The sequence below is a fragment of the Spinacia oleracea genome, chromosome 5 (assembly GCF_020520425.1).
Source record: "Spinacia oleracea cultivar Varoflay chromosome 5, BTI_SOV_V1, whole genome shotgun sequence".
NCBI classification, from domain to species: Eukaryota; Viridiplantae; Streptophyta; class Magnoliopsida; order Caryophyllales; family Amaranthaceae; genus Spinacia; species Spinacia oleracea.
This window is the reverse complement of record NC_079491.1, coordinates 49982750-50126928: the sequence shown is the minus strand read 5'-3', so window position 1 is coordinate 50126928 and position 144179 is coordinate 49982750. Positions and strand designations below refer to the sequence as shown.

Here is a 144179-nt window from a genome sequence, read left to right as displayed (position 1 = left end):
GAAAGAGATGGAAACCACTTTTACACATTTTCTCTTTAGACCATTGTTAATCATGCGGGATAAAAAAAATTCACGTCTCTCTCTATACCCACTTTCTCACTCATCTTTCTTTATTTTTCTCATTAACAAAAAAAATTCTACATCCCTCCCTTATACATGAGTAAAATAAAAACTTCTCACCCCTCTTTTTGTACACCTACTTCCCTCTCTAACAACAACAACAACAACAACAACAACAACAACAACAATAATAATAATAATACTCTCTCCGTCCCAGATTACTTGTTACATTTTCCTTTTTCGTTCGTCCTACATTAGTTGTTACACTTCTAAATTAAGAATGACCCCATAATTATTATATTGTCTCTCTTTTCCCACTAATTTTTTTTGTCCCCACAACCTCTCTCATTCAATTAAAAAAAATACTTCACTAACTCCTATCACATCCACCTTTTTCAACAAAATAAAAATTGATAACCAAACAACCACTTATCACCTAAAACCTTGTGCAAAGGTAAGTGTAACGAGTAATTTGGGACGGAGGGAGTAATAATAATAATAACAACAAAAAAATAATAATAAACAAAACAAAAATTTATAAGATGCGTAATTAAGGTTTTGATACATATAGTTGTAAATAAGCAAATTAGAGAGAGAAATGAAAAAAAAAAACAATTGTGTTAAATTATATCAAAATGGATATCTGTTTGTAGATATCAAATTTTCATGAATGATGGTAATTTTATTTTATTTTTTTATGAATCAGAAATATAAAAAATTCCCATTCAAAATAACCGTTACAAGATTTTCATGTCATGCCACATGGCCGAGGGTTAATATTGGGTGAATTTTGTTGGAAGTTCTTATTGAAAGTGCAAAAGAAATGAGTGAAAAAAGTGAGAAGGTGAAAAGTCCCACATGATAAAATGCCAACCTTATTCCTTATTATATTTGGGAGGTTGAGTGTAATACTTGTTTAATAAAGTATGAGAATGATATGGGTGGACACACATCACGCCCGTCGGCCGATCGGGTTGGGCTCAGGTCGTGGACCGTGGGCCTTGGGTTCGCGAGCGTGGGCTGGTTTTGTGGGCTGAGTTATTCTTTTGGTCAGAAGTGGTTCTTATTAATTCTAAACGGTTAGGAGAATTAATCAACCCATTAAATATTGTAACTGCCCAATTACTCCACCCACTACTTCCACTACTAGCCATTTATGACTGTTACAAGCTTCTTATAAATACTTCCTCTTCCGTTTTCCAAAAACATGCAATACACGGAAACTGAAAACTCATTCTCTCTCTAACATTCTCTCTTTTGGGCAAATATTCTGGTCTTCAATCGAGTCTTGTGAGTGCACACATGTCTTGATGTCGTGTTAACCCTGGAGGACAACGGCAAGCGTTCTACTGCACTGGGGTAGCGCGAAATTGTCTTTTAGAGCAGTGATGGACGTCGGATTATTTATTTTTTAGCTTGAATGGTGTCGTGGCACTCATAAGTATTGTTGGTGTGCCAACGGTTACTTTACGAATTTTTTTAAAGTTAGGCCGGCGTACGCGAAAATTTTCAAGGATGAAGCCATCTGCGCTAGAATATTTCAGCGCTTGCATGTGCAGCGTTGGAATTTTCTAGCGCTTTCCTGTGGAGCGCTGGAAAATTCCAGCACTTGTGCAGATTTTTCCTTTCAGTTAGTTTTAATCCGTGGCTTTGAATTTTACCAAACTAGACCCTTCGTTAGAGCGTTCATGCACTCAAACGTTCAGCATTCCGACGCAAGTGACAAGTAATTTGCGCGTACTGGCCTTTGGGTTGGATTGATGAAAGCTAATGCGGATTTTTATTTACTTTTTGACTTAAGGATACTTCAATTCCGTGGAAATACCTTTGGCGCAATTTTGAATATGCATTCCGAAATGGGTATTTTTAGACGGACCTACGTAGTGCTTGGAGGCAAATGTGTATTTTGGTCTTTAGAATTGGTTGCACGGTGTACTGGGTTCCAAATTTTCCAGTTCTAGGTAAGAAATTTAAATGTGAGGAAAACTGTGTGTGCGCTAGAAAATTCCAGCGCACCAAAGGGCAGGGTTGAAATTTTTCAACGCAGTCCTGGTCAACGTTGGATTTTGGTGCGCTGACCATTATTCTCACTTTTCTTTTCCTCGTCGCATGCGCTAGAATTTTCTTGCGCTGGAAATTTGTAGCGCAGGTCAGGGCCGCGATGCTTTTTTCTGGTGTTGGGCTCCTGACTGCGGAATTTTGTTTCTGATTCGTAGCTTTAATATTTTTTGACGTTTAGAGTATGTTTTAGGAGTTTGATAAGCATTGTTGACCTTAAACTAAGCGTCTGGTTGTTTAGTTTCACATAGCACATATAAATTCACATCAAACTATCAACGAGCATGATTTCAGGTATAATGCACACTTAGTTTATGGTAGTCTCTAAGGTTCAAAAGGCTTGGGTGTCAAAGTGTACCAAACTTATCGAACAATCCTCCATAAAGCCCTTGTTAGAGTAGTCAGGTTCATGACGAATTTTATCAAGGCCTATCCGGTATATGCTGGAGTGGCATATACCGTGAATGGACCTAGGAGATAAGTGGTTTAGTTTTGGTGGATGTGCTACATTGCAAATGCATCGAGTGGATAACATCCGAAGTGCGTGCACCCCCGGGCTGATAGGTGTCCTAAGTCTGTACTTTCGAGATGTAACATGCCAAGGAAGCCGACATTCGTTTATGTGGTTCTATCGCAGATCATTCGTCACATTGAATATTCAAGTCGTCCCAATTTAATATGGAAATAATTGTGGCGTAGCGTTCGATTTCTGCTATACGGCTTCATTATCGACGCAATACTTGCACAAATTACTTCAGTATTGTCCCCAGTGGGAGTCGCCACTGTGAGGGTGTAATCCCCCGTAATTTTATAAATTTTATTAATACATTTTAACGTATAGTTAATTATATTTAAATAGAATTTACGAATTTTAGAAATAAATATGTAATTAACGAATATTTATTTTTATATGTTTTAAATATTTCAACGATTTATGAGATTAAATTAATTTTAGAATTTTATGTTGAAAAGAAATCGAATTACGAAACCGACTGAATTTAGAAAACGATCCTAATCGATTTTCGATTGAAATCCTAAAACTAAATCCTAACTCTAGCCCAATTGGGTAAAGCCCAAAATAACAAAAACCCAAAGCACTTTACTCCCTCCTCTTTCTATTTCACGTGAAAAACAAAAAAAACCCAAAACCCTTTCCCTCCTCAATTTCACGTAAAAAAAAAAAGAAGAACAGAACCCCCTCTTTCTCCCTCACGCTGCTTCCCTTGCTGCTGCCCAGCCGCCGACCACCTACCGCCGCCGCGACCGCCAGCTGCACGGTAAACTTCTTCTTCTCCTTCGTTCTTCTTCCTTTCTCTTTCGTTCGTTTCTTGCAGCTTCGCTACCCTTCTCACGATCTTTTTCGTTCTTGCTCTCCTCTCTCGTTTTGGTTTCCGCGCCACCCTCTCCCTCGCTGCCGCCGAGCAGTGCTGCCGCCTGGCCGCGCCTCATCGCTTGCCACCGTCGTCCTCTCTTGTCGGTTAACTCTTAAAACCCAAAAACTAATCTTTTTTTATCATATGTATTAATTTAAATATTGTTGGAGTGAATTAAATTATGATTTTTACGATTTACTTATTAATTTCAGATTTTAATATTGTATGATTAAATTATTAATTTTCAGATTTCATAAATTGATTGAAACGAGAATTTGAATTAGTTATGTGAGGGGGTCGGAAAAGCACGAGGCTAATGCGTGACCTCGTCGCTCGTGGGCGTGACGTTGTCAGATCAAGTGTAATTGGATTTCCTGTGAGTTTACACTCAATTGACTAGTGATATAGGAGTCGTCATTCAGTTTTTAACGACAATGAGAAAAACTGACAAAACTCGGTTATCGTGACATAAAGGGAGTGCAATTATGTTTGACCACGACGGCCATAGGTTCCCTTGTGATCCCTGGTTTGGGGATTGCTCAACGTACACCCGCAGGGCAGAGATTGAGAGTTCGGGGGACTGTAACTACCGAGAGGAGTGCTCTTCGATAACTCCAGAGGCAGGTTATCCTTACTAGCTCAGCATAAATAATTGAAGGGACATGCGTTAACTATTAAACTACTCTGAATTGATTTTAGCAATATGCAACATAAAATACTAAATCGATCGTGATTATCTTGTTTAGATTGATTTAAGGGACCTAGCATGATAATTCAATTGTCCAAGGTATTATCTTTATTAGGCGTGATAGAACAATTAGATTAATATTTTAACAGTTTTATAAAAGGGTAATGAAAGCGATTAAATCATGCGAAGGGACACATTACAACGCACCCTTGATGGGTGCGTTGTGGTTCTCAGAAAACTAACCACTTTGGCTTTGCTATTTCTCCTTTTATTCAACGAATCTCGAGTTTCCGTGCAAGGTTCCAGTATCCGGGCTTAATTCTTCAGCTACAAGGGACAGGATACGTTATGTTCGACTTTTGGGTCGATTGCGACAGAACGCGGGATCAATTTCGCAGCGTGAGGCTTAGGCTTAGGGGTTGGAGTCAATACTCAGATTATGAATTGTCCTTTCACGTCGGTTATGAGGTTGTATTTATAGAGAAGTATTTGTGGAACGATAGGTTTTTAGAAGGCGAATCCATGAAGAATTCGGAGAGAACACGTCCCCAGGTATTTTCAGCGTCCAGGGTTGGGCGCCGAAGATTTCGGCGCCCAGAAGTAGGCGTTGAAAATAGGATCTGGGCCGCGTTTCCTTGTCAGATTTGGACTCGTAGAATACGGAGCCTTTGAGACTTGTTTGAGTCTTTTAGTGCGTATTATCTTTATGACGAAATGCGTCTGGGCCCGTTACGAACTCTAGGTTCGTTAGGATTTTAATTAATACGTAACTCTTATTTTCGAATTATACCAGGAACAGAATTCCTTTTGTAAATTCTATCTCTTTTAGGATTTTTGTTGGAGTGCAACACCTATTCTGACAGGTTTCTATCTTTTATGACTTGCCACTTTTAGCAACTACCCTTTACGGCAATTACTATTCTTAGCAGGTTTCTATAAATAGCAGGTTCGGCTGAAATGAAAAGGCTGATCGAGATTCGTTATCTCATAGGAGATGCGTTGCCAAGGGAAGATTTATGTTCTCATCATCGAACCTTCCCTTTCGGGAATGGGTACAAAAGTAGGTGTCTACAGTTAGCCTCCACTTTGACTGAGTCTCGGGACGAGACGATGGTCAAAGTACTAGACGAGGTGCGTCTTACAAGCCATGGTGTATGTGACCTGTTTTGCGAGGGTATCACGAGCCTGCGAGTGATAACATTTGACTTAAGGGTCATCACTTGAAGTGTTAACATATCCCTCACGTGTCATTGGAATTTGTCAACTTATAGTATAGAAACTCCCTCGCTTTGTCATTGGAAGTATCTAAAGATGTATAGAAACTTCCTCACTTTGTCATTGGAAGTAGCTACAGATGTTTTCGAAATCAAAGCTATAAAGTGTTATTGGGCCTGGCCAAGCCCAATCACGAAGTAAAATGTTTTTAAAGATTCTCATTTTCAGGGTTAGCCAAACGAGAAAACCCCCTTGTTTTTATAGGACGTAAAACGAAGGAAAATCCAACACATCGCTCTTTTTTGGAAAAATGGAAAAACAATCATTTAATTTTTGGAAAAAAGGAAAACTAATCCTTTAATTTTTGGAAAAAAGGGAAAACCAATCCTTTAATTTTTGGAAAAAGGGAAAACCAGAAAAAGTTATCGCTGCGGCGACTAAGGACCTGCGCGGTTAGTGGCGCAGACCTCGCCGGCTGAAGATGGCGAGCCTGTCCGCTAAGGGTGGACACCCCGTCCGATAGAATCATAGAAGTGGACGAATCTATTTTGAAGTTTGTTTGTTTTTTTGAAAATAAGGACCTACGCGATTTGTGACGTAGACCCCGCCGGCTGAAGATGGCGAGCCTGTTTTTTCGTTTTGAATATTTTATTTTTCGAAAACTGAGGACCTGCGCGGCTAGTGACGCAAACCCCGCCCGCTGAAGGTGGGCGAGCCCTGTCCGCTAAGGGTGGACGTCCCTGAATTCGTTCTTTCGATTTGGAATTCGCGTGGTTCGTGGCGCGATCTTGCCCGATTGAGGTGGGTAAGTCCCTATTTCCTTTGTTCATTGTGATTTCTTTGGAGAATTTCTTTTTATTCATTCTTGTAGGAGCGAGTTCTTTCGAGGGATGCTCGGATTTAGTTGCAACCTGAATGTGGGTTGACAACGTGCTTAGACGGACCATTGTCTTGTGGTCATCTTCTTTCATGGTTTTGAGCTGGTCTTTACGGCTCAATTTTGCCCCCACTTGGGTCTTTGATCAGAGGACCATGTATAAGTATCAACGGCAACCTTTGCTCTGAGGTCGAAATCCGGTTTTTTCCTTCGAGATTATCCAAACACGGGACTGCGTATAGCATAGTCCGGGAATATGATTTTAACTTCGCATACTCTCCGTTGAAGTACATATTTTCTTCCGAGCCCCCAAGCACTCGTGCTTGACGGTCATTTCTTGCCAAGAGAAGTACGTATTTTAATCATGTTTGGGACCGTGCTCATATGTGCGAGCGACCTTTATAGCGGTATGCTATTTTGATGAAGTCGTGGAGTGTGACTTTATTTTCCGGGCAACAAAGTCTATTTATATTTTTCAATAATATCGGGTTTACCTTGGCCCGGATTGATCTTTTGACAAATAAACATTTTTTTAATTTGAGAAACCAACGACATAGTAACATTTTTTTGTGTTTCGAAGAATGACCTTGATATTTATTTTGCTTATATTGTTTTGAAAAATGTGCATATATTTTTTCTTGAGACGAGTCTAAGTTTTGACAAGCTTTAACATTCATTTTCACTATTTGGGCTCTAAAAGTGCTTTTGGGCTTGATCTTGATTTCAACAGGGTCTCGTGTCTACCAACACGGTTTTAAGTCCTTTTCTGCTCCGCGTTTTGCGAGATCCGGGCCTTGGGTTGCATTTTCGGCGCCCAAGGTCAGGCGTTAATGTTTTCGGCGCCCAGACTCGGGCGCTGATAGTCTTATCCTGGCAGTTTTTTTTTGTTTCCGGATTTCTTAACGCGTTTCCGAATGGGATCAGGATGTCACTTGATGTCTTCAGGTTTATATAGGGGTTAGATACGTCCTTTTTTCATCACTCTCAATCTTCCTCTCTCTTGCAATTGCTTAGCTCTTATTCTTCCTTGCTCTTGTCTTGTCGATTCCTCCCTTCTCCCTCCAATGAGTTGTTAGGCGTTGGCTAAGAGCCCTTACTCCTACAGAAAAGGCTTTGTTGAAAGAATAACACTTAGAGGCACTTTTAGGCTTACAACAAATTAATATTGATTATAACTTTATGTATGCAGCCCTGAGCTTTTGGGATTTCGATCACCATGTTTTTGTCTTCCGGGGCAATGAAATATGTCCTTTGCCAGATGAATTTGCTGCGATCCTTGGTTATCCTACTAATGCTACTCCTGCCACCCATGGCACCATTGAAGAGGGTAAAACAACCATAGGGGCTTTCCTAGGACTAAATGCTAACATGCTCGCTGAGATTGAGGTGGATGATGAGGTTAATTTGGCAAAGCTTGTAAAACATCACTTTAGACCTAGTAAAAATATGACCGAACAAAAATTGAACATTCCAGCCCTTGTATTTTGCTTGTTGAGCCATTATTTGCTGTCGAATAACAATAGCGAGTTCGGTGACATAAGGTTGATCCCCTTGATTAGCCAGATGGAAAGTTGTTATTCTATTATGTCGTTGGTTGTTGCCGAGACTTTGCTGAGTGCGGATGAGTTGAAGAAGGATGCCAAATCTGAATATTTTAAGGGGAGCCCCCTATTGCTGCAGGTAATCGATCTTTCCTTTGCGCACACGTTTTTTTTTCATATATTTTTTTGTTCGTCCTGCCTGGAGCTGATTTTCAGCGCCCAGGGTTGGGCGTTGGAATTTTTGGCGCCTGGACCTGGGCATTGAAACTGCGCCCCAGGTTTCGTCTATTAGCATTTTTTTATCTGATCGTACCTGTTTTTTGCAGATTTGGCTCATGGAACGGCTTAGGCTTTTAGAAACTCCTGCCGATCCTAAACATTATCGCCCTATAGCCTTGGGTAACCAAAAGTATTTGCACCGAGGCCAGGACGAGGCCGAGTGGGCTTCTTTTTTCACTCATGGTATCTGTTCTATTAAGTGGGTGGTACCGTGGTGGGGGTTGACTAATATGACGGGGGTTCTGAAGTGTCAGTTTATGTTTCTTTGTTGGGGCTATCTCGGCCCGTTTATATCTTTCCTTACCGAGTCATGCGTCAATACGGCTTAAGGCAGACTATCCCATTTTCTGATACAGTACCACCTAAAGCAGCGGCCTTTTCACAAGCACGGGTTCAAGCATGGGCTAAGTATTATGATGGTCTCCCGCGTTGGACCGTGGCTACTAGGGGTGAGCACAGTTCGGGTAACCGAACCGATAAGCTTATCGGTTCGGTTACCCGAAACCCGATAACGCCGAAACCGATATCGGAAACCGAACCGATAAGAAACGGGTACCCGAAATTCGGGTACCCGAATATCCGGATACCCGAACCAATTATCCAAACTAACCGATTATTTGAGTTTTCTTTAAATTTATATTTTTATTCACAATTTTTAACATGTAGCATTTTTTTACAATAAAAATATAAAAGTTTAAATAATTATAAATAAAAATCGGTCCTTCCATAGGTACGAAACTACAAACAGCCTAATCCTTCTATGGAGTATCTCTTAACCCTTTGAATGGTGTCACTCCACTCGCCGCCTTGATTGAGTCTCATTCTTCTTGCTTCGTTGCGTAATATGAAGGACCATCTTTATCTCTTAAACACATCATTGTCTCCTTGTATCTTCCCTCATCATATATAATGCTGCTAACAGCAAAATGAAAAGGGGTAAAAACAAAGAATCAATCATCTAAATCTTTACATTTGTAAATCTCAAGAACTCAGAGGTATAACAATTAGACTGAATGAGCATCAAGAAAACAACAAAAAGTTAAGCTCTTGAATGAGCTAATTCTACAAAGTTTTTGGTCGAAAATTCTGAAATTAATGGCATTTAAGGTTAAAATGGCTCTAATTACCTTGAAAACTCCCACGAAGTGGTGAACGACGGTGAGTAGTGAGTGTTTGAGATTGTAATATTTTAAGTGTTGAGGTTATGATGGAGAATAGTAGTATGAGATCAAAGACTCACAGAGGAGATGATGGGTATCTCAGATCTGTAGAATGAGAAGAGAGAGAAAGGGAGTGAGAGCCTGAGAGAGGATGAGCGGCTGTAAAAAGGAATTAGGTTATTTCATTAGTAAAAGAGAATCAGGGTATAACATTATTTGCGACCTAAGGGCTAAGGTATAACATTTCAGCGCTTTTTAAAAGAAAATGAAAACTGATTTTTAGTCTTTTCGGGTAATTTGGGTACCCGAAACTTTGTTAACGGGTATCGGTTAACTGACCCGTTAACAAAGATTCGGATCGGGTACCCAAACCGAAATTATTATCGGTTCGGGTACCCTAATATTCGGATCGGTTTCGGATCGGATTTTCGGGTTTTTGGTTTTTCGGATAGTTTTGCACAGCCCTAGTGGCTACAGATGGCTTTGTGGGTCTTTCCGAAACTACAAGTTGTGGATGAGTTCCGATGATAAAGCTGTGAGGACCAAGGCTCGAAATGGGGAGCCGGCTGAGCTTTTGATACCTCGTATTCGGGTTAGGAATGAGGGCCGTGATTCTGCTAATCCTCGCACCCATGGTATTAAGACTGTGAAAGCTCGTCCTGATCGAAAGCGAAAGGAAGTTCCTCCCCGTTCCAGTTCTAGGCCTAAGAAGATGCCTAACATGAAGGGGCCTGCCGTTCACAAAAGAAATGCAAGCTCTCGCGGAGATCGTCGCCGGAATAATGTATTGGTTAGGAAAGTTCAGCCGCTAGTAGAACCAGTGACTAATCCAGTTGATGTTGATAATCCTTCCCCCACCATTGTTCGTGCCCTTGAGGCTGAGCGGGCTGTAACTGTTCAAACTGAGAATGTTTCTGAGGCCTTGGCATATTTGGAAGTTAGTGTCCAGGAGCCTGTTCTTATGGAGATTGATATAGGGGCAGCGCAGAAGCCTGTGGGGGTGGACCCTGCGAACATTGCCCTCTACAAGACTTTATTTGATGATCCGGAAGAACTAGAGTAGTGTAGTTCTTGCTAGGGTGTAGGTGCCCTTTATTTATTTCAGTTGTGTTTGTTTTTCATTCCTTAACACTTTTGTTTTCCTTCTTATTATTTTTTAATAAAGGCGTATTTTATTTTTTGCTTTCGTTTTTTGTTTCTCCTCTCTTTTTTATATATTTGCTCATGTCTAACACTTATGCACAATGTATATTTTTATTTGATTGGACCGAATCCATAAATAGGATTGCCTACGTATCTTTGTTAAATAATTTTAACTTAGAATCAGGTCGCGCGTAGTTCTAGCTAGAATAAATTCTAGGATGCCGAATTTGATAAATATGCTCTGAGGTGGAAACATATTATTTGATCGGTGAAATGAGTGAAGTTTTATCATTACTAGATTAGATCCCGTGCACGCACGGATTTTGACAATTTTTTCACAAAATATTTAACTGAATATCTCCCAAACTACTGCATAGTTATAACATTTTTAATATACTTGTTTAAATTTATTCATCTAATATGCATATTTAAAATGCTAATATGGTAATTTGATCAAAATATTGAGTGATATATTTTCTATTATTAATATAGCGATTTTACTAAAATATTACTAATTTAGAATCATTATTATTACGTTGTAGCTATTATTGCCATAATTTATGAACTTAATTTTGTTTCCATACATAAATAGTTAATAAAAAAAGGTAGAGAATAAAAATAAAATAAAATAGATACACTTTTTTGGGAAAGTGATTTTTTGCGGGAAAAAATCGCACCAGGAATTGACACGTGTCATTCCTGGTATCTCTTTTAGTATATAATAATAGATTTTAATCTGCTGCTTTACCCGTGCTGTTTTTTGTACGGGTATTTTTTGGTACGCATATCTGAATACGTGCTGTACCCCCCAAGTGTTCGTTATTTTTCCGTTATGTGCGGATAAAATGACGAGCACTTCTGGGCAAAAGTTGGCAGGCAGAGAGATTCAGCGCCCAGGCTGGGGCGCTAAAGATTTCGGCGCCCAGCCTTGGGCGCTGAAAATGATTTCCGGGCAGTCTTTTCGACGCATTGCTTCACATGTTCTTGCATTTATTTCTTCTCTTTTTTTTTGTTTTACTATTTTACTCGTGTTGAAATCAATTTTGACGCTATTTCGGAGGCTTTTGCGACTGTTAGCGTGAGATGAATTTTTGTCCGGATTAATTTTTTCTATTCGTGACTCGAAACGATATTGAGAATGGGGTTAGTGTGCGGAAGATATGAAGATTTTTGTGACGACACTTCTACGAAGATCATCGACCAACGACGACTAACAAAAACTTCTTGAATTAGATCTTAACCGTTCATTGATTTTAATTAAATCTAGATCGTTCAAGTAATTTACTCTTTTAATGACTTGTTTGCCTAAATTAAAAAAAGAATTAACATATGTTTAACATTAACTATGTCAAATTTTGTTATTTAATATTTAGTCCCTAAAAACGTATAATCATCAACCATCATCATGTTCTACCACCATCATCATATCTGATCGATCATTAATCATTTTAATAAAAAGAAATGGACTCCAACATGTTAACTATATGAATCATCTTCAAAACAAAAATAAAAAATGTCCATCATCATCTTCAATCATCTTTAAAATGAAAAAATAAAATTGCCCATATATTTATCAATTCATCTTCTTCTTCCTCAACCATTTATTGATCATCTTCTTCCTCAATCACCATCGATTTCAACGTCGAAATATCACAATTAAGGAAGATTAATGATTCACACTAATGATTTTATAATATCAAATTAATTACAATTACGAACTTTTAAATATCAATGTATATTTGAGTATCATTATACATAATTAAAATGCAATTTTGAGTTATGCGAATGTAAGCTATAAATCTTATATAATTACATTAGCATGTTATGGTTAGATGTAGATTCTTCAAATTATCCATTGATGTTGTGAAGAATTAACATATGCTTAATATTAATTAACTTTTTATTTAAATAATGAAAATTAAAAATAATATATTATTTATTTTACTAAATTACGTGATTTTATTTTAAAAACGTAATTTTAATATAAAAAATAACCGATCATTTTTTAATAAAAAAAACGTAATTATGTCATCGGTATTGTTTTAATGAAAAATAATAAATCATTTATTTTGAAAAATGACATAATTTAACAAATAAACTTGATTTAACTAAAAATAATTATTTATTATTTCAATTAAATAACGTGATTTTTCTTTTCTTTTGAAAGCAAACAAAATTATGCAAAACCTACAAATTAGGAAATAATCCTACATAACTAATATCGGATTTTTTTGACGGGAAGAATTCTACATTATTAAACCACTCTAATTTACTGCAACTATAACTTAGGAAAATTATCAATTTATAATAGTAAAATATATTCTTTTATTATTAGTATTTTTTTAAAACATAAAAACATATAGTATCTAAATATTATATCATTATTAATTGTCATTTCCAAAGAAATACATACTTTATATAATTAACTTTTTAGTAAACTGTTTATTTTAGAGTTTTTTGCCAAAAAGGACCTTTTATAAACGTTTTTTTGCGAGAAAGGACCTTTTATGACGAAATTGGTGAAATGGGACCTAAAACATAATTTTTTTTGTTGATTGGGACCTTCTACCGGTTTCTTGGAGTTGACCCAAGATTCCGGCAACGTCTTTGACACGTGGCAACCGGAGAAGGCCACGTGTCCATTTAATGATTAAAAAAAAGAAAAAAGTTTGCCCCAAAAAAAAAAAAAAAAATTATCGATTTTTTTTTATAAATTTTTTTTTGCCCCAAATCGATTTTTTTTTTGCCCCAAATCGAAATTGATTTTTTTGCCCCAAATCGATATTTTTTTTTTGCCCCAAATCGATATTTTTTTTGCCCCAAATCGATTTTTTTTTTTGCCCCAAATCGATTTTTTTTTTGCTCCAATTCTCCCTCCAAAATCCCAATTGCCTTAAAGTTCGTCACTAAAATTGTCTGCCACGAATTGTTATTCATAGTCACACGAATGAGGTTTGCTACTTTTTCCCCTCAAATTCCTCCTCAATTGTTCTAATTTTGCGTCGAAAAAGTTAGGGTTCTTCGCAAAATTGGGGCAAAAAAAAAAAAAAAATCGATTTGGGGCAAAAAAAAAAATCGATAATTTTTTTTTTTTTTGGGCAAAATATATATATATATTTTTTTGGGCAATTTTATTTTTCTTTTTATTTTTTAATCATTAAATGGACACGTGGCACTCTTCGGTTGCCACGTGTCAAAGTCGTTGCCGGAATCTTGGGTCAACTCCAAAAAACCGGTAAAAGTTCCCAATCAACAAAAATTTTTATGTTTTAGGTCCCATTTCACCAATTTTGTCATAAAAGGTCCTTTCTCGCAAAATACCGTTTATAAAAGGCCCTTTTTGGCAAAAAATCCTTTATTTTAATTACAAAAGCGTAATATTTCTGTTAGAGAAAAAAGATATTTTAGGAACACGGAATTAGGATACAATCCTACCGTAACTGCAACTACTATCTAAGCAAATTACCATGATATCTTTATACTCCGAATATTTTTTATTTTATTCTGAAATATCTTCTTTTATTCTTTGTTTATTGCCAAAATATAAAACATAAATAACGGTTCTAAATATATTTATTTGACTATATTTTTTCATTTTAAAATTAATGTACCAGCCATGTTGGTTTACCATAATCCTTGTTAAATCTGATCAATGACTTAATAAGTACTAAGTTTTTAATAAAATAATTTGAGAACTTAAATTTTTTTTAAAAAATTTAATAGCGCTTTTGTTTTTTTGAAAAAAAATAACGTATTTACTTTAGGAAACATGAATAATGTATTTACCAGCCATTTAGTTTTATGTAATAGGATTTTTTGAAATTATGGCTAAACTTTAGGCTACTATTTAGGGAGATTGTTGACCATAGAAACAAAACTAGTATAACACCCGTGCGATGCACGATTTGAAAATCATAATATCAAATTTGTAGAAATATATAATACATAGGGGATTTTCTTACACTAATAAAATATTGTATTTACTTAGGAGTGGCTCTCATGCGGAGATTTTAAGTTTATTATCCTTATCTTTCAAAAAAAATATACAGTATTGTATTAATATACATAGTAATTTAATCATTACAATATGATGGAAAAATTAACCAATAAATTAATCAAGCAATGAGGTTTCGAAAAATATTTTTACCATTTGCATTTCTCCTTCTTTGTTTTCCCCCTAAATGTGTTGTTAAGTACTCCTTCTGTTCCATAATATTCTCCGATTTTCCATTATATGTGCGGTTTCTTATGCATTACTTTGACCATACATTATGAAGCGGGGGAAATATAGAAGAAGATTCAATTAAAAAAATAACGCCTTATTTAAATGTTTGACTTTCAGTAAATGGTCATACGTAGCTCCTATAATAAAATGATTCAATTCCGGGTATTAAAAACTAAATATTTAAAAATATTTAAAAAAAACATTTGGAAAATGCTTATAAATTATAGAGTAGGTCAATCGTGACCACCATTGAGGCTCTGACCCATCATTTTTGTGCATGTCTATTTTAATTTTTTATAGGAATTTAATATTTTATTACATTAATAGAAATGAGTAAATTATATGATGAAAGTGGCTTTATTCAATTCATCATTCGCTAGGGGGAATAATATATAAAAGTATTATTGTCATAACACTCGTCTTACCTGTACCGGTTGTACTCATCTTATTTCCACCCGAATTACGTACCACCTTAGTATCTTACCCATAAACCTTATAAAAAATATTACAATTTTATAAGAAAATTCGATATTTTATTACGTTTATTAAAAATGAGAAACTATACATTGGAAGTAAATTTATTATTTTTATCAACGGTGGTGGGAACATATTTAAATTATTCCTGTCACACACACCCTCTTATGTACTAACAGATCCTAACACACATCTTCATTCTACTCATTTTTAACCCACATGAATAAACACCTTAATTAGTATGTATAACTTACCAATAAACTTGATAAAATGTCTGACCCTCCCGACTTGTACCTGAATATCCGAAACGGAAGTCTTCTTACCCGTAAATAAGCCCTATTCGAATTAACTCACTTTTGTCATTCTTAAATAACAGTCGGTTTACATAATCCAAGCACCAACTTTAACCTTAGTTAGGTCGTTCATAAAATCTATGTTTTGATCTCAATATAAGGCAAGTGCATCCTTACCATAGTACATAAAAAATGTATCTTGATTCCACCACCAACTTATTATATATGAAGCACTTTTTTTTAAAAAAATATGTTTTGATTTCAATGTATCACGTTGAAATTAAGGATCTTTTTTTATAATAATATGTTCTCTTTAAAAAAAAATTACAAAAAACAAAGTTCATAATACATTTTCTGTATGTTAGTAAAAACACATGACTATTCTCATGGTAAGAAAATTTTCTTCTGGTCCAATAAAAAATATATTAAATCACATTTTCTAGTATACAAACATTTTCCTGGTCAGGGTTTTTTATTTTCTTAACCACAATTATCTTTATTATGGACTTATCTTCAACTTATATGACCTTAATTATTGAAATAAGTTTCAGGTCCTACAAGTTCAGGTAATAAGTTGAAGAGAAATCCCCCTATATGAGCCAACTCTTGAAATAAAGTCAAAAAATTAATTTTTCCTTTCATACTTATTGAATAATTAATGCCATTCGATTTTCAAGTTTAAGATATTTAGTAAGCAGGAAAAAAATAAAGAAAAGCTTTTTTCTTAATAGTATAACTTTTATAACTCTAAACTTTAGGAATAATAACTTTCAATAATCAATTACAATATTTAAAATTCAATAATTATACTCTACATTAGGTTAAACTACCTAGCTAGAAAGTTCAATTAGTTAGTCTATGATTCTTGTTTTACATATTATTTCTCTAAATTCTTGCGTTTAAAAAGTTGTTCTACACTCACTCGTCTATCCATAACTATGATTTTTTTTTTACTCCTATCAGCGTGACAACTTGATATAAAGCAAGAAGTTTGAATATTCAATGAATGAGTAATATATTGTCGTTTGAAAGTCGAGAATATGATCATGCACATACTGATTGAATTTTTAACCCACATGAATAAACACCTTAATTAGTATGTATGACTTACCAATAAACTTTATAGAATGTCTGACCCTCCCAACTTGTACCTAAATATTCGAAACGGAAGTCTTCTACCCGTAAATAAGCCCTATTCGAATGAACTCACTTTTCTCATTCTTAAATAATAGTCGTTTACATAATCCAAGCACCAACTCTGACCTTAGTTAGGTCGTTCATAAAATCTATGTTTTGATCTCAATGTAAGGCAAGTGCATCCTTACCATAGTACATAAAAAATGTATCTTGATTCCACCACCAACTTATTATATATGAAGCACTTTTTTAAAAAAATCTATGTTTTGATTTCAATGTATCACGTTGAAATTAAGGATCTTTTTTTATAATAATATGTTCTCTTTAAAAAAAAGTACAAAAAACAAAGTTCATAATACATTTTATGTATGTTAGTAAAAACACATTACTATTTTCATGGTAAGAACATTTTCTTCTGGTCCAATAAAAAAAAATTAAATCACATTTTCTAGCATATAAACATTTTCCTGGTCAGGGTTTTTTTATTTTCTTAACCACAATTATCTTTATTATGGACTTATCTTCAACTTATATGACCTTAATTATTGAAATAAGTTTCAGGTCCTATAAGTTCAGGTAATAAGTTGAAGAGAAATCCCCCTATATGAGCCAACTCTTGAAATAAAGTCAAAAAATTAATTTTCCCTTTCATACTTATTGAATAATTAATGCCATTCGATTTTCAAGTTTAAGATATTTAGTAAGCAGGAAAAAACTAAAGAAAAGCTTTTTGCTTAATAGTAGAACTTTTATAACTCTAAACTTTAGGAATAATAACTTTCAATAATCGATTACAATATTTCAAATTCAATAATTATACTCTACATTAGGTTAAACTACCTAGCTAGAAAGTTCAATTAGTTAGTCTATGATTCTTGTTTTACATATTATTTTTCTAAATTCTTGCGTTTAAAAAGTTGTTCTACACTCACTCGTCTATCCATAACTATGATTTTTTTTTTATTACTCCTATCAGCGTGACAACTTGATATAAAGGAAGAAGTTTGAATATTCTATGAATGAGTAATATATTGTCGTTTGAAAGTCGAGAATATGATCATGCACATACTGATTGAATTTTTTGACCAAAGTATAACGATTATCAACTATGAGTTGTGTTGTTATATTCTTGGCTTTATTCTGTTCAACTTGTTTTGACTTATTTCAGGCAAAATAAGTTCAGTTAACTTCAGTTAAGCTTAGATAAGTTCAAATTAGTTCAGTTCAGACAAAATAAGTCGAATAGAACGGAGCCTTGGTTGTATATTTTGTAATAAAGTCAAAGATATTATCTTGTTTAATTATTTATATTAAAAGATTCGCAAATCATAGAGTGGCATTTATATTAAGAAATAACTTTAACAAAGTACTCCGTAAGTTTTAATTTTCCTCTAAATATATTGATATGAACGATCAAAGTTAATTCTCGAAAACTGACACTTATTAAGGAATACGTACATAATATACTTTTGAGCATTTTGACATATATTTTTTAAAATATTAACTACACGTGTTATAAAAATTCAAAGAATACTTAATATGTACAATAAAATATTCTAGGATTTGGGGCAGGTTAGTAGGTGTGTGAGTATACTAAAATATTCAACGAATGGAGGAAGTATCCTATAAATAAAATATACTTAAACAATGACGAAGTTATTAAGGATCCCAAGGGGTATGTGCCTCCGTCGACTTTAAAAAAAAATAGTATACCAAATAGGCCTAGTCTAATATGTTATTCATTTTTTATAAATTAGTATACCAAAAAGGCTCAGTGTAATTTGTTAATTATTCCCCACGTTCCTAAATATTGACTTATTACAATTTTAATCTCACATAAAATGTATTTGGTCCCACCACTTTTATTTATTCTCAATTTTATAGTAGAACCAATTCATCACAAAAAACATTTATGGTTCATGCATGGGGCAGACAATTACGAAGGGATCGAGTACTCCTATATAACTACGACTATTATGTATGAAATATGTGTTTGATTCCTTAGATTCTAATATAATAATGTATATTTACTTTTATTTAGCTAGATACTACATACACGTATTTAATTTATATAAGTTAGTAAATTATTATTTATATTTTTTGTTGGAGAAGTTAGTAAATTATAAATACAAACCTATGACCTAAATGGGTATTTGATACTTTCCTTATTTATTTGGTTGGAGAAGTATTTGACTAATAATTAATTTTTTAAAAAAAATTAAAAGAAAGGTTAATCAATGAGTAACATTTGTCATCACCACATCAATTTTATCTCTTTTAGTATATTATATGGATATATAGATTCAAAAATATAATTCTAAAGAAGTAATATCATTAACATACGCCGCAAATGATGACAAAATTCAAGATTAATTATAGTTGGACTTCAACTTTCGATTTTTGAGAGGTTCATTTATTGTTTCATGATGCTATACGAAATTAGATCATTTTGTTCCCTAAAAAACAAAAAACAAAAAAAGATTGTTTGACATGAGCTCATTTTGAGGTTGTTTCAATATACTACATCACTAAAATGAATTGAACAAAACAAATAAACTTTAGAACTATATTCTTTTTTGGTTGAAAACTTTAGGATTATCAGTGACATCATATATTCATATGTAGATGTAAGATTTATTATGGCATATAGAAAAGAAAAGAAAAGAAAATTCACTTTTCGTTTCATTGACTAAAGTAACATACCTTAAAAAAAAGTGCGTTAAGTTAAAGAAGGAAATTAAGGGATTTCTTTAGTTAATAAAAACACCTAATGCATTTAATAGTTAATTAGTTTTATGTCTCATAAATTGATCGAGAGAGTTCAGTGTTGCTAGGTAGAGGAAGAAGTAAATTGTAATAATGAATCGTATGTATATTGTAATAATTTATATTTTTTCATAATAGTTTTAGGATGTTTATTATCCAAGGAATCTTTAAGATTTATAATGACAATCTATAGTATTTTATTTGTGCATATTTTTCCTTAAATAAAACAAAGTAATGTTAATCAATAATTTTAATTATTTTTTAAATAAAAGTGAGGCAAATCAATGTGTGACATTTGTCATCACCACACTGATTTCCTCTCTTTTAGTATATTATATAGATAGATGATAAATTAATATTAGTGGTTAGTTTTACATTTAAGGAAATCAAGGATATTTTAATTTTATTAAAAATAATTTTATTATTAACCTGAAATATATTTATTTGAGGAAAATTAATTTTGCAAAAGGATCAAAGAATATTTTGTTACGATTCTAGTTATTATTTTCACTATTTGCAAGATTCTTAATTCTTAAAATATCACGTAAATTTAAACATTTAAAGAAATTCTAAAAATTTCAATAATGTCACTTTGATTCTCTCTAGGTTGTATTTGGTCCTTTGTTCATATTTGGTTAATATAAGCTTTATTTACCAAAAAAAAAAAACACTACATAATTGGTTCATTTTAAAAAACGTTGATGCCATATAAAAATTACAGAAGTTTAAATAAATAAGAAATTAATACAGAATATAAAAATTAAAATATATCTTTCAAAATAATATATTTGATGGGTTATACACTTATACCATACAGATGGGGAGAGACAATTATGCTTTGATTAATGTCTAGAAAATTAATTAAACAAGAAGTGATCTAACATATGAAAATATTTAGAGTTTTTATGGCCTTACTCATTTATTCAATGCACTATCAACTCTATATCATCCATTATATAAAGAGGAAGATCAGGGGGTCTTGTCTTAAGATTTTTTCACATGCCATATCAGCATTTTACTATTAATAAATAATTGAATTATAATAAAGACTCCTTAAGATTCAATCAAATTTAGCTCTTCAACGGCCCTTCAAACTTGTTTAAGATTTTTATATTTATGCATTATTTGTTATTTTATTATTTCATTCAACTCACACAAGGAGTCTTAAGTGGAGTTTTAGTTTTTCAAAACTCAGTTTAAGACTTTGGCAAAACTCATATACTTCAATGCTACAAATTACTTTGTTTAATTTTAAGAATAGGTAAGTCATTAACCATGTCAGCATAACTCAAATCTTAAGATATAGGGTTGATCATGCTCTAATAAATTTATGTTCCTCACTTTTTCATTATGCGCGGTCTCCAATGCTCTACTTTGACCATTAATAGTTTTAATTCCACATTAATAAAAATTATAAAAAAATGATATATAAAATTTATATTGGAACTAATCCAATGATATTCCACAAGTTAATATTTTTACTCTCAATTATACTATTTATTACTGTCAAAATTTTAAACTTTGACCATATGAATAGTAAACTTGATGAGCAAATGGAGTACATTGGAGCTTCCTATTTCTTATTTAGGAGTTTCTAAATAATAATAATAATAATAAAAAATACTAAGAGAGAACTAAACATTTAATGATATTTAGGGATTTGCTTATTTATTTCTATGCATTTCAACTCTGTCGTTAATTGTAATTTTATAAATAAATTTCTACTTTATGACTTATAATTTATAATGTATGAGTTATTAAATAAAAATGTTAAAATAAATTATCTTAGGGGAATAAATATTGCAAGCGAGCTTAATCAAATAAAAACGTCAAATGGTGTATAATGAACTTGAATGTTTGAGTATCCCCATTGTACATTAGTACTATACATATAATATGTTTTGTGGATTATTAAATTATTAGATTTAATTTTGTGATTCCCAGGTTTGGTTTAGACATTACAAAATACTTTGGGGCTTTTAATTTCTTAATTATGAGTTACTAAAATAAAGATAATAAAATAATTTCTCTTAAGTCAAAAGTGTATTGTGTTCAAACCTAATAATTTCAACATGTTATACGGTGTTCAGGGGTAGCTTATTATATGGGCATATGCAAATTGTGTAATGTTTACTTTGGAACTCCCAAATTAAATTTCAGTATTCATCAATTATTTACATAAACTAGCATCAAAATAACTTGTAAATAAGAAAATGAGTAGTAAGCGAATGAGTATTATATAAGATTTATATTTAGGGCTCTATATTCATCATTTATGCGTCACTGTATACATGAAATTTAAAAAAAAAAAAAAAAAAAAAAACCAATCATGATTGTGTTAGATATTGAGCTCGATGTAATCTAACAAATGAAACATATTCGAGGTTGTAACGGTCTTGCTTTATATCACCTGTGCATTCAATTCTAGCGTCAACAATAATTATATTAACAAATTTATAGTTTGGGATTCAGTATTTTTTTTTAGGAGTTACCAAAATATGGATCATCCATAATTATATGATTAAATTTACACTTTGAGATTTCTTATTTTTTATTTAAGATTTACAAATAATAACATCAATATAATATTAAGGGAGAACACTCAATAATTTTTAGGGATATGTCCATTTCTATGCAATTTCAACTATAGTGTTTCCTATAATGTAATAAATTAATTTTTACTTTGGGACTTTATTTTTCTAATTTAGGGGTTACAAAATAAAAATATAAAAATAATTTCTCTTAATTGAATGAGTATTGTAAGAGAGCTTAATTAATCATATCAAAACGTTGAAGCATGTATAACGTGTGTACCTAACAATTTGGGCATCACATAGTATATTAAAACTATACTTTCATTATGGGTAATTAATATAATTATGGTTAATTAAATTATGAAATATTTAAATTTGGGACTACCAAATTAGATTAGGAGTTACAAAATATTTAGGGCGTTGCATTTACTTTTACTAAACCATAGGTAATGTCGCATGACACACAACTAAGGTATTTTAATTGTCTTTCTTATTTCTTCTACGCACTTTCATGCATCTCTAGTGTACCCCGTAATTTTAAAATTCAATTACACATTGGGACTTTCAATTGCTTATTTAGGAATTACAAAATAATGAAATCAAAATAACTGAAGCATAAGAAAAATTATTAAGCGAATGAGAATTATAAGAGATCAATAATTTGGGACTCACTGGAGGGAAGAAATACACAATTGTTGCAGGTTAGAAGTGGATCAAGGGCGAAGACCAAAAGGCCCCTTGGACTCACTGGGTTTGAAATAAATATAATATCCCAAAGCATGCCTTTATTGCCTGGATTGCAGCCCAAGGTAAACTGAGAACAAAAGACAGATTGTTGAGAGCTGACATTACTGATAATGCATTATGTCTGTTATGTGGCAATGGAGATGAATTCAACAAACACATTTTGCAAAAGTATAATTACTAAGTTGACATCATGAGTTCCCTTATACAATAGAGATAAGTGAGCTAATAGTTGTATTAGATAATTAAACCGATGTAATGTAACGAATAAAAAATATTCGAGGTTTTTTATGGCCTTACTGGTTTCTTCTATGCATCATCCATAACTATATAATCAAATTTACACTTTGGGACTACTTATTTCTTAATTGAGATTTACTAAATAATAAGATAAAATTAAATAACTTGTAACTAAGATAATGAGTATTATATAAGATCTAGGAAATTTTGTGAAACACTACCTTTAAGTTTGGTGGTTTTGTGAATTGCTACCTTATAAAAACTTTTTTTAATTTAACTACCTTATAAGTTTGGTTTGTTTGACTAACACTACCATTTGACGTTTTTCGTTAATGTTTTCCGTCGTGTATTTCTTCTATTCTTTTAAATATCTCTGTTCATTTGTCATTTTGTGCATTTGCCATATTAAATAACTGTTGTAATGGAGTCCAAAGACGTAAAACATTAACAAAAAACGGTAAATGGTAGTGTTAGTCAAACAAACCAAACTTATAAGGTAGTAAAATATAATTTCCTTTTTAAAAGGTAGCAATTCACAAAACCACCAAACTTAAAGGTAGTGTTTCACCAAATTTCCTAAGATCTATATGACGAGACTCTCTATTTATCATTTATGTGTTACTGTATACGTGAAATAAAAACCAACCGGGTTGTGTAGATAATTGAATCCGATGTAATCTATCCAATTTCCTTGCTTTATTTTTTTTCCTTTTTTATAATTTGATTTCATCTCTAGCGTCATTGGTAGTCCCTATTTATTATTTATGCATCACAATATACATGAAATAAATGAGCTCAGGTTCGTGTTAGATAATTAAAACCGATTTAAAGTAACGAACAAAATAAAATATAGGGGTTTTATTGAAGGACATAATGCCCTTGGTCCAAGTATGCATTCTATGTTAAGTCTAATAAATGCGGTTCAGTATTAATTAACAAGTTAATAATTCAGTGAGATCAAGTGAGTTGAATGCCTAGCTAGAGGCCGCTTCAGTTCAAGTGGAATTAATGATATTAATCCACAGCTTACTCTTGACTGAACCCGTAGGGTCACACAAATAGTACGTAAACGGATCAAGTATTTAATGGCATTAAATACTCTATTTATGGATATTCGGAATCGACGGATCTTGGTTTCAGTGGGAGCTGAGATCGTCACAAGCAAGAAATGAATACTCCGGAAACGGTGATATTGCCGGAAACGGAAATATGGATCGTATCGGAAATATAAATATTATCCAAGTCGTAGATGTTGCCGGAAACGGAAACATGGTACGTATCAGAAAATATTATCGGAAATGGAAATATTGCCGGAATCGGAAATATTGCCGGAAACGGAAATATTGTCAGAATCGGAAATATTATCGGAATCGGAAAATAATTCCGGAAACGGAAATATTAAATATTTGTTCGAAACGAAAATTAATTCCGGAATCGGAAATATTAAATATTGTTCGTATCGGAAATGAATTCCGGAACCGGGAATTTAATCGGAAGCGTATCGTACGAATAAGCATCGGACGAGGCCTGCCGGACGAGGGCCCAGCACGAAGCCAGGCCATCGCCCAGCAAGCCAAGCGCGCCACACGAACAGCCAAGGCCACGCCAGGCCCAGCGCAAGGCCAGGCCCAGCAGGCCATGGCAGCGCGCGCAGCAATGGGCTGCGAGCTATGCTGCTGCTCGCGTGGGCTTGCAGCTCGCGTGGGCCGAGCGGCCGTGTGGGCTGTGCGCGGGCATGGCCTGCACACTCGTGGGTCATGCTCGTGTAGAGTTTGTGTTCACATACGAAACCTAAATTGTATAGGATTTGTTTGATGATTAAATTCCTAATCCTAAAAGGATAAAATTAATTAGTTAGAGTCCTACTAGGATTCTAGTTTAACTAATTAGTATCCTAATAGGATTCCAGTTCCTTTTCCATACCTCTATAAATAAGGGCCTAGGGTCATTATTTGCAGGTACGATTGAAGTATTCAAAGGGTAAGTTTTTGAAAGAAAAATCAGCCATACACTTGCAAACACATAGCCGAAATTCCTAGTAACCTTAAGGGCGATTCTAGTTGGTCTAACTTGAGGCGGATCCGGACGTACTGTGGACTATCTACGGAGGGACGACATTTGGAGTCCTAAAGACTTGTTCTTGTTCGGTTCGGGCGCAGCTAGGGAAGGCACGCTACAACATGTATGTATCTATACTATGCTAACTGATTATGTGTAAATAATATGCTTTCCTGGCTTTATGGTTTTTCAGCATGATTTATGAATTGTCATATGTATCATAACCTAACAGTGGTATCACGAGCCTCTTATTATTTTCATAATCTAAATTGCATGAACATGGTTAAATATTACAAATTTGCAAGAATTAAAAGGGGTGATTAATTTTCGTAATTGTTAATTAATTGCAAATTGCGTTTATTTAATTATACGTACGCAGTTTTTCGGCAGTTTCTTCGTTACTCATCCAAATCGAGTGATTTTTGTGTCAATTCCGCATGTAAAAGGCATTCTAAAATTTTGACAAAAATAGTGTTTTTCGGCCGAACCCAGAATTCTCAAATTCGAAGCCTAACTATGACTTTTCGGAGGTTTTAGTTTTTCGAATGCAAAATTTCGTAAATTTAAGATGTTAAATTAAATATTTGCGATTCTTGTTGATAAATCTTGAATTTTTGATTGACCTACTGTATATGTTTAACAAGTTTGAATGCCTAGCCTTGTTAATTATGCAATCTGATTTGTAATTATGATTAATTTGTTGAAAATTGGAATAATTTAGAATTAATTTGAATTTCATAATTAGTTATAATTTAATTAGATACCTATGATTAAAAACAACCATAAAAATTGTAAATTTATGTTAAATTTTAAATTTTTATGACCTTGACTTGAATCCATGTTAATCGGAAATCAATTAAATAATAAATTTTCGATTTTTCGCCCTAAAATTATGAAATTAATATTATTTATTAATTTGTCATTAATTTTGAATATAAATTTTTAATTTTTATGCGATTCGCTCATATAACTTGCACGCACAAAGCAATGGACGCTACGTGTTACCCTTAAGGGGTGTTATATAGTGCGGGCATGCGACGACGAGCAAGGGAGCTCGTCGCCCATGCGGTACGAATGCAGCGAGCAAGGGCATGGTGCACGAGCACAAGGCAGCAGCCCTGCCTTGTGTCGTGGGCTGTGAGCAATGGGCGCATGGGCAAGGGCGAGAGCAAGGAGCGAGCAGTCGCGTGTGGGCAGCAAAGCGTGCTGCGCCACAGCGCGCACTGCCTCGCGCAAGCGTGCGGAGCCTCGCGTGCAACGAGCGCTAGTGTGCGTGCGACGAGCGCTGCGCCCAGCGATGGCGTGCAGCATGCTTGTTGCGACGTGCGACGAGCGCTGCGCCCAGCGATGGTCAGCAGCATGCTTGTTGCGACGAGCGCTGGCGCGCGCCTTGCGATGGGGAGCAGCAGCGATGCGACGCAGCGCATGGGCTGCGCGCACATGGCCAGCGATGGCTGTGTGCGTGTGGCCCATGGGCGTGCGTTGCGTGGGGTTGTTGCGTTGCGATTAGATCGTTTTGAAATTTTAATTTGAAATTTTCAGTTTACGTAATTTTAATTAATTTTAAAATTAATAATTTAAATTATTTTCTTGGATTTTAATTTTGAATATTGTAATTATAATAAATTTTATTTATTCTAATTATTTTACTAAAATTAAAATCATGAATTAATTTAAATAAGACTGAAATTAAATTAAATTTATGGATTCAATTATAAATTTATATGAGCTTTAAATTTTAATTAAATTTGTATGTTTCCGGTTAGACTAGAAATACATTTTTATGTTTAAAATTAGTAAAGCATATGAATTTATTGGTGTAAGTGGGAGTCCTTTTTAGTCATAAACTCTTGATTAGGTCTACAAATCCTTAAGGTTAAAACAACTTGATTAGAATTAATAAGGACTGAATAATTTGTAGATTATTGGTGCCCTTGATTAATTGCTGCAAATGTTTATGTGATGTATAATGTGTTTTACTAACCAGCTATGTGGGTCATTCATGATAATGAATGGGTGAATGGTATATATTGTATATGTACTGTTTTGCAGGTTATGAAGTGACTAGTATGGCCCAAATAGGATAGAAAATATTGTCTGCGTACCATTAATTTGAATGTAATTGGTCTAAAGTACCAAAGTAGTTTTTCAATTTAAATATGGTCTGCGTACCATCAAATAGTTGTAATTAGTTTTAATTATAGCTTATTCTATTTGAAGAAAATGGTGCCTCCCACGGAGATTTTCAAGACGGACTTTGAAGTTAAAGCTTCAAGATGAAGTCGGGCCATACTAGATCACATTTATCTTATGCATGTTTTAAGTTATTTATTGCTTTTAAGTATGTCTTAAAATGCATGAGATCAAAGCTTGATTATGTTGCATGATTAAGGATTTTAGTTCACTTAAAATCTAACCAACATAGTAAGAGCCTTAAGTTCCAAACTTAAAAATTGAGTTAAAAGGTGCCATGCCAAAATATACACTTGCTTGGATATCCTTTACATCAATCTAGTAATAGTTTTCGCTCAGCGAGGTGTTACTTATTGGTCCTAAAGGGGCAAGGTACACAAATAATTGTGAGTACATGTTAGTTTTGGTGAAACTCAACGATATAAGTAAAGCGTCCTTTTATGTCGTGGCAAAATCGATAGGTTTACCTAATAAGTTCTTAGACGTACCTATCAACCAAGAATAGTTTCTAGACTATTAGTAAAAGGCTTTTGCTTACCTAAGATGTTTTAGGATTAAGTCGACAAACTGTGCTTAGTTCTTCAATGATTTTAGGATCTTGGAATCATTTTATTCACACCTGCCGGAACACATGACTTGAATAAAATGCTTAATGAACATTGAATTATGCATGTATGCTAGAATTTAAGTTTATTAAGAGAAAATGTGAATGATTATTTATTTTTTTATTCTTTTCAATTGTAGTTTTAATTATGGCAAACAACAATTCATTCAACATTCGGTCAATTCTCGAAAAGGAGAAGTTGAACGGGAAAAACTTCCTTGACTGTCAAAGGAACTTGCAAATAGTTCTTATGCAGGAAGAAAAGGAGTATGTCCTGGAAGAGGCGATGCCCGAAGCCGCAGGCGACGGGGTCACTCAGGCAGCCCTCAATCGTTGGATTGATGCCAACAAGGATGTGAAATGTCTAATGCTCGCCACCATGAGTGCAGATCTGCAGAAAACGTTCATCAACTCAGATGCTTTCACAATCATCAGTGAGTTTAAGAACATGTTCCAAGATCTGGCTCGAGTCGAAAGATTCGAGACTCATAGGCAAATTCTTGAGACCAAGCTTAAGAAAGGCGAGCCTGTAAGTCCACATGTTCTCAAAATGATTGGACTCATTGAGAATATGAGTCGGCTGGATCAGCAATTCTCTCAAGAAATGGCTGTAGACACCATCCTCCATTCTCTTCATAACGGGTATGATCAGTTTAACCTGAACTACAGTATGAATAGTCTGGACAAAACGCTCACTGAGCTTCACGGTATGCTGAAAACCGCTGAAAAGACGCTCAAAAGTGATAAGCAAGATGTGCTTATGGTGCGTGGGGGCAAGTTCAAGAAATCTGGAAAGAAGAGGAATGCTAAGAAAGGTGGCAACAAGGCCAGCCCAACTAAGCAAACTGGCGCCAAATCTGAAAAGAGGAAGGTCAGTCAACCCACTTCTGAATCTGAATGCTTCTACTGCAAGAAAAAGGGGCATTGGAAGAGAGATTGCTTGAAGCTAAAGGAAGATCAGAAGAACGGAACAGTCGTTCCATCTTCAGGTATTTTCGTTATAGACTGTATACTTGCTAAATCAACTTCTTGGGTATTAGATACAGGTTGTGGCTCACACTTATGTTCCAATCCACAGGGACTAAGAAGAAGTAGAAAGTTAAGCAAGGGTGAAGTCGACCTACGAGTGGGAAATGGAGCACGGATTGCTGCATTAGCTGTAGGAACTTATTATTTGTCGTTGCCCTCCGGGCTAGTTTTGGAACTGGAAGAATGTTTCCATATTCCAAGTCTTACTAAAAACATCATTTCAGTTTCTTGCTTAGATGCTAAGGGATTTTCCTTTTTAATAAAAGACAATAGTTGTTCGTTTTATTTTAAAGAGATGTTTTATGGATCTGCTAGATTAGTCAATGGACTTTATTTATTAGATCACGACAAACAAGTTTATAACATAAATACCAAAAAGGCCAAAAAGGATGATTCAGATCTCACCTATCTGTGGCATTGTCGATTGGGCCATATAAACTTGAAACGCTTAGAAATACTTCAAAAGGAAGGAATTCTAGAACCATTTGACTTAGAGGATTATGGTAAATGCGAATCATGTTTACTTGGCAAAATGACAAAGCAACCTTTCTCTAAAGTTGGAGAAAGAGCAAATGAACTATTGGGTTTAATCCATGCAGATGTATGTGGACCAATGAGTACAAATGCTAGAGGTGGTTTCAACTACTTTATCACTTTCACTGATGACTTCAGTAGATATGGTTATGTCTACCTAATGAAGCATAAGTCTGAATCCTTTGACAAATTCAAAGAATTTCAGAGTGAAGTAGAGAATCAATTAGGCAAGAAGATTAAGGCACTGCGGTCTGATAGAGGCGGTGAATATCTGAGCTATGAATTTGATGACCATCTGAAAGAATGTGGAATTCTATCAGAATTGACTCCTCCTGAACACCTTAATGGAACGGTGTGTCGGAACGGAGGAACAGAACCTTGCTAGACATGGTCAGGTCAATGATGGGTCAGGCCGAACTTCCATTAGAATTTTGGGGACATGCACTAAATACAGATGCACTCACTATAAATAGAGCTCCGTCTAAAGCTGTCAAAAAGACTCCATATGAGTTATGGTTTGGAAAGCCTCCAAAAGTGTCTTTTCTTAAGATTTGGGGATGTGAAGTATATGTCAAACGATTAATTTCAGACAAACTTCATCCAAAATCTGACAAATGTATCCTTGTGGGCTATCCAAAGGAAACAAAAGGGTATTACTTCTACAATACATCTGAGAACAAGGTGTTTGTTGCTCGAGATGGTGTCTTTTTGGAGAAAGATCACATTTCCAAAATGACAAGTGGGAGAAAAGTAGACCTCAAAGAAATTCGAGTCGAACAACAAACTCTAGAGAATGCTCAAGATGACATTCAGGATGAAACTCAGAGATCTTTAGAAGAATCTGGTGAGAATCATGGTCAATCTAGAAATGTTACCCCGCATAGATCGCAAAGATATAGATCTCAACCGGAAAGGTACTTAGGTATTTTGACGAACGAGAGCTATGACGTTCTATTACTTGAAAGTGATGAACCTGCGACTTACAAACAAGCTATGACGAGCCCTAGCTCCAAACAATGGCAAGAAGCCATGCAATCTGAATTAGACTCCATGTCTGAAAACCAAGTATGGGATTTGGTCGATTTGCCAGATGGCTACCAAGCCATTGGAAGCAAATGGGTTTTCAAACTGAAAAAGGACAAGGATGGGAAACTTGAAGTTTTCAAAGCTAGATTGGTTGCAAAAGGTTACAGGCAAGTCCACGGCGTGGATTACGATGAAACCTTTTCACCAGTTGCAATGCTGAAGTCTATTCGGATAATGTTAGCAATCGCTGCATATTACGATTACGAAATATGGCAGATGGATGTCAAAACTGCTTTCTTAAACGGCGTTTTAACATAAACTGTGTTTATGACACAGCCTGAAGGTTTTGAGGATCCAAAGAATGCTAAAAAGGTATGCAAGCTAAAGAAGTCAATCTATGGATTGAAGCAGGCATCCAGGAGCTGGAATATACGTTTTGATGAAGCAGTCAGTGATTTTGGTTTCATCAAGAACGCAGACGAATCTTGTGTATACAAGAAGGTCAGTGGGAGCAAAATTGCTTTCCTAGTATTATATGTCGACGACATATTTCTTATCGGAAATGACATTCCTATGTTGAACTCTGTCAAGATTTGGCTTGGGAAATGTTTTTCGATGAAGGATCTAGGAGAAGCACAGTACATATTGGGCATCAAGATTTACAGAGATAGATCTAAAAGGATGATTGGACTTAGTCAAGGCACTTATATCAATAAGGTACTTGATAGGTTCAAGATGGCAGACTCCAAGCGAGGCTACCTACCCATGTCTCATGGAATAACTCTAAGCAAGACTCAGTGCCCAAAAACACTTGATGAGCGTAGACGAATAAATGGGATTCCATATGCATCATTGATTGGTTCAATAATGTATGCTATGATATGTACACGCCCGGATGTTGCGTACGCACTCAGTGCTACGAGCAGATACCAGTCAGACCCAGGAGAGGCGCATTGGACTGCTGCCAAGAATATTCTGAAGTACCTGAAAAGGCACAAAGATGACTTCCTGGTCTATGGTGGAGATGATGAATTAATTGTTAAAGGCTATACGGACGCAAGTTTCCAAACCGACAAAGATGATTTCAGATCACAGTCTGGGTTTGTCTTCTGCCTCAACGGAGGTGCAGTAAGCTGGAAAAGTGTTAAGCAAAGCACCATTGCGGATTCTACAACTGAAGCGGAGTACATTGCTGCACATGAAGCAGCAAAGGAAGCTATATGGCTAAGGAAGTTCATAGGTGAACTTGGTGTAGTCCCCTCCATTAAAGGACCAATAGCCCTGTATTGTGATAATAACGGAGCTATTGCACAGGCAAAGGAGCCTAGACACCACCAAAGAGTCAAGCATGTACTTCGAAGATTTCACCTTCTACGAGAGTTCGTTGAAAGAAAAGAAGTTGAGATAAGCAAGATTGGAACTGATGACAACATATCAGATCCATTGACTAAACCTCTGCCGCAGGCGAAGCACAACTCGCACACTGCAGCTATGGGAATCAAGCATATTGGAGAATGGCTTTGATATCCTTGTTTAATGTTTTAAAGTTTTAGAGTTTAAATCTTTGTAAAACATTATTGGTTAATCATTCACAATAAATGAAGAGAATTCATTTTTCCATTTAATTTGTGGTTTATTAAATGATGAGTCCCTTCAATTTGACGATATATTCAAGATAGACTGTCAGGACCAGTCCTGTGACTAAGAAATGTTTATCAAGTGAACTTGAATGTCAAAGGTTGAAAATGGTCCCTGGTCGGAGTTCTCTATAAAATTGGACGCATAGAAAACGTTAGACGACTAGAATGCAAGATGACTAGTAGTTCTGTTTCTTGAACTTTGTGGACATGGCAATGTCATAATCATTTGCATAGATACTTACTTTGGGAAGACTAGTATCGAACAAGACCTATGAAACTTTACTATAAGAGATGAAAATCTGTCATAAGTAAATTTCATTAAAATTATTAGACATTAAATCCTCAATACCTGAGTGATTTAAGATTACTTGTTTGAGAACTGGTTGCTTTGACGTTGACCAACCGTCGCACCGTAAAAGGAGGCTATAAAGGCAACGCTCGGGTAATCACCTATCAAACGAAGTCTAATCTCAAGATCGCAAGATTGGGATTGTCCTCCCATAAATCGGGATGAGATGCTTAAAAGTTGTACAAGGCCACTCGGAGAGCTAGAAACTGTGAAATGCATGGCCGTGCTCGGATGAATCATAGGCTATGATTATCTGTTTATTTGATCAGTTGAACTCTGAAACCGAGGAACACCTCTGGACATAATAAGGATGACAACTCTTACCTTATGTTCAAGAGCAAGCATCGAGCGACAAAGGAATTAGGAAATGCACACTTGTCCCTAAGGACAAGTGGGAGACTGAAGGACATAATGTCCTTGGTCCAAGTATGCATTCTATGTTAAGTCTAATAAATGCGGTTCAGTATTAATTAACAAGTTAATAATTCAGTGAGATCAAGTGAGTTGAATGCCTAGCTAGAGGCCGCTTCAGTTCAAGTGGAATTAATGATATTAATCCACAGCTTACTCTTGACTGAACCCGTAGGGTCACACAAATAGTACGTAAACGGATCAAGTATTTAATGGCATTAAATACTCTATTTATTGATATTCGGAATCGACGGATCTTGGTTTCAGTGGAAGCTGAGATCGTCACAAGCAAGAAATGAATACTCCGGAAACGATGATATTGCCGGAAACGGAAATATGGATCGTATCGGAAATATAAATATTATCCAAGTCGTAGATGTTGCCGGAAACGGAAACATGGTACGTATCAGTTTATATTATCGGAAATGGAAATATTGCCGGAATCGGAAATATTGCCGGAAACGGAAATATTGTCAGAATCGGAAATATTATCGGAATCGGAAAATAATTCCAGAAACGGAAATATTAAATATTTGTTCGAAACGGAAATTAATTCCGGAATCGAAAATATTAAATATTGTTCGTATCGGAAATGAATTCCGGAACCGGGAATTTAATCGGAAGCGTATCGTACGAATAAGCATCGGACGAGGCCTGCCGGACGAGGGCCCAGCACGAAGCCAGGCCCACGTCCAGCAAGGGAAACGCGCGCCACAACACGCCAGCCCAAGGCTGCGCCAGGCCCACCGCAAGGCAGGCCCAGCGCGCGCCCAAGGCTGCGGCAGTCATGGGCTGCGATGCTCGGACTGTGCGCGCGCGCATGGCGCCCCTCGTGGGCTGCTGTGCATGCGTGGGTGTTTGTGTTCACATACGAAACCTAAAACGTACAGGATTCGTTTAATGATTAAATTCCTAATTCTATTTGATAAATTAATTAAATAAGAGTTTCATTAGGATTCTAATTTAATTAATTCGTATCCTAATAGGATTCCAATTCTCTTTCCATACCCCTATAAATATGTGGCCTGGGTTCACAATTTATAACAAGTTTTTCAAGTATTCAAAGTGAGTTTTTGAGAGAAAAATTCAGTCACATTCCTTGCTCAAAAGTGCCGAATTTTTTAGTACCTTAAGGGCGATTCTAGTTGGTCAATCTTAAGGCGGATCCGGACGTACTGTGGACTATCTACGGAGGGACGACACTTGGAGTCCTAAAGACTTGTTCTTGTTCGGTTCAGGCGCAGCTAGGGAAGGCACGCAACAAAGAGTATGCATCTAAACTATGCTATATGATTATGTGTAAATAATATGTATTCCTGGCTAAATGGTTTTTCCGCATGATTTATGAATTGTCATATGTATCATAACCTAACAGTGGTATCACGAGCCTCTTATTATTTTCATAATCTAAATTGCATGAACATGGTTAAATATTACAAATTTGCAAGAATTAAAAGGGGTGATTAATTTTCGTAATTGTTAATTAATTGCAAATTGCGTTTATTTAATTATACGTACGCAGTTTTTCGGCAGTTTCTTCGTTACTCATCCAAATCGAGTGATTTTTGTGTCAATTCCGCATGTAAAAGGCATTCTAAAATTTTAACAAAATTAGTATTTTTCTGCCGAACCCAGAATTCTCAAATTCGAAGCCTAACTATGACTTTTCGAAGGTTTTAGTTTTTCGAATGCAAAATTTCGTAAATTTAAGATGTTAAATTAAATATTTGCGATTCTTGTTGATAAATCTTGAATTTTTGATTGACCTACTGTATATGTTTAACAAGTTTGAATGCCTAGCCTTGTTAATTATGCAATCTAATTTGTAATTATGATTAATTTGTTGAAAATTAGAATAATTTAGAATTAATTTGATTTTCATAATTAATTATAATTTAATTAGATACCTATGATTAAAAACCACCATAAAAATTGTAAATTTATGATAAATTTTAAATTTTTATGACCTAGGCTTGAATCCATGTTAATCGGAAATCAATTGAATAATAAATTTTCGATTTTTCGCCCTAAAATTATGAAATTAATATTAATTTATTAATTTGTCATTAATTTTAAATATAAATTTTTTAAATTTTATGCGATTCGTTCATATAACTTGCACGCACAAAGCAATGGACGCTACGTGTTGCCCTTAAGGGGTATTGTATAGTGCGGGCATGCGACGACGAGCAAGGGAGCTCGTCGCCCATGCGGCACGTATGCAATGAGCAAGGGCATGGTGCACGAGCACAAGGCAGCAGCCCTGCCTTGTGTCGTGGGCTACGAGCAATGGACGAATGGGCATGGGCGAAGGCAAGGCACGGCAGTCGCGTGTGGGCAGCAAGCGAGCTGCGCCACAACGCGCACTGCCTCGCGCGCAGCGAGCGCAAGCTCGCGTGCCATGAGTGTTGCGCCCAGCGTCGATGCCGCGCGCAGCGAGTGCTGGTTCGCATCAAGCGAGCGCTGGCGAGCGCGCACAGCAAGCGCTGGCGAGCGCGCACATCGAGCGCTGGCGAGCGCGCACAGCGAGCGATGGCTCGCGTGCATCGAGCGCTGGAGCGCGCGCAGCGAGCACTGGCGAGCGCGCATAGCGAGCGATGGCTCGCGTGCATCGAGCGCTGGCGCGCGCGCAACGAGCACCAACTCGCGCGATAGCTTGCGAAGGGTAGAGGCAGCACATGGCCAGCGATGGTTGTGTGCGTGTGGCCCATGGGTGTGCGATGCGTAGGGTGTTTGCGTTGCGATTAGATCGTTTTGAATGTTTAATTTGAAATTTTCAGTTTACGTAATTTTAAATAATTTTAAAATTAATAATTTAAATTATTTTCTTGGATTTTAATTTTGAATATTGTAATTATAATAAATTTTATTTATTCTAATTATTTTACTAAAATTAAAATCATGAATTAATTTAAATACGACTGAAATTAAATTAAACTTTTTGGATTCAATTATAAATTTATATGAGCTTTAAATTTTAATTAAATTTGTATGTTTCCGGTTAGACTAGAAATACATTTTTATGTTTAAAATTAGTAAAGCATATGAATTTATTGGTTTGAGTGGGAGCCCTTTTTAGTCATAAACTCTTGATTAGGTCTACAAATCCTTAAGGTTAAAACAACTTGATTAGAATTAATAAGGACTGAATAATTGGTAGATTATTGGTGCCCTTGATTAATTGCTGCAAATGTTTACGTGATGCATAATGTGTTTTACTAACCAGCTAAGTGGGCCATTCATGATAATGAATGGGTGAATGGTATATATTGTATATGTACTGTTTTGCAGGTTATGAAGTGACTAGTATGGCCCAAATAGGATAGAAAATATGGTATGCGTACCATTAATTTGAATGTAATTGGTCTAAAGTACCAAAGTTGTTTTTCAATTCAAATATGGTCTGCATCCATCAAATAGTTGTAATTAGTTTTAATTATAGCTTATCCTATTTGAAGAAAATGGTGCCTCCCACGGAGATTTTCAAGACGGACTTTGAAGTTAAAGCTTCAAGATGAAGTCGGGCCATACTAGATCACATTTATCTTATGCATGTTTTAAGTTATTTATTGCTTTTAAATATGTCTTAAAATGCATGAGATCAAAAGCTTGATTATGTTGCATGATTAAGGATTTTAGTTCACTTAAAATCTAACCAACATAGTAAGAGCCTTAAGTTCCAAACTTAAAAATTGAGTTATAAGGTGCCATGCCAAAATATACACTTGCTTGGATATCCTTTACATCAATCTAGTAATAGTTTTCGCTCAGCGAGGTGTTACTTATTGGTCCTAAAGGGGCAAGGTACACAAATAATTGTGAGTACATGTTAGTTTTGGTGAAACTCAACGATATAAGTAAGGAGTCCTTTTATGTCGTGGCAAAATCGATAGGTTTACCTAATAAGTTCTTAGACGTACCTATCAACCAAGAATAGTTTCTAGACTATTAGCAAAAGGCTTTTTGCTTACCTAAGATGTTTTAGGATTAAGTCGACAAACTGTGCTTAGTTCTTCAATGATTTTAGGATCTTGGAATCATTTTATTCACACCTGCCGGAACACATAACTTGAATAAAATGCTTAATAAACATTGAATTATGCATGTATGCTAGAATTTAAGTTTATTAAGAGAAACTGTGAATGGTTATTTATTTGTTTATTCTTTTCAATTGTAGTTTTTAATATGGCAAACAACAATTCATTCAACATTCGATCAATTCTCGAAAAGGAGAAGTTGAACGGGAAAAACTTCCTTGACTGGCAAAGGAACTTGCAAATAGTTCTTATGCAGGAAGAAAAGGAGTATGTCCTAGAAGAGGCGATGCCCGAAGCCGCAGGCGACGGGGTCACTCAGGCAGCCCTCAATCGTTGGATTAATGCCAACAAGGATGTGAAATGTCTAATGCTCGCCACCATGAGTGCGGATCTGCAGAAAACGTTCATCAACTCAGATGCTTTCACAATCATCAGTGAGTTGAAGAACATGTTCCAAGATCTGGCTCGAGTCGAAAGATTCGAGACTCATAGGCAAATTCTTGAGACCAAGCTTAAGAAAGGCGAGCCCGTAAGTCCACATGTTCTCAAAATGATTGGACTCATTGAGAATATGAGTCGGCTGGATCAGCAATTTTCTCAGGAAATGGCTATAGACACCATCCTCCATTCTCTTCATAGCGGGTATGATCAGTTCAAACTGAACTACAGTATGAATAGTCTGGACAAAACGCTCACTGAGCTTCACGGTATGCTGAAGACCGCTGAAAAGACGCTCAAAAGTGATAAGCGGGATGTGCTTATGGTGCGTGGGGGCAAGTTCAAGAAATCTGGAAAGAAGAGGAATGCTAAGAAAGGTGGCAACAAGGCCAGCCCAACTAAGTAAACTGGCGCCAAATCTGTAAAGAGGAAGGTCAGTCAACCCACTTCTGAATCCGAATGCTTCTACTGCAAGAAGAAGGGGCATTGGAAGAGAGATTGCTTGAAGCTAAAGGAAGATCAGAAGAACGGAATAGTCGTTCCATCTTCAGGTATTTTCGTTATAGACTGTATACTTGCTAATTCAACTTCTTGGGTATTAGATACAGGTTGTGGCTCACACTTATGTTCCAATCCACAGGGACTAAGAAGAAGTAGAAAGTTAAGCAAGGGTGAAGTCGACCTACGAGTGGGAAATGGAGCACGGATTGCTGCATTAGCTGTAGGAACTTACTATTTGTCGTTGCCCTCCGGGCTAGTTTTGGAACTGGAAGAATGTTTCCATGTTCCAAGTCTTACTAAAAACATCATTTCAGTTTCTTGCTTAGATGCTAAGGGATTTTCCTTTTTAATAAAAGACAATAGTTGTTCGTTTTATTTTAAAGAGATGTTTTATGGATCTGCTAGATTAGTCAATGGACTTTATTTATTAGATCACGACAAACAAGTATATAACATAAATACCAAAAAGGCCAAAAAGGATGATTCAGATCTCACCTATCTGTGGCATTGTCGATTAGGCCATATAAACTTGAAACGCTTAGAAAGACTTCAAAAGGAAGGAATTCTAGAACCATTTGACTTAGAGGATTATGGTAAATGCGAATCATGTTTACTTGGCAAAATGACAAAGCAACCTTTCTCTAAAGTTGGAGAAAGAGCAAATGAACTATTGGGTTTAATCCATACAGATGTATGTGGACCAATGAGTACGAATGCTAGAGGTGGTTTCAGCTACTTTATCACTTTCACTGATGACTTCAGTAGATATGGTTATGTCTACCTAATGAAGCATAAGTCTGAATCCTTTGACAAATTCAAGGAATTTCAGAGTGAAGTAGAGAATCAATTAGGCAAGAAGATTAAGGCACTGCGGTCTGATAGAGGCGGTGAATATCTGAGCTATGAATTTGATGACCATCTGAAAGAATGTGGAATTCTATCAGAATTGACTCCTCCTGGAACACCACAATGGAACGGTGTGTCAGAACGGAGGAACAGAACCTTGCTAGACATGGTCAGGTCAATGATGGGTCAGGCCAAACTTCCATTAGAATTTTGGGGACATGCACTAAATACAGCTGCACTCACTATAAATAGAGCTCCGTCTAAAGCTGTCGAAAAGACTCCATACGAATTATGGTTTGGAAAGCCTCCAAATGTGTCTTTTCTTAAGATTTGGGGATGTGAAGTATACGTCAAACGATTAATTTCTGACAAACTTCATCCAAAATCTGACAAATGTATCCTTGTGGGCTATCCAAAGGAAACAAAGGGGTATTACTTCTACAATACATCTGAGAACAAGGTGTTTGTTGCTCGAGATGGTGTCTTTTTGGAGAAAGATCACATTTCCAAAATGACAAGTGGGAGAAAAGTAGACCTCGAAGAAATTCGAGTCGAACAACAAACTCTAGAGAATGCTCAAGATGAAATTCAGGATGAAACTCAGAGATCTTAAGAAGAATCTGGTGAGAATCATGGTCAAACTAGAAATGTTACCCCGCGTAGATCGCAAAGATATAGATCTCAACCGGAAAGGTACTTAGGTATTTTGACGAACGAGAGCTATGACGTTCTATTACTTGAAAGTGATGAACCTGCGACTTACAAACAAGCTATGACGAGCCCTAGCTCCAAGCAATGGCAAGAAGCCATGCAATCTGAATTAGACTCCATGTCTGAAAACCAAGTATGGGATTTAGTCGATTTGCCAGATGGCTACCAAGCCATTGGAAGCAAATGGGTTTTCAAACTGAAAAAGGACAAGGATGGGAAACTTGAAGTTTTCAAAGCTAGAATGGTTTCAAAAGGTTACAGGCAAGTCCACGGTGTGGATTACGATGAAACCTTTTCACCAGTTGCAATGCTAAAGTCTATTCGGATAATGTTAGCAATCGCTGCATATTACGATTACGAAATATGGCAGATGGATGTCAAAACTGCTTTCTTAAACGGCGTTTTAACAGAAACTGTGTTTATGACACAGCCTGGAGGTTTTGAGGATCCAAAGAATGCTAAAAAGGTATGCAAGCTAAAGAAGTCAATCTACGGATTGAAGCAGGCATCCAGGAGCTGGAATATACGTTTTGATGAAGCAGTCAGTGACTTTGGTTTCATCAAGAACGCAGACGAATCTTGTGTATACAAGAAGGTCAGTGGGAGCAAAATTGCTTTCCTAGTATTATATGTCGACGACATATTACTTATCGGAAATGACATTCCTATGTTGAACTCTGTCAAGATTTGGCTTGGGAAATGTTTTTCGATGAAAGATCTAGGAGAAGCACAGTACATATTGGGCATCAAGATTTACAGAGATAGATCTAAAAGGATGATTGGACTTAGTCAGAGCACTTATATCAATAAGGTGCTTGATAGGTTCAAGATGGCGGACTCCAAGCGAGGCTACCTACCCATGTCTCATGGAATGACTCTAAGCAAGACTCAGTGCCCAAAAACACTTGATGAGCGTAGACGAATGAATGGGATTCCATATGCATCATTGATTGGTTCAATAATGTATGCTATGATATGTACACGCCCGGATGTTGCGTATGCACTCAGTGCTACGAGCAGATACCAGTCAGACCCAGGAGAGGCGCATTGGACTGCTGCCAAGAATATTCTAGAGTACCTGAAAAGGCACAAAGATGACTTCCTGGTCTATGGTGGAGATGATGAATTAATTGTTAAAGGCTATACGGACGCAAGTTTTTAAACCGACAAAGATGATTTCAAATCACAGTCTGGGTTTGTCTTCTGTCTCAACGGAGGAGCAGTAAGCTGGAAAAGTGCTAAGCAAAGCACCATTGCGGATTCTACAACTGAAGCGGAGTACATTGCTGCACATGAAGCAGCAAAGGAAGCTATATGCCTAAGGAAGTTCATAGGTGAACTTGGTGTAGTCCCCTCCATTAAAGGACCAATAGCCCTGTATTGTGATAATAACGGAGCTATTGCACAGGCAAAGGAGCCTAGACACCACCAGAGAGTCAAGCATGTACTTCGTAGATTTCACCTTCTACGAGAGTTCGTTGAAAGAAAAGAAGTCGAGATAAGCAAAATTGGAACTGATGACAACATATCAGATCCATTGACTAAACCTCTGCCGCAGGCGAAGCACAACTCGCACACTGCAGCTATGGAAATCAAGCATATTGGAGAATGGCTTTGATGTCTCTGTTTAATGTTTTAAAGTTTTAGAGTTTAAATCTTTGTAAAACATTATTGGTTAATCATTCACAATAAATGAAAAGAATTCATTTTTCCATTTAATTTGTGGTTTATTAAATGATGAGTCCCTTCAATTTGACGATATATTCAAGATAGACTGTCAGGACCAGTCCTGTGACTAAGAAATGTCTATCAAGTGAACTTGAATGTCAAAGGTTGAAAATGGTCCCTAGTCGGAGTTTTCTATAAAATTGGACGCATAGAAAACATTAGACGATTAGAATGCAAGATGACTAGTAGTTCTGTTTCTTGAACTATGTGGACATGGCAATGTCATAATCATTTGCATAGATACTTACTTTGGGAAGACTAGTATCGGACAAGACCTATGAAACTTTACTGTAAGAGATGAAAATCTGTCATAAGTAAATTTCATTAAAATTATTAGACACTAAATCCTCAATACCTGAGTGATTTGAGATTACTTGTTTGAGAACTGGTTACTTTGACGTTGACCAACCGTCGCACCGTAAAAGGAGGCTATAAAGGCAACGCTCAGGTAATCACCTATCAAACGAAGTCTAATCTCAAGATCGCAAGATTGGGATTGTCCTCCCATAAATCGGGATGAGTTGCTTAAAAGTTGTACAAGGCCACTCGGAGAGCTAGAAACTGTGAAATGCATGGTCGTGCTCGGATGAATCATAGGCTATGATTATCTGTTTATTTGATCAGTTGAACTCTGAAACCGAGGAACACCTCTGGACATAATAAGGATGACAACTCTTACCTTATGTTCAAGAGCAAGCATCGAGCGACAAAGGAATTAGGAAATGCACACTTGTCCCTAAGGACAAGTGGGAGACTGAAGGAAATAATGCCCTTGGTCCAAGTATGCATTCTATGTTAAGTCTAATAAATGCGGTTCAGTATTAATTAACAAGTTAATAATTCAGTGAGATCAAGTGAGCTGAATGCCTAGCTAGAGGCCGCTTCAGTTCAAGTGGAATTAATGATATTAATCCACAGCTTACTCTTGACTGAACCCGTAGGGTCACACAAATAGTACGTAAACGGATCAAGTATTTAATGGCATTAAATACTCCATCTATGGATATTCGGAATCGACGGATCTTGGTTTCAGTGGGAGCTGAGATCGTCACAGGCAAGAAATGAATACTCCGGAAACGATGATATTGCCGGAAACGGAAATATGGATCGTATCGGAAATATAAATATTATCCAAGTCGTAGATGTTGCCGGAAACGGAAACATGGTACGTATCGGGAAATATTATCGGAAATAGAAATATTGCCGGAATCGGAAATATTGCCGGAAACGGAAATATTGCCTGAATCGGAAATATTATCGGAATCGGAAAATAATTCCGGAAACGGAAATATTAAATATTTGTTCGAAACGGAAATTAATTCCGGAATCGGAAATGTTAAATATTGTTCGTATCGGAAATGAATTCCGGAATCGGAAAATTAATCGGAAGCGCGTCGTACGAATTAGCATCGGACGAGCTTGCTAGACGAAGGCCCAGCACGAAGCCAGGCCCACGTCCAGCAAGGGAAACGCGCGCCACAACACGCCAGCCCAAGGCTGCGCCAGGCCCACCGCAAGGCAGGCCCAGCGCGCGCCCAAGGCTGCGGCAGTCATGGGCTGCGATGCTCGGGCTGTGCGCGCGCGCGCATGGCGCCCCTCGTGGGCTGCTGTGCGCGCGCGCGCATGGCGCCCCTCGTGGGCTGCTGTGCGTGCGTGGGTGTTTGTGTTCACATACGAAACCTAAAACGTACAGGATTCGTTTAATGATTAAATTCCTAATTCTATTTGATAAATTAATTAAATAAGAGTTTCATTAGGATTCTAATTTAATTAATTCGTATCCTAATAGGATTCCAATTCTCTTTCCATACCCCTATAAATATGTGGCCTGGGTTCACAATTTATAACAAGTTTTTCAAGTATTCAAAGTGAGTTTTTGAGAGAAAAATTCAGTCACATTCCTTGCTCAAAAGTGCCGAATTTTTTAGTACCTTAAGGGCGATTCTAGTTGGTCAATCTTAAGGCGGATCCGGACGTACTGTGGACTATCTACGGAGGGACGACACTTGGAGTCCTAAAGACTTGTTCTTGTTCGGTTCGGGCGCAGCTACGGAAGGCACGCAACAAAGAGTATGCATCTAAACTATGCTATATGATTATGTGTAAATAATATGTATTCCTGGCTAAATGGTTTTTCCGCATGATTTATGAATTGTCATATGTATCATAACCTAACATGGACTTCTTGGGCTTGGGATGTGTGGCCCTTGTTGTAGGTGTTACTTTTGTATGCGGGCTTGCTTTGTACCGTTTTTGCGAGGTCATCCTCGATCTTTATTCCCACATCATAAACTCTTTTGAAAGTATCAAGGCCCAAGTACCTAAGGTGTTGTCTGTAAGCTGGGTCCAGGTTGTCAATGAATTTTTGGACCAATTCTGTTTCGAGAGGCCTATTGATTAGTTGGGCCACTTGGTCCCTCCATCTAGCAAAATATGTTGTGAAACCTTCATTTTCCTTTTGGAAGAGGACTTCCAGCTCGCGCATGGTGACTTGAAAATCCATGTTCGACGAGTATTGCTAGATGAAGACATTGACAAAGTCCTCCCAAATGGAGAAGAGCTTAGGGTCCTGGTGGTAGTACCATTTGAGCGGCACAGGTTCCAAGGACAAAGGAAAGGCAGGCAAATACATGGCCTTGTCCAAGCCTTTCAAGTTCATGGCATTCACGAAGCTCAAGAGATGATCACGGGGATTGTCCGTGGCTTTGAACTTTGGTAAGTCAGATGAACTAAACTTTTCTGGTAGTTTGCCAGGAAAAGGTTCAGGATCGAGGGAGAAGTACTTGCTCCCCATGGTTTGCTGTAGAACCATTTTTTCGATCCTCTTCTCGTTATCGAGGTCATTTTTGGCTTCGTTTTCCATTTTCAGTTGGCTCATGAGTTGGGTCATTTGGGCCATCTGGTCTCGCAATTCTTCGATGGACATGTTTGAGGGTGCGAATCGAGGTTGGGGGAGCGGAGATCCTTGAAAGGGGGGATGACGGACGGAGCTTGGAGTTACTAAACCTTGTGTTGGTGATGTAGCTTCGAGACGCACTAACCTTTGATTTTCAGATCGCCACCAAGTGGCAGGACCAGCCCTATGCATAAGATAAGCTAAAGTTTAGGCCCCAAAGTTTTAAGCATTACTTAGTCTAGACTTTCACTCTTTCTATTGGTTCTTTATTCTCTCTTTTGTTGGTACACTTTTTGGTTTTTCTCTTGGTCATTCTTTGGATTTTCGAAACATTTGCCCGTGTGACATTCAAAGTTATTTGAACTGGCATGCTCGGTTTTGGTGCCGAACATCGTCGCCATAGGAGGCCTAACAACGACACAAAGAGTTATTCATCTTTTTTTTAAGTCGCTTTTAGAATCGAGTGCCTTTTCATACGCCCTTGCAGAAATTTTCACGAATTTTCTTTTACTGCTACGTATATTTTATGCGCGGGCACCGAGGCTGTTGTGCCTGACCAAGAGGCCAGGCAGCAACTTCAGCGCCCAGCTGTGGGCGTGAAAATTATTGGCGCCCAGCCAGGGGCGCTGAAAATGCGTCCCTGACTGGTACTCGTATTCCGTTTGCGTATATTTTTTTGTTTATGCGACTTAATTCTGCGTGCTTGCCTAATAACGTCCTTTACGCGTTGTGCAGTGTTGTGGGATTCGTTACGGGCCATCCTAAGCGTCGCTTATTTTTGTGGCGATCGTTCGGGGTTGCGGAACACGTATTTTGGTATAGCTCTTTGTCCAATTGGTGTTTATGAATGTTTAGACAATTTTTAAGGTTGTTGGCTTTCTATCATTATTTGTCACACACAATCACATAATTCGCTACACATAACTAACATTACACCATGAGGTAAAATAATAATATGTCATGTAGTTTATGATAGGCTTCTATGGGTAATATTTGCGCCGGGTTGGTACCGCTTCTATCGCAGATCCAACACATGCCCCGGTCGAGGTAGTGCCTTCAACAGACGAATTTCGCCCAAGAGGCCAATCACGATGTAAGCCAAGGGGGCATGCACCCATGAGAGGGACCTAGTGGGCGAGCGATTGGGTGTGGGACGGGTGTACTACTAGCGAAAAGTGCCGAGTGGACAACATTCGAAGCGTGTGCACCCCCCGGTTGGCGATGGGTATCCTTAGTCCCAACTCCCGAGATGAAACATCCCAAGGGAGCCAAGATTCGTTATGCGGTTCTGCCCGTTCACATTAATATGCTGATTTTCAGGTCGTCCCAACTTGATGTGGAAATAAACGCGGGGTAGGATCGTTTCACCCTTCAGCTATTTTAATTACCTACGAGCACGAGTATTTCCTTCACTATCCCCAGTGGAGTCGCCACTGTGACGGGGTCGAAAAAGCACGAGGCTAATGCGTGACCTCGTCCCCCGTGGGCGTGACGTTGTCAGATCAAGTGTAATTGGATTTCCTGTGAGTTTACACCCAATTGACTAGTAATATAGGAGTCACCATTCAGTTTTTAACGACAATGAGAAAAACTGACAAAACCCGGTTTTCGTGACATAAAGGGAGTGCAATTATGTTTAACCACGACGGCCATAGGTTCCCTTGTGATCCCTGGTGTGGGGATCGCTCAACGTACACCCGCAGGGCAGAGATTGAGAGTTCGGGGGACTGTAACTACCGAGAGGAGTGCTCTTCGATAACTCCAGAGGCATGTTATCCTTACTAGCTCAACATAAATAATTGAAGGGACATGCGTTAACTATTAAACTACTCTGAATTGTTTTTAGCAATATGCAACATATAATACTAAATCGATCGTGATTATCTTGTTTAGATTGATTTAAGGGACCTAGCATGATAATTCAATTGTCCAAGGTATTATCTTTATTAGGCGTGATAGAACAATTAGATTAATAGTTTAACAGTTTTATAAAAGGGTGATGAAAGCGATTAAATCATGCGAAGGGACACATTACAACGCACCCTTGAGGGGTGCGTTGTGGTTCTCAGAAAACTAACCACTTTGGCTTTGCTATTTCTCCTTTTATTCAACGAATCTCGAGTTTCCGGGCAAGGTTCCAGTATCCGGGCTTAATTCTTTAGGTACAAGGGACAGGATACGTTCTGTTCGACTTTTGGGTCGATTGCGACAGAACGCGGGATCAATTTCGCAGCGTGAGGCTTAGGCTTAGGGGTTGGAGTCAATACTCAGATTATGAATTGTCCTTTCACGTCGATTATGAGGCTGTATTTATAGGGAAGAGTTTGTGGAAAGATAGGTTTTTAGAAGACGAATCCAAGAAGAATTCGGAGAGAACACGTCCCCAGGTATTTTCAGCGCCCAGGGCTGGGCGCCGAAGATTTCGGCGCCCAGAACCAGGCGTTGAAAATAGGATCTGGGCCGCGTTTCCTTGTCAGATTTGGACTCGTAGAATACGGAGCCTTTAAGACTTGTCCGAGTCTTTTAGTGCGTATTATCTTTATGACAAAATGCGTCTGGGCCCGTTACGAACTCTAGGTTCGTTAGGATTTTAATTAATACGTAACTCTTATTTTCGAATTATACCAGGAACAGAATTCCTTTTGTAGATTCTATCTCTTTTAGGATTTATGTTGGAGTGCAACACCTAATTCTGACAGGTTTCTATCTTTTAAGACTTGCCACTTTTAGCAACTACCCTTTACGGCAATTACTATTCTTAGCAGGTTTCTATAAATAGCAGGTTCGACTGAAATGAAAAGGCTGATCGAGATTCGTTATTTCATAGGAGATGCGTTACCAAGTAGAGATTTATGTTCTCATCATCGAACCTTCCCTTTCAGGAATGGGGACAAAAGTAGGTGTCTACAAGTTAAAGCGGGAATTCTAAGTTTTTAATGATGTTGGATCATGGAAGAATTATTAGGAATGATTAAAACTATTATTTTTATATTCTAAGCATGATAATTTGGTGTTGGGGAAGTTTTTAAACGAATTTATATGCTGGAAATTAAAAGTACGATGTTTTGAGGAGTTTTCAACGAATTTCAACCTTTAATTCAATAATTATTATGCTAGGAAATCAAATATTCAAGTTTTAATATTGGGGAAGGTTCTGAATAAGTTTAGGATGTATTTAGAATGCTTTATTATAGTTGTGGATGATTAGAAGTTGATTGGGAATCTTTGTTGGTTGTTTTAGGCGGAGAATTCTCTGTAGGCGACTTTTAAAAGTGTTAAAGTGGCCTATCAGTTTGTTTACCCAAGGTACGTACATACCTTTGTGCTCGGAGATGTGTGTTATTTGTTGAAACCATGTTGAAATTGTTGATGAACTTGGTTATGTTGAAATTTCATGTTTAATATTGTTGGATGGACATGTTGAACATATATATCGTTATGAGAATTATAACATGTTAGTATGGATGATTGATGCAAAGATGTTGGTTGGGAACACTAGATTATTTTATATACATTGATTCAGATCGATTGATCGTTGTTCCCTTTTAGTTTTTCACTACTTTATGAGGGCCGAGGACCTTGTTTAGTAAGTTGAAACCTTATACCCATATAGAGGGTTGATCAGTATTAAAGGAAAGGTTGAGTTAATTGGAATAAGTCTTGATTGATAACTTTGTGATCACTTACTTAATTACAAGATAAAAACAGTTGTGAGTAATTGTTGATTGTATGACTTATGTGATTGTTGAGTCATAATAGAGTTTTAATCTGTAAATCATGTAAAGTGTAACTGAGTAGAAATAGCTTTAGACTGTGCACGTCTAAAGTGACGGACAATCAGGAGTTGGGGTCATGGGTCGCCTATGGCTTTCTCTAGGCCGGATTGATCACCGGTTCTATTTTATTCAAAAGTCCCTCGATATCGCAGGTCATTGGGGTTTACGGAGTCGCGCCCGTACCTCGTCTTCCTTAGTGAAGAAGTTTCTAGTAGACAACTCAGTCCATTGACTATTTCAATTAAAATAATGTTAATGATACAAAGGTCTAGTTCAGTCAAATATAGTTTTCAAGTCAATATGTTTTGGTTATCCTTGCTTATGTTTTATTAGTATCATGTTAGGATTGTTTGTTTAATAGAATCATGTTAGGATTATTGTTGATTTAGTATGTAGTACTCAGCTTTGCTGATTACGTGCTTTTGCTTGTGCATGTTGATCATGGCTATGCCTTATTGATCCTGTGATGATCCAATCTTTGGTGAGCAGTCTCTAGGGATCCATAAGCATTGTCCATTGCAGGTTTGAAGATGATGCATCACTGGGGTTCGGAATTTGGAGAGATTTGTGTAGTCGTTATTTTATTTCATTTGAATTTGGTTTTGTTGAACTTGTTTTAATGGACTTGAATTTGATTTGAACTAATTATGTCGACTTCTTTTTGTTGGTTTTGGGTAGTTGACTTATTTAAATTATTAAAGTCATTTATTATGTTTTCCGCTGCAAAATTCTGAATAAGCCGAAACGTTTCCACACGGGCGATAATACCTTGATAATTCTCTATAGTTATATTTATAAAAGGGTTGTTTTAAGAAAAAGGAGAATTGACGGGGTGTTACAAAGTGGTATTTTTGAGCTTATGGTTTTACTTTAATGATTTTTAGGCGCCTAAACTAGCTAGTTTCCTAAAACGAATTTCCTAGGATTGAGCTCCTACTCACTATATCATTAAAAAAGGGGTACTTTTTTTGGGGGGACCAAATTCATTTTATTTTGTTTGAAAGCATATTAATATTTCTTATTTAAGTTCGAAATTAACTTATTTATCGAAACTTTTCGTTTATGTGAATTAAGTACGTTCTTTTCTTTTCGGATTTAATTAAATATATTCAAAGTGTATATATATATATATATATATATATATATATATATATATATATATATATATATATATATATATATATATATATATATATATATAACTTATTCTATTTATTCGTTTAATAATTTTTTTTCTTTTCTTATTAATCGTTCTTGTTTTATTCAAAGTGTTTCAATGTTTTACTTATTTTGATTTATTACGAGAGATGGGTAATATAGGAAAGGGCATATAGGATAGAATTATATGTGCATTAGTAGTAAATTGTTAGCATAAGAAGTTAATTTCTATGTGCATGTGTTAAATGTTTAAGTGTTGCATTTAAATGTGCATAGAAATTGTTTGATTCCACCAAACTTATTGTTTTATTGAATTCCGATTATGATTTGGTTGAGAAATCGTTAGTAAGACCTTAAGTTGTCTCTTTCAGGATAAAATATTTCTTTCCAAGTACACCAACATAGGATCCCTTGAGAAGATCGACGAAGAAACACCTCGTCTATTTGTAAAGAAAATCGTGTTTGGATGTGAATATTTTGCTAGGATACAAAACTAACCCATCTTAATGAGGGAAGACACCATATCATCCACTATCATTCATTGCTTACCTAACAAAATGCCATACCTAGAGCTAAAGATAGGTTTAAAGACATGCATTTCGAGGATGGAACACCAAATTTGGCCAAGTATGGGACTAGGAATGGTAGGTGGAGATACGACTCAAAGATTATGACCACCATTATTAAAGCAGTAGAAAGTAGTTTCAAGGAGCGTAAAGACATAGGAAGTCATGCTTGGGACACATTTATTGAGGAGCCTAGGGGATTTGGTGTAAACAACGATCTAGAAGGAAATGATGTAGCTGTTGAAAATGAGAATGTAGGGATTGAGGCAGAAAACCCTAACCCAGAGATCCATGAGCCTACCATTGAGATCTCTAGTGATTCAGATGTAGACCTTGAAGCTGATGGTTAAATGTCAAGTGAGCCTCATCAAAATGAAGGCATAGGAAAGACTCAGACCCGGAATAAGAGTTCGACGAACACTAAAGATCTAGATTTCACTCCACGAGTTTCCAAGGAAAGAGCAGATATGCAAGATGCCTTAAACATTTGAAGTTGTAATATTTAGTTAGTTCTTTTATATTTTAAAGAATAAGTAGCAAAGCTACATCAGTGTAAAGTTAAAGCAATAGAAGTTTGATTATTCGTTATTCTTTTCAAGGATGTACTAAACCTTTATAGAGTTAGCAATAAAAGTTAAAGTGTTCGTTTAAAGTTTGAGAATTTCATAATTCGCCAACAGTAGTTTATGTTTATATCATAGAACCTTTATTTTATTTTGAGGACAAGTGATTTATTATGGTTTAAAAATTGTTAGTAACACTCTTTTGAGGAATAAAAGTTAGATTATTGATTATCCAAAGGATCCAGAGTTTATTTTGAGACGCAAGGGGAATGTTTCTTTTTCCTTTTATTCTACCTTATTATTCGTGATGATTGAATTTTGTTCCTTGTTCCTCAATGGAATGTCCCTTATAATCATTCATAAATGATCGAGGGATTACCTTCGTAAATAATTGTTACACACTAGTAATGTTTGTTTATTTTACATGAATTTTGTTTGTTAAGGTGATATTACGTTGCTAGGACACTATTAAGTGATGTCTCGAACCTAAAGTAGAATATATTACTTCCAAGTTGCGCTCTAGGATGACCAACAATAATGACCTAGCTGCTGTTATTCGCCTCTTGGCGGAAAAGCTGACCCTACCTTTTTAGAAAAACCAGGTTGGAGAGTTTGAGAAATTGTTTGGGGTTTTGAACTGTTCTGAGAATATGAGAGTGGGTCAAGTTGTCATGTATTTGAAAGATGAAGCCGATTTATGGTGGAGAGAGAATAGAGTTAGGCTTAACGCGCTTTAAGGGAAAGTTTTACCCTACCTTTTATGAGAAAGCAAAAAGTTTAGGAATTCATAAACCTTAGTATGGGGAGCATGACCATCGATGAATGCTATAGCAGATTTATAGCATGACCACCTTAGGATTAGGTGGGGAAACCTTTACATCTTTGGATATTGTGTATGGGAAAGCTGCTCATATTTATGGTTGCAGTCTAGAAGGGACAAGAAAAATATTGTTGTTGGGGAGAAAAGAAAAGAGTTTAATGCTGGTGTAACCATAGGGTATATCAAGTTGTTTAAGAACTTGTCTTGGAAGATAAAAGATTGTGTTTTCCTTCTAATTTGATAAAGTTTAATCTGAGGGACTTAGATGTAAGTCTGGGGATGGATTGTCTAAGTTTGTACAAGGCTAAGGTAGACTGTGAAATTCAGAAAGTAAGTTTAAGGAATCCTATTAGAAGGTTGACCTCATATAAACGTTTTGAGAAGTCGAATAACCCTTAGTTATTTCGGTAATGCAAGTGACGAAATTGATGAATAGGGAGTGTGAGCTATTTTTCTGTTTTGTGCTAGTTGGGAGTAAAGAAGTTGGAGTGGAGATCGAGGATGTTCCAGTGTGAATGAATTCATTGATGTTTTTCCGAGTGGAATTGCGAGTATGTCACCAGCTAGAGCATTGAGTTCACTATAGAGTTAAATCCTGAAATGACACCTATATCTAAAGCACCATATAGAATGACACCTACTGAAATGAGCGAATTAGGACACAATTGCAAGAGTTGTTTCGTAAAGGGGTATATTAGGCCTAGTGCAGCACCGTGGGGAGCTCCTGTGTTGTTATTAAGGAAAATATAAGAGTATGGAATTATGCATCGATTTTAGGGAACTAAACACCATCAAGAACAAGTATCCTTTGCCTAGGATAGATGACATATTGTATCAATTGAATTGGGCGAGTGTGTTCTCGAAGACTGAGTTGTGTTTGAAGTATCACCAATTGAGGATAGCTGACAAGGGCCTAAGACCTCATTAGGACTCGTTATTGTCACTATTAGTTTAGAGTAATGTCTTTTGGGTTAACCAATGCACCTTCCATAATTATGGAATTGATGAATAAGATTTTCCACGAATTCCGAATTAAGTTCGTTATTGTGTTATTGATGATATCCTGATTTATTCAAGGAATGAGAAAGAGCATGGCAAACACTTGAGGATTATTTTGAAACACTTAGAAAGAATCTAGCTTTATTAAATGAAGTATACAAATCTTGAAGTCATGTGTATATAAGTGACACCGACGGAAAAGTGAATGACTAAATTGATTGAGAACTATGTTACGTAAGGGAATAAATTTAAGAGAAGATTCGAGTGGTCCAGGATCGTTAGAAATCATTTGTTGTCTGGAAAAGATGAAAGGAAATACATGAATTGGTGCAAGAGCTAAGAGTTAAGCCCAAAAGTTATACACCCATGAAAAGCGTAATGAGGTTCGGTAAAAAGGAAAAGTTGACCAGAAGGAGTTTCTGTAGATCCTACTAAGATTCAAGCTGTGAGTGAGTGACCTACTCCAAAGACGTGTCCGATATTTGAAGTTTTCCAAGCCTAGATGACTATTATGGGAGGTTGTGAAAGACCTTTCAAAGAAAGAAAAACCAGTGACCAACTTGTTGAAAAAGGAATCGAAATTCAAGTGGAGTGAGAAATGTGAATAAGCTTTCCAGATTTTAAAGGAGCGTTTGACCTCCGCACCTGTTGTCGTGTCAATTGAAACCTTATGAGGCTAATTACCCTACGAATGACCTAGAGCTAGCTTCTATTGTGTTATCTGTGAATATTTGGAGACATTACCTTTATAGGGCAACATGTAAGATCCTTATCGACCATAAAAGTTTGAAAATTTAGCAAAAGGGTCCAGTTGAATCTTGGAGACAACATTGAAAATGATATTGCTTTCCACCCTGCAACCGATGGTCAGCCTGAGAGCACTAACCAAACAATGGGAGATATGTTGAGAGCATGTACTATTGACTTTAAAGATAAGTTGGGAGATCATTTAGATTTGATTGAATTTTCGTGCATCAATAGTTATCATGCGAGCATTACGATGTCACATGTTGAGGCGTTGTGTGGAAAAAGTGTAGAAGTCCATTTGCTAGAATGATTTGAGTGAAATATTGTATTGGGGACAAAATTCGTTGAAAGAGATATATCCAAAGTTATTCCCTAAGATGAGTTACGAGGGCGTAACTCGTTTTCTTTAAGGGGGGTAGAATGCGATAGAAATTCGCGCTTTTACCTATTTTTATGGCAATTTTATGCATTTTATGCTCATTTTTTAGCAACTTATACATGTTGGTGCAAAGTACATAGATTCTCCGCATAAGAAAAAGGTGTTCATGAGTAACACAAGCAACTTTAAGTTGGCAAAATGTGCACATGAGGGGCACAAGTACTTCTCCGGTAAGAATAGGTTTAAAACTTTTGAGAAATGTGTGAATTTTCGTGTCAAGTTTCGGGACGAAACTTCTTTTAAGAGGGGTAGATTGTAATCCCCCGTAATTTTATAAATTTTATTAATATATTTTAACGTATAGTTAATTATATTTAAATAGAATTTACGAATTTTAGAAATAAATATGTAATTAACGAATATTTGTTTTTATACGTTTTAAATATTTCAACGATTTATGAGATTAAATTAATTTTAGAATTTTATGTCGAAAAGAAATCGAATTACGAAACCGACTGAATTTAGAAAACGATCCTAATCGATTTTGGATTGAAATCCTAACTCTAGCCCAATTGGGTAAAGCCCAAAATAACAAAAACCCAAAGCACTTTACTCCCTCCTCTTTCTATTTCACGTGAAAAACAAAAAAACCCAAAACCCTTTCCCTCCTCAATTTCACGTAAAAAAAAAAAAAAAAAAAAAAGAAGAATAGAACCCCCTCTTTCTCCCTCACGCTGCTTCCCTTGCTGCTGCCCAGCCGCCGACCACCTACCGCCGCCGCGACCGCCAGCTGCACGGTAAACTTCTTCTTCTCCTTCGTTCTTCTTCCTTTCTCTTTCGTTCGTTTCTTGCAGCTTCGCTACCCTTCTCACGATCTTTTTCGTTCTTGCTCTCCTCTCGTTTTGGTTTCCGCGCCACCCTCTCCCTCGCTGCCGCCTGGCCGCGCCTCAGCGCCTGCCACCGTCGTCCTCTCTTGTCGGTTAACTCTTAAAACCCAAAAACTAATCTTTTTTTTATCATATGTATTAATTTAAATATTGTTGGAGTGAATTAAAATTATGATTTTTACGATTTACTTATTTATTTCAGATTTTAATATTAAACGATTAAATTATTAATTTTCAGATTTCATAAATTGATTGAAACGAGAATTTGAATTAGTTAAAGCGGGAATTCTAAGTTTTTAATGATGTTGGATCATGGTAGAATGATTAGGAATGATTAAAACTATTATTTTTATATTCTAAGCATGATAATTTGGTGTTGGGGAAGTTTTTAAACGAATTTATATGCTGGAAATTTAAAGTACGATGTTTTGAGGAGTTTTCAATGAATTTCAACCTTTAATTCAATAATTATTATGCTAGGAAATCAAATATTCAAGTTTTAATATTGGGGAAGGTTCTGAATAAGTTTAGGATGTATTTAGAATGCTTTATTATAGTTGTGGATGATTAGAAATTGATTGGGAATCGTTGTTGGTTGTTTTAGGCGGAGAATTCTCTGTAAGCGACTTTTAAAAGTGTTAAAGTGGCCTATCAGTTTGTTTACACAAGGTACGTACATACCTGTGTGCTTGGAGATGTGTGTTATTTGTTGAAACCATGTTGAAATTGTTGATGAACTTGGTTATGTTGAAATTTCATGTTTAATATTGTTGGATGGACATGTTGAACATATATTTCGTTATGAGAATTATAACATGTTAGTATGGATGATTGATGCAAACACGTTGGTTGGGAACACTAGATTATTTTATATACATTGATTCAGATCGATTGATCGTTGTTCCCTTTTAGTTTTTCACTACTTTATGAGGGTCTAGGACCTTGTTTAGTAAGTTGAAATCTTATACCCATATAGAGGGTTGATCAGTATTAAAGGAAAGGTTGAATTAATTGGAATAAGTCTTGATTGATACCTTTGTGATCACTTACTTAATTCCAAGATAAAAACAGTTGTGAGTAATTGTTGATTGTATGACTTATGTGATTGTTGAGTCATAACAGAGTTTTAATCTGTAAATCATGTAAAGTGTAACTGAGTAGCAATAGCTTTAGCCTGTGCACGTCTAAAGTGAAGGACAATCAGGAGTTGGGATCATGGGTCGCCTATGGCTTTCTCTGGGCCGGATTGATCACCGGTTCTATTTTATTCAAAAGTCCCTCGATATCGCAGGTCATTGGGGTTTACGGAGTCGCGCCCGTACCTCGTCTTCCTTAGTGAAGAAGTTTCTAGTAGACAACTCAGTCCATTGACTATTTCAATTAAAATAATGTTAATGATACAAAGGTCTAGTTTAGTCAAATATAGTTTTCAAGTCAATATGTTTTGGTTATCCTTGCTTATGTTTTATTAGTATCATGTTAGGATTGTTCGTTTAATAGAATCATGTTAGGATTATTGTTGATTTAGTATTTAGTACTCAGCTTTGCTGATTACGTGCTTTTGCTTGTGCATGTTGATCATGGCTATGCCTTATTGATCATGTGATGACCCAATCTTTGGTGAGCAGTCTCTAGGGATCCATAAGCATTGTCCATTGCAGGTTTGACGATGATGCATCACTGTGATGACCCAATCTTTGGCGTTTTTTTTAGCCGCACCGCCTTCCCCCATATCACCGTCTCCATCAATGTTATTTTCCATGGAGTCATGGACTTTCTCCTTTCTGTAAAGCTCCATTGCCTCCTTCTCTCACTCCGGTGACCATCACGACATCACTTTGGCTGCAACCCCCCCCGCTCTGGTGCTCCCCCTTCCCGGCACAGCAACTTCGACCACCTCTGCCACCATTGTTGGTGATAATCGGATCTAATTGAAGGAGGAGAACTGTTTAAATTAGAAAGTAGTGAAGATGGTTCTGATTCAAAGGGAGAAGTTAACAACTGCGTGTCTGTATATATGTTATTATAGAAAAAATGGGAGAAGATATTGTTGTTTATGGAGGGGTGGTAAAGGAGTTAGTGAACCATTACTATCATGAATCTCAGAATCTGAGAATGGAGATGATAATGATGAAAAAAAGTGAAACAGGTGAAGCATAGGAGATAACAAAATACGGAGTAATGCCAACTTTACCAAACATTAAAAATGACAATTTTTTTTAAATTTTTTTTAGAGTAAAACCAGTGGATGACCAAAAAGAATTGGTCATCAAATAAAATAAAATTTCTCTCTTTTATATTTTACTCATGACCAACTTTCATGCCCAATCATGACCACTAACCCCCAATGGATGACCAATTAAGTTTTGACATCTTTTTTTCTATTCTACTTTTATCCTACCCATACCAAAATAAAGAATAAAAAATAAACAATTGTATTTTCACTTGTCCTCACCATATTCTTTGCGCAAGAATTTGTTTTGGTCATGGGCATGACCAGGTCATGCTTCTCTCTCTTCCCTACTTCTTATCTCTCATATTTATTTATTGTTTTTAATGCTCTCTCTCTCCTCATGACCAAGCTATGACCAATGGCTGGGTGCACTCTTACAGGTAGGGACGGCAGCGGGTCCAGGACACTACCCGGACCCTGTCGGACCCTACCCGGACCCTGTCGGACCCTACCCTAAAATTAGGGTATGGGTCTTTATTTTTTAGACCCTATAGGGTAAGGGTAGGGTATGGGCATATACTGTTCTTTTTAGGGTAGGGTAAGGGTCTTAATTTTTCAGACCCGTACCCTACCCATACCCTACCCGCAGACCCTTAAGACCCATACCCTATATTTAGACCCGCTTAAATTTTGTTATTTTTATGTACTTCACTTTTTTTGTAGGATCTTGATGATGAAGTAGATGATGATATGGACGATAACTACTACTAAAGTACTGAATGGATGCCTATTTATTAATATCAATGTTGTGTAGTTAAGAATGTGGGATTTTGTAACTTATGAGCTTCGTACTTTAAAATGTATTGTGTTTAAGGAAAGACAAGGATAATTTTTGAAGACTAGCTATTTATTTGTTTTAAAATGCCTTATTAATCGTTGTTCTTGTATTATTTTTGCATATTACATATAATTGCATACAAAAAGGGAAATAAAAGTTATAGTTTAACGCGGACCCGCATAAGACCCTACCCATACCCTGTTGGACCCATAGAGTCCGGGTAAATGTCAAAAAGTTAGGGTCCGGGTATTACTAGACTCTAGTCATTGCCATCCCTAGTTAAAACATATTGGAGATGCGGGGGATCGAACCCCGTGCCTCTCGCATGCAAAGCGAGCGCTCTACCATTTGAGCTACATCCCCTATTTTGATAATCATGTTTCTTAATTGTAAAAAAAACAATAAATAAAAACTTGATAATTTTGTTGGGTTTTACTACGAGGAGTTCACACCGTGGAATAATTGCGCCTCATTAAGAAAGTCGGTTAGTCGATTCTCATTTTACAATGTTAAGCTTTCCTTCCTTCCTCTGAAGCGAGCTCCTAATTTTGCTCCAACGCACATTGCTGGTTAGTTTGTTCTTGCTAATTCTTCTTATCTTTCTGTTTTAATTGCATTCCAATTCATCAATTAATTTGATTCATAGTTCAAAATACAGTTACAAATGATTTATGATAGAAAGATGGTAAATTTTCCACAGCAATCTCACATAATAGTGCAAATATTTGGATTTTTAGAATAATTCCCAAAATAGAACAATTAATTCAGCTTCGAATAAAAATCAACATATTTTTTATTAGAGTATGTGCATGTTTCTTTCAATTTTTTTTTTCTTTTTTAAATGTTGGGTTTTGCTATTTAATATGAACGCAGGTAAAGGGACGTATAGGTTCATAAATTTGATGTTTAGAGGTTAGTTTTAGTTTTTAAGCAAACCTTTTATGATGTTGATGTTGTAAATTGGATTGGACCTGACCACTGATTTTTCTGTCATTCTTGTATATTTACTTGATTGGTTTGATACTTTGATTATGTTCTGTGGAAAAGAATGTTCTATTTTGTGAAAAATATTGTGTGTGTTTCTTCATGCTTGGGCTGATGCGAGTATGGTAATCGAATAGTGAATTTTGGGTTGTTAGTTTAAGCTCATCATAAGGTCTATTAGGTAACTGGTGATGGAAATTTGATTCCTTATAAGGTTATTTAGGAGAGACTAGAGTACGATGCTGCCGAATATCTTCCTAAGGAAGATTATTGGTTGCTCAATTGAGTCGGTATTCTATCTGGAAAGGTATATTGATCGTTGTATCTGTGATGCCAGATCGGAGTGATCGTTTAAGACGCTGTTATGGAGGTTTTAGTTTCTGGTCTTCTATATAATATTGTAATACCTTTGTTACCGTTCTTCATAGGTTGGACTGATAAATAATGCTTGCATTTTTGGAAAGACCAAAATTTGGTCATTGTGCTTTTAATTGTTACAATCTATCAATACCAAATGAGGTGAAGTTACCTTATAGTGACTGTGGAGTTAGTCCCTGCAAAACAGCTATGTTCTATGCATTGTATCTCTTGTATGCATTAAAACTTTGATGGAACTTACTACTTGAATGAATTATTAACTATGATATGTCATGTCTGTTACCATATGAAGTATGAACTACAAGTGCTCAACAATGATATTCCAGCTGACTTAAAATTCCTAGCTTCATTTCCTTGGATTATTTCAGATTTGCACTGGTCTCTATCTATACACTTGTGGGGAACTAAAGGAGTTGCTTAAAGGGAGGTTTACTATCAGTTGCTGGATATATTTCTGAGATTATCTGGAAGGAATGATCTTATCAGCTCTTCTAACGTCTGTTGGGATAAATCTTGGGCTTTGTTTTCTGTTTTTCACTTTGTACTCTATTCTGAGAAAGCAGCCGGGTAACCTCAGAGTTTATGCGCCACGTTTAGTAGCTGAAAGAAAGCTTAAGCAAAAAGCTGAGTTCAACTTAGAGAGGCTTTTGCCTTCAGCTGGTTGGGTTAAAAGGGCATGGCAACAATCAGAAGAAGATTTGTTGGAGAACTCAGGTCTTGATGGTGTGGTATTCATACGAGTCTTCACCTTCAGGTAGTCTGAAATGTAGAGAAGTTACAAGTCTCTCTTGTTAGTAGAAAATTTATGTGGGCCCTTATTAAGTTTAATTTTTATTTTGCAGTTTAAAAGTATTTACCATTGCTGCACTAATTGGTGTATTCATACTTCTTCCAATTAACTTTTTGGGAAATCAGCTGGTTATTGATTTTTCTGATCTTCCGAACAAGTCTTTGGATTCTTTCAGCATTTCCAATGTCAATAATGGCTCAAAAAGGTGAATGGATTTACTGCTTTTCCTCCTTTCATGAGAGGTGTTACTGTAGCATTTAGCATGTAGTAAATTGATACTGAAATTGGATCGTGCTCATTGAGTTTAATGCTTGTTCATAGTGATTTGATTTGACAGTGTCCTCTTTTAATACTTATCATTTGATAAAGTATATTGTGTCCGTGTAACTTTTTCTGGCAAAACGTCTTATTATTTCTTATCTGTTGCTGTTCTTTTTAGAATTTGCATTTGCAACAAAATTCTTTGTTTTTTTGAGGTGTGTTAGTGTTTTAACTTTTAAACCAAAATGATAAGCTGTTTTTACCATAGTTTAACAACTTGTGATCTTGGATGTTGAAGTCAAGGTTGCTGGAGAGATCTACTTGGTGATTTTTTTTGTTATGAGTGAGTTTTTTTGGTGATTTTACTTTAAGTTAGATGCTTCTAAAGGTTTCACAAGTTGAACATTTAATGAAAGGAACGAAAAGAAACTATTGCCAAGCTACTTCAACCAGAGCTATAAATGTTGCTGATGGAAACAAGAATAAGGATGGAAACTCATGTTCAGGGAATTGTAAAATGGCATGATGTCTGGAAATTGGTAGGTTTTGTATCTTAATACTATCAATTTTTTTGTTTCTAGTTTAAATTCGACTTTCCATAAGAATAGCAGTATTGAAGGTCTTTGTAATAGATTGCATAATTTTGACAGATAATATAAAGATTATTAAAGGGTAGGAGAGATTAAGAAGAAGAAGAAATAGGGGAAAATTGATAAATGGTTATTGTAGACTTGTAGCGATGCAATTATAATCACTAAGGAGATTACAACCCAAGGCTTATGCATTCCCGAAGATTAATGTGAAAAGTACATATTTGACTCAATACATTTCCCTTATTACTCCCTCTTATAATACTTTCATCATTGACATCATTCCCAAAGCTACTTTGATTCAAAAGTCGATGGTTCCCGACTTTCTCCGGTTTTCGCAATCGTAACCATTTGTCATTCCGATTACTTCATCCATAAAAAAAAAGATATATATATTTTAATTAGAAAGAACGGGGCCCCTCTTATAATACTTTCATCATTGACATCATTCCCAAAGCTAACTAACTCTTAAGTGTTTTACTTAAATATACTCCATGTTAGGCAAATGCTGTTAGACCCGTCTTAACAAACTCTTGTTGACATGTCCCTCAATTCCCCCTTGCATGCCTTGTGTATATGCACTTGATGGTAATTGAATATGCTAAACATTACATACGGGCTACGGCTATAAATAAAAATGCAAGAATTTCCCAGAATTCTCCAGATTGTCAAATTGTTAAATACCAACAGTACATCCTTATTATAGGTTTTCATTAGTTACCATCGTCTCCTTATCTGTATCTTGGTGATTGAATCTTCAGTTTATCATTATCATGGAAATTGCACCCTTTTTAGTTCATTTTATGGTTTTGAATGGTAAACAATTACTTTCAATCTGATTAAATAAAAATTTGGTGAACGTTGTGGGTCTTGACTTGGGTATCCTTTCTTTATAGGCAACCTTGTATTTAATTAAGAATGTCACTTCCTTTGGATCAGAAACTTCTCATTACAAAATGTAAAAGAAGTCATATAATCCTATATTGGTATGTTTGTAGTTCACTAGTTGCGTCAAACTGCTAATAATATTTTGCAGGTTCTTTTTAAGAATTCCTGTTCACTGTGTGGTCCATCACTGGAACCTATTGAACATTTTAACTTTCAGTTTGCTGATTTTGTGCACCTTTTCTTTCTTTGAAGGTTGTGGATTCACTTTTGTGCTGCATATGTTTTTACTGGGGCTGTGTGTTATCTTCTTTATCATGTAAGTATTGCCAAATCCATATTAGGATTATGGTGAACTTGTCGTTTAGGTCTTATATGTTTTACTGCTGGTGCTGGCTATTTCCTCCTTTTACACTATCTCTTCAGATATAAATTATTTATTTTCTTTTAAACTTGCCTAGTTTCTCTTATCTTGTGGGATGATGGTATGGCATTTGGTGAGCCAATAGGAAAAGGAGTTCCTTAGGGAGTGTACATTCTTGAAATGATCCTAATCCGATATTGATATGCAGGAAAATAAGGTCATTACATTGAAGCGGATTGCTTGCTTCTATGCATCCCGACCTCAGGCTCACCAGTTCACTATCTTAGTCCGTGGTATTCCTGTTCAAGCTGGGAGCAGTTTTAGTGAAAGCATAGAACAATTTTTTACGGAGTATCATCCTTTGACATACCTTTCTCATACAGTTGTTCGTCAGACAAGCAAACTTCAACAGCTTATGGTAAGTATAATTTTATATATATTTTTTAATTTAAGAGAACCTTAGTATAACATGGATCTTTCTGAAGCAGCTAAGCTATATGACAAACAACTCTGTTGAACTTCCTTTGAACAGCTTATTTTCTAGTTCCATTTTCCATGGACTTATTATTGCCACAGCCTCGTCTTTCTTGCTTAGTTCTTACAATATTTTAGCATATTGGTACATAAAAGGACATGATTTGCAGAGTTATATGTGAAAGGTTGTTCCTGCACTTACTAACTACTTCCATTTATGTTGGTCATACTACGATGAAGCAAATCATTTGTTTGATTAATAACCCCACTCTAACTGGTCATGTTTTCTTCCTCATTTATGCCGTAGAATGTTTTAATACACCCTTTCTTCTCTGGAAAATCCTATCCTGTCTAAGTCAGCCTCACCATTTTTGGCTCAGCTCTTTAACTGTAACATCTTTTGGTCGCACATAACTAAGCTAAAAGTATCTTTAATATGTCTAGTAAGTCCATCCATGATCAACAGAGAACTGACAAGGAAAGTGAAACTCCACCCACCATAAACAAATAACTAGTGAAAAGCAATCACATTTATTGATGTAGCATTCTGTTGGAATTGCTGCTTGAAAGTTTTATTTTCTTAGTTTAGTGACCTATTAAGAGAAAAGCTAGGCTACCCTGATGGTATGAAAGGAAACATCTGCTCCCAAAATATCACTTTTGCAGCTCCCCGAGCATTATTTCAATGATGAACTGGATATATGTTTGTTCATTAATCATAGCTGGAACCTTCCTTGAGCATGTTGTGATTTCCTTTACCCTTGCTCTCTTGATTGCTACAGTCTACTGGCTGTTACATCCTGTATCTTTTATTGTTTACTCCATCTGTTCAAAGAAGTTCCTTATTTTTGTATTTTGGGGTGTCCCAACAAGAAGTTTCACTTTCTCTTTCCAGTCAAAGACTAATAGACTATACATTTATTATTTTCCCATTCATCTCTCCATCACACCAACCGTTTCTTTCCCCTCTTCAACTCTCTCTCTCTGTCTCTCTCTCTCTCTCTCTCTCTCTCTCTCTCTCTCTGTCTCTCTCTCTCTCTCTCTCTCTCTCTCTCTCTCTCTCTCTCCATCTACTAGTCTACTACCGATTACATTCAATATATACTCTTAAATTTGTGCCAGAGTAAACTAAAAACTTCTTTGTGACACAACAAGATTAGTTTTTTAAAACTCTCTTCCCTTTTTTACTTTTTTTGATAAATGTTGATGAAATATATAACATACTGTTTGATTTTTTAAGGTGATCAGCAAACGAAGGAAAGGGTAAAGATAAGTAGGAAATCAGGGTTTTATTGTTTTAAGTTTGGAATTTAGTAGGAATAGGATTTTATTTTTTCTGGCTAATATAAAAGGAATTGGAGGAAATGGAAGGATTTTTTCTTGTTGTCTTCCTTTCTATCCAAACAACGTTTAAAATCTGTTCAGATTGTTATTTCTATGTCACACTGCCAGTCAGTTTCTTGTTATTGGGGCTTTAACATTTCCATGCTTTGTTCTAGAACACTGCAGAAAAATTGTATGGAACAGTTGACCAGCTAAAATCTGAAGAACGTACTAGTCAAGGCCCTCAAAGGTTAGGGCTCTTTGGAAACAAAGATCGTCATTTACGTACGCTGGAAAAGAAGTTAGAGGTTACGGAGGACAGTATGCGGACGGAACAATCTTCATTAAATAAAAAGGTGTGTGCTTATTTTCAACTTGTACTTAGAAAAATCCTTTTGGAAGAGTCATGATCAATATAAACTTGTTCTATTGTCTGATGTTTGTGGACAGTTATTGGACTGTCGGAGTATATATTGTGCTATTCGTATACGGTTAGAGGAGGTCCTTTCATACACATTGACTATAACATTGACATAGTCAATGTGTCACGGTCCGTGCGGCGCGCTCTTGCCTTTGGGGCGGCAAGGGCGCAAGCCTTGTGCCGAAAGTGTATCTTAAGGCTCGAGGGGCACGAGCGTTGGACACTTTTGCTTATTGGCAAGAAGAGCAAAGGTCAAGGGTTGATCGGGGAGCTCTTGTGCGCACAAGCGGGACCGACGACGAGAATGTATCTGCTTTGGGAAGACTTTGTTGAGTCTTGTAAAGCTTAAAAACATGCGACAACACAATATCTATAAAGGATAACAACAACACAAGTAATTAATCAAAGACAACTTCTGATGCGAGATATTGGTTCATACCCCTCATAGATGTTTATTTTGAATCAGCTTTAAAATTCTAGTGAACACTGGATTGATAGAAACATAATAATTATATCTAAAGCCTAGAAAAAACTATTAGAAAGGTCCTAGAAAGCAATAAACAAGCAAAATACAAGTAAAGGAAGGTTGAATTCTAACACAATGTGCATGTGCTTCTTTGGAAATAGATAAATTTTGGATTAGGTTCTTGTAAGTTTGTGGCAAACGAAGCTGTAGGTGAAGATTGTTGAAAATATTCTGAGTGGTTGACTTCTAAGCTAGATTTAGAGAAGGCCTATGAGAGGGTGTGTGTGGGACTTTTTTGATGCCTTCCTTTATTAAATGGTTTCGATGTGCAGTGGAGGTGTTCGATAAAAGGGTGTTAGTCATTGATAAAAACAGTGGACGCGATCGAGATTGAGGTGATGGCCGCCGTTGTCGTGTGTGAATTCAAAAAAAAAAAATTTACATTAACAAGTTTGATCCTTTTTATACTTTAAAGTTTAAAAAATATTTTTTCAACACAATATAACCAAACCTATCACAATATAAGTAGGTGACATTTTGTGAGCAGATAATCACTAGAAATATCATGTTTTACAAAATACATAGTATCTATTAAAATATTTTTGGAACAATTAATAAGATAGGTCCCAACTATGGTGACCCTTCTAAAGTCAGTCCAACCTATTAATTAACATATTGAAGTCCTAACTATGATGCATAGTTTTTTCAATCGGTCCCGGTGACTTGCATACTAAAACGGTTAATTATTTTATTGATCTATATTCTATCTCGTTCATTCATGCCCTGCTTACTGCCCTTCTTCCCCAACTGCCACCACCAAGATTCTTCTTCTATATTCCCTTTCCCTCCACTTTCTATCTATAAGACTATACCCACTTTTCTTGATTTCTCTCTCCTCTTCTAATGAACATATAACCACTCTTCTTTTTTTCCCCCTCTCTTCTTCTTCTACTTCTTAAATGTGATACTAACTTTTACTGCGCCAAATTCTATCACCTCTCGCTCCCCCTCACCACCACCAAAACTGATGGTGGGTATCCAGAATACCCGAAATTCAAAATCAAGTTTTCGCGATATCGATCTTAAATTTGAACATAACAGTTATTGTGGGGATGTGCAGCCAATTATGACCGACCTTGTCAACAAGGAAAGATAAAAATGAAATGTGATGTGACTCCTTAGGTGGAAGATCAAGATCAAAAGGAGATTCAATATTGTCGATTATTTGATGAGAGAGACAGAGATCAATTGTGAGTTGGTCATTTTTTGAACTTCTTTTTGTTACTTAGAACAAGGGTTTGGGTCTGGGTAGAGGTGGGTTGCGGGTTGTGGTGGTAGTTTCGTTGTTGGCGTACTGTGGTGGGTGGTTTTACGGGGTGGGATGATGGTTAAGTTTCATGAAAACGTAGGAAAGTAGCAACAACAAGTCAACAACAACAAAGCCTTAGTTTCATGAAAACGTAGGAAATTAGCAAAAGAAAAGAAAATATTGGCCAAGAAAAATCTGCCAAGAAAAATCTGCCATGTGGACTTGTACCTAACAATAGGTTACTTACTGACAAAGAGCACTTACATAAAGTAGGGTAAGTAGTTGGGATTTGGGACTTCCTTGAGTTAATAGATAGGCCGACCTGATCTTAGAAGGGTGGCTATAGTTGGGACCTATCTTATAATTTTCCGATATTTTTTGCCAATTTGTATAAAAAACGGTGTGACAGGAAAAAAAATGTAGTAACGCGGCGAGTCACGGTTACGTAACGGAAGACCCGGGGAGAAAGGTGTGATTTTTCTCGTACAGTTGTGTAACGGGGTTTTGTGGAACGACAAATCCATAACCGTTACAGAATGACCGTTACGCAACAGAACAACCGAGTTTTAATTCCTTGATGCTAGTCTAATGCTTATATTTTAGTCATGGTCAATTGGTTTTCTTTGTTCAACTGTCACCTTCACTCTCGTCGATCTTATTTCTGAAGTAACTTCTTCACTACGTTCTTTTTTCAAAATTCATGTTGCTATTGCACATAAAATTCAGAGGTTGCTGCAGGTTTTCTTATAGTATTAGAAGGATCATCTTGTAAGTTGGGATTGAATATGTCGTTCGAAGTTAGAGTGAGGGTTGGGATTTTGAAGGAGATTTTAACTAATGGCAAGTCTTTGAGGTATAATGTCATCAAAAGCAAGTATTGTTGATGTCAAGATGAGGGATGCTCAAGATGATGGGCTTGCTCACAATTTACTATAGAAATTTAATTCTTAGGTCTCTTCTCTCTATTTTAGCTATTGATGAGGTTCAAGATAAAAAGAAAGGTGGTAGGTGAATCATTTTTTGGGAATATGTTTAGATAGTCGAGCAGAAGTAGCCTTTATCTGTGTTTTTTTTTTCTTCCTATCTGCGCCTTTTTTTCTTATCCACTCCATACATTACTCCTGTGCTGGTTTTTATATTATAGCAATGTGGGAGTGTGGGACCGACACTTATGGAGACCACCATGACGGAAAGTTAGAGGAGCTCATTTCTATGTGTGACCTTTCGGATATTTAATTGAAGGATGTAGAGGATTCAGGAGTGTGGATGGGACATACAAAGGAATTGGGCTAACCCATCGTGTGTTTTTCTATCTCTTTTGCGCCGATGATACCTTGTCCTCTTGATGGTTATGTACTATTGCTTGTAATGAACCTCAAAAGGCACGTCTAAGCATGAGGTGCATAAATGAAATCATTAACCTCCATCAGAGGCATATAACGCAGGACTCGAATGAATTGTGAGGCAGTGTCCCTTGCTTTAGTTAAAAAAAGGTATGGAAAAAAGTGAGTTGAAAACTGCAAAGACAACATTTCCCAATTCAAATTGTCAAGTGAATTGCATGAAATTATCAGATGTGAACTCTAAGTCAAATCTTTAACTAGACGAAAACTTGAATATTTGAATAGCATGTTATATCAAAATTAGAGATTGCCAATCATCCATTTTGAACCTTAATCGGTGACTACTAAGCCCAATTGGCCACATGTAGGTGTTGTGGGTCATTCCTTATAAGATAGCCTATATTTGTTTTTTTTTTTGTTTTGTTATATTTCTCTCTATCTCTTCCTCCTTATCTTCCTTTTTGTTCAAGCTTCTGTCTCCAGCTTTCTTTTCCTCACTCATGGGTCAGACGAACACTTTGTTTGGATAGGAGGAAATGGAGAGTCAAGGGAAAGGGAGAGAAGGGAAAGAGAGTGGAACAAGCTCCCCTGTTTGGATAAAGGTTGGGGAGGAAAGAGAGGGATCCCATTTTCCTCTCTTTAATAATGGAGAGATTTTGAGGGAAAATGGAGGTCATCCTCCCCCTCCCTCTGTTTCCCCTCCCCATCCTCCTCTTTCCTTCCGCTTCCTTTCCTTTCCCTTCTATCTTGCTACCAAAACTCACCGTAAAGAAAAGGTAAAACTTGAGATCTTCGTATTTTGTTTCTCTTCCTCTAGCTAGAACTTTCCTTTGAAGTTTTTAATTGAGGGAATCTGTTTGACTGTTACTTTTCTGTTTCTTTGCTTTTCATTTACGTGTTTCTCTTTACTTTCTAATTTTTTAATTACCACCCCCCCCCCCCCCTCCCCCCCCCCCCCCCCCAAAAAAAAGCATTAATATCATTATTATCGAAGCTGTATACTTTCCTTTTGTGTCTGCATTAATTTACTTGAAAATTGGGATTCTTCATTGTAACTTTGTACCTCTCAAGCAAGTAGCCGTTATAGATTTTTTTTTACTAAAAGTGCACCTCTTTTGCGTGAGGCATACACCTTCACCTTATACATTGACTCTTGACACCCTTTGCTCCTGGGCGCACCTTTGAGTTTAAGAATTTACTCACAACATTCTGAATTCATTTTACACTTGGCTGTTGATTTCTGATAGCTCCTGCTCTTATTTAAGTTGTGATTTTTAGGATGTTCCAGCTGCTTTTGTTTCTTTTACGTCGCGATATGGCGCTGCAACAGCTACACATATTCAACAAGGGGTCAATCCCACAGAGTGGGTTACTGAACAAGCTCCTGAACCTGATGATGTTTATTGGCCTTTCTTTTCTGCCTCATACATCAGGATATGGATTTGCAAGTTGGTTGTGTATGTTGCTTCGGCTGTTCTTACAGTTCTATTCCTTCTTTTTGTCGTGATCGTTCAAGGTCTTACTCATCTGGAACAGCTAGAGAGTTATTTTCCTTTCCTCAAAAGCATCCTAACAATGTGAGTGGTTAGCTTTATTTTTAGCCTTGACTTAAAGTGATATAGAAATACTTTAACAAAGAAGTCTTCCCATGTGTTAAATGCTTAATTCAACTGATTTCCATAAGTTGAAGACAAGATATCATTGGTGGTGGGGCCTTGGGATTGTTTATATTCTATGAGTCCCTCTTATTACTATGAATTAATCTCCATTACACATTGAAATAATTTAGTCTGTCCCAAATTGCTAATACACTCTAGACATGAAAAAGGGGAGACATCTGATCTTGTTATCAGGTTTGAGGTAGTAGTATCAAACATTTTAAGAACTGATGCATCTATTTGGAGGATGTTTCCGCTTTGTAGGTATCAGTACGAGAAAATCACATGCCAACCATGCTCGATAGCATGTAACATAACAATTGTGAAAATCCTATAGGATTAGGATAGCACCAGGAAGAAGCAAATACTAAATGCTTTTTCTACAAAACTCAAAGATTAGTAGGTTGGCATGGTGATCTACTAAGTAATTTCTTCTCCTTTTCTCTTTTAGATCCGACTTAAGTGACTTGCAAATATGCTATTATAAATGGAAAAGCAACCCATTATTGGACACTCATAATCTAAAAGTTTGATTTTTGGACATTAACCGTCTCATAATGCAAGAAAACATGGTTTCCTGCGTCACTGTAGCAAAGACACCACAGCGACCACGTATATTAGGAGATATACAGTTACTAGTTACAAAGATCGTAGATTATCATTGGTTTTGAGCCTTCCAAACAATTTCCACGCTTCCTCTTGCTGCTTTTACATTTCCCTTGATAATAAATTCTTTTTTCTGCTGGAGTAGTATGTATAAATACATAAGTTCAACTCTTTTATTCAAAAGATCGAGGCACTGAACCCTAAAAATGTGCTTGGAAAACTGCATCATTTTAAAGTGTGGGAATATATCGCATGCTAATATATGGTTTAATAAATTGCAGTTGGACTGACTTTCATTAGCTTCCGGTAAGAGCCTTTTTTTGACTTGTTGGATCAACCTCTTCTTTTATGATGATAAGTATATTTATTTTGAAATAAAAAAAATTTAAGTGGCTTTTTTAACACTGGCAGATATGCATAGAATTCTTACTGGTAACTAGTTGGGATTAAATCAACAGTAACTATTGAATTCACATATAGATTTAGTCAAGGGGAAGTTTGGCTGATCTGGAAGATTCAAGTGCTGAAATTAACATTGCACTGTTGGCAGCATGGTCCGAAATGACAGAAATGGTTGCAAACGCATTAATGGTTTTGCATCACAGAAGTGTACTTTATTGTAGTGCCTGGCAAAGGGTTATTTGACATGCTATGATTCTTATAGTGGTCTTGTAAGGACATATCAACTTTTTATCAGTCTTATCGTCTGATGTATTACAACTCGTTAAATATTGATCAGGAAAACTGAGGAACCGCTGCATATTTGGAGGATACATCAAGGAAAAATATCACAATCGCGACCAGCATTATCAGTCCAGTGGTCACTTTATTGCGGAAGCGGCTCATAACGGATGAATGAAACAAATTGCAGCCACAGCGTGATTGTTTTTGAAAAGAATCACGTATTATTGGACATTTCTTAGGAATCCAGCTCTCTTTTCTCTCTGAACGATCATAGTATGATTGTTCAGTCTAATATCAAATCAATCTGTAGGTTCGCTAAGCAGTTCTCCACTTGGAGAAGAAAACGTACCTGTCCAATTTCTACAATTGCATTGCCTTACTCCGTATTCTCTCTTTAAACTTTATAAATCTTTGGGAGAAAGAGCTGGTTAAGAACTATCGACTGTAAACCATGGCACAGTTAGCCAGTTACAGTCAGGAGATGGTCACCATATCCTCTTTCCAGTAGGATTTGATGTATCACAAGTAAAACAGGGAAGAGGACTCAAAGGAGGAGGATCAGAGACCAGGGGATGGGAAAGAGAAAGGATAGAAAGACAAGTTGTTTATAGAATTCAAATGACAGTTGGTTAAGCGAAACGATTGGTATAAAATGGATGATAAAATATGCCAGATATATTTTAAGTTGTATATTACCTTTTACATATTTGTCGCTGTTTTTGTTTCTTTAATATGAATAGCTGCATGATTTCATTTTACGAGTGACATATGTTTATGCAATTTACATGTATTGTATACAACTAGTTTTCAATACCAAGTCTTCAAATTTATATTTATTAAAGAAGTAGCTTTTTCTGGTCAACTAGTTAACTAATTTTCTCTGGATACTAATTTTCTTTAATATGTATAGGTGTATTTGCTTGTTAATTTTACTCGTGATCACTTATTTGCTTGTATATTTCGCTATCGATTGCAGAGCTTTTGTCAGTCAGGTGATAACTGGGTATCTGCCAAGTCTCATTCTGCAGTTGTTTCTGTCATTTATACCACCCATCATGAAGATACTATCCTCTATCCAAGGCTACATTTCCATGAGTGAGATACAGAAAAGTGCTTGTAATAAGGTAGTATGGTTTACGATCTGGAATATATTCTTTGCAAATGTGCTATCAGGAACAGCTTTAATTCAAGTCAACGTGTTTCTTGAGCCCAAGAAGATCCCTACATTGCTTGCTGAAGGAGTTCCTGCTCAGGTAAATATATCTCCTCTGTTTGTGGTGTTTTAGTTTGATTTATCTGCTACGGTAGATGCCTATTCCATTCCTGTCAAAATGAGGAAGGAGAAGGGAGGAGAATGACTGGGATAGGTTTTTGTTTTCTCTATATAAACACTTACTCTTCTATACGCATGATCACATATTCTCTTGAAAACTTTTATTCTTTGCTTGAATTTATCTCTCTATTGTTATGATTGTCTGTATATCCCCTCTTAGAGAGACTCAATTTTCCTTGTTGAGATCTCTAGTGTTAATGTTATATTGTTCATGAGGTAGGTATCAGTTTACTAGTGGGTCATTCAAGATGCCCTGGCTCCTGGACACCCTTCCTTGGAGCTAATGCACCAATTAACCTTGTGATTTGTCTTGAGTTGTTGAAGGGCGTAATTCGTTCTTTTTTGTTTACAAAGAAATAATTGGGCTCAGTAAAAGGAGAGATCAAACATGAAGGTTTCTTTTCTAATCTGACTAGCAAAATGAGATCCGGCGGCGACAAGTTTCATCAACAGGAGAAAAAAGGCGGTATAGGTTGTATGATGATGACATCTATCATGTCAACAGTAGTCATGTGTGATCATGTTAAATTGAACTTCTACATCTTTGGTATCTAACTGGCTTATGTTTAGAAGTCTGCTGTGTTTCATTTTCCTTTAGGTATGGAGAAAAATTTAAAGTTGACCATTCTTGTCAACCACAAAAGCTATCCACATACCACCTAAGAGCTTTCCTCCCTTGGGTCGTCAACATACTGAACCTGAAAGTACATCACATTTGTGGAAAGATTCAGGTTTTCCTACAACTCCTAACAACCTGTCGTAAAGAACTAGCAAGAAGATCACAGCTGATTCCTCCTCTCCACTATTTTCGACAAACATTAAGGAGCTATTTGTTTTCTTTCTTAATGCCATTTGTGTTAAGCTGCTTCCAAGCGCCTTCCAAGAAAAAGCCTTAATCCTCTTTGGACTTTTGATATTATGGTATTTTAGTCAATTTTCTATTTATGTTTGGAACTGGAAAGTGGAACCACGGAGGATTTAATGCTTTTTTTTAATTGCACCACTGTAGAAACCCTCATAGTTTCTAAAGGAGGTCCTACGTAGGAAATAAGATAAATGTGGGTGTGATTGAAGTTTCCTGTGAAGAAAGAAACACTTTATGGTTAGAAGAGTACACATGTCTTCCTATTTATTTCATTATAGTTTCTAAAAGAGGTTCTATAATCCTATATATCTATTTACTTCATTCTAAAACAAAACCAAGAAACTCCTAAAAGTACACATGTCGTCCTATGGTGAAAATCTTCCTGCCAAAAGTGCCAATTTCCCCTCTTTCTTGGTCTTATTTATTTTCAAATGAACCAAAGCATATCTAAAATTTTCTTTTATTATTTATATTAAGCATACACTAGCTGTGTATGAAAAAGCTTTGGATTGCTTCTCTTCTTTGCAATCTTAGTGAAAATTACCGAAACAGAATGGTACCCTTGCATGAAAAGTTAATATCTTTTGTGTCTACTATGGTACTTATTATTAGACAGGTTGTCGTAATTACTGTATTGAACTCTCTTTGATCTGTGAATTTCTTCCGATTTTCCGTTTTGGGCTTTTCATGAAGTTTTTCTCTCCGTTTTCCTGTGTTCTACCTCTAGCAACAAATACTAAGGAGAAATCAAGAAGGGGCCAATCATGTGGGTACTTTTTCATTTAGGGGGAGAGAGATTAAGATCAACAGTATTCTTAAATATAATTGGGTCCCACAAAGTGTGGTTAAAAATGATAAAATGTTAGACATAAATGGAATAAAGTAAAAGTTGAAATGAAATTATTAAGGATCAAAATGTAGGAGAATGTGGCAGAGGAAAACTATGTTTCTTGATTAATGCATTACAAACTACAACAACATTATATAGCTTAATACAGTATGGAGATCCTAATTCTATGGATTGTTCATTGTTTAATTAATAGCCAACAATATTAAGTAATTCTATGAGTGTACTTAAATAATTCTAACACTTCCTTACTTAAACTGATGTTTACCAATATCAGTTTCCACTGAGCATGGTATTCAAAGAGAGATTAACAATAACATATATGTATCGGAATGGAAAAGCCGAAATCTTATTAATATGGTGAGAAGCTTATTGGACGAAGGGAGAATGCTGAAGGCATTTTGGTGAGAAGCAGTAAATTGGAACGTTCATGCTTGAACATAAACCTTATACTTTCTATTTAAAATATGACTCCTAAAGAGGCTTGAAGTGGAAGAAAACCAGCTATTGATCATTTTTTAGTATTTGGGTGTATTGCTTATGCCATGTTCCAGATGTGCAAAGAAAGTAACTCGATGACAGTGGTGAAAAATGTGTACTTTTGGGAGTAAGTGAAACTTCCAAGGAAATATTGACCTTTACCACCTTAAAAAAATTACATATTGTGTTTTACCACCTTAAAAAATAGAAATTGTATTTTACCACCTAAAAACAAATAAAATTGTTCTTTTACCAACTTTTAACGGCAAGGTGGACGGAAACCTTATATGGGCCCGATTTCAACAACTATATTTCTGATTTCCTTCTCTTCTCCCATGATTTACATATATGTAAGTTAACATTTTCCTTTGCTACCCATTAACTCACATTATATGGTAGTATTTCTCAATTTGATAGAGGCATAATTCTTTTCCAGATTTGCAAAGAGAATCAATTTGCTTTAAGGTATGATTTATGTTTTATTTGCGTCAAAAAGGGGCCTCACATAACGTTTTTGTCCGTCTTTCTGTTAAGAGGGGGTAAAAAACAATTTTTATTTTATTTTTAGGTAGTATATTACAATTTCTGTTTTTAGGTGGTAAAAATCAATTTGTCAATTTTTTTTTGGTGGTATAAGTCAATGTACCCAACTTCCAAAGCATATAAATTGTCAAATCCTATACACAAAAGATAATATTTAGTAGAGATGTATTTGATAAATTATATATTTATTTTTGAGAGGTGATAAATTATATAATTCATTCAAAACATGACTCCAGAAGAGGCATGGAGTGGAAAAAACCCGGCTATTGATCATTTTCGAGTATTTGGGTGTATTACGTATGCCCATGTTCCTGACGTGCAAAGAATAAAACTCGATGACAACGGTGAAACCCTGTATTTTTTGCGAGTAACTGAAACTTCCAAAGCATTCATATTATGTAATACTATGCATAAAAGATAAAAGTTACCGAAATGTTGTATTTGATGAAGAAAGCACATGGAACTGGAGTGAGAAACCAATATTCCTCTAATTTTTAATCAACTTTTGATGACGAAGGATGAACAGGAAGGAAAACACCTTTCCTTTTCGAAGAACCAACAAATGTAACTGAAAATTCGCAAAATAATAGTGAAGATTCACCAATCAACCATGCAAAAGATGAAAACACGTCCACACCATAACCATACTCAATTTTCTTTATTCGCATATTGTGATGCTACAACATTTGATAGTGTAATAAAAGAATCTAAGTGGCGTAAGGAAATGGGATGAGAGAAAAATTCTTGGGAATTATGTGATCTTCCCAAGGGATATACAAGAATAGGGGTGAAGTGGGTTTTTTTTTTTAAATTAAATAAAGATGGGGATGTAGATAAGTACAAGACGGGTTTAGTGGTCAAGGGAGATAAGCAACAATTTGGGGTTGACTATACAGAGGTATTTGCTCCGAAAGAAAAAATGTTTATAGAATAAGGAACGCTCTTTATTGATTAAAACAATACCCAAAGCTTGGTGTTGTTGCATTGCATTGCATATTATATTTATTAAGATAGGGGATAACGGAAAAATGCTCGTAGTTCTTTTTTTGGCAATTAATAATTGTATTAATAACCAAGCACCAAGGGGAAAAAGAACCCAAGGTGAGACTTACAGACCAAGCCACAAAACAACAGAAAAGCAACTAGCAGCAGCTAGTCACAAACACCTACAACATCAACTACAACTTACTGCAACAATCTGTGTCTAAACTTATCCTGACATCTACAAGAAACCCTGAATAAGATTTCCTTTACAATTACAGGAACAGATTTGCTAGGGGAATTAAACACAATCAAATTCCTATTCAGCCAGATAGCATAGATGGTTTTAGCAAAACACAATACAGAGTGGCAGTTTCTCCAGTTTTCTTGCACTGAAAACCATAGCTACTTCTCTGAATCCCTAAAACAGATGTCAGAAACACTACAATAAAAAAAGAGGTGCTCCACAGATTCATTACCAATCTTACACAGCACACAAAGATTAGAACATTGGATTCCCCAAGAGTTCAATCTGTCAGTAGTAGCAAGTCTATTAAGAGCAGCCAACCAAGTAACAAAAATACTCCTCGGACTTGCTTTATTATCGCAAATCACTCTCATCCATGAAACTTTAGGATGATCCCCCTGCAGACCTTTATAAGCCTTGCTAATAGAAAAATTAGCTCCTGCTGTAACTGACTGCCAGCCACCAAGATGCTGAATGATATCTCTGCACCCAAGAACTTTCTTCAGAGCCCAAGAACAAGAGTTAGGAATATTGCAAGAGGATCATGCCCCTTCATATAATAAGCATCCACCCATTTCACCCACAGTTGTCTTTTTTGAAAGCAAGAGCCCACAGAAGCTTGCTAACAGCAGCTTTGTTCCAGTTTATGACATTTTTGATATTCCACCCCCCTGCAGCTTTGGGAAGGCACATCTTTTCCCAAGCCACTAAGGCTTTTTTAGAACTGACAGTATCTCCTGTCCACAAGTACACTCTGCAGAAAGCTTCCACCTCCTTAAGAATCCTTTTAGGCATAATGAAGATCTGACACAAGAAAATGCTCGTAGTTTGCTTATATGTTGATGACCTCATATTTATTAAGTGGGGCTGAGAAAATGTTTGTTGAATTCAAAAGGTCCATGATGAAATAATTTGAAATGTCTGATCTTGGAATAATGAACCATCTCTAGGCATTGAAGTGGTTCACTCAGTTGACTGAATATCTAGCCGCGTGTCCCTCTATAAAAATATTTTTTCATTTTATTTTATTTTATTTAAATTTCATGCCCCTTTCTTTTCCAATTTCATGTTTTTAACCACCAAAAATAATTCATGCCCCTTCACCACAAAAAATAGTTCATGCTCCTTCACCATCAAAAATAATTTATGCCCCTTCACCTCCAATAAATTTCATGCCCCTTTGTCTTTTAGTTTTTTTTATTAATTTCAAGTAATATAGCAATTTATATTATGAAATGAAACGTGAAATAAAATACATTTACTCTTTTTGATGAATGGGAAAATTAAACTCACCTTTAAAACATAACAAAAGTCGTGCATGGTACAGGGTCAGTACTAGTTTCTTTCTCAGAAGAAGGGGAGAGAATTTTCAAATGAAGGATTATAATCTTAGAAGTACTCACATGAATGAAACTAAGTAAAGACATGTTTGGGAAGAAAATTAATGGTACTCTTTAAAAGCAAATTGTAGGCAAGGCCTAATATTATATACTTCCTCCGTTCAAATATTATTGCACCATTTACCTTTTAAGAAAGTTTCAGAACTATTGCATCATACCCATTTTAGGAAATAATTTTTTTTCTTTCACACTACAGATATCCAAAATACCCTTGTATGTTAACTCTTATTGACTTATAATGCTTCTATCACATGGGCAAATTTGTACTTTTTCTTTCTCTCTCTTCCTTTTTACCACTACCAAAAATCTTATGCCCAACCCCATGGCGCAACAAATATGGAACGAAGGAAACACAATATTACAATATTCTGTAAGCCTAATTAGTAGATGCATGGAAAATGCAAGTATGCAACGGAATTATATTTTTAGCTGCCAGGAGAATCTTTTATTATATGCAAGGAACTCGAGATTTAGGATTATTTTACAAGAAAGGTGAAAAATCCAGTATAATTGGTTATACCGATTGCGATTATGCAGCACATCAAGATGACGTAAAAAGTACTTCTGGTTATGTCTTTATGTATGGAACAGGCGCCATATCATGGTGGTCTAAAATCAGCCTATTGTCTCGTTGTACGGAAGGAGAGTTTGTTGCAGCTACAACTTGTGCCTTTCAAGCCATAGGGATGAGAGGAATGCTAAATGAACCAATGTTTAAACAAGCTCATGCTACTAAAATATATTGTGACAACACCTCAACAATTAACGTGTCAAAGAATTCAGTGCTACATGGAAGGAGTAAGCACATTGATGTTAAATACTATTTCTTAAGGGATCTATGCAAGGATGGATCAATTGATCTTATGTTTTGCAAAAGAGAAGATCAACTTCCAGACATTTGCAAAAGCTCTTAAAAGATATATGTTCGTAAAACTTAGAAAGTTGTTGGGATGTTCCTTCATTGGAAATGGAAACTGATAAAGTTTAAAGTTTAAATTGGTATCGGTAAACATCAGTTTAAGGGAGACAATGTTGGAATTTTTTAGTACATTTAAAATAGTTAGAGGAATAGAATTATTTGTCATTGTTGGTTTTTAATTAAACAATTCTTTTAATTAGGAACTCCGCTAGTTTTTGACATTGTATTAAGCTATAAAATGTTGTAGTTTGTAATGCCTTAATCAAGGAACTGAAATTAAGATTTTCATTATATTGTGACTTTTGGCTATTGTTCAACTGTAAAAGTTATGGGTAAAGTGATATTAAGATGAAAACCAAGAATTTGTTTATTGAAACAATATTAAATGTTTTGTATGTTCTAGATCTCAAAAGTAATTTATTGAGTGTGGGACAATTACAAGAAAAAGGTTAAAACATTACCATACATAATGGTTGAAAGAGTCGGTTCGATGTTATTTCATGCGAAGTTACCCAATCATTTTGGGGGGAGGTAGTAAAGACTGCAGTTTATTTGATTAATCTCTCTTTCAGTTCCACTAGATGGTGATATTCCACAAATGGTCTGGTGTGGGAGAAAAGTAAAATATGGAAGCTTGAAAGTGTTTGGGTGTAGAGCTTCGTTCATATTCCAAGGGATGAGAGGTCAAAACTTTAATAGCAGGACAAACATCGTATCTTTGTGGGCTATCGTGTAGATGATTTTGGTTATAGGTTATGGGGTCCTATAGAAAGAAAGATCGTTCGAAGTAGAGATGTTGTCTTCTTTGACGACCAAACCATCGAAGACATACAAAATTCCACAAAACCCAGAACTTCCAATCAAGAATCACCTATAATCATTAATCCGGTTCCTTCTCCAAACATAATTGATATTCATGGGGGAGAAGAAGGTCATGAAGAACCTCACAACGTTAGCAATAATGATATATGAAGAATGGGGAGAAATAACACAACAAGAAAGTCAACCCCTATCACCACCATAGTCAAGAAGGTCTATTAGAGATAGACGACTTCCGGGAAAACTTGTTAGTGGTGAGTTGTTAACTGAAGGGGGAGAAACATAGTCTTAGGAAGAGGCTCTTAGCATGTTTACCAGAAAAGTGGATTGAAGCTATGCAAGATCAGATAAAATCCTTGCATGAGAATCACACATTTAATTTGGTACAACTACCAAAACGTCGACGAGAACTCAAGAATGAATGGGTGTTCAATCTGAAGAAATGCAGCCAAGAATAAATGGTTCAGTCTCAGGTTTATGCTTACCCAGAGTTGGGACCAATCAAAACTTGAATGCACCTATTTTGTGCCATTACTTTTCAGAATTTTTAAGTAACTGTTAAGTTGTAATAAAATTTGGCGCAGGATCATCGATGGTCCTGTGACCTATTTGGATCAGGTTGGTCAATCGAAAAAAGTAGTCTCTTATGACCCTGACCCATCCGTTACAGAAGATTCGGGCTGTTCACGAGTTGCCAGCTATTCAGATTTTTTCATGCCGGTTGTAGATGGCATACTTTAACACTCTGCTGTCTAATTTAGTTGATATTTAGAAATTTGTCTGTTGATTTTTTTTTCTAAAATGCTGACTTAAAATTGAAAAAAGTTTGGAGTATAATTCTTCTGGTTGGAAACTTCTACTGCAGGCTTCGTTCTTCATTTCATATGTCGTAACAAGCGGATGGACTAGTGTATCTTCGGAGCTTTTTCAGCTAGTCAATCTCATCTGGAGTTTGCCAAGAAGAGTGTTTTCTAAAAAGGTGGCTGACGATTTGAAAGTCTCATCAATTCCCTATGAGAGTGAAGTTCCCAGGATACTCTTCTTTGTGGTGCTTGGAATAACATACTTCATTCTTGCCCCGCTGATTTTGCCGTTTCTTCTTGTTTACTTTTGTATGGGATATCTCATTTTCCGAAATCAGGTTAGTCCATCTTTTCTTTGATTTAACCCAGTTGTAATTAATTTTCTCTTGGTACAACGTACAAGAGAAGCAACTTATGTGAGAGACGCATGTTAACCTGAGATTTAAAGTAATTTCAGAATGTTTTCCAGATAACTACATTACAATCGTTTGTGAAGCTTGCAAAAAATAGGTCTGGGTACTTTGTGATGCTGGGCTGATGTGAACGCATCTGTTTGTTGGTTTGATTTCATTTTTTCCTCTAAAAAATAATTATATGACTTGCATTTTGATGTTGTTTCTTGTCAGGTGAAATGACTGCCTTGGTTTTTGAATACCTTTTAAAATTTAATGCTTAAATATGATTAGATTTGGAGAGAGACTTAAGGAATGGAGGAAAGAAAAGGAAGTGGCACCATAGCACCCAAAAAGCAAAATTGTCAAAAAATTCCTTGTTTTTAAGGATTTTGTGAGCACCTTATTGCAACCTTAACTCCATTTTCCGGCGACAAAGTTAATTTTCCGCCAGGTTTCGTTGTAATCTAACACGTTTAGTACACTCTCTTTTACAAAATTAATTTTATAAATCCTCTTTCCAATTTTTCCCACCATCTCCATAGATTTTTCTCCATAATAACTCATATCGTGATTTTCTTGAATTGGCTCAAAATAATCTTTCAAGGACAAACTCCTTCTCTTCTTAATTTACTTAAGTATAAGGAAAGACATATCAAAACACATATAGAGGGGGGAAAAGATCAATTAGGGTTGATTCAATTTAATTGACCGTAAAACAATGAGGATTTTGGGGAAACTTACCCGAATTATGAAAATACAATTTCCACACAAATCCATTGATTGCAAGAATAATACACAGTAAAAAGGATGAAAAACAAATGAAGGGATTCTAAACCATAGGTGATATGGATTCCCAAACAACGAAGAACGAAGAAGAAGGCACGTGAGATTTTGTGTGGGAGTGTACAACACGCGCAAAAAATTGGTCGGAATGTAAAGTGAATGCTCAGAAAATTGCTTTCTTTCCAGAAAATAGAATTAAGGTGATGTTTTTAATACTTTAGTGAAATCAAGGCACTAGGTATCAAAAAATATTCAATGAGGTACTAGCTCATAAACTCAACTGAAAAAGGTACTATTTGACAATTTTTCCCACTAGAGATGACAAAGGGGGCTACATTTAGTGGTATAGGATTATCAAGGGTAACTGTTTGGAACTCAAATAAAAAATTATGAGAACATATTTCATTGCTATATTGGCATCAATCAAGGAGTTCCTTCTTCATCTAATCCAAAAGAGTTGGTTAAGTTTACAATTTTTTGTTGTTTAAGGGATATCCATTTAATTTTTTATTTAAAATCTCCCTGGGAGTAATTAAAGTATTAAACCCACTTAACTCCCTGATTCTCGGTTCGATTGGTATTTATTTGGTAGTTTCACCTAATCTCTTTCTTGATTTTCTTCTATTTCAATCATGCTGTTGGTGCTTAATAATGTGACACTTGAATTAAAAGCCATTAATGAAGGTTGTTAGTTACATTTCAATCTCTTTATTTCCTTTCTATATTGCACCTGCTAAGGATTCGTTTCTTTTATTGTGTATTGTCCAAAGCCTGACTTAGGGCATGTGTTTTTACACAATGGTTTGAAATATCAGGCTGCTGTTAAGAAAATTTTTGGACTCTGTAGGCCTTTGTATTTCTTAGCTTTCTGATCTATGTTGCTCTTTGTTGCAGCTTTTGAATGTCTATGCACCGAAGTATGAAACCGGGGGAAAATACTGGTCCATAGTGCATAATTCAACAATATTTTCCTTGGTCCTCATGCAAATTATTGCTATAGGAATATTTGGGTTGAAAGATCTCCCTCTGGCATCTAGCTTAGTAATCCCTTTACCTATACTGACGCTCCTATTTAATGACTACTGCCGCAAGCGCTTTCTGCCTATATTAAAGGGATATGCTGCTGAGGTATTCCTCTCTCTCCTTTTCCTAATTATGCTGTTCAGTTTAGAATAATTTATTTACATTTGTATTATTCAGGCCTTTCAGGCTATCCTCTGTTGAAGTATTTACCCGAAACCAACCTTCAATGTGCGTGTTATTCTAAAAGTCACCTTAACTGGAATATGTTAACTGAACTACCCATTATTCTTCAAATACACACAACTACCTGTTCCATTTTTGTTTATTTAGCCATCACTTAAGTATTCTGAATAAAGACTCCATATAAGAGATGATTATTTTAAAAAACATTCCTCTTGAAAGTGCTTTGTTGTTAGTTCTCCTTCAACAAAAATCCTATAAATGGTTATGGTGGTTGTTATTATTTATGAGTTAATATTAAAGATTGTTATTACTTCAACACCCTCACTTAAGAATGTCTGGAACGGATGGACATGACTCTCATGAGTTACCCTTTTCTAAGGGTTTGGGTTCAAGTTTTGTAAGACCGATGGATCCGGTGCGAATCAGGGTGTAGATGTCTAGAATCGGTCTAAGTCCAATGTTTTAAATCACAACCTACTCAGATCCACCCACAAATCCACCATATATTTTCCGCAATGTAACATTTTTTGAAGCCATGTCAATCGTGGAATATAATAGCTTTTATTGTCTCTGTTAGTCTGTTTAACTTTAATCATCTTTAAAATTAAATATACAAGACTCTCTCTGGAGAACTCTCTGTTGTGTATAAAGACACTGGGGTGTGTCCTTCATATACACAAGACTGTCTATAGATTCGATTTATGGGGTTTGGTGTGGTGGAGAAGAAGTTGGTTTGGGGAAAAGCAGTGATCGGGAAGTGCCATATTTTCAATGGTGCTATTCTTCCTCGTTATTTACTCTGGGATTAAGTAATTTTGTTTTCGTCTTTATGGAATAAGGTGGCTGGGGCTTTTCCATTCTACAACAGGGGAGATAGAACTGGGATAATTGGTAAAGTTATCAAGTTATTTTTTGTGAGGACACCTTCTCTTGTTGTATCCTCTTATTTATTTATTTATATATTTTTTTTTTCTGTTTGTGTGTGTGGTCTGTTATTAAGATTAAGACAGACTGATACTTCACAAAAAACAAAAACAAAAATGATACACTGATACAGTTCTGTTTTCACAAAACAGTAGATTGGGTGATGAAAAGTACATATTAGACATCATCTCGTAAACTATGTAGAAGCACTTTGAACCACAATAATGCAGTGTTTTTTTTTTTCCAATTTGATAGAACATATCCCGACTTCACCTCCCTTGGTTAGATGTCGGTGGTGCTGGTTACGGTTCATAGATGATATGCTTTTTGTTATGTGACTGTTCTTTGTTCCACATGCTCCTGCCTGTATCGCAGCTAGACCTGGTTATCGGGCGGGGCGGGTCAGGGTCGGTGCGGGTCAAAAGAGGGTCGGGTATTGAAAGGGTCATTTTTAGCGGGTCGATAATGGGCGGGTCAAAAGCGGGTCGCGGGTCAATAGCGGGTCATTAGTGAGCGGGTCAATAAACGAGCAATGGAAAATGAAAAACAAAAGAGCCATGTGCAAGTACAAGTAAATACGAAGCTATACACGTAAGTTTTTGTATCATTACTATTTTAATTTTCAAAATAATTGTAGTATAAGTTTGACCCTATAATGACCCTGTCCAATAAAGGCCCTGTCCAATAAGAGCCCTGCCCAATAAATGCCCTATTAACTTGACCCTAACCCTATATCCATTTGACTACCCTGTCCAATAACCAGGTCTAATCGCAGCTGCTATATTTTCCTGCCTTCAATAATATTGGGACTTCTTGGAAGCATTTTTTATTTTGGTATCTCATGAGTGGAAGTCGGACGTTACTCTTCACCTAGTACTCTTTACTTTGCTCATCTGTCTATAAATGTTGACAGTTAATCTGGGTATTGGAAGAAGAGAAAGCCAGAAGGTAATAGCTGATTGGCAGTACGAGTGTCAGAAAGTTGCCGACGCTGTATTTCTTTCTTTCCCGAAGAATAAGGGAAGTAGCTGGCTAGGGTTAGTTTGTTTTCCTGTTTATCCTTTGAGATTAAAGTGCGTCTGAGGACATTGAGTCTGCAGAAAGACAAAGAAATTGGGAAGCTGATACATATACCCATTGGGTATGGAATAGTTTCATACCCTGGACTCCCATTGGTTGTTTTCACAAAAGCAACCCCACATGGGATTTAAATTTAAATCTAAAATAACAACCCCACATGAAATTATTCAATTTAAACCAATCACAGCCCAGGGTATGGAACTATTCCATACCCAAGGGGTATATTGTGTCAGTTACTCAAGGAAGGCTCAGCCTTTATTGTAGTTCCTTGCAGATTCCAGCGGTTGGTTGACACTACCTCATTGGCACACATATTAAGGAGAAGTGAGAGAAAGGCAAAAACCACCCATTTATCAAATATATTACCCACCCCTATATGACCACCTACTTTTCCCCTTGACAATTGATCCACCTTCCTCAACTCCTAAAGTCCTAAACCCTACCACCACCTTCATGACCGCCACACCTAACCTCTTTCCTCTCAACCACCTCTTCATCCCACCACCAAATTTCTCCCCCTCTTCTTCTTTTTGCCTTCGCTTACGCTGTCCACCCAAACACAACCATGACGAGTGACCATCTGAATTTCAGCAAGAACTGGACACAGCCAAAGAGAATGAGCGTTGTCGAAGATGACCAAATTAAAGTATAGAATTGAAGAGTTCAATAGAAGAGAGCCAAGTGAAGGGGAAGCACAAATTAGGGGAGTAAAGATGTTCTTGAAGTATTCAACATTGACGACGATGGTGTGGAGGAGAGAGAGTGCCCAAGATTAGGGTTTCGATGATGGAGAGTAAGGGTAAGGATTGTATCTCAGAATGCCATGAATTGAGTGGGGTTGCTGGTGGGCACCGTTGAAGCTTGATAAGGTTGACTTTCTCTCTCCTTTTTTTCCTCACCACCACATTAGGGATCAAACAACTCTAAACAATAAATAAAAGAGATCGAAAGGAAGAGAAGAGATTGAAGATTGACACCAAATATGTGCCCTTTCTCTTGTCTGTTCTTTGGCTAGGCCAATCTCAGACCGCAAAGTACGTTGATTGGGCCCTTGACATACGAGGACAAGGGAGTGGTAAAGGGGCGAGGAACACCCCTCCTTCCTATGCTCTAATGAGAAATATAGATTGGGACCTCAAGATCACAAGTCCCAACCCTGGTACTAGACGAAGCCGAGCTTCGCTTACTTTCAATCTTGTCTCTACCATTTTCTCTAGAGAAGGGCTTAAACAATCATTTAATAAGTAATGTCCTTTCGCATGCTGTTATATGTGGTTTTCCTAAATAAAGAGGAAGAATAACTGATTCTGGGTATGAGATAGAATCTGTAGATGACAACTCTATTTAGTGCCTTGATCTTCTTTGCATAAATTGAGTGTTTTTGGACAGTTGGAGAAGACTTCTGTCAAATCCAGGCTGTATTACTGGACCTTTCAGGTTCAACAAATTCTGGATACGGTTTTTCTTTAGTTTGGTAAGTAATTGAAATGAAGCTATACTTGAAGATAAGTACTGGAAGGCACAGTGATTTTACCATTAAGTGATTTGCTGCAAAATGTTTGAGCTACCTATCAGAATGTCAAAATCCCTACCATGCAACTTCATTTCTATTTTTTCCCTGATGCTGATTTTCTTTCTTCTTTCTTCTTTCTCTACAATTTTCTTTCCCATATACTCCTAGCATCATTTTTGTTTCGTAGAAAAAAAGTGTCCTATCCCAACATTTTCCATGAACTAACATTGTGTAATTGTCCTTTTTGCAGTGTTTGATTAAAAAGGATAGAGAAGAACAGAATGATCCCAGAATGACAGAATTTCTCGAAAACTTAACAGTTGCATATCAAGATCCAGCTCTGAAGCCAAGTCAATATTCTAGAAACACTGATAGACAAACTTCTCCTCTTCTTCAACCTACTGAAATTTGAAGTGCCAGGACTTTTTGGCGTGAAGGGTACGGGGTGTGATATACGTGAATACTTATGTGAATTACACAGTGAGTTGGATTTTGTAGTTCACTTGTTTGAGTAATATCTATAGATGGTATGGTTTATCGTAGTTTGTGAAGATCTACAGTGATATGCAACCCCTGTGTGAAAAAAAAAATACTCATCGTAAAAGAAGTGTTCTGTATCCTCCATAGTTTATGGTGATTGAATTTTCAACGTATTGGGTACAGAGTAGTTTGTTACGTGACAGCTTATAAGGTTTTTTAAAAATTTTATTTGTTTGAATAGGGTTTTATTAGTTCTCTTCCACTTATTTTTGAAATTAACTTTATTTTGCGTATTTGTTGTTTTATGGAAAATACTTCAAGTACACTAATATTGTACACCATCAATAGTATTTTGACATGTTATTAATTCCACTGGTAAATTAGATGGAAAATGGGGAATGAAAACAGAGAAATAGCGGGATAAACTTTCAGCAAACTGCCCCCCTTTTACACAACTGGGCGGGATTCTTTCTGGAAGATTTTGCTTCTCTTGTTTTGCGTCAACTGAAATTTCCATTCCAGTTTTATCTTCCTTCATCTCCCTTTTTTTTGAAGGTATTCATCTCCCTTGTTTTCTTTCCTTTTCTGCCATTGTTATTCAGCAAAAAGTCTGTCATTGTTGTTCAATAAAACTTGTGCACAAAATGACGAGCAAAAAGTCTGTCATTATTGGCTCATCATGCAGGAAGTCGCGAGCCTTTATGGTCTTCTGGGATATAAAATACATTGATGTTGTTTCCGAAACCATGCGCGCCTCCCTGATAGAGAACCATAGCTAGACAAACCTCATTACTTTCTGTTTTTTTTAAAAACCATGCACTCTTCTTCATCAACCTAAATAGAGAAAGCTTCCTGGGCTTTCTTTTGGATCACCTCTATTCCTCCTTCCTTCTTCTTTGTGGTCTCACCGTCAGAATTTGAATCTGCAAAAAAATTCTTGTTCAAGTCAATTGTGAGACTGATGAATGCTTTCACATTTTGTTGTTTTGTTCCTTTTTCACCTAGTACTCCAGCTAATATTCATGTTGCCTTCCAAAATTTTGACTTCACTTTTCGTCTTTTCCCTTGGGATTTTCCTTTTCAGTTTTTTCTTATGTTCCTCCTCTTCCTCTGAAATCTGAATCCAAAGGAGGCGAGGAGTATCAAATTCAAACATTCCTTTCATGAATGATTCCGATGTAGGAGTGGGAATTCAGTAATTCACCCTCAGAGTTTGATCTTAGATTTGTAAGGGTAGGTGGTGGCTCGTTGTTGCCCACGCCCTCACCTCGGCCCAACCCAAAGAAGAGAGAAGCAAGTGACTCACAATATCGAAGCAGAGCTGGCATTGGGATATCAAAGGTAAATCTGAATCTGAAAGGTACGTTATTTTCAAGTTGGGCTATATCTAGTTGTTGGTGTTGGATATGAAATTGAGCTGGGTTTTGATCTACAGGTTGGAGTGGATTTTGTTCTTCTTGTGGGTTGAAAACAAGGCCTAGGTTAACTTGATCATGCAAATGGATCGAGCAAAGGTGTGGATGAGAACACCTATCTGTTTTGAATAAAATAATTAAGCATACTAGCAAATTCATGAACAATTTTGAATAAAATCGAGCAGTAATTGCTGAATTTCCCCTCTCTTTTTTATTGGAGCAATTTGAAAATAGAGGAAAAATTTACACTAAAATTCATAAACACTAGAACAAAAAAGAAGACCCAAGGATGAGCCAGTGCCCATTATGTCAAAAGTCAAAACAAATTGATCTAGTCTGCCAGTTAGGTATCATCATCTTCGAATAAAAAGCAAATGCAGCCTAACAACTCCTACTCTGCCTCATTAGTGGAAGGTGGGAATGAAACATTTGCACATAGAAACCCGAGGTTACTAACTGTAGAGAGGTAGACCAATGTCTAAGCACTGCATACAAAGAATTAAGCCATGCCACATTGTCAATTTCCATCACCTTCCTTAATCTGGGAACAAGAATACTATCCTTCCTCTTTTCATGATCAGACAACCACGATGAAGGCCTAGAGGGAACGTCAATGTCAAAACAGGATGTGGATGCTCCTGATTTCTCAACCCATTTGGTTTTCTCTAATTATTTGCAACTTTTTGTTGAATTTCTTGATATTTAGGACTTGAAGCCTAGGACACGGCAAAATACATGTCAGTTCCGGGCACTTATCTATGACCAATGACTTCAATTGAGAAAGACATGGTAGTAATTGCAAATGTGCCTCGTTGTTGATGTTGCTGCTATCATGAAGGAGTTGATGAAGATGATCCCTCTCCTCCATCCTTTCAACTTCCACATATCTTCTAACCGAAGTTCTTCCAGCGATGACAAGAACGATAGTTTTTCTGTATTTCCCAATACAGGTGGACTATCTTCTTCTATGTACTCCAATTTTCCCAAGTCTTTAAGTTGAAGGACTTTCAGAACATACAAGTTCCCAAGCCATGGCAAGAACTCTAACTCCCCACAACCAATAAGACATAGCTTTACAAGATTTGGGGGAAAAGTTTGCCAACCGAGCAGTTTCTTACCATGATATCCATTCACTTCTAGCCGGTTCAGATTAGAATGTGGTTGCAGCTCTTCCATCAATCTTGTTATTCCCCCATCTTCAATTCCTCCATCAGTCTCCTCCTCCTGTGTGAAACGAAATACAATGTGATTGAGATGTTCCTTACTCTTTACTCTTTACTCTTTACTCTTTACTCTTTACTCTTTAGGTATGATCCCTCCCTCCTACTATCTTGGTTAACAACAATTGTAGCATTTTTGGGCCTCCTGATCATGATTTCAAGACGGCCTTTCAAGTTGTTCAAAGACTTTAAGTTTTTCCCAACCCACCCATTCCCACAATCGTTAAGAAATATAGATCACATTGAACCTTAGAATCAAGCAAGATACTAACAATGTTCTCCAACTCACCCTCTCTTCCAATAATATCACCTGAATCCAAGTAAGAACAAGTCTCGAACGACCTCTTCCTGATAGGTTCATGACCAAGCTTAAAGCAGAACTGGCTATTGTAAGCAATAGCATCCAACTTGTTCTTGATATCCTTAATCCCATGAGACATCTTGTAAGCAACACTAAGTGGGTTGTTGGGGAGAGAAAAGAACTGACTCACTTTTTTTAGAGACACTACCACCAGCCTTGAGAAGCTGCTTCTGCTCAGCAAGAGTGACAAACTCGTCCAACAGATCATCCGCCTCAAAAACTGCATCCTTGCAGTGCTTCATGGGAGAGCTCCTGCCTGGCCTCAGCATCACGGAAAACAGCACTAATGGCGGAAACGGTTCGGTTGAGATCATCAAGTTGGGATTTGTAGCCAAAGATTGAAATGGTCTCTTTAAGTTCTAAACATTGCAACGCTGCAAACAAAGTTTGTGCAGCAGACAACACCGAGCCTATGATGTCCATTTTTTGGTACAGAAAATGGTAATAAGTTTTGGTTTTGGTTTTGGTTTTGGTTGGCTTAAGGTGATCACCAAACTCTTGGGCAAAGGACATTAACACTTGCAAAAGCTGAGGAATTATAAATGAAGCTTAGTGGATAGTTAAAATTCAATGACTTTTGGACTGATTTACTTGATTCTACCCGTTTAATATAAAAATTATCAGTAGGCCATAGATTTGGTGTAGCAATTTTGACATATTGTCATCATATAGTTAGAATAATGTATGTGAACGATTTGTACAAGCATTTTCCAAGAACTTGCAATTTTCTCTTTCCTGGTTAATCAATTTGTATTTAAAATCTCAATATCCCAATAATCACAAACAAACAAAACAACACGCAAAAAGAAACACTAAATTGAAGTGAAAGAAAATCACATAAGTTAGAAAGAATTAAGAAAATCACTTAACTCAGTTATTGCTATTGTGGAGTCATGTCAAAATTTCTTGAGGGGAATAATCGTCATGTTCTCCATTAAGGTTATGAAATTAGAAGATGATTATTATTTTTATTTTGAGGGGAATTGGAAGACGACGAACTTGATTGCACTTTTTATCTTCAACTTTGATTTTTACTCAATTTGTTTTTTTTGGCTGCATTCGGATCTAGCCTAACCCGTTTAATTTCAATCTCGCTCAGCCCATTTAAAAATTAAACACAAAATCTTGTTTAAAATGGGTGTACAATAAATTATTGTACACCAAGCCCATATTAGGCAACTCAAAATAATTGGCACGTGTGAAGTGAAACAAGTGAAACGCGAATTGGGGGAAGTAGTCAGTTGGTCTTCATTCATCTTCCCAGTTCTCTCTTTTCTCTCTCCTCTCTCTCTCTCTTCTGCGATTTCTGCTGCGATTTAGCTGAGATTTCTTCGCAATTTCAACCGCGATTTCTCTCTTCTGCATTTCAACCGCAACTTCTTGCGATTTCTTCTGCAATTTCTTCGCGATTTTGCTACATTTACCTTGACAGTTCATCCATGTTAGTTTTCTACCTATTTTCTTTGATTTTTCGAATTTTGATAATTAGGTTTAATTATTTTAGTTGTTCTACTTGAATTATTCTTCCAATTATGTCGCGTTTTGTTTGTGTTGTTTCGAATTTGTATTTGTGTGTTTTGATTTAGGTTTTTCTTCAACGATCGTTTGTTTTTGCTGCGATTTGTTCCTTTGCACAGATAGCTTCTTTGGTGCGATTTTGTTCCTTTGCTGCGATTTCAATTTTGTGCTTTAATTTATGTTACATAAATGTTAAAGTTTATAAATCTGTTAATAAGTTAAGGTTATTCACCTAATAGTGAAGAACATTGTATTCAAAGTTGCAAGCACGTGAATCATTGAATCTGTATTAAAGTTGCAAGGTTTCTGATGTTAAAGTTTAGGATAATTGAGTTAAAGTTGAGGATTATAGAGTTAAAGTTAGGGTTTTAGAGTTAAAGTTGAGGGTTCTAAAGTTAAAGTTTAGGATTCTGTAGTTAAAGTTTAGGATAATTGAGTTAAAGTTGAGGGTTTAGAGTTAAAGTTGAGGGTTCTAATGTTAAAGTTGAGGATTCTGTAGTTAAAGTTTAGGATAATTGACTTAAAGTTTAGGAAAATTGAGTTAACTTTAACTGTGAATAACTTAACTTTAATTGGTAGTAGTCTAACTTTCACGTTTTTACCTTTCTACAACTAAATTGAGTCTTTCAGTCTGTTTTATTTCACTGTTGTACTTTGTTGTGTTAAAGTTATAGTTTTATATAATAAAGTTATGGAAATTGGCATAAAAGTTAAGACAGTTTTCAATCATTTAAGACTTAACTTTTCTATTAATATCTTAACTTTAACAGTTAAATCTATTACTTTTATATTTACAAAGTTTTCATCTAATAGGAGTTTAACTTTTGCAGTGATTTTTGACATCATTGAATCATGCCGAGAACTAAAACTGTTAATAAGAAGGAGATTTTACAAGAAGATGATGACATTCAATATCCAGATTCAGAAAATATGGAATATGATGACGATGATGACGATGTTCTTTATGAATATGATGAGGATGTTAATACTGATGAGGACGAGGACGAGAACGGGGAAGAGGACGAGGATGTTAATGCTGGTTTGGTTAAATCGACAGGCAAAGGGAAGAAGAAGCCGGGAGTCATGGAGAAGAAAGTAATGGTTAAGAGTGAGTTGGTTGAAATAAAAACCAAAGGGAAGAAGGCAAGGATTAAGGCTGAGGTTGATGTTGATGTTCCTGTTGATGCTGAAAATGATGTCCAGATGTGAGTTTTACAATTTGTTTTATTTCTGAAATTGAACTTTTCTGTGTTAAAGTTGTATTTGTGTGCCTTAAAGTTATTGAAATGATATAAAGTTAAGGACTCTGAAGTTAAAGTTGAGATTTTTGTAGTTAAAGTTAAGAATTTTGAAGTTAAAGTTAAAGTTAAGAATCCTAAAGTTAAAGTTTATGATTTTGAAATTAAAGTTTTAAGGACTCTGGACTTCAAGTTGAGGATTTTGACGTTAAAGTTAAGGATTTTGTAGTTAATGTTAAGATTTTTGAAGTTAAAGTTAAGAATTTTGAAGTTAAAGTTACGAATTTTAAAGTTAAAGTTAAGGAACCTAAAGTTAAAGTTTATGATTTTGAAATTAAAGTTAAGGATTCTAAATTAAAAGTTTAGGATTCTAAAGTTAAAGTTAAGATTTCTAAATTTAAAGTTTAAGGATTCTGAACTTAAAGTTGAGGATTTTGAAGTTAAAGTTGAGGATTTTGATGTTAAATTCAAATCTTACAAACAAGATTTCTAAATATAAAGTTAAGGATTTTGACTTTTTTCTCCTAACTTTACCTGCTAAAAGTCAACTTTTTCCTTTTAAATATTAAAATTGTACTTATGTAGGTTAAAGTTATGGTATTTGTTGTAAATATTAAGAAATTCTTCCATCATCTGAAACCTAACTTTTACTGTTAATAACCAAACTTTAACTGCTAAAAGTCTAACTTTTACCTGTTTAACTTTTTTTTTATCTTTGATGGGGGTTGCAGTACTTCAAACATGACTACCCAGTGTAGACCAACTGCTTTGTTAGCTGTCATAGAAACATTCAATTAAAATCAAATTAAGGCTGTTTCGGAAATTGGATTTGGTTGGTTGTTATCTTTACCTACGCAAACTTCTAAGTTAGATACAACATTATTTCCCTGGTTGATTGATCATTTTGATCCTGTTAGTTGGTTGTTTAAAATAGAAGCTGGAAAGGAATTCATATTTAGTCCATGTGATGTGCATGATGTGTTTCTTCTCCCATTACATTCTGACAATCCTATTGTAGATAGCAGCACTAGGACTAAGGATGTAGGTTTGAAAAATCAGTGGAGAGAGTACTTTAAAGTTAAAAAATGCAACCATTCCATTGCGTTTGTTGGAGATTAAGATGGGTGAATTAGAGGAAGGTGGAAAAATGTTCAAGCGAATATTTGTGATGTTTGCATTCTCTATTTTCTTAGCTCCTATAGCTAATAGGACTGCTGATTTGGGTTTAGTTAAAGTTCTTGAGGATGTAGATGAAATAAAGAATCTTGATTGGTGTGGATATGTCCATGAGAGACTTTGTCGAGCTATTAGGAAGCATAAAACTTCAGGCTGCCAGGGTAACGTTGGTGGTTGTTTGTGGATTTTACAAGTTGTCTATTTTCATCGCCTTCAATTTAGGGGCATTGCAGAGAGTTGTAGTCTTCCGTTGATGAAGAATTGGTCTGGTACTAAAATTCACGAAAGACTTGTTTTGGAAAAGGATTCAGCTTGCTTTGGCAGTGGTTTATTAAATACTGTTACCTACCCTGTTTGTCAGAAGTTGGGTTTTGAAGAAGGTTTTGCCAAGATTTGTGGTAGGCATGATGTTGTGAACGATGATGAGAACCATATACGGTTCGTCATTCCTGATGGGCAATTGTCAAATTCAGCAATTCAATCAATTGCAACTGATGTAAGTTTCTTCTCAACATTTTTATAGTTATTTCTCTTTTATTAAATTTTTTATTGTAGTTTTGAGATTTGATTCTAAAGTTAAAGTTATGGATTATGTATTTAAAGTTAAGGACTTTGATGTTAAAGTTGAGTATTTTGAAGTTAAAGTTAGGGATTCTAAAGTTAAAGTTAAGGATTATGTATTTAAAGTTAAGGAATTTAATGTTAAAGTTGAGGATTTTGAAGTTAATGTTAAGGATCCTAAAGTTAAAGTTTAGGATTCTAAAATTGTTTCAAGGATTCTAAATTTAAAGTTGAGGATTCTGAACTTAAAGTTTAGGATACTAAAGTTAAAGTTAGGGATTCTGAACTTAAAAGTTTAGGATTTTAAAGTTAAAGTTAAGGATTCTAAAGTTAAAGTTAAGGTTTCTGAAATTAAAGTTAAGGTTTCAGTAGTCTAACTTTTAAGTTCAAAAGTCTAACTTTTAATTCAAAAAGTCTAACTTTTCCCGAATCTTGAAGGAAATGCATGCGGAGTTTTTGAGAATGAAGAGGAACTTGGAAATTGTTTCAAATTTTCATTTGAAACAACTTGAAGCTGTATCAGCACTGAGGCGCCGTTCATCTCCATCGCTGCCGGATGATGATTTGGATCCAAGGTATTATGCCATGATGCAAGAATTGGCTGAGATGGTAGTTTCAGTTCAGTCTATGCCAGGAGGTTTGGAGAACATATACTGTGATGGAAAACCTAATGTTATACCTCGAGATGTTAGTCCAAATCAAAAGATCCAAGAAGTTCTTCATGAAATTAATGTCAATGAAATTGCTAACAAGACTGCTATACAGTGTGAAGAACGTTGTATTGTTGATGCTATCCCTGATCCAACTCGGCATACCAATGCAACTCTGGAGGTTGCTGTACAGTGTGAAGAACCTCGTATTGTTGATGCTACCACTGATCCAGCTCAGCAGACCAATGAAGGTGCAACTTTACTCTATTTCAGTTTACTATAGGTTCAAAACTTAGAAATATCTAAAAAAACTTTAACCTTTTCACATTAAATGATAAGAAATCATTTATTCTACTACAGGCGCAACTTTGGAGGTTGATGTACAGCCAACCTTATCTGAGCAGCCGGTTGTACCTCTTCCAATTGTTGAACCTCTTCCAAGTGTTCGACCTCTTCCAAGTGCTGAAACTGCTCCAAAAGAATTAAAAGTTTACGATCCTACTGTCGGTTATCATTCCATTATACACTCTTCTTTCACTGATGGCAAGGCTAAAATTGGAATTCCATGTGGTAAGGTTAACACTGAACCATTCCTTGTCGGACATTTCATGCGTTTCTACAAGAGGAACATGAAACGTTTGCCCGAGTTGTATCAAGAAGTTGCTGATTATTGCCTTCTGGATGATCCTGTCGTAGTGAAGGCAGAGTAAGTCTTTTAATTTTTTTATATAATGTAACTTAATTTTGACCAAGTGAAGGGTAATACATTTTCCTAACTTTAAGTACAAAAGGTATAACTTTAACTTAATAAATCTTAACTTTGATTTTTTTTTTTAGGGAAACTTTGGTCTGGTTTGATACCGTACATATGATTGAAAGAGAGGATATGTTGTCACTTGCTGAAGATCAAGAGATCTATTTGTCTATTATTGAGTGTTGGGCATTAATGATAAATGCAAATGAAATGCAGCATGCCTCACCGCCTTCAAAATTCTGTTTTGGTGTCCGCCAAAGTGTGAGTTTCTTAAATTGTGTAGTAGTTTAGTAAAAGTTAACGTATTTTTAGGAAATGTTTGCGTTGTACTAATTTGTTTGTTTTCCCTTGTAGGAAATTTTGGAACTTCTTTGGCAAGATTCAACTAACGAGGCTGCTTTGGATCAACTTCTAAATTGTTGGCAAGAGTGGACTGATATTCACAACAATGGCTTTGACATCACCTGTGTTGATCTGGTCAGTTATTACTTGGCATCACCTCAAAATTACATTAAGGATTTTAAAGTTAAAGTTAAGGATTATAAAGTTAAAGTTAAGGCATCTGTTGTTAAAGTTTAGGATTCTAAATTTAAAGTCAATTTTTATGAAGTTAAAGTTTAGGATCTAAAGTTAAAGTTAAGGTTTCTGAAGTTAGAGTTTAGGATAATTGAGTTAAAGTTGAGAATTTTAGAGTTAAAGTTGAGGGTTCTAAAATTCTCAACTTTAACTCAATTATCCTTAACTCTAACTTCAGAAACCTTAACTTTAACTTTAGAATCCTAAAATTTAACTTCTAACATTAAATTTTTCTGAAGTTAAATTTTAGGATTCTAAAGTTAAAGTTAAGGTTTCTGAAGTTAAAGTTTAGGATAATTTTGTTAAAGTTGAGGATTTTAGAGTTAAAGTTGAGGGTTCTAAAGTTAAAGTTTAGCATTCTGTTGTTAAAGTTTAGACCTGAAGTTAAAGTTTTGGAGTCTGAAGTTATAATTAAGGTATCTGAACTTAAAGTTTAAGATTTTAAAGTTAAAGTTTAGGCATTTGAAGTTAAAGTTAAGGTATCCAAAGTTAAAGTTTAGGATTCTGAAGTTAAAGTTTACTTTCACTAGTTTAAGTTTTGTTTTTGTGTATCTATTAACATCACAATATGTTTTGTTTTTATAGGTTTTTGTTCCTTTTTTTCGAGAACGCCACTTTTTCCTATTTGTGTTGAATTTGAAAACCAAAACGATGCAACACGTGGACAATCTTGTGTATGATGAAGCTCAAATCATTGACTTTGAAAGTTTTTCAACAACTCTGGTAATTACCTCTAGTCAATTTAAGAATGTTGAATTACCGGTTCAACTTTCTTTTTTCTGTTACAAACCAATAAATGTGTTTAATATTATTTTCAGTGTGATCTCCTTGGTACTTTCCTTGATGATAGAGGCAATAATCATGAAGGTGATATTGGAACGTACCCCATGGAGGAGGTTGAGTTTGATTGGAAGACTGCAAAAGGTTCTGACCTTGACTGTGGAATTTATACGATGATTAGTATGTTGACATTTGAAGGAATCAAATGTAGCTGTCCTGATTTGAAAGAGGTTAGAATTTTTCGAATCATAACTTTTAAGTCAAAATTCCTAACTTTTACTGCAATTTGCTTAACTTTTATTAGCCTTATTTATTTTGGAATTTAAAATGATGTTGATAATGTTATTAATTTTTTTTCAAACAATACAGCCCCGTAAAAGGATTATTCTGCGTGCCGAAATATGTGTCACACTTGTGTTATCAGACATGAATGACAAACGGGCAGAAGTTCTCAATAAACTTGCTGATTTCAATTCCAAACGAGTAGAAGTCTATCCAGATGTGGTAACCAGGAGGAAGAAAAAATTGGCAGACGATAAGAAGTTGAAGAAAGAAGCTGCCAAAAAGGAGAAGGAAATTGAAAAGAAAGCAGAGGAGAATGCCAATGAGAACAAGAAACCAGAGGGTAATATTGCAGAGGAGAATGCCAATGAGAACGAGAAACCAGAGGGTAATATGGCAGAGGTGAATAACAATGTGGCAGATGTGAATGATAATGCGGCAGAGGGCAACAAACAACCGTTGAAGACTTTTACTTCAAGAAAACATCTGAAAAGGAATGTAGCAGATGCATCTGACCCCGAAAATGTAGCACCACCAGAGAAGAAGCAAGCTCCTACCAAACGGAAGGCAAAGAAACCTGTAGCATGAAATTTTAATATTAGTTTACTAAACTTTTATTACATGAAGGTTAACTTTAAGTACAATAATCTTAACTTTTACATTTTCACAAAAATATTTCTCTAGAGTATAATGCCTTTTTTGTGTATGTATGGCATATAATATTGGTTTTTGGTGATGTTCAGTAGAACTTAGAAACATGTATTTAAAGTTGTTGATTCTATGGTTAAAGTTAAGAATATTATAATTAAAGTTAGCCCTGTTATTGTTATAGTTAAGATCAACTTTAAGTATAATATTGGTTTTTGGTGATGTTCAGTTTTTGAAGTTAAAGTTTAGGATAATTTAGTTAAAGTTGAGGGTTCTTAAGTTAAAGTTTAGGATTCTGTTGTTAAAGTTTAAGCATCTGAAGTTGAAGTTTTGGAGTCTGAAGTTATAATTAAGGTTTCTGAACTTAAAGTTTAAGATTTTAAAGTTAAAGTTTAGGCATTTGAAGTTAAAGTTAAGGAATCCAAAGTTAAAGTTTAGGATTCTGAAACATGTATTTAAAGTTGTTGATTCTATGCTTAAAGTTAAGATTATCATAATTAAAGTTAGCCCTGTTATTGTAATAGTTAAGAAAATTTAATATTAGTTTATCTAACTTTTATTATAAAATGGGTAACTTTAAGTACAAAACTCTCAACTTTAAGTATAATATTGGTTTTTGGTATATTACTTCAATTCTTCATTGTACGTTAAGTATCCATGTCAGACCCTCGACACTCCGACATGGTTTCAAACACTTTGAAACTTTATTTTCAACTTAAATCCGAAAAAAATTTCACAATTTATCTAGGTTAGACACTTGGACACGTATCCAAGTCAGTCCAAGTAACATGGGTTTTGGCGATGTTTAGAAAAAGTTACGTAACATATTAGAAGTTGTTAATTTTATGCTAAAAGTTAAGCAAATATACCTCAACTTTTACTGTTTCAAGCCCGACTTTTAATATATAAATCTCAACTTTTACATTTTTGAACAAAAGACAGATTAAAAGATATATACACTTCAGAGAAATATTATACTTCACTAAATTTTAATGCATATATTCAAACTTTCAATGTAAAAACAAACTTTTACTAAGTTCTCAAGTCTAGTCAACTTTAACTTCAGAATCTTAAACTTTAACTTCATAAACCTTAACTTTAACTTTAATAAAAAATTAAATTCTATTTTTGATAAGAAACATTAAAAGAATCAAAATAATCTCAAATTTGGAGTTATTGTTCCAAAGTCTGCTGTTGGAGGCGCTGCAGTTTTTCCCTTCTTCTTTTTGACAAACGGTCCTCGTGGTCTTTTGTTCCTTCCTTTTGTTGTGCAACATTCAGGATCCAACAGCATAGGAGGTTCAGTTGCTGTGTTTGTTGCAGGTTCAGAACTTGTTGCTTGTTGTACACTTGTATCACTTGTTGTTGTTGCATGAGTACCTACAAACATTTAAAATACTGTATCATAACTTTTACTTATAAAACCCAAACTTTAACATATAAAACCCTAACTTTTACTTATAAAATTGTAACTTTTACATATTGTCCTTTTTAAGAAAATATGAGTTCCAATCTGTTTTTATTTCACACATATATTATAGTTTTTTTGGTTTAAAGTTGTAGTTCTGTAGGTTAAAGTTATGAAATTTATTCTAAAGTTAAGACGGACTTTCGTCATCTCTAACTTAACTTTAACAATGAATATCTTAACTTTTACCAAAAAACAATTAACTTTTACCTGCTGGTGCTGAGTTTGTTTCATATGCTGCTGTTGCATTTGTTTCAGGTGCTGCTGTTGCACTTGTTTCAGGTGCTGCTGTTGCACTTGTTTCCGTGGTTGACGCGTTGTCAGTGTTTGAAACATTTAATGACGCTAGAAGTTCATCAACCAGAGACACACTAGCGGCATAACCATCCTCCATAAGGGTTCTTGTCTCCCCATTTGACTGGCTTTTCAAGATAAGGTTGTAGTATTTCCTAGCCATGGTTTGGCGCCAAGGTGTGTACTGCACCTCTTCTGGTTTTTCATTTTCTAATTTGTTCCAAACTGATGACTTGGCAGATTTTGTCCACCTCTTTTTGATGTACTGTTCTGGAATCCGGTTAACCGAATGAAGGTGCAATATCCTAATCCAGTGGTAGCACAACCATCCCGAAGCTTCAAAGTTTTTACACGTACATGATACTGTTTGGCTCTCGTGGATGTATGTTACTCTATGTGCATACCAAGGTTCTTCATCAATGGACACAGCATAGAACTCAGTATTTTCTTCATTAGTAGTAGCATGTTTTAAAGTTAGGAAAATCAATATAAAAGTTAGCCCTGGTGTACTTAAAGTTACGAAACTTAATTTTTCATGTTACATAACTTTTAAAACAAAAAACCTAACTTTAACTTCAGAATTCTAAACTTTAACTTCAGATGCCTAAACTTTAACTTCAAAATCTTAAGTTTTAAAACAAAAAACCTAACTTTAACTTTTTACTTAAAGTTATGAAAATATGTATAAAAGTTAGCCCTGGTGAAGTAAAAGTTAATAAACTTTATATTTCAGTTTATCAACTTTTAATAAAAAAAAAGGCATAACTTTTACAGTAAAAAGACTAACTTTATAATTTTTCAAAAATGGAAACTTTAAATTCTGATATTTACCTTGTTTCCAAATTAATTTTGTTGTTGTTGCAATTGAATATCCAAATTCCTCCTCAAAGTCTCTGAATAGTGACAACGTGTAAACTTCTGATGCATGTTTCAGCAATCCAGATAGTGGTAAAGCCGAGGATGGAACCGATTTACTACAAGAGAATTCAGCTTGCTTTTCTGTACTTCTCCAACGATGTATTGTACCTTTGAACAATCTATAGAAATCAGTTAAACTTGTTGTTCTGTTTGCTCTAAATCCGATGACGTGATTAGTGCTTTCACTTCGTTGTGAAGACAAAATCCCAGCTGAAAAGAAGTCTTTGCTTAGCGCAGGGCACCATTTTTCTCTCAAATCGTATACATTTGTAAACCACTCTTCCCTTATCAGCTCTTATTGTTGCAGCATTGATCTCCAATTGGTTTCAAATTCAACTACTGTGACACACTTATACAAGCAATAGTTGAATGTCTTCTTAAAAGTTGGATCTCGTTTCAATGCCCCAAATTTGGTAATAGCATTCTGATGCAAATGCCATACACATAATCTGTGTCTTGAATCTGGAAAGACCTGCATATACAACCCAATCTTAAAAGTTGAGATTTTTGAAGTTAAAGTTAAGAATATTGAAGTTAAAGTTAAGAATTTTAAAGTTAAAGTTAAAGTTAAGGATCCTAAAGTTAAAGTTAAGGATTCTAAATTTAAACTTTAGGATTCTAAAATTAAAGTTAAGATTTCTAAATTTAAAGTTAAGGATTCTGAACTTAAAGTTAAAGATTTTGAACTTAAAGTTAAGGACTATGAACTTAAAGTTGAGGAATATGAAGTTAAAGTTAAGGACTCTGAAAAGGATAAATCTTGGATTTTTACCTGATTGATGGCATTGTTCATTGATGCATCTTGATCTGTAAAGATTGATATTAGACTTTTTCCTCCCATTGACTTTTTGAAAGTTTGTAGAAGCCACACAAACGACTCAATCTTTTCATCTCCTATGAATGCACAACCAAACATGCAATTGTTCCAGTGGTTGTTTATTCCAACTATTGGAGCAGAAATTAGGTTATACCTATTTGTTCTATAGGTTGTGTCAAAAACCACTATATCTCCAAAAATTCCATAGTCTTCCATCATCATAGAGTCCCTCCAAAACAAACTCCTTAATTTTCCTTTTTCATCCAATCTAAATCTAAAAAAGAAGTTTGGGTCACCTTCAAGCTCTAAATACATTATGTCAGTTACTGCTTGTGCATCACCTCCTTCTATTTGCTTCATTTTTAACCTCGTGCAGTAATTTAGATGGTCCTTCTTCGAGTGTCCTAAATTTTCTTCACCTCCAGCTTTAATTGCCATGTAGTTAAAGGAAGCCGTGGATGACAGACCTGTCAGTTGAGCATAAAAGAATGTAAATAAAATAATAGTTTAGGCAAAATATTTAACTTTACTCAACTTTTACTTCTTCAGACCTGACTTTTAGTACAAAAAGGCTAACTTTAACTTTTAAAACTTTAATTGTCAATAACTTAACTTTAACACCTTATAGTTAATTTTTTGTGTTAAAGTTGTTGTTATTTAGGTTAAAGTTAAGGAAATTGTTGTCAAAGTTAAAGACAGTCTTCATTCTACTCTAACCTAAGTTTTACTTTAAAAAGCTTAACTTTAACTTTTAAAACTTTAATTGTCAATAACTTAACTTTAACACCTTATAGTTAATTTCTGTGTTAAAGTTGTTGTTATGTAGGTTAAAGTTAAGGAAATTGTTGTCAAAGTTAAAGACATTTCTCATTCTACTCTAACCTAACTTTTACTTTAAAAAGCTTAACTTTAACTGATATGAGTTTGACTTTTATATTTCCAAATTTTTTCATCTTAGAAGGTGATTGCAGTAACAAAAGGATGAGTATCAAAACAATAACTTTTACACAGAACATAAAAGTTTAACTATCAAAATGTAACTATTACCAGATTTTTGCATAGTTTCAATTGCCTCCCTCTTCTCTTCCGTTATTTGCCTTTCAGATCTATGCAAGTAGTGCCATTGACTTCTAGTTAAATCATGGTTGTGCATTATCACGTGATTAACAACCTCATATCTGCCTTCAGAATTCATTTTCACTCTCAAGCAAGCCCTACATTGAGTTCTCGTGATCGAAACTTGCCTTGGTTTTCTCTCTTTTTTGGGCACTACAGGAACAACTGTTTGCACTTTTTTCTTTTTGTTCTTTCCATTGTTTGTTACTCCTGCTGCTGAACAAAAATATGTCTTTTCAAGCACGATTCTTGTCCCAACTTTGAATCTCGTGTTTCCTTTCCTTATGGAAAACCCAACCTCACTAGCATGTTTTTCGTAGAAACCTAGAAGTTCCTCCACTGTTTCGGCAGTGTATCCCATCAGTGTTCCAACAATATCTTGATCCGGTTCTGTTATTGCAATTACTAAAAATCAGCAGAAATTTTTATTATTAAACCTTAAATTTTACGCATAATACTATAACTTTTATTAAAACAAGGCCAACATTTACTAAAACAAGTTTAACTTCTATGCATAGAACTTTAACTTTTACTAAAACAAGGCTAACTTTTACTAAAACAAGCTAACTTTTACGCATAAAACTATAACTTTTATTACAATAAGGGTAACTTTTACTAAAACAAGTCTAACTTTTATGGATAAAACTATAACTTTTACTAAAACAAGTCTTATATCTATTTAAACAAGGCTAACTTTTATGCATCAAACTATAACTTTTATGCATAAAACCACAACTGTAAATTCTTTATTAAAATCATGTTAAAAAACTAAGCAAATATTCTAAACTTTACATTTTACATACTTAACTTTTACCCTGAAAACCTCAACTTTAACTTTGATATCTGTAACTTTTTCAAACACCTATTTTTCAGCCAAACCAACACATTTACATAACTTTTACAGGAATATCTCTAACTTTTACATTCATAACTATAACTTTAACTTTGAACGTATAAACTATAACTTTTATTCATAACTATAACTTTACATTTCAATACTTAACTTTTACTCTGAAAACCTCAACTTTAACTTTGATATCTGTAACTTTTTCAAACACCTATTTTTAGCCAAACCAACACATTTACATAACTTTTACAGGAATATCGCTAACTTTTTCATTCATAACTATAACTTTAACTTTGAACGTATAAACTATAACTTTTATGCATAACTATAACTTTACATTTCACTTACTTAACTTTTACTCTGAATACCTCAACTTTAACTTTGATATCTGTAACTTTTTCAAACACCAATACTTCAGCCAAACCAACACATTTACCTAACTTTAACATGAATATCCCTAACTTTTACATTTATAACCATAACTTTAACTTCAAACATATAATTAATTATTCATACCTTCAGAATCAGAAATAATATGTTGTTCTTCAGCTTCCATTGCCTCCTCTTCTTCACGTTCCTGTGCCAAAGCATTGTTTTCGATGCAATTGTTGAGAACGTCCTCCATTGTTGCATCTTGAATATCAGGTTCAATAGGAACTTGAATTCTTTGAGTGGATTGAATCACACTCCTAATTAGGTTTTCCATTAGATATTGATTTCACAATTTCGATCTCGATTTCGATTGCGTTCTTCTTCCTTCTCTTTGGTTTGGATTTAAATGTCGATCGCTTTTTATCTCGATTTCGATTGCGTTCCTCTTCTTCAGTTTCGATTTCAATGTCGATCGTTTTTGTTCTTTCTCTCTCATATTTCTGCGTCCTTCTTCCTTCCTTCTCTTTCTGTGATTTTGCTGCGCGTTTTCTCTCTCCTTTTCTGCGATTTTGCTGGCTGCGCGTTTTCTATCTCCTCTTTCTTTCTTTCTTTGCGTGATTTTTTCTTTCTTTCTTTGCGTGATTTTTGTGCGCGTTTTTGTTTATTTCGTTCACACGTGTGACAACTTGGTGCACATTAATATTAATGTGCACCTGTTGCACACAAGACCTTTTGAAAATTAAAATACTTGCTAAGCCAGCCTAGCCCGGACGGTTTAACTCCGGCCCGACCAGCCCTAGGTCGGTCCGTTGAACAGGTCTAATCTCACCATAAGATCATTCTCATATGGAAACCTCCAGCCTCTATAATTCGTAACTAGATAGTTAAATTTATTTTTTATAAGATTTTTTTCAACTTTAAGCGATAGTTAAAATAGTGATTGTTTTTATGATCAACAAGTATGATAGTTTTAACGGGTCTTTATTATTCTATTAAAAAATTTCAAAATATATCTCTTATCATCTTTAACAGGAATTTATTTATCTATTTTTATTGTTCTCTTATTATCTTTTACTGAGTTTTATTTATCTTTTAAAAATATTCAAAATTTATCTCTTATTATCATTTACCATGTCTTTATTTATCTTTTTTTATTTTTCTCTTATTATCTTTTACTGAGTTTTATTTATCTTTTTTACTTTCTAACAAAATTTATCTCTTATTATCTTTACCGGGTCTTTATTTATCTATTTTTATTTTTCTCTTATTATCTTTTACTGTGTTTTATTTATCTTTATCTCTTATTATTTTTTACCGGGTCACTTTATTCATCTATTTTTATTTTTCTCTTATTATCTTTTACTGAGTTTTATTTATCTTTATCTCTCATTATCTTTTGTCGGTCTTTATTTATCTATTTTTAATTTTTAATAAATCTAAAATAATACTATTGTTTGATTCGATGACATGGAAATCCTACGTGGCGCTCCGAATGCTCTACAAAAAACTCTCCTTTATTTATCTACTAGTAGATTTTAGCCTGTGCGATGCACGAATTCTAATAAATTGTTAAGTTAAATTAAAACTTTTATATATACCAACTGCTATATTTATATATTAGATTAGATTATTTTGGATTTTGGATTTTCATTTTAGATTTTTTTTTATTAGAGTGATTGATTTTGGATGAAATTGTATATGCGTAATATTAATAAATTAATTAATAAAAATATCTACGTGGCGCCTAATTATTTATCTAAGTGGACTCGACTTTTTTAGTTCAAAAATAATTTTAAAATATTATTTTTCATTGGCCGAAAGCATTAGATTTCCTACGTGGCGCTCTAATATTGCATTAGTGTTTGATTTTAGATTGAATTTCATTTTAGATTAGTGTTTGATTTTGTATGACTTTTTTTTTAGATTAGTATTTTTTTTTAGATTTTTTATTTAATTATTGGAGTGTTTGGTTTTGGATGGAGTTGTATATATTAGTACTTAATGAATTAAAATATCTACGTGACACTTGATTTTTTTAATTAAAAAATAAATAGAAATCTTATTTTTCATTGGCCGAAACCAATAGTATTCTAGGTGGAGCTCTAATATTTCAGCAAATAGGGGAGGGACCGGTAAAAACACTCCCTTATGTAAGTACATTTCTTATAATAAGAACACCTTCTACACCATTGGATTAGAATAAAATCAATGGCCACGATCATCCCAACCACTGATGGCATGATCGTAAATAAGAAAAAACGGAGCAAAAATATATTAAAAAAAAAGGAAATTTTGGTATTTACTACCTTCAAAATACCCCACTTTTGCATTTACTACCTTATGAAATTTTTATTTTAAATTACTACCTTAAACTTCCAAATTTTTTTTATTTACTACCACTTTACAGTTTTCTCATTTTAAAATTAAGATATCTCTTTCGTTTCTTAATCGTTTAATGTGATTCAAAGTTCACTATTATCCTTGTTTTATAGGGATTTCATTGGGAACAACATTTCAAAACAATTCGTTTGATAATTCATATATATTTTAAACTTTTACAAATAATATTTAATTATTTTTACCTTTTGCAAAATTTTAAAAGCAAGATCCATATGGAATCCTTACACTTAAATGAGAAGAATGGACTTTGAATCACTTAAAATGATTAAAAAACAAAAGAGATATCTCAATTTTAAAATGAGAAAACTGTAAAGTGGTAGTAAATAAAAATAAATTGAAACTTTAAGGTAGTAATTTAAAATAAAATTTTCATAAGGTAGTAAATACAAAAGTGGTGTATTTTCAAGGTAGTAAATACCAAAAAATCCAAAAAAAAAAAAACATTCTCTCTCATCAATTGCCATAACTCCCACTCTCTCACCATTTTCTCTCTCCTCAACCTCCCACTCACTCCCTACAACGGACGAAAAACCGCTAAAATTCTCTCTATTTAATAGAATTCCAGCAGAATTATTGCAAAAACAATGACAATTCATCATTCTATACTTCAATCACGCTTAATCAAAATAATTGCAACAAAATCGCAAAAAAATTTGAAAGCTGCAAATTGTACGCAATTTCGATGGAGTCAGGTGACGAAAATGCGATTGATTCATTGAACAACTGCGAAAATACAAGGTTAGTGATAATCTAACAAAATTCAAATAGTTTAAATGTTTTCGTCAATTTCAATTAATTTTTTAATTTTTGTTGCTTAATTTTGAAATACTAAGCAAAATCGAGCACATGCAAAGCGAGGAAGCTGAAAACGCAATCGATTCTAGTCTCAATGCTCCTTCAACAGAAGAAAAAGCTACAAATACGTAAGGATTTCAAGTTATTTGGAGTTTCAAATAAAGAAAATCGAATAAAATTGTTATTCTAAACATGTTCTAATGTTAAATTTATGTTCAAAATAAAGTTCTACAGTTAATTGTCATAATTTAAAGTTTTTATACCAGATCTGTTATTAAATATGAATGTTCTAATTTTTTCCGCATGTTCTAATAATATTAAGACATGTTTCAATGTTTTTATGATGTTCAATACATCTTCTAAGCATGTTCTAATGTATAAATGATGTTCTAAGGCAAGTTCTAAATTTAAAAGTCATGATTGAATGTTTTAATGATGGATCTGGTGGTAAATAAAGAATGTTCGAAAAAAATTACCATGTTATAAAGATGTTAAGAATGTTCTAAAGTTATTCGAACATGTTTCATTGTTTTATGCCAACATCTGCTTTATAAAACAAAACTTTTGAATTTGGAACATGTTCTAAAGGTTTTAATCATGAATTAATGTTTTAGAAAATATTCAAATGGTACATTAATGTTCAAAGCATGTTCTAATTTCAAAATGTTGTTTTAAGGAAAGTTCTAAAGTTATCAGTCATGATTAAAAGGACATTATAAAAAAAATTCCATGTTCTAAACATTTTAAGAATGTTCTAATGTCATTGCAACACATGTTCTAATAATATAAATACATGTTTCAATGTTTTCATCCTATTCTAAACATACATTAATGTTCAATCCATGTTTTAAGCATGTTCTAATGTAAGAATGTTGTTCTAAGGGAAGTTCTAAAATTAAAACTGATTATTAAATATTTTGAGATAGATATATTGTACAAAAATTACCATGTTCTAAAAAACTCCAAAAGTGCTCTAAAAAATATTACCATGTTCTAAACATTCAAACATGTTTCATTGACTTAGTATATGATCTATGTTTATAAAATGGATATTCTAAAATGTTAGAGCATGTTCTAAAGTTTTTTAACATTGTCTAACAGTGGGATTTATGTAAATATTCTAATATTTTTTCAGAAAGGAGGATGACATCCACTACGAAAAGGTTGATAATGCGGATTTTCAAGTCTTCATACAAATCCTACAGAAGAAAATATTTCAAAAACTTAAGAATTTAAAAGTATATTGAGTGACAAATAAATACTGTATGTTCTAAATGTTATTTAAAGCATGTTTTAATGTTATAATGCATGTTCTAAAGTCATGCGTAAAATTTTCAAATATTATCATGCATGTTCTAAAAGATATTTAATTGAAAATAGAGAAAAAACAGAAGAGGATGTTGTCAAAACAACAAAAACAGTCACATTTGGAAGTCCAACTGTGAACAAAGAAAGTTTAAAAAATATTGTTTTGGAATGTGACATTATTAGGTAATTTTCCAGAATTTAAATTATAATATATTTGCAAATATTTAGAACATAACAAAAATCTTTAGAACATGTCTTCTGCACTTTGATTTAGTATACTTATTGTATGGTCATTTCATATAATTAAATACAATTTATTCGTAGGAATGAGAATATGGAAAGAATAGGCGGTGAACAAGAGACCGTGTTGCAAACAACTTCAACTGAATCAACAATTTCGATTGAAAAGTAAGTGTTAGAATTTTACTTCAACATTAAATGCATGATATATTCTTTAATATAATATTGAATGTTCTTACCGCATTTTCTTATGTTTGAAAATGTTTTACCAATGTGATAGGAGTGTTCCTGAAACTGAATACAATACAGTCCCTCAACCGAAAAAAAGGATTAAACATACCATGAAATTTACTACTAAAGAGGTTCAAACCACTTCTGAAGTAATTCCAATCAAGAGGAAATAATCCTAATTAAATTTAACAATAAGAAAAAATAAATCTCAATTTAAAACATTTACTAACAAATGTTTAAAACTACAACTAAACAGGAAAGAAAAAGAAAGGATCATAGTGAGGATTAAAAATCCACAAAAGGAAAAAATAAATCCTAGGTATGCTGCTTATGTTCTAATTGCTAATTACTTGGAACTTGTTTAAATGTTCATACATTATAATAAAAAATTATGTTCTGATATTTGGAATAAATTATAATCATTTAGGGTTCAACCACCAAAAAAAGTTACATTCAAAATTAAGGGTGATCTTCCTGGAGTGAAGGCGGTACCTATATTGGCCCATGATCAAAGGTAATTATTTTTTGTAAAGATATTAACACATTCAGAATACTTGAAAAACAGAACTAATTTAGTTTGATTTTAAATTTAAGTCACATGACTCAATGTTATTTTTATCTGTAATGTATGTTCTAATATAATACAATTATGTTCTAATATCATAGCTTTATGTTTTAATTATTCTATCCTATGCTATAATTTCATATATATATATGTTTTGATTTAGTTGTATGTGTGTACTAATAAAGTGTGCAATATGTTATAATTTTTGTTTAGGAATGAATCTAAAAAGTTGGAAATACCAACTGAGAATAAAGAATCTGAGAAGTTGGAAGATAACACAAAAGAGCATCAAAAGGAAGAGGTGCCCCTGAAAAATAAAAAAGAAACAGAATGTGTCGAGGCAGAGCCAACAAAATCAGAGGAAAAGAAGAAAGACGATGATGAGTTAAGGTTGCCAACTGTTACAACTCATTCAAATGAGTTAGAAGCATCATCTTCGGGAACAAAAGCAATTATTGAAGAAAAAGAAGATGAGGAGTTAGAAATTGCAATACAATTGGCAATTGCAAACTCGTTGGAAAACATTGTTTCAAAGTAATTTTTTTTTTTTTTTTTTTTTTGACATAGGCTGAATTTTGCATAAAATAAAAAGCTATTACACAACTACATACGACAAAGTAAAGCTACACTAAGGTCTTTAAAGACCATTACATATTTTAAAGTAACCAGCTCTTCTCGAATCGGCCCGTGGTTGTTGGAAATGCATTTCGAACACCCTCTACATGATGATGTCTTACCAAGGCAATTTGTGGCTGAACTTCCTTTATAGAAGATGACACTGATGTTGGACAAATTACCAATAGGAGTCTCCTTAAGGTACCTGTAGAACTTGGAAAACAAAGAAAGGAGCGAAAGAGAAACAATGATACGGGCTAGGTTAATGGACCTTGTGAATTGCTCACAAGCGTCTGAAGACTTCTTTAGCATACTATGAACCCCCATAAAATGGGGAGCAGCGTTAAAATAAAGGTTTTTGAAAGCGTTAAAAACAACTTCTAACGCTAACCTAAAAGGAGGGATAACAAAAGTTACCCTCCGCGACCAAAGGACGACCCAACCCCAATAACATCGAACCCTCCCATTACCCATTACTCCTTCCCTAATGGCACATCTAAGACAACAAATCCCAAGTCCACACTCAAACCCTACGGAGTCACGCTCCATTCTTTCAACAACAGCTCCGATGATGGGGAGCCTAATCTGACCCTTTAACTCCCCACATACAACAACAAACCCCCATTTTTGAACTAACACTAAGGGATGAAACCACCTCCAAATTGAAAATATGTTTAACATATATCCAATTAAAACCAGAAAACCCAATTGAACACCACAATCAACAACCTCATACAAGCAACAACGAACAAATTCAAGAAGAAACCAAATTACTACCCAAACTAACCAAACTAAGGAAGAAAAACGAAACATACTACACTTATTAACCAAGAGAACAACCCAATTAGACAAAGCACAAAAGTATACGGGAAACACAATCAGCCAAATCAAACCCAAAAACATGAAACCCTAACAAACCTTTACCTTTACCGTCAAGGTCGGGGTGAGTCGACACTACAAGACGGCGACGAATGTCTTTATCGTCCAGATCGGGGTGGTCCGACACAAAACAAGACGGCGGCGATTATAAGGGCTTGGGAAAGACAAGCCGTAAATCACAACGGGGCACTACCGAAATCCTACTTAAGAACACAAACCAACCACTAAATCCCCTTCCAATCATAAACCCTAACCCTAAAAAGTACCTTTATCGACGAAACGCGGCGGCGCCGATTAGAGATGGTTTGGAAGAGGCGCCCAAGATGTGACCTTGACCCGAATACTAACCTCCGATTCCAAAACAGAGCTTTGCTTGGATACTCCGGTGACACGAACTAGAACTCGGCGAGAAGGGGCGACGAACTAAGAGAAGGTAGAAGCGATGCTTGGCTCCTCTTTCGACTTCTCCACCGAGAGAAACAACCGTACTACGACGATGCAGACCCTAAACTATGAACAGAGAAGCTTGCCGGCGACCCGAATTGGACGGCAAAATCAGGCCGCCGACAAGCCAAAGAAGATCTAGGGTTTTGGTGTTTTTTTTAGAGAGAAGGGAGAGAAAACCTTTTAGAGAGAGAAAGCATCCATTGTTTCAAAGTAAGTCAAAGATACAAAGTTGGAAAATATTTTAATTTAAATATATATTTTAATGATATAAAAATATAATTACATATCTAATATATGTTTCAGGGATGAACCCAACTAGAAAAAAAGGATGATGAACAAGTTAATCATAAAGATCAAAAGGAAAAGGAAGAAGTCCTTGTGGAAACTGAAAATGAAGAAACATATGATGAAGAAGTTGGTGATGATGAAAAGAATGACAACAGTGACCGAGAAATACCAAGAACAGCTACATGGTATGTTCTAAACTTAAACAAATATAATTTAGTAGATTATTTAAATTATAAAATAATAAGTTTTATTCATAAATTAACAGGTGGGAGAATGTTAAGAAATCAACTGGTTGCCCAATAGAGAAAAAGAATTCCAGGGAAGAGGATGATAATGCAAAAGGCGATGAAAATAAGAACACTGACGATGATGAAGATCAAAACACAGAAGATGATGAAGAGGAGAACGATGAGAATGAATCTGCAAACCTCAAATCAACTTCAAGGTATGCAATATCAACTTATTAATTAGAACATGAGTAGTTTATATATAATATTTTGCATTTTCTAGTTCTTTAGAAAATATTAAAAACAAATACAACAACAAAGATATTAATTAGAACATGTGTACACTATGTTAGAACATTGGAATATTTAATTAGAACATGAATAAACTTAGTTTTAACATATAAAATTTAATTGAACTCAGGAATAATTAATTAAAACATGTGTCAACTGAATTAGAACATGAGTAGTTTATTTCATTATGATTTAAGAATTTAGAACACATTAACAACTCATGTTCTAATATAAATTATAATGTTCTAATACAACACCAGAGATATTAATTAGAACATGTGTACACTATATTAGAACATAGGAATATTTAATTAGAACATGATTAAACTTAGTTTTAACATATAAAATTTAATTAAAACAAAGGAATAATTTATTAAAACATGTGTCAACTGAATTAGAACATGAGTAGTTTATTCGGATTTTTCACCAAATGCCCCTGAGGTTTACTTTAATGCACCAAATACCCCTAAACTTTCCAAAATGCACCAAACACCCCTGACGTATGCAATAATATCATTAAATGCCCTTTTGTCTGACGGACGTTAACCCTCCGTTACCATGTTTTTACCTTGTTGCCCTTACTTGTCCTTTCTGGCGCCATATCAAAAAAGAAAAAAAAAAAAAAAAAAAAAAAATTCAAAACCTAACTTCCCAACTTCTTCCTCGACATTTCTCTCTGTTCTCTTACACCATTAGAGAGCACTTGAGTACCAAACCAAAGAGAGAGAAAGATCGAAATTCGCTGGGATTTGTGTAAAACAACTCGCAATAGTTAGTCGAAGTAAATCCCCACGAAAAGATCGACAATTTGGTCCAAAAATCTGCAGTTTTCGCGAGTCCTACAAAAGTGGGTGCAAGGAGAGCAAAGGACTGGAATTTGTGGCTTCAACTTCATCAAAATTGTGTCAAGGTTAGTTCACTCAATTCGTTTCTTGTTCTTGGTGCTATTTTTTGCGAATTTTGCTTTGATTAGGGTTAGGGTTTTGCTAAAATCGTGATTTTTCCATGAGATGGGTTAACTTGAATTTTGGGGTGTTAATGGTAAAACATAGTGTCTGGTTGTGCTTTGTTGTTTTGCCTAATGATTTAGTTCATTAATTTGAATTTTTGTGTTGTGTTTATTGTTTGTATAGGATGGTCGCAATTTGGTTGTTATGTCATTATAATGATCGGAATTTTGATGTGAGGGTACAAGATACTGATGAAACGAACTACATGGATTTGGTTGATGACTTGTTTGATGATTCTATTAAGCAAGATGTTCTGATTCCCGATTTATTTAGATTGTTTTATGTTAATCCTAGTACGAATAAAAGAGTAGAATTGTTGAATGATGTTGGTTTGATGGGCATGTGGGGTTTATTTAAGCGCACAGATACTGTGGAAATATGGATAGAGAAGGCAAATGAGAAGGAAACTTCAATCCAATTTAGGACTGCAGTTAAGAAAAGGAAGGATAGGAAGGAAAGGAAGGCTGCAGAACTTAGAAGGAAAGCTGAGGAGTTTGAGAGGGAGAGGGAAGAGGAAAGGAGAAGGTTAGAAAGGGAGGCTGAGATTCAAAGGGATTTGGAGGAGCAATTGGCAAACACAGTGGCAGTTGAGGTGCCTGTGTATGATGTTGAGGATTTAAGCGTAGAGTACGTACGTGTTTACAGCTCACAACATGCTGACTGCCTTTCCCCGGGAGGTTCCCAACCACCAAATACACAAAAAGAGCCTTCACCACCACCAAGAGAGCCCTCACCACCACCAAATGTTCCATCACCACCAAGAGAGCCCTCACCACCACCAAATAATCCATCACCACCACCAAGAAGTCCCTCACCACCACCAAATAATCCATCACCACCACCAAGAAGTCCCTCACCACCACCAACCTCACCACAGACACAACCACAGCAACAACAACAACAGACAGAACATCAGCAACAACAACAAACAGAACATCAACAACAACAACAAACAGAACAACAGCAACACCAACCCACAGAACAGCAGCAACAACATCAAACAGAACACCAGCCAGATCAGACACCCCCTCCTAACAGGGCTGAGTTAAACAAAGGGAGGGGTTTTAGAATTTCCAGAAGTCATGCTAAGAAGACGGGTGAGTTTGTTCCTAAGAAGAGGGGGGGAAGGCCTGCTGGTTCAAGGGTGAGGAAACCCACTGCATACAATGTGGAGGAAGAGGAGCAATGGGATGATGAGAGTGATGATGAAAATTTTGAGGAGAGTGAGAGTGATAGTGAAACTGGTTTCAACTCCGACGATTTCATTGACGAAGAAATTGAAGAAGATGAAGAACAAGATGTTCTTAAGGAGGTAATTTCTGAGAGAAGTTTTGAGGATCATTTAGATGGGAGTAATAAGCTGGATAATTTGTATGCAAATGGGAAAGTTGTGGGAAGCATGCCATGGGGGACTATCAAGTTGCAACCATGGATGATATTCCAAAGCAAGACACACTTCATGGAGGTCTTCAGAGACTTCTGTATTCAAGAGGGATTTGCTGTGAGTGTTGAAAAGGCCGATACAACCAGATTCACTGCAATGTGTCTGGTTGAGTCATGCAATTGGAGGATCCATGCCTGTGTGTTGTTGGATGGGGTCAGTTGGGCCATTAAAACTCTTGTCAGTGAGCACAAGTCTTGTGGGAGACTTGAGGAGAATCCCATGGTGACATCTCAGTGGCTATGCACCAAACTACTTCCTGACATTGAAGCAAATCCAGAAATCCCAATTAAGACACTTCAAAGAAAGGCATTGGGGATTTATAGGGTACAAGTGAAACAGAGGTTGATGTACAAGGTGAGAAGCCTCGGGAGGCAGCAAATTTATGGAGGTTTTGATGAGTCATATGCCCTTTTACCATCCTATGCTGAAATGATCAAATCTACCAATCCTGGGAGTTATGCCTTGGTCACTTGGACTGCAGATTCTGGTAACGTGACACCCCGTTTCAAGGCTTGCTTTTTCTCCTTTGCTGCACAAGTTAGGGGTTTCTTAAGAGGTTGTAGGCCTATCGTAGGCATTGATGGTGCACATTTGAGTGGATACTATAAGGGAATTCTCCTCACTGCAGTTGCTATCGATGGGAATAATGAGATTTTTCCATTAGCCTATAGCATTGTGAGTACGGAGAGTATGGACACATGGTCCTATTTTTTCAGAAGTTTGAAGGCTTTGTTTGTTCAACATGGGTGCCAGAGGGATGACTGGACTTTTATTAGTGACAGAATGAGGGTAATTACTCCTCCCTTTCTTGGTTTTTATTATTTGTAGTATTGTTTATATTTTTTTCAGTTTTCTGGTTCACTTCCCTAGTTATTGAAACTTGGAATTGTGTTATGCAGGGAGTAGAATCTGCTTTGTATGATGTTTTCCCCAAAGCAGTCAGGAGGGTCTGTGCTCAGCATCTGTATACCAACTGCAGACAAGCTGGATACAGTGGCACAGCCTTCCATGACTTGTTCTGGGTTGCTGCTGATGCATACAATCCATATGTCTTCAACAAAGCCATGGAAAAGATTGGCAAACTCATCCCAGAAGCAGTGGGATATCTTGACAAAGTGCCTGAACAGTGGTCCAGACACAAGTTTGATGTTGGGGTCACTTGTGATCACAACACCACCAACTTTGTGGAATCCTTCAACGCGTGTACCAAACCCTTTAGGGATCTTCCTGTTTTGTCACTTCTTGAAGGTAATCCTTTACATTTTATCCTATTTTTGTGTCATTGGAACTTATTTATTTAGGTTTGTATTCAAGTGTCCGAGTCGGGTTTGTGTTCAAGTGTCCGAGTTGGGTATGTGTTCAAGTTTCCGAGTCGGGTATTTATTTTGCATTAAAATGTGTGATGCCAATTATTGTATTCTGTTATGTTAGAAATAAGGTCTTGGTGCATGACGAAGATCGGGGCCAGATTTGATAAAGCTGTTGACATTGGACCCGATCAATTGACGCCATATGCTACTAAGGAGCTTGAAGAGAGGAGTGCTGACTCGAGGTTCTGTTATGCAACTAATGCTGGGGGGGGGGTGAATTTGAGGTTTTAGATGGTCATGTGAAGTTCCCTATTAGGCTTGCTGCTAGAGTTTGTGGTTGTGGGAAATGGCAAGGGTGTGGTATACCTTGCAAGCATGCTATTAGGGTAATATACCATCAAAGACTCAATCCTACAGATTTTGTTTCTCCTTACTTCAAAGGGGCAGCCTATAAGCTCACATACTCAGAGCATATTCACCCCATGCCTGACTCAACATAGTGGCCTACATTTGAGCTACCTAGGATTCTTCCCCCACTAATGAGAAGGGCAGCTGGCAGACCAGCCAAGCAGAGAAGAAGAGGTGCTCATGAGAAGAAGAGGGGGAAAAGAAACACCACTGTCAAGTGTGGGAAATGCAAGCAAATTGGGCATAACTCAAGAACCTGTAAAGGAGGTTCCACTGCAAAACAGAGGAAAGAATCTGCTGCAGCTGCTGCTGGTTCTGCTGGTGCATCAACATCTGGTGCTAGGAAGAGGAAGGCTCCAACATCTAATGCATCGAGCAGCAAGAAGTCCAAAGCTGCATAACTAGAAGTAAGCTTAGGATTCAGTTTAGTATTTCTGTTTTAAAGCTTAGGTTTATTTTGAAAAACAACTTAGGTTGTGGCACATGTTGGCATTTTTTTGTAAAGCTACCCACAACTTGATGTTCGGTTTATTTTGGAAACAAACTATTTCAGTTACGAGTTCAAAGACTTGCATATTATTGATAAATGAAATTCATGTGCTCGTGCCATTACAACCATCATTGTTTGTCTTGATTACTTCTTTACTACAAACATTAGACACAAAAACATTACAATTCCTATTTTAATTGCTGCAGCTTGGAATTTTTTGAGCTCTTTCACTCTTTTCTTCAGTTTCTTCAGTTCGTCACTTATATTGTCGTTGTCTTCCGATGTTCCCTCATACTCTATATTGCTCTGTTGCTGTTGGTGTTGTTGATTTTGGTGTAGAACACTTCCTTTGCACCACATAAAATGGTTACAAGGATCACACTTGTAATATAGCCTTTGTGGATTTTTGGATGTCTCGGAGCTTTTTATTGCACATTTTTTGGAACAAATAGGACAACATTTGTTTGGAACAAGTATGTATGAAAACAGATTGGATGATGATGTATTGGAACAAGAACTCATGCTGTGTTGTTGTTCTTGCTGCTCTGTTGTTGCTGCTTCTGTTGTTGATGCTTCTGTTGTTGCTGCTTCTGTTGTTTGTTATTGTTGTTGTTGTGTTGTGTTGTTCTTGCTGCTGGTGTTGTCTATTCTTGTTGTTGCTGTGTTGTTCTTGCTGCTGGTGTTGTGCTGTGTTGAAGTCCTTGCTGCTGCTGCTATTGGTGTTTGTTCTTGTTGCTCTGCTGTCTTGTTATTCTTGTTGTTGCTGCTGATGCTGTTGTTGTTTGTTCTTGCTGTTGCTGCTGCTGGTGTTGCAGGGTTCTGCTTGTTGTTGGTGCTCCTGTTGCAGTGTTCTGGTTGTGCAGGTGGGGGTTTGGGGTGGACTGTTTGTGCAGTTGGGGGGGATTGGGGTTTAGGGCAGTGTGGTGTTGTTGTTGGGTATGGTATATATAAGGGAAATTAGTGTATGGGTGACTGCAACGGCTATATTATTCAAATTCAACGGCTAGTTTTTGGAAAAAAAATTACCAAACCTCAGGGGTATTTGGTGCTTTTTTACCAAACCTCAGGGGTATTCGGTGCATTATGTTTTAACGAACTAACTGCCTAACGGAGGGTTAATGTCCGTCAGACAAAAGGGCATTTAATGATATTATTGCATACGTCAGGGGTGTTTGGTGCATTTTGGAAAGTTTAGGGGTATTTGGTGCATTAAAGTAAACCTCAGGGGCATTTGGTGAAAAATCCGTAGTTTATTTGATTATGATTTAAGAATTTAGAACACATTAACAACTCATGTTCTAATATAAATTATAATGCATTTTTATTGTTTAACAGGCAGGAAGTTAATGAAGAAGATGAGAATATTAACAATGATGAAATTGTTGCATCTCCTCCAAGAAAAATGAAGAGAAAAAGCGTTGCACCAAAGAAAAAATTGCAATCAGGGATCATTGAAAAACAAGCTGAAGATCCAGTGGAAAAAGACGATGAAGAAACAGATGATGATATATTGATTAGTCAATTCAGAGTGGCAATGACACAACCACTAAGAAAAAGAACAAAAAAGGAAAAGAATGCAACAACAAAAAAAGAAGAGGAAAAGGATGAAAATGCTGTTGAAAAGAGAGGAAAGGGAGTGGTACAGAAAAAGGCAGCAAGGGCCTTGGGAACAAGAACACCAACAAGAAGAAGCTTAAGAGTGCAAGAAAGTGAGAAAGTTGTTGAAGAAGTAGAGGAAGAGAGAGAGATTGTAAAGGAAACAAAAAGGAGAGTTGGGAGAATACCCCGTAAAACACTGAAGAAAGAATAATCTGACATAGATGAGGAAAATGAGGAAGATGATGAAAATTATGAGGTGGAAAAAGAAGAAGAAGAAGACACAGAAGAGGAGGAAAAGCCATTCAACAAGAGAAAGAGACAACAATTACAGGTAACATTTACAATATTAAAAATTCTTCATAATATACTAGAAAACATAATAAATGGTAGAAAAAGGCAAAAAAAATAAAAATTAGAACATGTTAAAAATATTAGAATACAAGAGACAGTAATTCAAACATGTGTTAATCGAATTAGAACATAAAAATATTAATTAAAACATGTGTACAGTGACTTAGAACATATTAGTAATATTTAGAACACATGCCTGATTAATTAAAACATGTGTAAAGAAAATTAGAACATAATAAAAAAAAATTACATGATGATTTAATAATTTAAACAAAGTAAGACCTTATGTTCTAATATATAAATGAACATAATTACATTAATTAAAATCCTATATTCTTATAATAACTAATATGTTTACATGTTCTAAAATATGAATGATATGTTATATTACTGATCAACATATGTTCTATGTTTTTTTTACAGATTGTGACAAAAGAAGAAAAGGGTAAAGGAAAATTAAGGAAAATCAAAGAGGATGATGATGATGATTTGGAGATATTGGAGATTGATGAGGATGCAAAGCCAATTGTTCCAAAGCAAAAGAAAAAGGTGGTGTTGTATCAGAAAATTCCCCCAACCCAATTGATAGAACTTATCAAGAAAATGTCTGACGAGCACAAGGAAGCTATCAGGAAAATTGGATTTGGGGGATTTCTGAGTCTGAGCATGGCAAATCACAATTCAGCATTGGCAGATTACATAGTGACAAGCTCGAATGTAGACCGCCAGTCAATCGTTCTGCCCGGAAGTGGTGAAATTTTTGTCACACCTGAAGACGTTCATCGGGTCTATGGTGTACCATTGGGAGGGGAAGAGATTGTGGAGCCAGAAAATGAAGACATTGATGATAATTACGTAGAGTTCTTAGCAACATGGAGGAAAATTTTCAAGCTGAGGAAGGGAAGCCCAACAAACTTGCCACTAATTGCTAGAATAAAGGACCTGATGCTTGAACCAGTATCCAATGAGTTCATTTGGAACTTCGTCATTGCTGCAGTGAACTCCTGTATGAGATCAACCAACAACCCACAAGTATACATCAGATTCATGTACAGCTGTATGAACACAAACATGATTGCTAATCTGGATTGGAGCACGTTTGTGTATAGACATTGGAAGAAATCTGTTTGTGAATGGAAAGCTGGAACTTCTTTCTATACGGGACCTCTACCATTCCTTTTGGTAAATATTTATGTTTTATTTTTTTAATGTTCTTTTAATAATTCCTTAATATATTGAATATACAATAAATATTGTCATAATATGAACAGGTGTTGTACTTTGATCGGTTACAAAGAGGAGGCCAACAAGTACCAAGAGAAATCCCACTTTTAACAGTGTGGAATAGAGAAAGAATGACAAACATAATTGCCATTGAAAAAGCAAGAGGATTTGGACAAGGTATAGTGCTGAATCGCATAGGAGCTGAGCCAACTGTCCAGGAAAATGCGGTGCCCAAAGCCGAAATCCCAAAAAAACAGAAGCAACAAATATGGCAGGAACTTCTTAAAATGCAAAATCTGAAATGATGGTAAGACCATTCATTTAGAACATGTTGGGTCATACTTAGAACTCATTCAAATGAAATTTATAACATGAAAAGAATAAATTTGAACATACATAAGAAAACTATAGAAAATATGAAAAAACAAAAAATAGTAGAAATTTTGCAATTTGTTAATAAATGGTTATATTCTAATAAATGTTCTAATGATGAATACTTATGTTCTAACTTTCAAAATTTCTTTATACTCATGTTTCTTTAATGTTCTAAATTTTTAAAGTAATAATACGATGATATATACTTGTATTCTAAGATATAAATTTCATAATACTTAAGTTTGTCAAATGTTCTAAACATTCCAGTGTGTGTTCTAATTATGTATGTTTATGTTCTAAGGTTTCAATATTCTTTATGCTCATGTTTTATAATGTTCTAAATTTTTTAAGTAAAAATCCAATTACAAATACTAGAGTTCTAAGTTTTAAATATCGGTTTTTTCATGAAATGCCCCTGAGGTTTGCAATAATGCACCAAATACCCCTGCGCGTTTCAAAATTCATAAAATACCCCTATAATTTCGTATTGTTCATTAAATACCCCTGGATTTAACGGACGTTAGCTTGCCGTTAGTTGTGTTTTACCAATTTGCCCTTAATTCTTATTTGGTGCGACTTAGGCAACAATTGTGACAGAAATTCCAAAAAAAAAATCCCAACTTCTCCTCTTTCTCTCTCCTCTGCCCTGTTCTTCAACCTCGCCACCGGCAATAGAGCCACCGGAATGTCTAGTTTGCTTGCAATCCTACGACGGCGACTCTGCAATTCACGCGTACTCGACTCCGCCCTTCTACCCTTCCGAACACCCTGCGTTGCCCATCTTGCACTCAGCTCGTCAAGTACCCCCATGCGCATGGCCCCACTGCTCTCCCCAAGAACATCGACCTTCTCCGTTTCTCTCTCCTCCTTCAACAACAAGACCCCAACTCAAAACCCCTAAATGAAAATGCCAACATCCCGCTACTCAATGTCAATTCCTCTCTCATACATCGTTTTTCGCCGCGAATATGGTCGGAGGAGCTCTATGCTTCTGGGAAGGACTGGATTCTGCCCGATGGTGCGGTTTCGACGGAGGATGGATTGGTTACTACTACTAGTACGATTAGAATTGGTTCAACTTTTATGGATTTGAGTTTGCCGTCCGCAATTATGCGGTGTCGTTTAGTCGAAAATCAGGTGGTGGGTCTTGTTAAAATCGGACAGTTTGAGTTTGAATGATAAATTGTTGGAGTACAGCTATATGGGCAAAATTATGAGTATTGTTAGTTGGATGAATGTTGATAAACGACACGAAATAAGTTGGGCTTTGTTTGTGGTTGTTTGGGTTTGTCTTGCGTTTTCTTTGATGAGTTTGGGCATGTTTGTGTTGACATATGTGAGGCCTTGGTGATAGGAAGGAAGTTACGTGAGTGTGTTGTGGAGGAAGGCAAAGGTGGGCGTGAAATCAATGGCTCTGAGGCTCAATTACTAATTCAAAAGATGTTGAACATGGGTGCATTTGTGAGCCCTGAAGTGTGGATGGAGTTGCTTGGTAGGGAAAAAATTGAGGTAGAGAAGAACGCTGTAAATGCTAGTCTGGTTATTAGCCTGTGTTTTGATAATTCTCTTATTGGGAATAAGTTTCTTGTAGAGATGTACAATTACTTGACAACAGTTTTTCAAGGAAAGAATGAGGAGGTTTCTGCAGTTACTGTCTACCTAATTGTATGCTGCTGTAATTGCATCGCGAGGGAGGCATGGATCAAATTGAATGAACGACCTTCAATCTAATTGAAAAGATACATAATGCAGACTAACATTTGTAACCAACTGAAATCATTATTGAGTAGTTGAATCACTGTTGAACCGAGGACCATGAATTTGCATCTATCCAATCAAACGCAATAGGACTCAGGAACGCATCTGGTATGCCGAAAGAACTGACCAATGCAAGGGTGTGAGGACGCACTGCAGAGCTTAATCACCTCTTGTCTTACTACAACAGAATTCTCAACAGACAAATAGCCATAACGAAGGAATGGAGCATCTTCTTCCAAGATTGGGTATTTGGTGCAAAAAACTTTATAAATAAGTGTATACTATGCAAAAACTTTATATGTAGGTGTATTGAATGAATTATAAACATGACTTAACGGAGGACTAACGGAAAATCATAATAGGGGTATTTGGTGAACAGTACGGAAAAAATAGGGGTATTATATGAATTTTGAAACGCGCAGGGGTATTTGGTGCATTATTGCAAACCTCAGGGGCATTTCATGAAAAAACCGTTTAAATATTTATAATACTTAGGTTTGTCAAATGTTCTAAACATTCAAGTGTGTATTCGAATTATGTATGCTTATGTTCTATGTTTTTAATATTCTTTATACTCATGTTTCTATTATGTTCTACATTTTTAAACTAATATTACAATGATAAATACTTGTGTTCTAAGTTATAAATAATCATAATAATTGATTTGTCTAATGTTCTAAACCTTCTTAGGTGTGTTCTAATATATTATACATATGTTCTAAGTTTGACTATCTTAAAAACTAAATTAAAATTATATGTCCTAAATAGAAATATGAAATAAAATAATATATTAATACATTGTTTACAAAATTATAGGAATTTTTGGAAAATTTTGGTACATTGGCAAAGACGCTTGCTTCAAATGTCAGCGAGATGTACAACATGCTAGACAAAACAAATGAAATGTTTAACGAGGCTGATACAACAGACAAAATGCATAGCCTAGTTGAAAACATTTGGAACAAGTACACCTCTAAGAAACAAAAGCCGAGCCAAAACAAAGATGAAGAAGAGCCAAAAAAAACAAAACACCATCACTTCTAAGCCAAGATAAGCATCTGTTTGACGAGCCTGGTTTCATGGAGGAGTTGGATAAGTTAATGGAAAATGCATGGAATATGTATTATGAGCAAAAGGCTAATGAAAACAAGAAACAAAGTACTCCTACTGAAGCACAAATACATGAAGCAGTGGATCATCCAGAGAATTTCATTACTCCAAGGCTAGTGTAACACCCTAATAATTCCTTACTTTTATAAAACCATTTTTCCAACTTAAAATAAAGGAATTACTAAAGTATTACCGCCACCGTGATAACGGTTAAGGCTAGTACCAGAATTACGCAGCGGAATTTAATGACAACTAACTTTTCAAAAACATAAATAATAAATTATCGAGGCCTCCTACAAGTTGGAACCATAACGGCCCAAAAACCAAGGTATTAAAAGTTCAACAAATTCAAAACATAATTAAAGTATAGATAAAATAGTTTTAAAGTACGAAAGCATGCAACTCTCTCAATCATCTCAAGCCACATGATTTCGATCGTACTTTGATCTACAAACCTGCTATATTATTCTACTCCCCAACAATGCAAGTGCAAATGATGGATCATCATAGGGTCAATAAGGCAAAGGCCATGACCAAAAGACATAAAGCACGTAGTCAGCAAAAGCTGAGTACTTACAAGGCTAGAGTGAGATAGAACTATAAACATGCATCACTCACTAAGTACTAATCAACATGCAAAATCCATTAAATAAATAACAAGCAAATCATGAATAAAAGACTCGACTCTTGACTCACAATTTAATTAGAATAAGCTTCGAACGGGCCAAAAGAATATTCCATAAAGGAAAGGTGATGGGAGCCAACCATACACCAAATAATAAATAATAAAATCGGGCCATACCTAGTGTCGGGCCATACCGACGGAATTCCTGCGCATAATATGAATGAAACAACGTCTTGTATCATTAGTAGGAGATCAAGCTTTCCGGCAAGTCTCCCCCCATTGTTCATACTCAAGGTATATACGTTCCAAGAGTTTGGAAGCTTGTTCTGGTTGCACTTTACGTTTATTAATATTTTATTAAAGGCGAACTCGAGACTCAACGACATGCATGCATACAATTAATAAACAACAACCAAAACAATCTTATTTTAATCCTTTAGGACTTGTGATCAATAAATCAAGACGTAGTGAAATTACTACCAAGTTCCTTCTCACAAGAGGTGAGGTTCCACATCATGCCTGTTAACATGAGGGTTGTGCCCTTGCACGACAAATCCTAATTCATTTCATACAAAATATTCCCAACTGAACCCTACATGTGCGGTGGCTTACGTGAGCGAACCCTTCACATGTGGTAAAATAAGAAGTGCAACGAGGCACGAATAATTGGCTCAAAAGTATGCTAGACATCCCGTACAATAGCATAACAATAAATAATTCATCCCTTGCATGTGAAACAACCATACATGCATAAATATTGAACACCATGATTGACAATGAAATCCATACTCACAATAGTCCCAACATGCTTGTTCAATCAACAAATCGATAATTCCAATAATAATAATTCACATGATTGTCCACCAAATCAAATATGAATCCACCAAGTTCACGTAATATGATTCACATCAATAAATGATCACGTAATGTCCCTTGACAAATAACATGGTCGCCCTAGACTTGTACGTACCTGGAATACCTAAGTACGGGGGCCACTGTGCGAATCACAACTTACTAGAAATCAACTCCTATAAACACAATGGAGAAACTTAATTATTATCCATGTTTACTAAATTTCCAGCAACTTTGTTTAGTTTTAAAACACTTGAATTAATTTGAACTTAATCGTTCATTAATAAAATAATAGTCTCAATCAATCGTTTAAAACCCTAGCATGAAATTAATTTATTTTCATGTATAAAACCATTAAAAGTCGACGTTTTAAGTCTTTAGAATATTCTGAAAAATATAATTGATTATCATAATTAAATTCATCATCTAATTATGCTAATCAATCGCCCATAAGGCTTAGATTAAAACTCCAATCATAGTTTGTAATTAAAACCATTAAAACTAATAAAAATTGAAGCTTTAATTTATACTTCAAATCTGAAAATTATAATATTTCAATTCAAAACATTCTTCAGTAATTCAAACATACAAATCCTCAAAATTCGGTGTTCATAACCGATCCCAGCATTTTAATTAATCAAAACCAATAATAATAATATAATTTAAATACAGAATTGAAATAAAATAGGCAAGGAAGAAGAGAATTATACAAATCCGGCCTATAGCACGGAACAACCACGAATTAAATGTGATTGGGCGCAAAAAGATCAAAGGAATACGGAATATAACACACGACAACGCACACGACTTGTGTGTGCGCGTGTGGTGCGGCGGGACAGCAACGAAGGCACGGGCAAGGCTCGCGGCTGGGCGTCGAGCAAGAGAGAGCACCGAGTGTGCGAGGTGGAATGGCGTCGAGGGCAACAAACAACAGCAGCAGCAACAACACTCGGCAAAGGCACGAGTGTTGTGCGGGGATGCAACGACGAAGCTAGACAACAACACGGGCGTGGGCCACGAGTGTTGTGCAACGAGGGGCAAGGCACACGCAAGAAGTGCTCGGCTGGGCACGAGTGAGGGTGAAGGCAGCAGCGACGAGCAAGGCTCGGGGCTGGGCTGTGCAGGGACGAGAGCAAAAGAGAGAGGAGAGAAAAGTGAAGTACTGCAGCAGGAATTTAGAATGCTCATAAATTTTATTCTCCAACTCGGAATCGATCGATTCTTGAGGCAAAGTTCAAGAACTTTTCGAGATCTACAACTTTGTAGAAGAAATCTTTTTCTGAAAACGAACGGAAGTAGGAGAAAAACGTCCAAACATAAGTTCGACGAAAGAAAGAAGAATTTAGGGTTACGGTTTTATTTTTAGATTTAATGAATAATAGGGAGCGATTTTGAGGGTGAGCACCTATATTTATAGGCTTAGGAACTCAAAGATGGGCTAGGCTTTAGGATTCCCTTTCGGGCTTCATTAAATATAGGATGGGCTTGTTTAATTTGTTTGGACTTGAACTCGGAATTGAATTGGGCTAGATTCATTTAAAATCGTTTTACTTTTGAAACCTAATTAAATTCCCAACATTAAATAATAAATTCGTTTGGTAGTAATTAAGCTAATAAATATTCTAATTAAATAAAAATACATTTAAATGCGTTTAAAATTCTAAAAATCATAAAAATACTTTATAAATATAATAAAATATCTACAACCTTTTAAAAGTGTGGAGTTGAATTTCACTATTCATGCAATAGTCCCCTGACTATTTTACCCCTATCTATATCCCTTTACTACTCATTTGCCCTTTTTTCTAGATCATATATGCCACGTGCGTCCCTTTCTCCCTCTTCAGTGTTCACTGCTTCCCCTTTTTTTTAGGGTTTTTCCCTTTCTTTCTCGCCCTCGATGCCTCCTTCACTGATATTCCCTTCCCAGTTTCTTTTTCAACGCCATTCGTTTGATTCTCAAAGGTGAGTATCTCTCTTTTATTTTATTTGTGAAATCTTACTCCGAATTTTCAAAATGTAGATCTAATTGTGGAAGTAATTACCCTATTTCGTTGCTTTTTAGTTTAATTGGGTGTTTGAATTTGCAGGGTTTAATTGAGGGTTTGGAATCAAAGGATTTGATTAAGGTATACGGAAATTCATGAATCGTTGATCCATCTCTCCATTCGCGATCCATCTTTTTTATAATTCACAGTGATCTTGGTGAAATAAAAATGGGATCGTTGAAAAGCGAGGAAGAAATTGGAGTGATTGAAGCGAAAGAATCAAATGAAGCTATAATTTACATCAATGGTGTTCGGAAAGTAATTCCTGATGGTTTAGCTCACCTGACCCTCCTTCCTTTAATATCTTCGAGGTACTTTGATTATTATTATTTCTCCTTAATTTCTATTTTTAATTTGTGGTTTTATTTGTTTTTTATTTTACTGGGTTGAAAATATTGTTTTCTTATGAATTTTTTTGAGGCTAGGGTTTTCAATTTTAACCCCACTTGATGATTTTGCTGAATTGTGTGGCTACAAATTGAAAATTTGGAAATTGCCTATTTATTGATTTTGGATGAATTATTTAGGTTTTTATTTTTATTTGAGTTTGTAGAATTATGCTCTTTTGTTGAATTTTTGATTCGCCTTTCTTCTCCTGGAATCTGATAGAATTTGGAACTAGGGTTTGTTACTGTGTTTTAATTATTTCTGGTTTTTCCAATAATTTTTGTTCAGTTTGCAATGTTCCTACGGTAAATGTCAGTCTTGATGATGATTTGTTCTATTGAACTCCAATGAATTAAGTGATAATGACTTTACTGAACATTATTGAATATAGGAAGCCTGATGAAGTCATGATGTTCTTTGATTAGTGGAGTAGTTCATTCTTACAAGTGAATGTCTGATTCCTCATTTAACTTGTTTCCGCGCTCTTATTCGATTTTGAAGTTATAATACATTTACACTATCTCTGAATTTAATATAATACTGAATGGTTTAGTACGGAGTATATCATGGTAGTGATGTCGGGTGAAAAATTATGGCATCTAAATTGTCCATGTACTCTGAATCGGTCAAGGACATGGCTGTAATATCTCTATCCTCGTTATTACTTTGATTTGAACTTGGAGTAATGATGCGGGATTCCATTGTACACCCTTAATTCAAGGTGAAAATGATCAATTGGGGACAAGTTGTCCTTCGATATTGGGATGAATTTTTACCTTATTTTATTTAGAAGGCTGAGTTCAAGTGTAATAAAAACATTTTTTGTATTGGTCTATGCAAACATGACACAATTGATAGCATTCTTGTGATTTTGCTCTGTAATATACTTTTATCTTCTGATTAATAGCTCTTATGTTTGTTTACCTTTTTTTTCGCAGTGCCGAAATAGATGGAACTTATGGTGATTCAGAGGGCCCCAAGGAGAACAACTCAAAACAGAGGTATGCTTTAAGTTCTCTTTCGTGTTTTGTAGATTTAGCATCCTTAGATTTCTTTGATTGATTGTCTACAGTTGCTGATTTTTTGGAAAATAGTTCAACAGAGTTGATTGACTGGGAACACTATACAAAAAGTGCTAAGTTGTTGATAATGGATGGATTTACCTGCAGAACCTTTGTCCTTGGGTTGTGAGAGATTGTGGCTTTGTTGATTTGCAAGACATTAATAGTAGGATAATAATAAATTGAGTATCAAATTCCTTATTGAGGTAGGGGAGTGATATAAAGTTATACAAAATCCGGAGTATATTGCTTGCCCTGTATAGTATATTCAATTTGTTTTCCCTATGAACTCATTGTGTTTGTCTACCGAGGGAATGTTGTTGTAGTGAGTTATTAACGGAGTGCTGCATCATATCCTGTTCCCGAGTCCTAAGCTTTCTTTTTACGCATTATAGGGGGAGATCCTAATCATCTGCTCCATCTAGCTCCAAAGCTTGCAGGGAGAAGGCACGCAGGGACCAACTTAATGACAAGTAGTTCTCTTTCCTTTCACCTATGTTGGTTATGTTAGATTTACCAGTTTCTACTGGTTAGAGATACAACTATATATTCTTGTTGATGTCTATGTTACATGCAGCTGGTGGTGCTGGTTGAGGTTGGGGAGTTTGAGTGATGATTTTAGAACCTGAAAATCCTGGGAAGGTCTTTTTCAAGTTGCGCCTGCAGCCTGTAGGAGTTTCTGGTGCTACTCACAATAGGGTGGAGGGTGCCAATGGTAAAGATATTGCAATGGAGCCACGGAGGGAGGGAGTGGAGATAAGCTGGTGGCTTCTGAAGAGATTCTAACCTAACATCGGTTCCCGAAAAGGGTATACTATTTTTACTTTTGCAATTTCTATGCGTTCCTTTGTTTTTATGTTTATAATCTTCTGAGCTATATTTTGGTAAGGGTGTCTTCTTCTATTGTAAGATCTTTGGTCACTCTTTCATTGGTATATTTGTTTTCATTGAACATGTTATTTTATTATTTGGGTCATTAACTGTGACTTCTTTTAGCTTAAGCTATCCTGAAAAAATAGTATAGGACTCATATCGAATGCCTTTACAAAACCTGAAAAAGAATATATTGCTGAATGCCTTTTTGCTGTCCCTCTCAACTCTCACCCCGCCTCAATTTTTCGGAACTATGGGTTTTGAGTGTCTTTTTTTTAGTAAATCAGTGACAATGAGTTGGTATAGTGCTCGATTGTTTATTGTGCGGAGTGATTTGTACTTTTTGGTGTTTGATATATCTTTCTGAATGATTGTAACAGGTTAGGTTTCTCACCAAAATATATCATCCCAACATCAATAACGTGAAGCAAAATCTTTCTTGTATTCTTTGTAATCTAGGTCTCTAATTATGGTTATGTGCCAATCTCGATGGTTAGATTGTGGATTTGGTATCCTTTGAATGTAGAAACAATAGAATATTGGGCACCAAACGGAATATTCAATTCCGCGTTTTTGGAGGGGAAAAGTATGTTGGTTTTAAAGATATAATTAATGCATTATGTTTTGTGCCTCAGTGGCTTTTGAAAGGGTTAACCATCACATTTTTTTTATTCCCTTGACTTTCCTTTGGGGCTTGGGGTTTTGTGTGTGTTTTTCCATGAGTGGTTGCTATTTTGGTGAAGTTGCAAGATCCGTTTGCTTCTTTTTGTAAATAGTATCTATCTCTTTTTATCACGATTTTGAGGATAGTATCTATCTATCTCTTTTTATCTCTTTTTGTGGGAATAGAATTATGCACTTCACAACATTCTTTTCATTAATTAGCGGTTTATTATGATTCATATTAGAGGTTGTTGCGGATGTGTAGGATCAACATCTTCATTAGGTAAAGGTCTTCGTGTGTTTGTGATTAAAGCAGCCAACCAATTAGGTTTTCTCCTTTTGTTATCTGTTAAAATCGTTACTTCCGTTGTTCCTTACATTTAACCATTCTCAGTTGATGTTTGTATAAAATAGTTGAATATGGTTGTATTGATCTGTAGTAATATTGGTGTGACTGCTGTCAGCCTGATGCTTGTTAGTTAATTAAAAGGTGAGAAATTGGGCTTTTATTCATCTTCTCATGCGTGTTTCTCTACTCTTCTGCTAATTGATTTTGATTTTTTTAAGGTGGTGGAAACTATGGGTGTTTCATGCAAGTATGTGTAGACTACTCAAACTATTTGCCTACGTATGTCTTAGTCTCAAAAACCATTTCAAAGGGTACGTGAGTAATTTGAATAAGTTTCACTCCTCAAGAAAGACATTTGTGTAGCATCCATGTAGCGGAAATAGGGAAAGCCTTTGAATTTTAATGCATTGGGCTGTGGTTTTCTGTATCTAAGCTTTTATGCCTTTGAAATAGTTCAGATAGTGATGGAGCTCTTTCTGAGGTACTGCATTGGGCTGTGGTTTTCTGTATCTAAGCTTTTATGTCTTATCTCTTTTGTTTTAATGTTCATAATTAAATAAACAGGATTCAAGTTGCTTATATGCTGGTGAAAGTGAAACGGAGCTTCATTCTGAGTTGTTGCACTCACTGCTGGAGTGCTGGTTCAAATGTGACCCTTCTTGCTGACCAGGTGATCAGTCTATCAATATTGTGGATCATAGTTACCTGTTGCCATTTTTCTTTTCTGTTAATTCCTCCTACTTGATATAGTTGCTTCCTTCATTTCTTGGTGCATGAATCCTTGGTGAAGTAAATTCAGACAAGGCATGGTGACAGTTTAGTGTTATTGTAATGTTACATTAGAATTTCATGCCATAGCATATCCATGCATTTTTAGATGAATTGCACATAGTAGTTAGACCACTTCTCCGTATTTTTGTAATTTGTTACTTCTTCTACTCATTGGATTCCGTTTCTTTTCTTTGTCGTGGTTAACCATTCCTTTGTTATCTGACATTGCCGAAATCCATGTATCATGTATTAAAGGTCGTCTTGGGACCATTAGGTTGGATTTAATTTCGTATCGAGTTTAATGATATAGGATATATTAGCGGGGTCCACATTTTGAACGGTTATATGGAGGTGAGAGATGAAAGTGGATGTTTGTGGAAGTTTATTTGTGAGCCTGACACCTTTCATTGGAAAAATTATAAGAGGCTCAGTGCTGTAAAAAAAATCCTGAAAAAATACTAGAAATTTAGGAAAGAAACAAAAATTATAAGTCTCATGTAGTGATAACCGTTAGGTGGATTGCCAAAAAAATTGGAACAAAAAGTGCTAATGTGTAAGAGACTGGGGTTACTAAATGGGTATTTTAACAAAATCTCCTTGCCATGTAATAATTTCTGGACACTCTGGTGACTGGAGGACATATTTAATTAACTCCGGAGATCTATAGATATACGTTCTTTCGTGCCCTTTATCTACTTTTAAATTATGTCTTTGTCTTTTTGTGGGTTAATTTCAGGAACCTGATATAACTGATTAGAAAACTGATACTAACATAGGTTGCCCAATCTGTTATGACTTATGAACAACACAAGGTGGTGATTCGAGTTTATCAGTGTAGGTTATTCTGCTTATTTCTAGGTTATAATTAATGTAACATTATATCTCAAGTCTCTAATAGAAGATTTTCTTAACATTTAGGTTTCCTAAGGAAATTAACATTAACATGACCATCTTAGACGAGCTGTACATAATGCACGTAGTCATTCCAAGGCACCACCTTACGGTGCAATACCTGAAGAAAGATGTACTATAAAAATGGATCCAGTTTTAATCTTCTTGAATAGGTGAGATTTTTAACTTTTTTCTTCTGGATTGATCCATTTTTCAAAGAGAAAAAGTCTGAAATGAACTGTGGAGACCTGACAATAAAAAAACTTGAAGAAAACAAAGCTCCTGAAATAATAATTTGTTTATCCTTCACACCCCTCCTGAAATTAAGAAAACAAATTCCCATATAGGTGAAGTCCTGTGACATCACTGGATCATCAACTGAGTAGTATCAACAAGAATTGATATATACACTTACTTACCTGTAAACTGTAACATTCCAGAATAACAAGGGATTTTAAAGCCCGAGCCGTGTTTTTAACTCAACACTTACTCACCTGTGGCAACGTGCTAGGAATCGGGATATTTATTACTTAGCCAACTCAATCCACTCAATTATAGAAAAAGCATAGAAGAAAAAGGAAGGATAAGAACAAGAAAATGCAAAAGAATCAATCAGGGAAGAGTAGCAGGTGACATGAATGTATTAATGTCAAACAGAGTGATTAAGCACTAATAATATAAGCTTTGCCAACATTTGAGAGGTTTCTGCTCTCCTAGACTACAATTAGTGAATGCAACTTTTCTGAATAATGGACTATGCTGAATCAATGACGCCAGTAACATAGTTTTTCAGGTGCTATAAATGTTTGTGCTCATTACTTACAACTTTGCTGTTTTTATTGCAGTTTAAGGCGTATATTAATAAAATAAATTGTGTCTTTGTACAACACTCCTTTATGTCATATCTGTATGAGAGAGGTTGGTGCCAAAATTTTGGGCTTGGTGGTTACCTTGTCCATGATAGAGAGAACGAGAGATGATCTCATCACCTTTTATGTATTATTTTTCATGTTTTAGTCCTAGAAACTTTACTTTAATGTGTTCTGATTCTGTTGAGTTTATTTCATCATGCTTTAGCTTTGCAAGTTTTTGATACATGCAACATGCCTTTTTGTTTCTTCTATCTCTAGAAAGTAGTCTGTATCTTTGTGATACTCTTTGCTGAAGTTTGAAGAGTGTCTTATTGATGGCTTCAATATATTGATCTTGATCTCTTGGTTGCAGTTTGAAAATGGCCAAAAAAATACTTTTAAGTCTGTTTTAGGTGGAAACATTGTTGCTGCTAGCTACCGAAGTTGATTGTTTGAGGCTTTTTTCCAAGAGTGGGCTGGTTATTCCAAAAGAACCAGTTTTGTGATCTTATCAGACTTCCAGTTTGCTGAAACAAGTCTAATATTAAGACGTGGGGTGTATTTTCACATGTACACAAACTCTAGCAGATGACCCTTTTGTTGTTGATCATATTTCCACATGTATGATGCATATTGTGAAAAGTTTGTTGTGGAGATGTTCTAAATTTGTTTAACCTTGTAGATATCACAGTTTGATATTCAAGCCTCCCTGACACAAATATGCCCTCGAAGTTATATCGTATCATACACAATAGCATGGTACGTATGCAATACAAGTATACAATGTTTAAAATGGTGAAATGGCTGGTGTACCTAAGTACACTAATCTATTTCAGAAGTGTTTTCTCTTGCGACTACGAGCATAAATTTTAACAAATTATACCTATAACCTTTTCACAATATTTGTTTTAATACCTTGCGGGACGGAACAACTATGAACGGGAAAAATGGGGTTTCTATTTCTTGGGTTGTATCTTGCATTATCTGACAGTTTTAGGTAAATGTTCGCTTTTCTGTCACCTTTCAGTTTGGAGTTTTTACGTACTCTGCATGCTTCTTTTGCAGGTTTACATTTAAATCAAGGAAAAATGGATGTAAAGACAGTTCTAACTATGGGAGTTATGGAAGATGCTAGCATTTCCCTCCATCCTGTCGAAGGTAACTATAACTTGCAATCGTATCATCAATTTACTTAATATAGTTTGGCTTTTTAAGAGATAAAACTGCTCAAGTTGCTTTGTGCTGCCATCTCCCGCTTATTTGCGGCTTCAACCCTAAATTTTATTGGTAGTCCAGTGATATGGTGGCTTCAATATATCAGACGGATTTAGGACAAGATACCTTTCTTCTCTTGAACCTAGGGCCTAAGCTTGAATGGAATCTTCAAGTTGCCTCAGAAGCTTGGCATTTACTATCCTAGATTGTGACCAAATTACCAAATTGTTTGGCTTCTGTTATTACGTTATTTAGGTTTCCCAGTTGGTTCAACTTCGTCACTTGGTAGAAAACTAGAGATAGTGGTGATCATTGTGTAACAACATATACGATATTTGTTAGATGAGATGTTTCAAAATTGGAATCTGTCTAATTTCCATTTGTTTACTATGTTTCTTTTTCTTTAACACCCAAGATAAGATATTATGATAATGCTCTATATAGTCTTCTAATTGACGAACGTTGGCCATAACTATTGATTTACTGTGGTTGTATTTACATTTGCAGTATAAGAAGTGGTATGTTGTCAGGTCTGATCGGAAGGTACTATTCCGTTGCTTTGGAAATCACTTCAACCCCCCCTCCCCCCTTATTTCCCATGTGATATTCATACGACATTCCTTCTCATTTAGTTAGTTCATACTATAATGAAATAGTTAATGCTTTACGTTCTGCAGGTTGGAGCGAAATGTGTGCCATCTGATTAACAATATTTAAAGCCATGCTTTTGTAGGGTTCATTCAATAAGAAAGTTACCAGCCTTCTTTGTGTCAACTACCTCAACTGGTTGAGGTGTATCGCTCCCACTTGAGTCATTGATTGAGCTTTTTTCCTGGTTCAGGTTAGAGATTTCACTTACTGGAGATTTGAACAATATAGTTGCACTTCAGGGAGTGCTGGCACCCTTCAATATCTGCGAGGTATATATAGGACTTGGTCCTTAAAAGTATTTGAAGTCCCAAGTTCTTCTTCTCACTTCATCTAGAGTTCTGGACACCAATCACTACCCTAATACAACTACATAGTTTGGCATGCATTCTGTCTGTTTTGCTTTTTATCTGGTCTTCCTGTTTTCTACAATCAACGTGAGCATAAACGCTTTGGTGATGAAATAAATCCCCATTATTTTAGTTAAGAGTAAAAGAAACTAAACAAATTAGGAGTGACATTTCCTACTGGATGTATGCGGCACACCAATTCCTAGATCCATTTGCTGTTTATTAGAGTTTTTAGTAATTGGCTGTGTGATTAGTCTTTGTTCTTCAAGTTATATAGCTGAATTTCTTCTTCTTTTACAACTTTTCATTAATGATCAAAAACCCAGAAAACATGTTGGTCCACTACTTCACTTGGCTTAATTGCTTGGTTAGGTTGCTAAAGAAATGAACCTGATGGTGTGGTTCTTCTTTTATTTGTTACCTGATTTTTATAATGGTAGGTTCTCTTATTAGGATATTAGGAGAGCTAAAGTGTGGGTTAGGAAGTTTGGAAAAGGGGCTTTATCACTTGCAATTCTCTGGACGGATGTCAATTTTCTAGATGGATGCCTCTGAATGTTGATCTCTTTGTGTGCTGCAGAACCCTACTCGATTCCTCTGAATTGGTCGCTCGTGTTTCCCTTGTCAGTGCAACATTCATCAGACCTGATGGCTAACTTGCTATGCTCTATATTTTTTCTTTTCGGATAACATGTGTCTACGTTGGTACTCATGTATGTCTTGCTGCTAATTGTTGTTTATTCTCCATGGATATCAGATAAGCTGCTGCTAAGCCAGTCCTCACCTGTAGCTCGGCGAAGTAAACGGTTGAGAATAACTCAAGCCTTCTCACACACCAGTTCTCACATGAAATCCCATTTTTATACACTTCTGTTTATTAGTGAAGCCTAGACCTGTCCTTATGAAACAAGACTATTCATCGGTTGTGCAATGCATAGTGAATCGTCTGCCATTGGACCATCATATATAACCAGAATGGTTTGTCAACTCTTGTATTAAGAATGGGTATTGCCACTATAGGAGGCTTGCCAGTGGTAAGAGTTTTTTTTCCTGGCAGAGATGACATGGATATGTGTCAACAGATTGATATTACAAAAGGCAAGAAACCAGGAGGCTTGATACTACATTACTACAGGAGCCTGCCATTGCTTAATATTCTACTACTGTTATTTTGAATTTGTAGGTAGTATTAATTAGTTCATGTATTGTTCAAAGTTAGTTTGCAATCAAACATGTCCTCGTCTATTTCTATGTAATAATTATGCTCGGGATTTGCTTCGCGTTTCGGTAATTATTTTCCGTAACTTGGGGGACCGTGCGCGCTAGCGCACGGGCCAACAACTAGTATTTATAAAATACAGAAAAATACGAGGTATTAAAGTCTACCCTCCTTAAAAGAAGTTTCATCCCGAAACTTGGGCTCGGAAATCAAATTTTGAAATAAAAACTTGAGACTTTATGAGACTTTATTGCGTTTTCTTTGCAAAAAGTTTTAGTTGCTGTACTCTTTAAGTAATTCAACATGACAATATGAAGTGCAATATCCATAGAAGGCACTAAATTAAGCACAGAATGAGGGAAAATAAGGTAAAAGCGCGAAATTCTACCGCACTCTACCCCCCTTAAAAGAAACGAGTTACGGCCCCGTAACTCAACTACCCTTGGGAAATAGATAGGGATAATTCTTTCTCAAATCGTCCTAAGCTTCCCGGGACCACAAAACTTCATTGAACCACAAAACCTTCACAATATTAACACCCTTAGTTCGTGTACTACGACTTGACAATCCAGGACTTTGACTGGTCTTTCCTTGAAAGATAAAATTTGGTCTAATTCTATGGTTTCCGGTTGCAACACATGCAACTGATCCGGAACATACTTTCTCAATTGAGATATATGAAACACATTATGCATTCTATGCAGGTCCATGAGTAAGGCTAGTCTATAAGCTACCTTTCCTATCCATTCTAGGATTTCATATGGGCCTATATACTTTGGGCTAAGCTTTCCTTTCTTGGCAAATCTTATCACATCTTTCATTGGTGAGACTTTGAGTAACAATTTGTCACCCACTAGAATTTTTTTTTGTCAAGTATGCATAGCTCTTTTGGCGATCTTGCGCTGCTTGAATCTTTGATTGAATAGTTCTAATTTGGTTCATTGTGTCCTCTATCATTTGAGGTCCTAACACAATTGTCTTACTGACGTCGCTCCAACATAGTGGATTTCTACATTTCCTTCCATACAAGGTCTCAAATGGTGTCATTCCTATACTGGCATGGTAGCTATTGTTATAGGAAAATCAATCAAATCTAAACTATCTTCCCAACTTCCTTGGAAATCAATTTCACATGCACGAAGCATATCCTCAAGTGTCTAAATGGTTCTCTCAGTTTGTCCATCTGTGGCTGGGTGGAAGGCTGTACTCATTTTCAATGTCGTACCAAAGCTCTTCTGCACACTTTTCCAGAAATTCGAAAGAAACCTTGAATCTCTATCTGATACGATATCCTTAGGAACTCCATGTAACCTCACAACACTCTTAATGTAAGCTTTAGCAAGTTGTTCCATTTTCCAGGTTTCCTTCATTGGTATAAACACTGATGACTTGGTCAACCTATCTACCACAACCCAAATTGTATCATTTCCGGCTTTCGACTTAGGCAAACAAGTGACGAAGTCCATAAAAATACAGTCTCATTTCCAGCTTAGAATCTCTAAAGGTTGAACCTTTCCTTGAGGTCTCCTGTGCTCTATCTTCACCTTCTGACAAGTCAGGCATCTAGCCACAAATTCAGCCACTTCGTTCTTCATTCTTGGCCACCAATCAATCTTTTTCAAGTCCTTATACAACTTGTCACCACATGGATGCACAGAATATGGCGTATTATGCCCTTCCTTCATCAACTTTTCTTTCAATTCTCCACACTTTTGAGGCACGCACCACCTGCCTTTGTACCTCAAACTTCCTTCACCAGGGATTCGGAAATCTAACTCCTTGCCTTGCGAAATCTTTTCCTTGATTCGCTCCAAATTTACATCACCAGCTTGATTCTCCCTAATCTCATCAAATATTGACGACTGGATGGTTAAGGCATTCATCATTCCCTCAAAGCTTTCACCACTTACTATTTCAAGGTTTAAACCCTGCATGTCCTCACACAGCTCGTTAGCAACTACTAACGCATTAACACTATGACTTGATTTCCTACTCAAGGCATCCGCAACTACATTGGCTTTTCCTTCATGGTACTGAATATCCAAATCATAGTCCTTGATTAACTCCAACCACCTTCGTTGGTGCATATTCAGATCCTTCTGTGTGAAGATGTACTTTAAACTCTTATGATCCGTAAATATCCTACACTTCACACCATACAGATAGTGTCTCCATATCTTCAATGCAAACACTATAGCAGCTAGCTCTAAATCCAGGGTAGGGTAATTGGATTCATATGGCTTCAACTGCCTCGACGCATACGCAATAACCTTCCCGTTTTGCATCAATACACACCCTAAACCATTCTTAGAGGCATCACTATACACATCATAGGTACCACTCTCATCTGGCAAGGTTAACACTGGCGCGATTGTCAATCGCGTCTTCAAGGCTTAGAATTGAAGCTTTGCTTCCTTCTTCATCAAGGTTGTCATTGGTTTGGGTATCCTAGACAAGTCTTGCACAAAGAGTCTATAATATCCAACTAACTAAGGAAACTTCAAATTTCAGTGACACTCTTTGGGTGTAGGCCATTCACTAACAACTTTAATCTTACAAGGTTCACTACAACTTCTTCTTTAGACACTAGATACCCCAAAATGTGACATTCTCCATCCCGAATTCACACATTGATAGTTTGGCATAGAATTGGTTATCCCTAAGTGTACTTATCATAGACCCAAAATGTCCAACATGCTCTTTATTTCTCTTCGAATACACCAAGATATCATCTACAAAACACTAAAATCTTATCCATAAATGCATGGAACACACGATTCTTCAAGTCCATTAATATTGTAGGTGCACTAGCCAACCCAAATAGCATAACAGTAAACTCGAAATGACTATATCTTGTCCTAAATGCAGTCTTTGGTATATCGTTATCCGCAATTCTCAATTGATGATAACCTGATCACAATTCGATCTTCCAGAAATTTCCTACTTCCATAAATTGGTCAAAATAGGTGTCTATCCTAGGCAAAAGGGTACTTTGCTCTTAATTATGACCTCATTGGTTTCCTTGTAGTCTATACAATGTCTCATACTCTTATCCTTCTCTTTCACAAACACAATTGGTGCTCCCCTTTGTGATGCACCTGGTCTAATATAACTTTTCTCCAAAAATCTTTCAATTGACCCTTCAACTAGTCACTCACTTCTTCTGGAGTTATTTTATATGGAGCTTTCGAAATAGGTGCATTTCCAGGTGCTAAGTCAATAGGTGGATTGGGAGGCATTTCCGGGGTCTCTTCCGGAAACACATCCAGAAACTCATTCACAATTTCAATGTCCTCAGGTATATCCTTAACTTTATTATTAAGGTCTCTCACATTGCATAAGAATAGTGGGTTCCCTTTACTAACTAGCTTCACGAGTTCAATTTCCGTGATAATTCATATGTTTCTAGGCTTACCCAAAACGACGATAGGTACTACTGTACTTAAGCTAGATCTCAAATCAACCTTCTTCTTTTCGCAGTCACTTCTGTCTTTGAATATGCCCAACCAATCCATCACTAAAATCACCTCCAATTCTCCTAATTTAATTTCAATCAGGTTAGACAGGAAAATGGTTTTGGCTATGGTCAAGGAACATTATTATGAATCTTGGTACTTACTATACTACCAGTTGGTATAATTATGGGTACCTCAATAACTCTGGTTCCTAACATCCTTTCTCTTTTTGCCAGTCTCACTTTCAATCTTGTTCCTCCTCACTTGTAGTCCATACAGTTGAGCAACATTTCCATATATATATGGGGCATCTAGAGAAGTAAGGATCTCTCCAGATAGTAACAACTACGAATCCATTTGACAATCCATTTTCAAACTTTTGAGCCCTAAGCTCTTCCGTTGCCACCACTTCAGGTGCAAACTTAGACAATTCTATAACTTGGAATAGTATTCAGTCACAACCATCCCATCCATCTTTAGCTCAATGTACTCTTAGGCTTTCTGCTTTTTTCAAGTACGGTTAGTAAAATTTGGTTCTTAAAGCATCTTTGAATGATTCCCATCCAAATCCAGGTGTAGCTCTCAAAGCGTTCACACACCTTTACCATCGTAAATAAGCTTCTCCCCTAAGGTAATACACAACATTATTCACCCTGAAGTTCTCTGGACAGTTTACAACAACCATCAATTTATCAAACTTTCTAAGCCATTTCTCCAGTACACTTGGGTCAAACTCCCCTTGGTACAATGGAAGATTACTCTGGACTACCATCTTTAACATTCCCCTAGCAGGGTCATTAATGGAATTTTGCCTAGTCTCTTGCTAGGTTCTGAAGTACTGCGGCTAGTTGCCTAGCAACATTGGCTATTCTTTGCTTATCCAAGACTCACTTTAATGATTGGGTTTGACATGGACAACACTAAGGTTACAGAACAACAAACCAATCAAATTACTTTGCAACAATGCATAAAATTTCGAACATGATGGGGAAAGTGGAGCCACCTACTAGCCACCCCCTTGACTTGTTCGAACCACATAGCTAAGTGGAAACTAACCACGATGCACTTAGTTAATAATTAATTCGAGAAATAAAACACATAATCCCTTTGCGATACCCACGAAACTTTTAATCGAGATTTGAACTCAAGAGATAACAAAAGGAATTCGATGCTTTTATTAATACTTCAATGAAAGGCCTTACATCCATCAATAACATTGCTTTTATTTCTCCAAACCATAATTGAGCTAATAACCATATATAAATAGTAGCTTTGCTACTTTATTAATCAACAAAATAAATAACTAAGGATTACAGTTCTTTAAAGACTAATGTCATCACGACGATCATCTTTTTCTTTGTATTGTTCTGGAGTAAATTCTTGATCATTAGGATCATCCATGTTGTCTTCCCGATCAGAATATTTATCTATAACCTCATCATCCTGTTGTGACACTCTATTAACCTCATTATTAGCTTTCGGCTCTATTTTAAAGCCACTAGACAACTCAATAGTAGTTTCATGAACAACTGGATTCGGATTTTCAACCTCAACAACTTCACCATCATCATTCAATTTCTCATTTTCTTCCATTTCATACTCATCATCATCGTCATCACTATCTCATACTCATCGTCATCTATGTCACCTAGACCTAATCCAATAGCAAGCATACCATCTTCATAACACTTTTCTGCTAATTCAATGATAGTAGTCATAACCTCAGTATCATACCTTCATCTACCATCTACAATACAATACTTCCTCCAACTAGGTGTATCATTCTCAAAAATGCATATCACAGAACTTATGCTTAAGCTCTATATAAGGTGTACTATGGGGTAAACAATATACAATTATCTCAGGCATAACATCAATTTTCCTCAAATGTGGCAATCCTTAAGCGTCCCAAAATAGTTGTATGCAAGCTCAATCTTCTTCACATACACATATGGAGTCTCACTATCAAGGTTCTCTAACTGTCCTAAATTGGAAAACTTTGAAGGCAACATTCTTAAGTCCTAAAAACACACACTTAAGAGTCTCACTAATCGTATTCCCAACAAAATTCAACCCCCAAGGATACAATAAATAGTTCGTGGAGCTAGACAATTTCAATGCACAAGTATATACTCAACATGAAATATGATGCAAATAATCACATAAAGCAAGATAAAACATTGTCAGAACATATACATGGCAATTAATAAATCACATTATCATATAAAATGCATAATTAAACTAATATGCCCTTCTTAGTCTACCCATTTCTCACTTGAAAATAATATTAATTTTCAAAATTAATTAAGAAATAGCTCATAACTTAGTTGAAATTATTTGAATTAAAATCGAAAATTAATAAGAATTATTGATTAATTAAATAAATAAATAAATAAATAAATTTCGGATAATAAAAGAAAAATCCAAAAATAAATAGAAAATAAATTCGAAAAATATTCGAATAAATAGATAAATAAATAAATAAATAATTTAAATAATTCGGATATTTAAATGAAAGAAATTCCGAAATTAATAAAATAAATTCGAATTTAATTCGAAAATTTAGAAATAAAAAATAATTCAATCAAATTAAATAATAGTCCCAACTTTTCAACTTATTTCAAACGATCCAAAATAATTATTATTTGACCCTTAAAATATTGAGTACTCAGAATAATACGTTTTGACTTTAGGAAAATAATATTTAAAAATCCTAAAGTTCCACAAATACCACTTTGTAGTATGAATTACTACAAAGAAGCATTAATCTGCGATTACCACTTTTTAGTATTGCTTACTACAAAGAAGGAATGAAACTAAGCTCTAGTATAACACCCTAATAATTCCTTGCTTTTATAAAACCATTTTTCCAACTTAAAATAAAGGAATTACAAAAGTATTACCGCCACCGTGATAACGGTTAAGGCTAGTATTAGAATTACGCAGCGGAATTTAATGACAACTAACTTTTCAAAAACATAAATAATAAATTATCGAGGCCTCCTACAAGTTGGAACCATAACGGCCCAAAAACCAAGGTATTAAAAGTTCAACAAATTCAAAACATAATTAAAGTATAGATAAAATAGTTTTAAAGTACGAAAGCATGCAACTCTCTCAATCATCCCAAGCCACATGATTTCGATCGTACTTTGATCTACCAACCTGCTATATTATTCTACTCCCCAACAATGCAAGTGCAAATGATGGATCATCATAGGGTCATTAAGGAAAAGGCCATGACCAAAAGACACAAAGCACGTAGTCAGCAAAAGCTGAGTACTTACAAGGCTAGAGTGAGATAAAACTATAAACATGCATCACTCACTAAGTACTAATCAACATGCAAAAGCCATTAAATAAATAACAAGCAAATCATGAATACAAGACTCGACTCTTGACTCAGTATTTAATTAGAATAAGCTTCGAACGGGCCAAAAGAATATTCCATAAAGGAAAGGTGATGGGAGCCAACCATACACCAAATAATAAATAATAAAATCGGGCCAAACCTAGTGTCGGGCCATACCGACGGAATTCCTGCGCATAATATGAATGAAACAACGTCTTGTATCATTAATTAGTAGGAGATCAAGCTTTCCGGCAAGTCTCCCCCCATTGTTCATACTCAAGGTATATACGTTCCAAGAGTTTTGAAGCTTGTTCTGGTTGCACTTTACGTTTATTAATATTTTATTAAAGGCGAACTCGAGACTCAACGACATGCATGCATACAATTAATAAACAACAACCAAAATAATATTATTTTAATCCTTTAGGACTTGTGATCAATAAACCAAGACGTAGTGAAATTACTACCAAGTTCCTTCTCACAAAAGGTGAGATTCCACATCATGCCTGTTAACATGAGGGTTGTGCCCTTGCACGACAAATCCTAATTCATTTCATACTAAATATTCCCAACTGAACCCTACATGTGCGGTGGCTTACGTGAGCGAACCCTTCACATGTGGTAAAATAAGTAGTGCAACGAGGCACGAATAATTGGCTCAAAAGTATGCTAGACATCCCGTACAATAGCATAACAATAAATAATTCATCCCTTGCATGTGAAACAACCATACATGCATAAATATTGAACACCATGATTGACAATGAAATCCATACTCACAATAGTCCCAACATGCTTGTTCAATCAACAAATCGATAATTCCAATAATAATAATTCACATGATTGTCCACCAAATCAAATATGAATCCACCAAGTTCACGCAATATGTTTCACATCAATAAAAGATCACGTAATGTCCCTTGACAAATAACGTGGTCGCCCTAGACTTGTACGTACCTGGAATACCTAAGTACGGGGGCCACTGTGCGAATCACAACTTACTAGAAATCAACTCCTATAAACACAATGGAGAAACTTAATTATTATCCATGTTTACTAAATTTCCAGAAACTTTGTTTAGTTTTAAAACACTTGAATTAATTTGAACTTAATCGTTCATTAATAAAACAATAGTCTCAATCAATCGTTTAAAACCCTAGCATGAAATTAATTTATTTTCATGTATAAAACCATTAAAAGTCGACATTTTAAGTCTTTACAATATTCTGAAAAATATAATTGATTATCATAATTAAATTCATCATCTAATTATGCTAATCAATCGCCCATAAGGCTTAGATTAAAACTCCAATCATAGTTTGTAATTAAAACCATTAAAACTAATAAAAATTGAAGCTTTAATGTATATTTCAAATCTGAAAATTATAATATTTCCATTCAAAACATTCTTCAGTAATTCAAACATACAAATCCTCAAAATTCGGTGTTCATAACCGATCCCAGCATTTTAATTAATCAAAACCAATAATAATAATATAATTTAAATACGGAATTGAAATAAAATAGGAAAAGAAGAAGAGAATTATACCAATCCGGCCTATAGCACGGAACAACCACGAATTAAATGTGATTGGGCGCAGAAAGATCAAAGGAATACGGAATATAACACACGACAACACACACGACTTGTGTGTGCGCGTGTGGTGCGGCGGGACAGCAACGAAGGCACGGGCAAGGCTCGCGGCTGGGCGTCGAGCAAGAGAGAGCACCGAGTGTGCGAGGTGGAATGGCGTCGAGGGCAACAAACAACAGCAGCAGCAACAACACTCGGCAAAGGCACGAGTGTTGTGCGGGGATGCAACGACGAAGCTAGACAACAACACGGGCGAGGGCCACGAGTGTTGTGCAACGAGGGGCAGGGCACACAAGAAGTGCTCGGCTGGGCACGAGTGAGGGTGAAGGCAGCAGCGACGAGCAAGGCTCGGGGCTGGGCTGTGCAGGGATGAGAGCAAAGGAGAGAGGAGAGAAAAGTGAAGTACTGCAGCAGGAATTTAGAATGCTCATAACTATTAATCGACAACTCGGAATTGATCGATTCTTGAGGCAAAGTTCAAGAACGTTTCAAGATCTACAACTTTTTAGAAGAAATCTTTTTCTGAAAACGAACGGAAGTAGGAGAAAAACGGCCAAACATAAGTTCGACGAAAGAAAGAAGAATTTAGGGTTAGGGTTTTATTTTTAGATTTAATGAATAATAGGGAGCGATTTTGAGGGTGAGCACCTATATTTATAGGCTTAGGAACTCAAAGATGGGCTAGGCTTTAGGATTCCCTTTCGGGCTTCATTAAATATAGGATGGGCTTGTTTAATTTGTTTGGACTTGAACTCGGAATTGAATTGGGCTAGATTCATTTAAAATCGTTTTACTTTTGAAACCTAATTAAATTCCCAACATTAAATAATAAATTCGTTTGGTAGTAATTAAGCTAATAAATATTCTAATTAAATAAAATACATTTAAATGCCTTTTAAATTCTAAAAATCATAAAAATACTTTATAAATATAATAAAATATATTTATAAAATACAGAAAAATACGAGGTATTACAGCTAGACATACCAACTCCACGGTTCAGATTAAGAACCCCAAGCCCCGAACCTGAAATTTCTTCCGAGTCTGAAATCAGGGAGCCTGCCAATAAATCTGCATCAAATGAAACACCAGAAACCACAAGGATTGCAATTGCAAAATACACAAGCTTCAACTTACTGTCTCCCTCGCCAACCAAAAAAGGAGAACAACCTGAAAATCCATAGCATGAATCATCTTCTGAAAATTTGATGAAAATGGCTGATGCAGCAGCTGAGGAAAGCGAGAAAGCTCTTAACAGTGGAGATGCAAAACAGAAGGGCAAGGAACAGATTCAAGGGTAAAGTAATTGTATTAATGTATTTTGAATGAAATTTTTTCAAAAATTATGTATTTTAAAAACAATATATTTATAAAAAATATTTTGAGGACTTCAAAATAATACAATTCTATCCAGTGCAAAATAAGTTTTAAAATATTATTTTGGAACATGAACTAGAATAGTTAGAACATGTGCCTTAGAAATTAGAACATAAATTCCATTGTTTAGAAGTAATTGTATTTATGTATTTTGGATGGAATTTTTACGAAAAATTATGTATTTTTAAAAAACTAGATTTTAAAAAAAAAAAAAAGACTTCAATTCTTTCCAGTTGAAAATCACAATTAACATGTTGTTGTAGAACATGAAGCGCATTATTTGGAACATGTGCCTTAGAAATTGGAACATAGTTTACTTTGTTTAATTAACTGTTTTCTAATAATAAATAAATA

General features: G+C 35.6%; 5 protein-coding genes and 1 non-coding gene across 11 annotated transcripts; 4 read left to right on the top strand and 2 right to left on the bottom strand.

Annotated features, from left to right (window-relative positions):
- Positions 1-57004: 57004 nt before the first annotated feature.
- On the bottom strand, positions 57005-57077 carry TRNAA-UGC (transfer RNA alanine (anticodon UGC)). Its single transcript has one exon. It is a non-coding gene; the product is annotated as a tRNA-Ala (tRNA).
- A 48-nt stretch (positions 57078-57125) lies between these two features.
- Positions 57126-85161, top strand: LOC110790195 (CSC1-like protein HYP1). 5 transcript variants are annotated; one of them, XM_021994971.2, is made up of 12 exons: positions 57170-57283; positions 57588-57626; positions 58445-58830; positions 58919-59071; positions 60858-60921; positions 61175-61384; positions 62940-63119; positions 67581-67879; positions 70227-70503; positions 78550-78825; positions 80560-80793; positions 84639-85161. In XM_021994971.2, the coding sequence occupies exons 3-12, from the start codon at positions 58550-58552 to the stop codon at positions 84798-84800; spliced, it is 2136 nt and encodes a 711-aa protein (XP_021850663.1). In that variant the 5' UTR covers positions 57170-57283; positions 57588-57626; positions 58445-58549; the 3' UTR covers positions 84801-85161. The 5 variants fall into 5 exon arrangements, with proteins under 5 accessions (XP_021850662.1, XP_021850663.1, XP_021850664.1 ...); XM_021994970.2 differs by lacking the exon at positions 57588-57626 and having other exon boundaries at positions 57126-57283; XM_021994972.2 differs by lacking the exon at positions 57588-57626 and having other exon boundaries at positions 57188-57283; positions 58421-58830.
- Positions 85162-86587: 1426 nt separating this feature from the next.
- LOC110790196 (putative disease resistance protein RGA1) lies at positions 86588-88801 on the bottom strand. Of its 2 annotated transcripts, none has more exons than XM_021994977.2 (2): positions 87995-88801; positions 86588-87507 (listed from the first exon to the last, which is right to left on the bottom strand). In XM_021994977.2, the coding sequence occupies exons 1-2, from the start codon at positions 88088-88090 to the stop codon at positions 87055-87057; spliced, it is 549 nt and encodes a 182-aa protein (XP_021850669.1). In that variant the 5' UTR covers positions 88091-88801; the 3' UTR covers positions 86588-87054. The 2 variants fall into 2 exon arrangements, with proteins under 2 accessions (XP_021850669.1, XP_021850668.1); XM_021994976.2 differs by having other exon boundaries at positions 87793-88644.
- A 2939-nt stretch (positions 88802-91740) lies between these two features.
- Positions 91741-96136, top strand: LOC130461506 (uncharacterized). Its single transcript, XM_056829632.1, has 8 exons — positions 91741-92292; positions 92796-93258; positions 93368-93713; positions 93845-94022; positions 94116-94238; positions 94923-95060; positions 95156-95347; positions 95487-96136. Exons 1-8 carry the CDS (start codon positions 91741-91743, stop codon positions 95985-95987), a joined length of 2493 nt encoding a protein of 830 aa, XP_056685610.1. The 3' UTR covers positions 95988-96136.
- Positions 96137-109004: 12868 nt separating this feature from the next.
- On the top strand, positions 109005-111163 carry LOC130461505 (uncharacterized). Its single transcript, XM_056829631.1, has 4 exons — positions 109005-109083; positions 109679-109832; positions 109913-110092; positions 111139-111163. Exons 1-4 carry the CDS (start codon positions 109005-109007, stop codon positions 111161-111163), a joined length of 438 nt encoding a protein of 145 aa, XP_056685609.1.
- On the top strand, positions 110505-114432 carry LOC130461504 (uncharacterized). The gene is made up of 4 exons (XM_056829630.1): positions 110505-111075; positions 111299-113408; positions 113519-113867; positions 114051-114432. Exons 2-4 carry the CDS (start codon positions 111300-111302, stop codon positions 114218-114220), a joined length of 2628 nt encoding a protein of 875 aa, XP_056685608.1. The 5' UTR covers positions 110505-111075; position 111299; the 3' UTR covers positions 114221-114432.
- Positions 114433-144179: the final 29747 nt, after the last annotated feature.

What these genes read in the sequence shown, in the direction of transcription:
- LOC110790195 (XM_021994970.2), top strand. Translation starts at nt 58,550, where the DNA reads ATGATCTTATCAGCTCTTCTAACGTCTGTTGGGATAAATCTTGGGCTT. An exon ending in ATACGAGTCTTCACCTTCAG is followed by an intron (nt 58,831 to 58,918) that starts GTAGTCTGAAAT and finishes TTTATTTTGCAG; the next exon opens with TTTAAAAGTATTTACCATTG. An exon ending in GCAAACTTCAACAGCTTATG is followed by an intron (nt 61,385 to 62,939) that starts GTAAGTATAATT and finishes GCTTTGTTCTAG; the next exon opens with AACACTGCAGAAAAATTGTA.
- LOC110790196 (XM_021994976.2), bottom strand. Translation starts at nt 87,936, where the DNA reads ATGGGATTAAGGATATCAAGAACAAGTTGGATGCTATTGCTTACAATA. An exon ending in TGATATTATTGGAAGAGAGG is followed by an intron (nt 87,508 to 87,792) that starts GTGAGTTGGAGA and finishes CGTTTCACACAG; the next exon opens with GAGGAGGAGACTGATGGAGG.
- LOC130461506 (XM_056829632.1), top strand. Translation starts at nt 91,741, where the DNA reads ATGGGTGAATTAGAGGAAGGTGGAAAAATGTTCAAGCGAATATTTGTG. An exon ending in AGCTCAGCAGACCAATGAAG is followed by an intron (nt 93,259 to 93,367) that starts GTGCAACTTTAC and finishes ATTCTACTACAG; the next exon opens with GCGCAACTTTGGAGGTTGAT. An exon ending in GCTGTCCTGATTTGAAAGAG is followed by an intron (nt 95,348 to 95,486) that starts GTTAGAATTTTT and finishes CAAACAATACAG; the next exon opens with CCCCGTAAAAGGATTATTCT.
- LOC130461505 (XM_056829631.1), top strand. Translation starts at nt 109,005, where the DNA reads ATGTCTTTATCGTCCAGATCGGGGTGGTCCGACACAAAACAAGACGGC. An exon ending in GGGCTTGGGAAAGACAAGCC is followed by an intron (nt 109,084 to 109,678) that starts GTAAATCACAAC and finishes GAACCCAACTAG; the next exon opens with AAAAAAAGGATGATGAACAA. An exon ending in ATACCAAGAACAGCTACATG is followed by an intron (nt 109,833 to 109,912) that starts GTATGTTCTAAA and finishes ATAAATTAACAG; the next exon opens with GTGGGAGAATGTTAAGAAAT.
- LOC130461504 (XM_056829630.1), top strand. Translation starts at nt 111,300, where the DNA reads ATGGTCGCAATTTGGTTGTTATGTCATTATAATGATCGGAATTTTGAT. An exon ending in TTATTAGTGACAGAATGAGG is followed by an intron (nt 113,409 to 113,518) that starts GTAATTACTCCT and finishes TGTGTTATGCAG; the next exon opens with GGAGTAGAATCTGCTTTGTA. An exon ending in TGTTTTGTCACTTCTTGAAG is followed by an intron (nt 113,868 to 114,050) that starts GTAATCCTTTAC and finishes CTGTTATGTTAG; the next exon opens with AAATAAGGTCTTGGTGCATG.